The 144,179-nt window shown below is 43.3% G+C and overlaps 3 protein-coding genes and 1 pseudogene across 10 annotated transcripts in view; 1 reads left to right on the forward strand and 3 right to left on the reverse strand.

The window, feature by feature from the left end:
* FAM217A (family with sequence similarity 217 member A) overlaps positions 1-792 on the reverse strand; it is a 16,661-nt gene extending 15,869 nt beyond the window's left edge. The window contains exons 1-2 of one of the 2 annotated variants that reach the window (XM_082234434.1): positions 342-792; positions 1-53 (exon numbers count right to left, since the gene is read on the reverse strand). The exon at positions 1-53 is cut by the window's left edge and continues 215 nt beyond it. In XM_082234434.1, the coding sequence (XP_082090560.1) occupies positions 1-53; positions 342-411 (123 nt within the window). In that variant the 5' untranslated portion in view covers positions 412-792. The remainder of the gene's footprint in view (positions 54-341) is intronic. The other variant, XM_082234435.1, reaches the window with a different exon arrangement.
* Positions 793-7,789: 6,997 nt separating this feature from the next.
* On the forward strand, positions 7,790-16,408 carry LOC309538768 (testis expressed protein 56-like). The gene is made up of 3 exons (XM_082234664.1): positions 7,790-8,178; positions 12,446-12,629; positions 16,116-16,408. Exons 1-3 carry the CDS (start codon positions 7,914-7,916, stop codon positions 16,405-16,407), a joined length of 741 nt encoding a protein of 246 aa, XP_082090790.1. The 5' UTR covers positions 7,790-7,913; the 3' UTR covers position 16,408.
* Positions 16,409-16,541: 133 nt separating this feature from the next.
* On the reverse strand, positions 16,542-54,003 carry ECI2 (enoyl-CoA delta isomerase 2; the record flags this gene model as incomplete). Of its 6 annotated transcripts, none has more annotated exons than XM_082234542.1 (10): positions 53,911-54,003; positions 34,825-34,987; positions 32,504-32,602; positions 28,263-28,445; positions 26,620-26,689; positions 25,046-25,148; positions 22,900-23,020; positions 20,793-20,882; positions 19,537-19,680; positions 16,542-16,694 (listed from the first exon to the last, which is right to left on the reverse strand). In XM_082234542.1, the coding sequence occupies exons 2-10, from the start codon at positions 34,930-34,932 to the stop codon at positions 16,542-16,544; spliced, it is 1,071 nt and encodes a 356-aa protein (XP_082090668.1). In that variant the 5' UTR covers positions 34,933-34,987; positions 53,911-54,003. The 6 variants fall into 6 exon arrangements, with proteins under 6 accessions (XP_082090668.1, XP_082090667.1, XP_082090666.1 ...); XM_082234541.1 differs by having other exon boundaries at positions 34,825-34,990; XM_082234540.1 differs by lacking the exon at positions 53,911-54,003 and adding an exon at positions 53,778-53,904.
* Positions 54,004-56,787: 2,784 nt separating this feature from the next.
* Positions 56,788-88,977, reverse strand: LOC309539752 (enoyl-CoA delta isomerase 2-like; annotated as a pseudogene). Its single transcript has 5 exons — positions 88,882-88,977; positions 87,004-87,073; positions 76,674-76,774; positions 68,415-68,558; positions 56,788-60,424 (listed from the first exon to the last, which is right to left on the reverse strand). The product of its transcript is annotated as an enoyl-CoA delta isomerase 2-like (transcript).
* Between the last annotated feature and the right edge of the window lie 55,202 nt (positions 88,978-144,179).

Below are 144,179 nucleotides of genomic sequence, written 5' to 3' on the forward strand. Positions count from 1 at the left end.
TTTTGGTAGATAAAGCGTTTGTTGCTTTAATGTCATAGCTAGAACAGCAGTGACTAGGAAAACAGCATTCAAAAACAAATTTATATTTTGAAGTCAGTTTAGCTAGTTATCCTTATGTTTAACTATAGGAAATGCTGTCATTAAAAACCCTACGCTATGCACGCTCATTTCATACCACATTGTGGCTCATATTTGTAGCGAAGTGTAAAAACGTTCACTTAAAAACAATTCTTTTCTCATAGCTTAGAAATGAGAAGAAACCAAAGCCGAGACTGTGGAAATATGATAAAACTGAGCATTGCTAGAAAAGCTACTTTGCTGTCAAAGTTCAGTGAACTCACGGTTTTGATCTAGGTACTTCTCTATGAGCCCTCTGACAGAGCTTAGCGTTTCGGAATTTTCATGTGTCATCAATTGAAGGGCATTGTGACTCGCACTCAAGCTACATCTTGTGCCGCGTTCTGTGATTCTTTCCTTTCCACCAACCCATTTCCGTCCAACCCATTTCCCCTCGCAAATTAAAAAAGCAGGCCAAGGAGGATGATCTGAACTGGAAGATAACCATGAGGGTCACATGGCCAGCATGATTATGTCACAATATCATCACATATCAGATTTGGCTCTATGAAGATGTCATGAAACCAATTCAGAGTGAGAAGAATGCTTTCTGTTCTCATCCTGGATGGCTGAACACACTTGCTCCCATCTTCAGCTGCTTCTGCACTAAATGACGGGATAGAACAACTTTTTGCAACTGATGAAAGCTTTGGTGAAAAGCATTCCCGCTTTAGGCTAAACCGGACATTTTGGGGGTCTAACACGGGCCTGTGGCAGTTTATGTATTGGTGTCAAATCCCAAAAAAAGCTCAACAACTTACAACTTTGGGATAAAATCATAAAAAGGTCGACCCTCACGAATGTTCACTTCATCAAATCTGGCCCTCTTTGAAAAAAGTTTGGGCACCCCTGGTAAATGTTGCCCAGTATTCCACCAAGCAAAGGCTTGTTTGTATGTTTCAGCATCTCCAGGGCTTAAGGGAACTAAAGCATCTTGCAGATGTAATATTAGAGCCTCTGTCTGTGTTCTTTGATAATTCTTGTAGAAAAGGTGAGGTCCCTGTGGCCTGGAAGCAAGCAAATGTCCCCATCTTCAAAAGGGCGGGGAGAAGACTCAGGTAACTATCAGCAAGTCAGCTTGACATTGATACCAGGAAAGGTCCTAGAACAGGTAATTAAACAGTTTGTAAGCACTTACAAAATGATTCTGTGATTACCAAGACCCAGCACTGGTCTTTCAAAAACAGGTCATGCCAGGTGAATCTCATTTCTTTTTTTGATAGAGTTACAAGCTTGCTGGACCAGGGGAATACTAGGAATGTAGTGTATATTGATTTCAGTAAGGCTTTTGACAAAGTCCCCCATGATATTATTGCAGAAATAATTGTAAAATGTGGGCTGGATGAGGTTACTGGATTTGTGCGTGGTTGACTGACCAACCCAAAGAGTGTTTACGAATGGTTCTTCATCATCCTGGGAAACGGCGACAAGTGGAATGCAACAGGGTTCTGTCCTGGGCCCGTTTTTGTTCGACATCTTTATAAACAACTTGGATGAAGGCATTGAGGGGATGCCCATCAGATTTGCAGATGATACCAGAAATTTGCAAAAATTAAGTTTCACTCCGTAAAATGAGACGCCCTACCAAACCAACCGCTTCAAGTTACAAGCAAGGAGATTCCAACTAAACATCAGGAAAAACTTTCGGAATGTAAGATCTGTTTGGCAGTGAAACGGACTCCTATGAGAGATGGCAGACTCCCCTTCCTTGGAGGTTTTCAAGCAGAGGTTGGAAGGCTATGTGTCATGGTTGCTTTAGGGTTGAACTAGATGACCCCCAGGTACCTTTCAGCTCTACAATTCTATTTTCTTTAATGAATAGAACCTCCCCACAATGACTTCAATATATAAATGAGGCACCATAGATAATACACTGGACTGAGCTTTCACACCTCGCGTTAGTTCAGGTCACAGTGATCTTCAATGGAGTCGGTTTTCACATTCACCTGCCAGTTACCTAGTGCTTAATAACCAAGTGGTACAGATGATTTCACCATGGTAATGGTCCTAAGTGGCTATATTCCTGAAAATGATTGTGTTCTACATTGCTTTATGGTATCCCTGAATGAATAGAACATGGTTGGGTATTAATTACAGCAGGCCTCTTTCATATTGGGCTGTTAACATTTTTACTGATCCTACTTCTGCATCTTTAAAAAAAGTAGGTGAAGCTCATCACTTCCCATCTTTGTGCCTGGAAAAGCGTTGCCTATTAAACTTTTATGTGCCAGTCTGCAGTTAAATGCACAGGAGCAGAGCCAGTAAAAAGCTGCCAAGTTTAGTTTCTTAAGATCAGAAAAACAAACTTATCCAAGAGATGTACATGCTGTATAACCAGTAATATATTTTTAGTGTGATCTAGCATTTCCCCAATCCCCAGTCCCCTTCAATACCCCAGTTAGGCAAAAAACATACATATACAATGTAGGATTGATTTCAGTATTCCCTGTACTCATAAAGCCCATTTATTTCTCTTGCAGCAACTTCTCATAAACTGATGTCAGGATTAGGCTTAAATATATTTATGCAATGGGAGTTACTTGCAAGCAGCTGTGCTATAATCAGTTCTTTGGATGTGAAACAGCATTTACATGTCTCAAAATTATAATAATCTCTAGATTGTTAAAAACTACTTTGTACTTGGATTTTTTAGCTACTTCTACACACAAAAAAGAAGATTGGATGACCTGGAATTGTTCCAAGTAATAAAGGTAATGATTTAAAATGATAGAGTGTTTTATGAACTGTTAATGGATTTGACCCAAGATATTATACTTTCTGTTACTATTATAGCGATCAGTCCTAATATTACTCATGAAATAAAAGTTACACATGAAAGCCCCATTTTCACATACTTTGCTCTACTTTATTTTTCCACTGGGGCTGTCCTTCACAAGTAATAATCCAAAAAGGATTATGATTTTCCCATTGAAGAAAACCATTGTCTTATACTAGCTTATAAAAGGAAGGAAAAGGAATGTTTGCCCAGTTTTCAAATTATCTATGTCCTGCAAGTTTTCTATTTTAAATAAGGAAGTGACACAGGCATCATGTATTATATCACCCATTGCTCTGTTAATCACTCCATTTCCAACTTTCTCACAGAAAAAGACGTGCCACATCAAACAGACCTTCCTATGAGTGCATTGGACAGAAGTCTGGCTATTTATTGGCACACCTTCATCTCCATTATCAGATTTCTTTGTGTATAAGTAATCTGCTGGATTTGTGCTATCACATAGCCACGTCCATTTAGCTAGACCTACTTCTACTTATTTCATATAATACTGAAGCTAAACTTGGTCAGTTCCGCAGAACAGGTTCTATCTGAGCTTAAGCTTTCTCCCCAGCTTTCTTTGAGGGGAACGCATATTCACACGGCTTCCATTTGTGGGCCAATATAAACCAAAGATTGCAGTTCAAGACAAGGAAGTGTGTATGTATGAATGAGAAACAAATGAAGGCAAGTATTTCTTTCGTTTGTTAATCACCCAACACAGGAGAGGTTCTAGATAAGTTTACAACTAACTAACTGACTCCTGTGAAATTCCGTGTTGGAACAACCTCCACCAAGCACCATCTTCCATAGGTGACCATTCAAGCAGGAACAGAAGTACTGAAAAGCAGTGCCTCCAACTCACCCTCCCAAAATGTGATAGCTGGTGGCATTAAAAGCTGCTGAGTGATTAAGGAGAATCAACAGAGAAACAGCATCCCCCCCTCAATGTACAGAGCATCCAAAGCTATTTCAGTATCCAATCAGTGCCTCAACCCCAAATGTAATGGATCCAGTATATCAGTTTCATCCAAAAGTGCCTGGGTCACCAGCTACTCAAGGCTATTGCCCATGAAGGAGATATTTGCTACTACTAATTGTTAAGACCTTCTGGGTTAGGGGGTAGGTTTCTTTGGGAGTGTTGTTACCACCTCTTGTAAAAGAATTAACCACTAACCAGCAGTCCCTCCTTCCCTGCCAGCTCTTATGAGCCAAAAGGGACTTGGGGCCTTTTCTTCTTCTTTGGCGATCACTCATAGCTGAGTAAGATTGTCTTCCATAAACACAGTTTTGACAGTGAGTCCATAAGTGACTGTGGAGGCCAATTCTGGATCCACACATCCTTCCACAGTGGGGACATAGGTTTCCAGATGAGAGTTGATCGTGGTGAGGGTTTGCCAAATGTGCCTTCCTCTTAGCATGTTTCTCCCTTTCATCCTGAGTTCAAGCATCTTCAAAGTCCATGATATCTTTGGTAAAGGCTTTTCTCCAGTTGGAGTGCTCACAGGCCAGTGTTTCCCAGTTGTCTGTGTTTATACTACATTTTTAAAGAATTGCCTTGAGAGAGTCTTTAAACCTCTTTTGTTGACCACCAGCATTACACTTTTCATTTTTAAGTTTGGAATAGAGTAGTTGCTTTGGAGGACAATATCAGGTATCTGAACAACATGACCAGTCCAACGAAGCTGATGTTGAAGAATCATTACTTTGACACTGGTGGTTGCACAGACCTGACTAGACACCTTGTCCACATTCTTCAACTGCATCAGCTGAAACCCATTCAACAAAACTGGACAAGACTGCACTCCAGACACCCAATTTGATTTCTTAAGTTACAGTCATAAGACCAACTGAAAGGGTCTAAAGTGCTAGGTGCCTCGTTGGTACACACCACTTTTAAATACTTTGGAGTATATGTTACTAGGAACACTAACAAATAGTTTATAACCAACTATGGCCATGTGTGGGCAAATGGTTTGAAAGACCTGTCATGTTGGAACTGCTTGATTTTCTTCTCCCTGTCTGATAGAATTGCCCTGACAAAAATGATAGTTGCGCCTAAGCAAACCTAACCTTTTTAAAGTTCTCACAGAAATTCCTACCACTGTTTCAAATTCTGGCAAGCTAGACTGGAAACTTTTGTATTTTCCTATAGAAGGTCATAGACCTCCAAGGTTCTAAGGTATAGAAAACTGAAGGATGGAGATTGGGGAATTCTCTTATTGAAATTATTCTATGAAGCTTACCAACTTTGGCATCTGCTATCCTGTATTAATCACTCAAGAAACAGACAATGGGTACAGACAGAGCACTCTTTATTGCAACAATCCAACCCACAACGCAGTCAATTAATCAAAAAAGAAATTGACAGTAGTTTAAAAGTGCGGGACAATATACCGAAAACAATTTTGAAGGCCAGGAAGCATAGAAAGGAAACCTTAATGTTGAGTAACCTCCCTGTTATTCCTGATATATGAACATCACAATTCTATTCAAAGGACATACCATAACAATAAAAGAAAACCATTTGGACAAGCCTCAAGACTTTTATATAAATGCTAAACCAATTCCCAGGGATGCTGACTGGACTGATGTGGTAGCAAAAGTCAACAAATTTGTCTGACAAAAGCATATTCTTCAACAAGGCACTAGGGATTTCACACCATTTGAAAATGTATGTCTCAATCTAGGTGAACAAGAGAAGGGGTTAATATCTACTTTGCACAGTCTGTTAGATAAACTGGACACAGGATTTTAAAATACCTTTAAACGGTTGTGGGAATTAGATTGGAAGCCAGCTGGGTATCTCAGATGAATGTTCAGTTCCTATGTGGGGTAAATTGCCTTACAAAACCACTTTGGCTAAAAGAAATGCTTTTGAAAATAATACAAAAATGGTACTTAACACTGGTGAAAATTGCAAGAATGGGTAAGTCTCACCTAGGGAAGATGCAGGATTTAATAGCTCATAAACACATATGTAAGGGACTTGGGTGGCGCTGTGGGTTAAACCACAGAGCCTAGGACTTGCCAATCAGAAGGTTGGCGGTTCAAATCCCTGTGACGGGGTGAGCTCCCGTTGCTCGATCCCTGCTCCTGCCAACATAGCAGTTCGGAAGCACGTCAAAGTGCAAGTAGATAAATAGGTACCACTCCAGCGGGAAGGTAAACGGTGTTTCCGTGCGCTGCTCTGGTTCGCCAGAAGTGGCTTAGTCATGCTGGCCACATGACTGTACGCCGGCTCCCTCGGCCAATAAAGCGAGATGAGCGCCACAAACCCAGAGTCGGCCACGACTGGACCTAATGATCATGGGTCCCTTTACCTTTTAACACATATGGAGTGGGCTTGCAATAGGGTGGCAAGATTTTGGACAGAAGTGTTTCAGGACGTTGCTAAAATTCTGGGAAAGCCTGCAAACGCCCGCCCCCCCCCCCAGAAACAGCTTTGCTAAGTATATTTGATGGAGATAATCAATATTTATTGTATGAACACTTAACTGGCTATTTACTAACAGCATTGGGGATAGTGGATGCTAGAGGTTGGAAGAATGCCATGAGTCCATTTCAGTGGAGATAATCCCTTCTCAAACTAGCTTATTTATTTCATGCCTTTCATATTAGGTGAATTGTGGTGATGGGTGGCTATGTTTTGGTTGGGCTTATTGTGAATTCTTGTCTTTCTGTTCATATATGTAAATTTTAATAATAATTTCAAAAAGCATGAGGGGGGAAAAAACACTAGGATAGTGAAAGACAAAAGTGAAACGAATTGAAATATGGCAAGAACATTGGTCCAGAAAACATGACAGAAGAAAGGTCACATTTAAAGTGTTTGACCAAAGCTTTCCCAACACAGCCATACTTCTAGAACAGGAGTAGCGCATCTGTTGGCAGATGCACACCATACATTTAAAGCATATTCACTGCACATTTAAACCGCATGACTCCCCACCCCAAATCCTGGGAACCATAGTTTCTCCATTTCGGAACTACAATTCCCAGCGCCCTTAACAATTTATAGTTCTCAGGATTCTTTGGGATGTGCTTTAAATGTGTGTTGAATGTTAAGGCGTGGTTCTGCCACCGCTTAGAGATTTCCTTATAACCAAGCATTATATAAATTTTGTTTAAGAACAACAACAACAACTGTTCTGTCTAGCTAAAGCAAAATTTGGCTGACATCGATTATGGGGTTGGGGGAATTGTAGCTGGTTTTGACCTATAAATCCTTAAACGGCTCAGGACCTCAAGGAGTGCCTCTTTCCGTAGGAACCTGCCCAGTCCTTGAGATCATCTTCTGAGGCCCTCCTTCGTGTTTCTTCTCCTCGAGAGGCCTGGAGGGTGGCAACATGAGAACAGCCTTCTCTGCAGTGGCTCCCTGTCTGTGGAATGCTCTCCCCAGGGAAGTTTGCCTGGCACTTTCATTATACACCTTTAGACACCAGGCAAAAACGTTCCTTTTTAACCAGGCCTTTGGTTAATTTGATTGACATCCTATGCCCTTTTAAAATGTGAGGGGGTTTTTTTGAGGGGGGGAGTGTTATAGGGTTGTTGTTGTTTTTATTTTGATTATGTATTTTGTGGTTATATACCGTATTTTTCCATCTATAAGACGCCCCCAAGAAAACACCCCTCAGCACTACCTGTATATAAGACAAGCCCCAATTTTAAACCTAATTTTTTGGTTAAAAAAACCCCTAGTCTTATACACGGGAAAATATGGTAGTTTTTATTTTATTCTGTGAAACGCCCTGAGACCTGCGGGTATAAGACGGTATATAAATTTAATAATAATAATAATAGCTACATTGAGCATGTTCCTACAATATAGTTTCTTCCACCCAACACCTCCCCGACCTTCTGTTTGTGATGTCACATTGCTCTTGTGATGTCTGGAATTCATAGGAAGGGCTGGGAAAAGCCTCTGGCACAGAAAGAGAAACAAACATGTTTGCTGTGCTCCACTGGGTGGTAGCTACATTCCTAACAAACCTTTTTGAACAGGAAAAGAGGAATAAATATGCCTGTGAAGACTTCTCCTCCGAACTTGCCGCCACTCCCCACGAACCAGAAAGCAAGCAAGAGAATCTTCAGTTCAGGCACCAGGTGGGTGACAAGATCTAAGCTGAACTTGCCACCACTGGTCATTTATCAGAAATTAAGCAGCTGCGATAAGGAGGAAGACATATGTCAGGTGTTCCAAAAGCTTTCCGCACTTTGTGGCAATTTGCAAGACCCTCTGAGAGAGCTGCTTCTTCGGTGTGCTTATGAAGACCAGGAAAGAAGTACGTGCAGACTATATTTTGCTTCACTGGAAATAAGAGTTGCTGGTCCTAATGTCTGCACGCCAGGCTGTTTTTAAGGGAAAAGGTTAAGGGGTGGTTTTAAAGAAGAGGAATATGAAAATATTTACTGAAATGAAAACTTGGAGATATATAACTGTCAGTATTACTAAAATGGGAACAGAGATTGACAGTGTTTAAATAGCCTTTGGACAGGAAAGGTACAGCTGTGCTGGTAGGAAGCTTAGAACTAAACAATATTTATTACCTAAATACAAGACCTTTAGGTTGAAGGGGATGCATGCCACAGGCAAATATTATTAAACCACATTTCCACATATTAATATAGCAATTATGTGGCTGGTTCAGAAAATGAATGCCTAGAGTCACAATTTCTTAGCAGCTACAGCCTGAAACGGTGTGTCTGCTCTTTCACAAGGCAGAGGATAATGAAGGCCAGAAATGGCTTTAATAGTACTTTGCAGAAGATTAAAGAAGTGTCTGAAGTGGGATAAAGAAAGGATTGTATTTCAATAAAATTAATCCTCCCTAGATAAAGAAAACTTCAACACTGTCCATCTGGAAAAAATCAATTCATTATTTTGGGAGACAGGCATGTTTAATTTGCTGGAGACTTTAAGAGGTAAAATACAGAAGGGTGGGGGGCGGGATGAAAAGAGATTGAAAACGAAATCTCGCATATTCCTGGACAGAAAAACAAATAGCAAGAAGCATTCAAACTGTGCAGCTTTGATTTAAACAATGTTCGTGGTAGCTTGCCATGATAATTCCTTCCCCATTATGATATTTGTTAAGTTAAAAGATATATTGCCTTCCCATCCCTCCCCAATATAAAATATGCACCACCTCCAGAAGTACTATCACATCATTATAAGCATTTTGCTACCCTAAGACAATGGTCTTGTCTATTTTTGCTTCTAATCCTATATACACTTCCCTGGGAGTAAGTGCCACTGAAATCAATAAGGCTTATTTTTGGGTAAATTTCCATAAGATTCAACTGTAAGTCATTTTACCCAATAACAGTGCTAGATGCTTATAATAGGTGCTCTTTAAAATTTAAAACAGTTTAAAAAATACAAAACCATACAATTTAATGACAACTTACAATGAAACAGAATTTTACTGCAAAGCAGTGAGCCTGCATAAACCTAGGGCCACGGTTCAGTGCAGTTGTGCAATGAAAGTCAAAAGAACCCCATGAATGAGGTGGAAAACAGTTTCATTTGAATTCATCACCTGCTTTGTGGGCCATAAGGAAGGGTCAAATGCAGTCTATCAACTATAGCATCCAAGTCAGTACAGATCCAATCAATTTTGCAAGCATAGTGCTGAGCAAATTGTTCCCGGTGGGGCAGTTGAGTAGTCTAAATCAGGCTTCCTCAACCTCAGCCCTCCAGATGTTTTGAGACTACAATTCCCATAATCCCTGACCACTGCTCCTGCTAGCTAGGGATCATGGGAGTTGTAGGCCAAAAACATCTGGAGGCCTGAGGTTGAGGAAGCCTGGTCTAAATTCTCCTAATCTGGGCCAGAGTGTAAAAGACCTCTGACCACTTGAAACAGCTCTGCTGGACAGCTCCTTGCTGATGCAATGGAGGCAGAGAAAAAAAAAGAAGAGTTTGGATTTGATATCCCGCCTTATCACTATCCAAAGGAGTCTCAAAGCGGCAAACATTCTCCTTACCCTTCCTCCCTCACAACAAATACTCTGTGAGGTGAGCGGGACTGAGAGACTTCAGAGAAGTGTGACTAGCCCAAGGTCACCCAGCAGCTGCAGGTGGAGGAGCGGAGATGCGAACCGAACCCGGTTCCCCAGATTACGAGTCTATCTCTCTTAACCACTACACCACACTGGCTTTCATGCCCTACACTGTCATGGAACGGGTATTCAAAGAGATTCTGGCCTGTATTTGGACAGACTCCTTCTAAGTTTTCCACCAACATCACTTTAGTTGCTGTCTCATGTGTTTCATTGTCATCAGTTCCCCACAGAACCAGGAAGCCTGGTTTGGCTCCACTAAGTGAGAGGGGATGCTCAGGAGAGAAAGTGTCCATAGCCACAGTCAGGCATAGCCAAACTTGGCCCTCCAGATGTTTTGGGACTACAATACCCATCATCCCTGACCACTGGTCCTGTTAGCTAGGGGTGATGGGAGTTGTAGTTCCAAAACATCTGAAGGGCCAAGTTTGGCCATGCCTGGCCACAGTCATTTCTCCATTCCAGAGATCCACTAGGGCTTCAACAGAATCACCTGCCAAGGCAACAGGAAACTCCCCATGAGCAATCAGGAAGCCATCTGGATCCCTCAGCCTCCTGGCGTGGATCATCTTAATCGGTCCCCCACCACTGCAGAGGCTCCACCAGGTAGTGTGATCTGACCATGACAAAAGAACTATAGAAAGTTCCTCTACTGGTAAGACCACCACTATCCAAGCCAGTGAGAAAAACCAAGTCCAGAGTGTGCCCTGCAGCATGGGTAGAGCCAAAAATTACTTGGGACAGACCCATGGTTGCCATTAAATCCTGAGCCACTCCTGACAAGGGAGCCCCAGCGTGAATGTTAAAGTCCTCCAGCACAGACCTGTGGATAACTGGGGGTGCCAGGAACTTGGTCTCCTGAAGAAATATCTGATTATGGAACGGCTGGCTAGTGAACTGTTGTGGCTAATGACAAAGATGGTTGTGCCCGAGTATTTTGGGAGCTAGCCCTATATCCAGTCTGATCTGTAGGAAGGCAACGATGTATGGAAGACCTTCTTCTGCCTGCACTATCGTTGGAAGGCCACCTCTGTTGTTTGATAAATCTTGCATGGGGACAATCTATGGGAGGCTAAAATGAACTTCTGCAAAGAGGTACTTCTATTCAATGTTTACATCCACTGCTGCCAGTCAGGAGCTGGATGGAAGATGAGATGCTGGACCAGAAGACCAGTTGCTTGGGCAACTTCCATGGCGGAATTGTGCTAAGGCTTCTGAGTTTGTAAAACCAAAGGAAGAGGAGGAAGACTCATGCTCATTGGGTCTGCACCCAAAACAGCTTCTTATAAATTGGTGGCATTGGGGTGTGTGTGGAGATGTACAGAACTCTCTGGGACACTACACCAATATATGTGTCCATACCCTCCTACATTTCTCTGATGAAAATAGGGATGTCCTATTCATCATCATCAACAACAATAATAAATTTATTGATAACCTGCCCATCTGACTGGGTTGCCCCAGCAACTCATAATAAAACATTAAACATTAAAAAAAAACTTCCTTATACAGGGCTGTCTTCGGATGTGTTCTAAAGGTTGTATAGTTACTTATATCCTTGGCTCAGGGGTCATAGAATCATAGAATCATAGAGTTGGAAGAGACCACAAGGGCCATAGAGTCCAACCCCCTGCCAAGCAGGAAACACCATCAGAGCACTCCTGACATATGGTTGTCAAGCCTCTGCTTAAAGACCTCCATGGAGTTATGGGTCGCATAACTCCATACCCTCCAACATTTCTTTGATGAAAATACGGACATCCTAAGGCAGGGGTCTGCAACCCGCGGCTCCGGAGCCGCATGTGGCTCTTTCACACCTTTGCCGCGGCTCCGGGGCGGATACTAGCAAGGGGAGGAGGCGCATTGTGCGCCCCGACACTCCCCACTGTGGCGGGCACTGTACTGGCTGTGATGTTGCATGGGGGCGGTGCGTGCGTTAGTCACACACCGCCCCGACGTCACCTTCCCGCCCTCTGTCAGATCGCGGCTCCAGAGATATATGTGTTTTAAATGTTGCGATGGTTTTGCGGCTCCCAGTTTTTTTTCCTTCGGAAACGGGTCCAAGTGGCTCTTTTTGTCTTAAAGGTTGCAGACCCCTGTCCTAAGGACAAGGAGGACATTCCGGGATCAATTAGAAACCGGTACGGCTTCTGTAAATCTGGGTCTCTCCCTGGAAACTAGGGACATTTGGATGGTCTGTCTGTCCTCCTTCTCCACTTCCTGGTTCTGGAAACATGAGAAGAGCCTTGGCACCCTTTTGTTGCTGCATGTGGCAAAAAGATCAACCTCTGGTATCTCCCAACACCATGTGATCTGCTGGAAGGTCTGGGGGTTTAGAGACCATTCTCCCTGATCAGATGAAGTTAGTTGCTGTTAAAGGTACAGCAGCAGGAGCAGCAAAATAAAATAAAAATGCAACAAACCCCATTCTAATACTGTATACTTAAAGCAATAATCAATTCTTGTTTTCCACCCCTCCCTCTTCAGGTTACAAGGTCTCCTATTTTGACACGTTCAAAACAGCTAGCGACCTACTGCAAGGGGCATACTGTTCACCAGAGCCAGATCACATGCCCCTAACAAAAAGATTTATTTCCAACAAGATTGCCAAGGAACATAAAGCCTTTGGAGTGTACAGACACGATGCTCCGCTGGCAACCATAATTGCAAGGTAGGATATTATACAAAAGGGTTTCTTTTTTCTTTTTGAATGCATCTATTGTATAACTTCTTTTTTGTTTAGGGATACTTGTATCCTCTACTTTCTTTCTTTTTGTGGGGGAAATGTTCCCCACCCCAAATCTCTAATAATATAGGTGCACACTCAGTTTCTAGCTAGAAAGCCTATCACATTGCATAAACACAAAGGTTTCCTTGCTACCAGATCTCCTGATGTGGAGACTGCAATGGAAAGGTGACAGTATCCCCACTGCCTGCTTCCCACTGCTTTATGGTGGTCGCCCTGGGAGGAGGAACAGCCAGCGGAATTCCAAATCTCTTGCAGGACCACTTCAGCCTCTCTCCTTCTCTCCCAGGCAATTTAGCAATTAGTAAAGGGACTCCTGACCATTAGGTCCAGTCGCGGATGACTCTGGGGTTGCGGCGCTCATCTGCTTTAATGGCCAAGGGAGCCGATGTACAGCTTCCAGGTCATGTGGCCAGCATGACTAAGCCACTTCTGGCGAACCAGAGCAGTGCACGGAAACGCGTTTACCTTCCTGCCAAAGCAGTACCTATTTATCTATTTGCACTTTGACGTGCTTTTGAACTGCTAGGTTGACAGGAGCAGGGAACGAGCAATGGGAGCTCACCCCGTCACGGGGATTCGAACCACCGACCTTCTGATCGGCAAGCCCTAGGCTCTGTGGTTTAACCCACAGCGCCACCCACATCCCTTTAACAACTAGTAGCATTGTCCAAACAAGAGAGGGCTACCAGACCTTGAGTGTGTCCCAAAACCAATGTGACCCATAAATCCAATTGAGCAGCTTACTCCAAGGAGCACATGCAATAGGGAAAGGAGGAGAAATCGCATGCATGCAGATCAAAAGGTATTGGACTAGGCAAAACTTGAACAGAGCACACCTAACTCTCAATAGTCGCCTCGGGCGCTGGCAGCTTCTGGCATCATTGCCAGTTGAGGGGCTCAAGAGGGACAACTGTTACAGGGACCCTATTGATATTTAAGGCATCTTGTGCCCAGGTGGCTTTGAGTGACAGGTTGCTAAATCCAGCCAATCCGAGGATGGCCACATATTTCAGAGAAGGGATTGTAACACCTTTGGGAAATTGAGAGATGGAGTTGTGGTCCAAGTGCAGCAACCTTTCCTTCTGTGTGTGCTTTGGGATGTTGGCAGGAACAACATGACCTTTCTGCCTGGGCATGATGGAGGATGAGAGACAATGGGCAATCTTAAAGCGACAGGAGGAGGCAAGAGTTGCAGCAAAAGTCTGTGTGCAGTTGCAGAAAATAATTTCAGTACTGAGTCCACAGGCAAAAAAATGTCAGAGAGATGTTGCTTCATTGATACCACTATCTGATTTCTTCATTTAAGAGAGTGACAGAGACAGAACCACTTATTTATTTTGCTTCTTTTCACATTACAAACCCGTTCATTTTTGTCCCATATTGATCTTGTTACTGGTTCTGCTCCTACTAGTACCTTAAAAAGGTAAAGGTAAAGGGACCTCTGACCATTAGGTCCAGTTGTGACCGACTCTGAGGTTGCGGCGCTCATCTCGGTTTACTGGCTGAGGGAGCCAGCGTACAGCTTCCGGGTCATGTGGCCAGCATGACTAAGCCGCTTCTGGCGAACCAGAGCAGCGCACGGAAATGCCGTTTACCTTCCCGCCAGAGTGGTACCTATTTATCTACTTGCACTTTCGAACTGCTAGGTTGGCAGGAGCAGGGACCAAGCAACGGGAGCTCACCCCATTGTGGGGATTCAAACCGCCAACCTTCTGATCAGCAAGTCCTAGGCTCTGTGGTTTAACCCACAGCACCACCCGCGTCCCTTAAACTGACAGAAATTTGACAAAGCAGAGCAGTTATGAAAATATTTAGGAAAGGTTTCACCTGGTCTCTACACCAGAAAAAGCTTTACTTGTTCACTTATCTTTATTTGTATATCAAGCTGCTGTAAAAGGCACACGAACAGGGTCAGTAAAATTCCTTTCTTACAGAAAAAAAATGTGTTTTACCCATTGTTTTCACACCTTTCAAAGAATCAGGGGCGAATGCTATTAGCATATTTTCCTCTGTTTCCTCCCAACCAAGAAATAAGGATCAGGAACTCAGCTTATTCTGGCTTGCTTCTAATATTTGGGTTATTTCTGTAGTAGATGCTCTTGTTCCTGAAGGGAACTTATTGTCTCTTATGTTCTTAAATGCTATAAATTGATTTGGCCCAGTCACAGGGTATGAAAAACTTATACCTTCAGCCACTGAAGGTACTTGTCTGGCAGATAGTTAAAATTCCTTTTGTTAAAACTCTGAAAAGTATCTCTACCTGTGAAAATTTGAGACTCCAAAATATGAAAAGTTAAAACAAATGGCCAGGAAAAAATCAGGCCACACTTCCTTATGCAATGTTCTCTCTGGAGCAGAACGCCGTGTGCAATTTATACTTGTCAAAACACTGAAAGTTGTGGAACAAAATAATATCCCAACTACCACACTCTAGGGTATTTTTTTTCTCGTTACACAAAAAGAACAACTGGTCTCAACTGAAGTGTAGTTTTATGAGTGGGGCGCCATATTCAATGGAATGGCAAACAGCACATGTGGCTCTAAGTATCTGTTCTAAGCCAAGGGGTGGGGGGAAGCCTGCTATACTAAGAAATGTGGGTAAGCTCCCATCAGCCCCAGGCAGAATGGCAAATGTCAGGGATGATTGGAGCTGTAGTCTCACAACATCTGGAGGACCACAGGTTCTCCCATCCCAGTTCTAAGCCAATCCAATTGTGCCTTCCGCTTGTATCAGGGCTTCCCAAACTTGGGTCGCCAGCTGTTTCTGAACTACAACTCCCATCATCCCTAGCTAACAGGACCAGTGGTCAGGGATGATGGGAACTGTTGTCCAAAAACTGCTGGAGAATCAGCGACTTGGATTATTCTCTGTTGTGTCGTATGCAGTATGGCAGGTCTGCGAGCAGAAAAATGGTTTTGCTTATCCCTATGCTAGGTTTTCCCCCCACCCAACTGCAAGGTAAAAGCCAATCTTCATCATCTTGGCCCTAATATCTGCTGAGCAAGTTACAACTCCTGCAATGTATACCAGGAGTGTTTATTGAATGAAACTCTTCACCTAAACCTTTTCCCTCTTCCTCTTCTCCTCCGTCTCTCCCCCCCCCCCACATTTCCCATTGGCTTTTGTTGTTTTAAACAACCAAAGCATTCCTTTCCCAGCTTTACAGTGAGAGATGTTTCTATTTGTCCTGGAATTAAATTTAAAGACCAAAAATGGACACAAATGCCTGCCGCGGTTTGCAAAAGGACTGTATTAACCCACAACACTGAGCGAGTGTCACATAACATAGCAAAACGCACAGAACTGTTATAAGGTTCCAAAGTATTTGTAAGTAAATGTTTTAATTCAAATTTTCCGCTAACACGAATGCTACATTCTCTCTCCCCCCCCCCCCCGCTTCGCAATAGATGGACACCAAATAGCATGTCAGCCCACTATGACAGACATTCAGTTATTCAAGAGCTTAAAAAGTTTGGGGACATTGAATCAGTGACCCCTTTTGGAAGACAAACAGTCATCGTCGTATTCCAAGAAATCCGCTCCGCATGCAAAGCAGTGAGCGCTTTCCCACCTGAGTGCCCAGAGGGAGGAATACGATGTTTCTGGCACCACAAATTCATGTCCAAATACAAAAGACGGAAATTCCCCAAAATGAGAAACTTGACAACGTTAGGAGCGAAGGTGCCACCTGCACGTTAAACAGATTACGCTCGTCCCTGTTAAGGCACAACGTGGATATGTATTCAAAGGATTCGTTGAATGAAATTTAAGTCTTCTGGTAAGAGGAACAGAACTATTCTACAGACATTTCTTTCTGCACAGTTGGCAAGAGATCAGAGCTTGGACTTCTGAAAGAAGCTCATTATGGCGTTCATGCACTCATCGGACAGCCATCTTCCTTTGAGACATTCGCACTCTTGGGAGTTAACTTCATGGAGCTTCTCCTTTTCCATGCTTCGCATCAACTGCTTGGAGACTGCCAAACTCTGGAAAGAGAAATAAATAAAAATTCCATCGTTAAATGTAGAATGTGCAATTCCAAGCGACAAAATCTCAAATCTGGCTGGTAATACAAATTTGGGGTTTGGGGGTTAGGATGGGTGCAGGGTACAATGGATTAGTGTGAAGGGGGCTCCTATATTTCAGCTTTGCCCTGAAAGAAGCTAGTGGATAAAAAGGGTTGATTGCTTCCCTCCCAGTGCCTCCAAGTTAAGGTCGGCAAACCTGTGTTAGGATCACGTGTTTGCTGAGGTTCCAACCTAAGGCTTCAGGCATAATGTAGCAAAAAGGTTGCACGTGCGAATGTAAATAGTTTATTGAATATTTACAGATAAACCGTAAACAGATAAGAACATTAGCAGGATTATTGTAATAACCTGCTGTTCAATAAGAGTAAATATTTAAATTAGATGAATAAATGAGCAAACGTAAATTAATCTGGATATGCAGAAGGTATTAAAAATAAATTTAAGGAACCGCAGAAAGAGGGGGAAGGACGTTAAGTATTGAAATGTTAAAATGATTGTAAAATTAGTGAAATTGAAATGTATAAACCTGAAAAGTGTGTGTGTGTGTGTGTGTATATATATAAGTTTGTGCTTTAAGCAGATTATAGTGCAGCACGAAAAAACAGCACAGGAAATTCTCTTCTGTTTAAACAGGACCAAGACTATCGCCACGAGTGACTTTGTTAGCATATAAAAGATGAAAAGCAGGTAAGATTGATAATGCTGGTCTTGCCATGCTTTTCTGCTTGTAATAATTTCCATTGAGTGGTCCTGCAGATTTTGCACAGTACAGAAAGCTCACCAGAGTTAAACTGCCGAACGGCATTTAGTGTCAATGGTATCCTCAGTAAGAAACCAATACCCTGAATCTACAAACAGATGGAAGAAGAACTTCATAGATGGTACTATTAGTTGGAGTCAAACAGATCTGTCAGTGTCTGATGGTTTCTGGATTGGTTGGAGACAGAGAAATATGCAAACCAGGATAATATCCAAAATCAGCGTTTACATCAATACTTGTTAAAACTGACTCTGCTATAAATGGGTCATTTTGAAGTTGCTGTTACTGTATATATTTTTCTTCTAGAACTCCCAAAGCAGAGAGAAAATAAAATGGCTTAAGGGATTTTTTTTTTTTTAAAGGAAAGTGGGAAATAAGACACGTTCAGGCTATTTTTTCCTGATCCGTTTTTTTTTATTCTGAGCACATAATCCCCAGATGAACTAAGCACATGCATTTCACACTGAAGTGCAATGTTGTGTAATTCGTACTTTCACATTTTGAGAGGATTTTAACCATATGAATTAGAAAACTAAATCAATAAGGCTATAAAAATTGCCCTCTGTGACAAGAGAAAGATGTTAATGACCACTAAAGTTTTTTAAGTGATGTGGCCAATCAATAGATCATAGAAAAGCAGGTGAAACTGACAGATGAAAGCCAGAGTTTAATAATTACTGTTGTATCTCCACTGCCTGACAGAAGGCCCACAAAAAAAACCTCACAAGGATTTGAAAAGGTCAAAGATAGACATGTGTTTGAAAGAACAGCCCCCATCCAGCCCCCAAAAATTATCAATAAAAGGCCAAAAGAGAAAGAAAACAACAAACACAAAGCCAAACATTCCAGCCATGTGAATATTATTTTTTTACATCACTGTAAAACAATAGCAGGCCTTTAGAGATGTTTCAGGATTTTATGGGCAAGTTTTCTCAGAATATAGGTTTTTTTGGTCAAATTTTAAATATGCTTATTAATTATTATATTTTAATATTTAGGTCAAAGTCCAAGTGTTAGCTGAAATCCTTTTTTCCTTCTTACTCCCTTAATATGAGTAGATTTATGTTGTTTTTCCCCTGAATAAATATTTCTTTGGAGCAACATAAATCTTTTGCCACATGCATAGCCTTGAGGAGGTCACGGTCAAATTACATTGCAAGTTATTTATAACTTATTTATTAAAAGATTTATAGCCCACCTTTCATTATTATTTCCCACATTTCTGGACAGAGTAATGTTGGATCTATGAAAGTCCTATGTGGTAGGTTGGAAAACTATCTGAATTAAATATCAAAGCTGTACATCGGCTGGTCTCAAAAAAACCCCCTCTTTTGTGCATTTCCAACAGCTGTTTTGCAGATGCATGTAAATAAAAAGGCAGAGCAGAGACAACAGCAGAAAAGCCATTATTTGCTCAGTCTCAATTTCCCTATTTAAAACAGAAACAATACTAACCTCCAAGCATGATTTGCTCACTACCATGAGCTTAAGAATAGTTTATTTACAAGCAGGACCTGCAACAAAATGTTACAGTGTGGAGCGATTTCCTGTTCAGTCCTCCAACCAGCCATGCTTATTTCAGGATATTCCATTCAAATTCCTCCTTCCCGGATGCCTATCCTTGCCACCAATAGCCACTCGGCATTCTGAAACTGTTGATGTTTTGGGGTTTCTCCCTTAGGGCTTTCCCCTAAAGCTTTCGTTTCTAATTCCTGCAAACATTGGGGCTCACCAAGCACACACCCCAATACCATCCTCTTGTGCGCAGATAGCACCATGTTAGCTACACAAGAACTGGCACCTGGAGAACGGAAATCGCTAGTGGAGTTATGTATGCAATCCGGTCAGGCGCCAGAAGCAAGCTATGTTGGCATCCATGCAGCCAAAACCTAAGAAATGCACAATGGAACTACTTTGGAGCTAAAGGTTCTGGGAACGGTAGCTCTCCTGTGGTTGTGGAATGTGTTAGAAGAAAGATGAGCAAACCCGTCTGTTTACAGCCTGGAAAATAAGCGTTTTAATTTTTTTAAAAAAACTAACATTTTTGGGAAGGCTTGCGTAAGCTTTCAGCCGTGCCCACACTTCCTTCTGGAAAACCTGGTCAGGGAAAACCTCTGTCACAAGCCCTTGCGAACAGGCTTGGGCTGCGGTCAGCTTCTTGTTGAAAAGCAGCATCTCAGTGGCCTGAAAGAAAGGAAAACAAGAAAACAATTACTTGGGCAAAATGCTAGTGGCAAACAGAAGCAATAAATAAAACTGTCAGTCCCAGCTTGTTCTTTTGCTGCCGCCTGCTAACCTTTGTGCTTTGTTAAACACACAATAGCGCACTGGTAGAGTACATGCAGTGGGATGCGGGTGGCGCTGTGGGTTAAACCACAGAGCCTAGGACTTGCCGATCAGAAGGTCAGCAGTTCAAATCCCCGCAACGGGGTCAGCTCCTGTTGCTCAGTCCCTGCTCCTGCCAATCTAGCAGTGCGAAAGCACGTCAAAGTGCAAATAGATAAATAGGTACCGCTCCAGTGGGAGGGTAAATGGCGTTTCCGTGCACTGCTCTGGTTCGCCAGAAGCAGCTTAGTCATGCTGGCCACACGACCTGGAAGCTGTATGCCGGCTCCCTCGGCCAATAAAGCGAGATGAGCGCCGCAACCCCCGAGTCGGTCACGACTGGACCTAATGGTCAGGGGTCCCTTTACCTTTACCTTTAGAGTACATGCATTGGATCCCAAGCTCAGTCCCTGCCACCTCCAGTAATACAGTCAAACCTCGATTGTCGAATGTAAACCATTCCGGAAGCCCGTTCGGCTTCAAAATGTTTGACAACCGAGGCGTGGCTTCCGATTGGTTGCAGGAGCTTCCTGCACTCAAGCAGAAGCTGTGTTGGATGTTCGGCTTCCAAAAAACATCCAAAAACTGGAACATTTACTTCCAGGTTTTTGGCGTTCAGGAGCCGAAACGTTCCTAAACGGAGGCATTCGGGTGATGGGAATAACTCATCCTGAAAGCGAAAGAGCTCACCTGAGACTCTGCAGTCAGCTGCTGCCAGTCAATTCTTGGCTAGCATGTTCAATGGTCTGGCACTATTCCTAACCTTCGTGTGTTCAGTGGGAAGGGGTGCAGGAGGCTCCCAAGTGTGCTCAGCCCCAGAGATGAGGCTGGTGGCGACAGCGTGTGTGGCTTTTCTGCCCCCTTACAAGTTGTTTAACCCCTTGAATAGGGCTCAGTGGCTACCTGAGCGAAGCGCCGAAGGCACTTCTCTCAAAACAACCCTCAAAAAGACAAAAATGTATCTCTCTTACCTTGGATACGCCCATCATTTTTGGAAACGTGTATGAGGAACATCCTTCCGGACTCTGGCCCAGCTTGCTAAAGGGGGTGTGAAATGTCGCCTGTGAAGGAAAAAGACTCTTGCTTTAGAATGCTGTCACTTTCAAATAGCATACAATATCTAGCTGTCCTTTTATATCCTGAATTAGAATAATAGAATTGCAGAGTTGGAAGGGGTCCAATCCCCAGCAATGCAGGAATTTCAAGTAAAGCATCCATGACAAATTGCCATGCACCCTCTGCTTAAACATCTCCAAGGAAAGAGAGTCCACAACCTCCTATGGGAGTCCATTCCGCTGTCAAACAGTTCTTACTGTAGAAAGTTCTTGTTGATGTTTAGTCAGAATCTCCTTTCTTGTAACTTGAAGTCATTGGTTCAGGTCTTAGCCTCCAGAGCAGGAGAAAGCAAGCTTGCCCCCTCTTCCATGTGACAGCCCTTGAGATATCTGATGATGGCTATCATATCTCCTCTCAGCCTCCTATTTTCCAGGCTAAACATACTCAACTCCCTCATCAAGCTTTGGCTTCCAGACCCTTGGTCATCTTGGTTGCCCTCCTCTGCACACATTCCAGCTTGTCAATATCCCTTTTAAATTGCATGAGGGTTTCTATATGCGGTTAGATAATAGTATGTGCAGCCCTAGCCACAAAAGTCAACCTTTCCATGGTTTGCATGCTATGCAGAAGGAACAATAGAGCCTGCCTTTGACTTCTGAGACACAATTGAACAGCGACCCAATTACAGCTGTCATCCAGAATGAGACCACAAGTGGCTTTGGACATGTGCTTGACACACTGAAGTTCACAGTTCTTTGTATAAATGACAGGGGACAGACACAAGTCAGTGACAATACATGTTTTGGACCTGAATCATCCACAGTAATGATGTTTATAAATCCTTACTTGTACAGAAAGCATTGTATGCTCTCAAACATAACGGAACAGAGAAAAGAATGAGAGGGAGATGATGATGATGATAATAATAATAATAATAATAATACACACACCCCAACCATCTGGCTGGGTTTCCCCAGTCACTCTGGACAGCTCCCAGCAGAATATTAAAAACACGATAAAACATCAAACATTAAGAACGTCCCTAAACAGGGCTGCCATTACATGTCTTCCAAAAGTCAGATAGTTATTTCCTTGACATCTGATGGGAGGCCTTCCACAGGGCGGGCGCCACTACCAAGAAGGCCCTCTGCCTGGTTCCCTGTAACCTCACTTCTTGCAGTGAGGGAACCGCCAGAAGGCCCTCAGCGCTGGACCTCAGTGTCTGGGCAGAGTGATGGGGATGGAGACGCTCCTTCAGGTATACTTGGGCTGAGTCCGTTTAGGGCTTTCAAGGTCAGCGCCAACACTTTGAATTGTGCTCGGAAACGTACTGGAAGCCAATGTAGGTCTTTCAGGACCGGTATTATATGGTCTCAGCGGCCGCTCCCAGTCACCAGTCTAGCTGCCGCATTCTGGATTAGTCGTAGTTTCCAGGTCACCTTCAAAGGTAGCCCCATGTAGATTGTGTTGCAGTAGTCCGAGCGGGAGATAACTAGACAGAGAGTCTATCAGTGCAGAAGCACTATAATTCTGCATTTCTAATTGGACCAACGTAGGAAAACATTGCACACCACATTTTCTACCCGCAGCTCATGTCCCATCTGAAACTGAGATGCTAGGAGAAAATAAGGGCAAGGAGAACCAGGGAAGCTTTGCTCTCTCTGCCAAATTCCAGCTTAGCTACTGACGTTCAGATGAACTCACGGAGGGCAGCAAGTTCTGGAAGCCTCTTTCAGGCAGTATTTCTAAATGGTCACAGCTCATATCAACAGGCAGAAATGTTGAGCCAACACATTCTTTTACTGATGTAAAGGGGAAAGAATCTTTGTATTTCCCTTTTTTATACTGAGTCATACATTTTATTATGCTGTCAGCTGTCTCAAGTCTCCATTTGGAAGGAAACTCAGTGCACAAACTGAATAAATAATTTTTCACTCTAAATAACTTCAATTTCTATGAGAGCCCAATACTGGATTGGAAGTGGGGGGGGGGGGGGTTCAGACATTCATGCAGAAAACTTACCCTGTCAGTAGCATACACCACGTCAAACAGCCCAAGGAGAGTTACAGCAATACCCACAGCTGGCCCATTCACCACAGCGATTAATGGCTTAGGAAAATCAATGAAATGGTCGACAAAGTCTCTGGAAAGAGAAAGGAACAGAATAGAATGACTATATAGTGGAATGGGGGGCTCGGGTGGTGCTGTCGGTTAAACCACAGAGCCTAGAACTTGCCGATAAGAAGGTCGGCAGTTCGAATCCCCATGACGGGGTGAGCTCCCGTTGCTCGGTCCCTGCTCCTGCCAACCTAGCAGTTTGAAAGCACGTCAAAGTGCAAGTAGATAAATAGGTACCGCTCCGGTGGGAGGGTAAATGGCGTTTCCGTGCACTGCTCTGATTCGCCAGAAGCGGCTTAGTCATGCTGGCCACATGACCAGCTGTACGCCGGCTCCCTCGGCCAATAAAGCGAGATGAGCGCCACAACCCCAGTCGGCCAGGACTGGACCTAATGGTCAGGGGTCCCTTTACCTTTACATAGTGGAACAGTCTTCCACACAGTGTCAGCAATTTCCCCACATCACAACACACATGCCAGCTATTGCCCAACGATACATCTCAGCCATTTTGTGTTTTACTTGCAGCCTAAAGGCAAAACCACTTCTCCTCCCAATGATTGATTTTCATCATGCTCCGATCCCTCACAGCGAATCACGATAATGATGCACCCACTTTCCAGACCCTCTCTAAAGGGCCCTGGGAAAGGAGGGTTAATTCCTTCAGGGTTTTTGCCTTTGTTTGACATCATTATTTCAAAGTACAGCAGACACATTGGGCTGTAAAACCGTGAAAAGGTGGTGTGTTAAGTGGCACATAAATGAAAGCAGATAATGTCAGTCTCTTGAACCTGAAAGATTCCACAGTATAATGAAGATGCTACTGGTGGTTTGTTTTTGGATTTTTTTAAAGATAGAGAAGTGGGAAGTATTGTACCCTCTCGGTCAGTGCAAAGTTGGCATCTGTGAACTCAAAACTGACTGCACCAGAGCAATTAAATACTTTAATGGGAGGTTTGCATTCTCCTATACTGCAGCTATAATGAATGCCAAAGGTTCACGTTGCTTTCAGGGTGCTTCTAGATATTTTGGTCAATCCCTGATAACAGGGCAAACAGGAAGTACTTCATATAAGAGATACTTCTTGATGTAGGGGGTTCTGCTTGGTTTTAGCTGGCAGTCCAAGTCAAAACCTTCCAGAGTCAGGCTGATCTTTTAAAGGTCTGTACAGGATGGGTGTGTTTCTCTCAAGTGACAGCAAACAGAGCTTTCATATACTAGCCCTGCAAACTAATTGAGGAAGCATCCTTCCATCCATTCACAGCAACGAATGGGCCCTCATCAACTAGTTATAACAAAAGCCTTCAACACAATTTGCTCAGTCTCCCCTACAAATACAAAAAGAAGGCATAATTTAGGATCCAGCACTATACCCTGTCACCTGTGATGGTGCTAATCTCTGTGACCAGCTTCCCCCAAAATGCAAGATTTGGGAGGCTCTATAGAAACAAAATTCAAGAACACCATCAATGATATTAGCTGAATTCTATGGGGTCCTTTGTTTAATTTAGTTGTTCCACTTGAAGTTGCTAAGTAGTCTTAAAATTTATGTATTTTATTAAATTTATATATTATGCATGCATTAATTTTCAAATTGGATATGGAAATAATCATAGGTAAGTATGGTATGTTTAAAATTGTTTTTACATAGATGTATCAGGTCCTTCTCAACTGCATTGTTATTCATATTGTGTAAGACAAAAACCTTTCACTTGTTAACTTACAAAGGGAATAGATACAAACTCTCCCATAACTTGCGTTTTCTTGGGCTTCACAATTTCTATTCCACACAAAATACACACATCAGTTGAGCTCCTGTGAAAAAAGCCACTGCTTCTAATGCCGAGAATTTATCAAAAGGTGCAATCCTTTGCACGCTTACTTAGGGGCAACCCCACTGAACTCCAGAGGGATTTGCTTCTGAGTAAGCAAGATCAGGCTACACATTTCAGTTTTCTCTTTTTTCAAAATGTCTTAAAATGCGGTGTCCCTCTCCCACCACACATTCTGCATGTCTGGTATGCATTTCAACACAATGCAAAACAAGTCTTACTTGAGCATTTCTGCAGAATTCTTTGCCATCTCCTCTAATCCATTTGCTGGGAGGTTAGTAAAGTTGTTCAGGTCATTTCCACTACAGTAGTAATCTCCATTACCTGTAAACAAGCACACACATCAGGAATTCTGAGCTGGTGAAATAAACACAAATGGAAAATAGCCAGACGATGTTTATGAATGAACATTCTCAATTTAAGTATTTAGCTTGTTATGGGCACAATAAAACATGTAGGATTTTTTTTATGCCTCTCTGATTTCAAATGGAAGATAGTGAACGCATGTTTAACTACTCCAGGAAAGTCAATAGAACATTAAAATTCCATCTTTGGCTGAATTGAGCTCTCAGTTACTTCAAGGTGGCTCAAAAGCTTAACAAGTATTTAACCAATTAAGAACCTTCCAGTTGCAATGTTTCTACTTGATTATATGGTCTCTGAAAATAATTGGGCTCCCATCTATTGGAGGCTTCTGCTGGTAAATGGAGCGGAGCACATTTTCGCCAATTCCCCTCCCTCTGCCTTCAGAAAAACTGCTGTGGGGAGCTGGGGAGGGGACACTGGGACCTGTAAGGGGAAGGGGAAATTGGTGGTAATCACCTCACTCCCCTTCTGCTGGATCAGAGCTGGGTTTTTTTTAGGATTCCCTCCTTGACAACGCTATCATCTGTAGAGCAAATGTGGTTTTATACAGGTACAGAAGAAAGAAAAATCAAATGTGTGGGCTACTAGGGAGGGGAACCTGGCTGCTTTGCTTCTCCTTGGCGGTTTTGCTGCAGAGACTCGCTGAGCCCCAAACTCTCTCCAGACAAACCACAATCTGCAACCAGGTTTAGCCCTATCAATGAATCAGACTCAAAGAGTTGGAAGGGACCCTGAGGATCATCTAGTCCAAACCCCTGCAATACAGGGCTATGCAGGGGTTTGAACCTGCAACCTTGCTGTTATCAGCGCCACGCTCTAACCAACTGAGCTATCCAGGCTGCAGCTCAGGGTTTGTCTGGAGGAGCTAATCTTGAGCCTGGGTTCCGAGGGCACATGAAGCGAAACCACGGCTTAGCTCAACACAACTCAGCTCAAGAGCCATCAAGGAGGAGAAAATTCACCAGGATTTCCTCTCTGGGAGCACACACACTTCAATTAAGCCATATGAAAACCATATCCCCCATCTCATACATTAATACATTCCTTCTGGGACACTTTGTCACCTTCAGATTTGCACCAGTTCCTTTGTGTTCTCTGTAGGCACAGCACACAAGGAAAAGGACCAAGCAGAGGGCCTTCTCAGTAGTGGCGCCCGACTTGTGGAACGCCCTCCCATCAGATGTCAAGGAAATAAACAGCTATCTGACTTTTAGAAGAAATCTGAAGGCAGCCCTGTTTAGGGAAGTTTTTTTATGTTTGATGTTTTATCGTGTTTTTAATATTCTGTTGGGAGCTGCCCAGAGTGGCTGGGGAAACCCAGTCAGATGGGTGGGGTATAAATAAATTGTTTATTATTATTATTATTATTTGAATACTGGGATTTTGAAAGAAAAACAAACTTGATAGAGAATACAGCGAAGGGTAGTACCTGTGAAAACCGTAATTACAGAGTCATCCTTTGCTGCTTCCTCAAGTGCTTCAACAATTTCATCGTACATCTGCACAGAATGAGAAAGGAAGAACAAGTACCATTTGATGTTACGGGAAGTTTGAGAAATTTGGGGGTAGCTAGCTGGATCTAAGACCAGCCTTTCTCAAGATGATTTAGGCTCCAGCTCCCATCAGCTCCAGCAAGCATGCCCAGGGATGGTCAGGGATGGAAATTGCAGTTAAAAACATTTGGGTGGAGCACCGGGTTTGGGAAGGCTGCCTAAGATTCTACAACATCAGCGTAGTCTCGGCTTAATCCAGAGCCTGGACAATACAGGAGCTCCTTTTTTACTCTCATCTTGCAAAAAAAAATTGCCCTGGGCATGCAGTGTATTTATAACTAATAAGAATGGGAAGCTCCTAAACAGGCAGCCCACTGGATTGTGCTCTTTTTTGTTTTAATCCTGCAAATATATACATGCTTAACATTTTGCTTATATGAAAGGAAGGACCAAGAGATGTGAGCTTGTGGATGAGCAGAGAAGCCATCCAAATGTTTTAAATGCATTTCCCTACCACCATCAGCCAGTGATTTGCATAGAGGTGAGCAAACACACAGTTTATTTTATCTTAAAGGTAAAGATAAAGGGACCCCTGACCATTAGGTCCAGTCGTGGCCGACTCTGGGGTTGCGGCCCTCATCTCGCTTTACTGGCCGAGGGAGCTGGCGTACAGCTTCTGGGTCATGTGGCCAGCATGACTAATCCACCTCTGGCGAACCAGAGCAGCGCACGGAAACGCCGTTTACCTTCCCACCAGAGCGGTACCTATTTATCTACTTGCACTTTGACGTGCTTTCGAACTGCTAGGCTGGCAGGAGCAGGGACCGAGCAACAGGAGCTCACCCCGTCACGGGGATTCAAACTGCCGACCTTCTGATCGGCAAGTCCTAGGCTCTGTGGTTTAACCCACAGCACCACCCGCGTTCCATTTATTTTACCCTAGTATACCCTAATTTTTGTACACATTACTTGGTGGGCGAACTACATTGCAAAATTCAGAGGATGGCTGTGTTTCCGTTCTTGTATCATTTTAGAAATTAGGGAGGTTTGCCTTTAATGTGCTAAAAATGAATTTCTCCCCCATCCCTACCTCCCATATTCCAGCTACTGTACTTCCCACGGACATTAATTTTGAGGCTTACTTTATTTTAGAGAAGCCTTCTCAAGAGGATGGGTCCCAGTCGTGCATATTATTAACGTATACAAACTGCAAAAGTCAATTTGTATATTGTTTCATTGTATTCTGAGGTTTTAAATTCTTATCTACTGCTTTAACATGTTCTAAGTATAAAGTAATTATTATTTTTTCATATAGAGTATGTATTATTTTGTTATATATATATATATATATATATATGAATGAAAGATTACAAAGAGCACCCAGGAAAAAAAAATGTGAGCAAAACATGGAGGGAAGAAAACATGAAATTGATAGTGCAGCAGGTAGTACAAGGGAAGGTAATCTGTCCTCTACTTTTCAGTTCTTAAAAGTTCTGCTGGATCTTTCTCTTTTTTAAAATTTCCATCTCACTTTCTTTGTTAGCCAATGATTTGTGACCTGTACGATGAACCAGCTTACCTTTTTACTGATAGCATTTTTCACCTTGGGGCGGTTTAACACAATCTTTGTGATGTTGTCTTTAGTAGAAACCTCTAGTGTTTCATAGGCAGCCTTGCTGCCAGGAGGAGTCGCTTCAACCTGAGAAGATTCTGCAGCCACCAAACTGGATACAAGTTCAATGTATTTCTGTCTTGCGCTGTCCTGGAACGAGAAGCCCACTCCAAATATAATAAAACAGGTGATGGATTACATATAGCTAGGGTCCAGATACGAAATGGTGAATACAGTGAAAATAGCACCAAGGTAAAGGATTCTAGCTTCAAAGTATTTTTTAATAAGATACTTAGTTTCATTTCACTTTTAATATTTGTACAGTGGTGCCTCGCAAGACGAAAAGAATCCGTTCTGTGAGTCTCTTCGTCTAGCGGTTTTTTCATCTTGCGAAGCAAGCCCATTGACGGATTAGCGGATTAGGACTTTTAGCGGCTTATCGGTTTAGCAGATAAACGGATAAGTGGCTTAGCGGCTTAGAAAAAGGGGGGGAGGGAGGAAAAAAAACCCGCAGGAACTCGCAAGACATTTTTGTCTTGCGAAGCAAGCCCATGGGAAATTCATTTTGCGAAGCACCTCCAAAACAGAAAACTCTTTTGTCTAGCGAGTTTTCCGTCTTGCGAGGCATTCGTCTTGCGGGGCACTACTGTTCTTTCAGGGCTCTACCATCGCCATCGATCCCCGGCATTGAATGTGTTGGCCTAGTGTGGGGCTCCGAGGAGAGCTTGGCTGTCTGGCTGGTGTACCGGCCACCTAGCGCACCAGCAGCCACCCTGTCAGGCCTGCTGGAGGCGGTGGCCGGCTGGGCCTTGGAGTTCCCCAACCTATTGGTACTGGGGGACTTTAACATCCATGCTGATGCCACTCCCTCCTCACAGGCTCTGGACCTGGTGTCTTCCATGGCGACACTAGGGCTCTCCCAGTTTGTTTCGGGCCCCACACATCAAGCAGGCCACACGCTGGATTTGATCTTTGGCGCCGGTATAGATGTGATCATGTCTCCCTCGATGAAGGTGCCATGGTCTGATCACTATGCACTGAAAGCCAGGATTGATTTTCCACCCCCACCCTGCTTAGGTGGCGAGCCAATTTGGGCTCGCCCGCGGAGGCTGATGGACCCTGATAGATTCCGTCAGGCCTTGCGGGACCTTGCTCCCCCTGGCGACTCATTGACTGAGCTTGTTGAGGGCTGGAATATCCAGCTCCTGGCAGCCATCGATGAGATCGCACCTAGGCGCCCTCTGCGACCCCGCAGAAACCGGGCTCCCTGGTTTACCGAGGAGCTTCGGAAAATGAAGCGGGACCTCAGACGGCTAGAGCGAGTATGGCGGGGTGCCCGTGACGGAGCTTCAAGAACATCTTATAGGGTTTTTATGAAAACCTACGAGATGGCAGTGAAGGCCGCTAAGAAGTCCTACTTCTCGGCCTCCATTGCCTCCGCTAGCTCTCGCCCGGCGCAATTATTTAGTATAATTAGGTCTTTAACGTCCCTCGAAGGACAGCCAAATTTAAATAACAATTCGGCACACAGCTGCGAGGCATTTGCGAGCTCTTTTGCGGAGAAGGTCTTGTTGCTCCGCCATGACCTCCCTGCCAATTTGGATACAATGAAGGAACTGGAGGCCCCTCGACTGTCCTCGGGTCCAGTATTGGACCACTTTGACCGGATATCCCCAGCTGATGTGGACAGACTCCTCCAAGCTGGAAAGCCCACCACTTGTCCTCTTGACCCGTGCCCGTCCTGGCTGATTAGAGCGTGTCCAGACGAGGTGCGGGCCCCCCTGGGTGATATCATCAATTTGTCCCTTGGCACTGGGATATTCCCAGGGGAACTGAAGGAGGCAGTGGTGCGTCCGCTCTTAAAGAAAACATCATTAGATCCTTTAGATCTATCCAATTACCGCCCGGTTTCGAATCTTCCATTCCTGGGTAAGGTGATTGAGAGAGCGGCTGCTGAACAGCTTGGTAGGTTTCTGGATGAAACATCTGCTCTCGACCCATTCCAGTCCGGCTTCCGCGCTGGTCATGGGACCGAGACGGCTCTGGTCGCCCTAACAGATGATCTCCGCAGGCAGCTGGATCGAGGCGGGTCGGGGCTGCTGATTCTTCTAGACCTGTCAGCAGCCTTTGACATGGTCGATCACGAACTCCTGGACCGCCGCCTTGCCGACGTGGGGATCCAGGGCACAGTCCTTCAATGGCTGCGCTCGTTTCTCTCCGGTCGGGGACAGAGGGTGGCGCTTGGGGGGGAATTGTCATCGCGCCACTCCTTGGTGTGTGGAGTGCCTCAGGGTGCGATTCTCTCCCCGATGCTTTTTAACATCTTTATGCGCCCCCTCGCCCAGCTTGTCCGGAGTTTTGGGCTGGGTTGCCATCAGTATGCCGATGACACCCAACTCTATCTGTTGATGGATGGCCATCCTGACTCGGCCCCAGATACACTGACCAGATGTCTGGAAGCTGTGGCTGGATGGTTACGTGGGAGCCGGTTGAAGTTAAATCCTTCGAAGACAGAGGTCCTCTGGCTGGGACGGAGCGATATGGAATTGAGGGGGCAACTCCCGTCTCTTGCGGGGGTGCAATTAGTGCCAGCATCATCCGTGAAGAGCTTGGGTGTAATCTTCGATACCTCCCTCTCTATGGAGGCGCAGATTACAGCTATAACAAAGGCGGCATTTTTTCATCTCCGCCAGGCTAAGCAGTTGGCTCCTTATCTCTCTCGCCCTGACCTAGCCACTGTGATCCATGCGACGGTCACCTCCAGACTGGATTATTGTAACTCGCTCTACGTGGGGCTGCCCTTGAGACTGACCCAGAAACTCCAGCGGGTGCAGAATGCCGCAGCGAGACTCCTTACGGGGTCTTCGCTGCGAGATCATATCCATCCGGTGCTGTACCAGCTGCACTGGCTCCCGGTGGAGTACAGGATCAGGTTTAAGGTGCTGGTTTTAACCTTTAAAGCCCTATACGGCCTAGGACCCTCGTACCTACGGGACCGCCTCTCCTGGTATGTCCCACAGAGAAATTTACGGTCTGCAAATAAAAACACCCTAAAGATCCCAGGCCTCAGAGAGGTTAGGCTGGCCTCAACTAGAGCCAGGGCCTTCTCGGCCGCGGCTCCAATCTGGTGGAACGCTCTGTCACAAGAGACTAGAGCCCTGCAGGACCTGGCATCCTTCCGCAGGGCCTGCAAGACAGAGCTGTTCCACCAGGCCTTTTGTCAGGGCGCAGCCTGACCCCCTCCTCTGGCAATCTGCACAAAAATTTGCTTGATGGTTGCCATTAATTTGATTTTAATTTGATTTAATTAATGTTATAATGAATGTTTTAGAATGTTGAACTATTTTTATTGTTGTTAGCCGCCCTGAGCCCGGCTTCGGCTGGGGAGGGCGGGATATAAATAAAATTTATTATTATTTATTATTATTATTATTATTACCGGCTTTCTTTATTGCTAAACACAAGGCAGTCTACAAGCAACAAAATATACAATGAGGAACATGCACCTTATAATAATCTGATCCAATACAGAAAGTCATAATAAAACATAACTTTAAAATATAGCGACTTATATCAAGTTAAACATTCAAAAATCTATTAGAACGTAATAGCACACAATAAAATCAACTCTCAAAACATCAGCAAATAACAATTACCGTATTTTTCGCTAATTGGACGCACCCGACCATAGGACGCACCTTGTTTTAGAGGGGGAGAACAAGAAAAAAAAATCTCCCCCTCTCTGCCCAGTGCCCCTTCAGTGAAGCGGCAGGAGGCGCTGCACAGAGAGGGGAAGAATTTTTTTTCTTGTTCTCCCCTTCTAAAACAAGGTGCCATTCAAGGTGTGTTCAGTCGCCTTTAGGCAGCTACCTTGGAAGCCTGGAGAGGCTTCACCAGCATGCTCTCCACAGGGAAGGTGCAGGCAAGAAGCAGCAGCCCACAGGATTGAACCCTCCTGCTTTCAGATGAGAGGGAGGTAGGAAGGAAACACAGGATCTCATTCTTCTCCCATGAAAATCCCTAATGAAACATTAGCCCCACCCAAAACTGATTCTGCCTGGGATGTTCCCTGGAGTAGGGGAGGTGGGTGGACAGTGCATGGCCCTATTTGATATAATGTGAACTGCCCTGGGAAGAACTTTTAATTTTGAAAGATGGTCTACAAATAACACAAAGGCCGAATTTGCCCTTCGTAGCATATTACTCACCTGTGGCAAATTGCCAAGTGATTGCCACGCATCCCATTTGGCCTTTTTGACAAAGTCTAGCATTCCTGGTTTGGGAGCTTTGCAGGGGCCCTCAGTAGCCTATGTGAAGAAGAAAGAAAGAAAAATCTAACCGTTTGAGTACGTTTACACTGATTAGCCAATGAAAAAGAATAGAAGCACCCACATGGATTCAATGGGTTGACTCACACATAATGCTAAATCATAGCAGACTAGCCTGACTGAGCCCAAGCAAAATGTTGGACTGATGTGCTCCCTTACTCCCATGCAGCCAGGCCAATGATTCCAGCAGTTTCATTTTACAGTGGTACCTCGGGATGCGAACGGGATCCATTCCGGAGCCCCGTTCACATCCTGAAGCGAACACAACCTGCGACTGTGCATCTGCGGATCGCAATTCGCTGCTTCCGTGTGACGTCATTTTGACCATCTGCGCATGCGCGAGCGGCAAAACCCGGAAGTTACGCATTCCGTTACTTCCGTGTCACCGCGGAGCGCAACCCGAAAGCGCTCAACCTGAAGCAACTTCAACCTGAGGTATGATTGTATTTTTAATAATTCTCATCTTACTGTTGCATACCAACCAATCCTGGTTCAAAACAATTTTTGATATGTTTCACAGGCCAGCTTCAAAACCCATGGTTTGAAACTGGCTTGTTATGAAACTTACCAGAGTTTGTTGCTCCCTGGTTTGAATCTAATGTTAAGCAAGGGATTATTTTTAAGTGAAACTGAGCTCTCCTGATGTCCTTCTCTTGGTCATGCCGGAGAAGGAGAAGGGAGAGGGAGCATGTGAACTCGATGCTTAATTTGCGCCTGGACAGGCCCACACAGTACCACACCATAGTTTAGTGCTGCACACAAATGTGGCCGTTATACACTCTGCTAATCAATACTTGAATATCAAGTATGTTTCAAAATTATTATGAAAAGCAGTCTGCATTTTAAGACTTCCAGAGTGGATAAAAATCAATTATTATTTTTGTTTAAAAAAATCAGATTTTTTATTTAAACAGATTTTTTTTTTACTTACATTGGATTTTTAAAATAAAATGCTTTTGGAGGAAAAATGTTTCTAAAGGTAGTTTTCTATTCAAGTTACATTATAGTACAAAGGCTATTCATCAGGAAATAAGGATTTGTTTTAAGTATTCCATGTGTGCTAAAACTCAGTCTAAGTTTTTTTAAAAAATTGTTTAACCACATTAGGTAACAAACATGGATACATGTGCTATAATGTTATTGTTTTAGTTAAACAAATTGTTTAAATTGTTACTAATGATTATTTTTTCCTTCCAATAAAGTATAGCAGAAAAGTTGTCCAAATATAAACAGTTAACTGATTAAACTTCACAATAATTTCATAATTATCTATGTATTTCTAATAGTATAACCAAATCAGTAATTATTGATATAACTGCAAAAACTACTATGAAAATTTATTATTCCAAAATAATAATATTCCAAAAATGAAACCTTCATCTGGTTTTAAATATTAAGATTATACCAGCAAGAATGAGTCTTTCTGTAAAAAGAAAGAAAGATTTGAATCAAGTCTTACTGACTGGTGATTTAAATCAATTTGATTTAAATCAAATATACCCTATACTAAACATTCTGATGAAATCAACAAAAGGCACGCAACAAATTTCTGGATTCTTAATTCCACTTGATACACCCACTACTGCAGTAAGATTTCTCTGCTCCTCCATGCAGTTTGGAGCACAGCCTCATCAAAGCCTCTTAAAAGTCACCTGAAATATATGCAGGTCTCACAGTCCTTTGAAAGGCCAAAATGGAGATAGTTGTGACTTCCATAGGGAAAGTGCAAGAAAGGCCCCTCTCCCTGGCTGTTGAATTACTCTGCCTCATAACATGAGGTAAGCAGAGAAGGACCAGATCCAAAGATGTCAACAGGGGTTCGTTGTAAGAATTCCAGAGACTCCTCCCCCATAACTAAATATATACAACTAACACATTAATATACTATCATTTCCAACATCTGTGGGACTTTTCCTGTGCGAGGAAGCAGCACCAAATGAAAGCGTTCTCTTGTTACATATGCTTGTAGAGTCCAGAGGTGGAAACGGGGTTTAAGAAAAACTCAAGAGAGCAACTAGGAAAAAGCTTGCTTCAGCTTGATAAACTAGCAGTTTTCAAAAGAAAAGCACACTTTGTGCAATGGACTGTGCATTTTTAAGCAACCCTTCGGCTGAAACAGCAGACTGGCTTAGCCAAACTGTTCCAACAATCATTTCTCCAGTGCTATATTCATTTTACAGACTGAAAACGGACAGAGCTACCTGTTTAAACAATGCATAAATATTCAGTTTGACTTGGTTGCCAGGATCCGTCTTCAAAAGCTTCAGCTGCTCTCTGGCCTTTTCAAAGTCTTCCTGGCTGAACTTCATGGTAGATTTAGTAGTGTGTAATTGTAGCGCAGGGAAATGAAGGCCGTACACTGGACTGCTGGGGGGGGGGGGAGAAAGGAAATAAAATCAATTCAGTTCTTGCATTCAAATCTTCAGTGGATCGTAAAATCAACACTTAAGTTACTTACTCATCAAGTGTTCAAAAGCCTTCAAATACAAGACCAGTTAATAAGTACAGTACAAAAAAAGCTGCGTGGAAAATCATGGCGAAACCTGCGGTCCAATTAACCTTTGGACAAGATTACTGGTATGTAAGCCAATCTTCTGTGTAAACATTAACTCGTGGATTTTGTTGGGACGCTAGCAAAAAGGAGCAAAACGTATAGGAAAGGGATGTCGTTCAAGTAGGAATTCCATACACACCCATCCAAAAAATAAGCAGTCCAGCTGGAGTTTCTGTTTTGCTTTCAGGCCAGTGAATGAAAACGAGAGAGAAGACAAGGGTTCTTCTTCCTCCTGCCCTGCCCCACTCACATTTCACACACAAGGAATCTGTGGCCTCCAAGAATTCCCACTATCCATGACCACTGGTCCACGCTGGTTGGGGTTGATGGGAGTTGGAATCTGACATCATCTAGAGCTCTAGGGGTTCCCAATCCTTGACTCATGTGCCTAGGTTGCTTCTGCGCTGAGCCCTGTCTCATCAGCAAATTGCAATGGTGTATTTGCTCGTAATTTGGATTAAAACACTGACTGAATCAGGTGAGGGAAGCAGGGGAGACACCACTGCTTTAAGTATTTCTGTTCAGCATTTGGCCTTCTAAATACTACAGCAAGAACGCCAAGAATCTCTGTCCCATCGAAATCTTCCCAAAATGAATGCATGGAGAATGTCAGAACTATAGAGGTGCATCAATTAGTAGCAAGTGAAACCTTAAAAAACCAAAAAACCCGCGTTCTAAAAATTGTATTCTTGGCAAGATTAAAAGCATTCCCCTTTTCAACTATATCACAGACACGTGTTCTTTATTATCCTGGCTCTCAGGCCACTTCATTATAATTCTGGGCAGTTAGCCTTATTTACCTCATTAGGCACTCTTGTAATGTCTTTAAAATAATTCGGTTTATCTCCATATAACACAACAAGCTTCTATTTGGCAGTTAATCCCTAATTAATAAATAAAGACATCCTTGGTTTTTAGAAGGCACTTCTACCAGGGACCTAACAGCTGGATGATGACCTCTCCCTGAAGAGAACATTTAACACAACCCCCGCCCATCCCCATTCCCCAAGGGGGATATAGTCTTATCAAGAGACTATTGACCTTCCACAATGCCAGGCAGAATCAAAGCAATTTTCTAAAAGGCTACTAAAGGCCTTAATCCAATACAAAGAGTTTTCAAAAAAAACTGCACAGCAGGAGTGATTGCTTAGCTGGGGAAAACTGCTGGGAAATTGCAAGAGAGTGTAATTATGTGCATGATAGCGAGTCCCTGCTTACAGAATTTATCATCGACATAGCCTAAGATCCTATACAGCTAGGGTGCCATTAAAAAGAAAAAAGCACTACAAAGGCAAACCTATGCATGTTCACTCAATTTTCAACCAGGCTTACTCCCTGGTAAATGGGTTTTAAGATTGTAGCCTATGCTGTGCAGCAAAGCTGGCTGTTCTCTTAAGCAACTGTGCCAAGTCACACAGGGCAATGTTGAGCAGGTTGAAGGGCATTCCAAAAAGTTTTGCACGCGATAGTCAAGCATGGTCTAGCGCAGGAATGTCCAAAGTCCGGCCCCTGTGGCAGTTTATTTCCTGGGGTAAAATCCTTTTAAAAACTTCAAGAACTTAACTTCAATCCTAAAAAAGCTCAACCACCTCAATCCTAAGACAACTTTGGGGTAAAATCATAAAAAATGTCAAAAACTTCAATCCTAAAAAAAGGTCAACAACTTTGGTTCGGCCCTCATGGCCCCTGACTTCATCAAATCTGGCCCTCTTAGAAAAAAGTTTGGACACCACTGGTCTAGCGAGTAACAAACTTTCCAATCTTCCCACACTGCTAATCTTCTCTGTATCGTTCCAATTTTAGTATATGTGCTGCCGAAGCGAGCACTCCAATCTTCCCACACTGAATCATACAACAGTTTTTGCGAGAGGTGGCTTAAATGGGGTGTATGGCGGGACATCTCAAGGAAGTCTACTCAATATTGAACCAGTGTATAGTTAGCAGAGTAAAAACTTAAAACACGGTGCAGGATTCCCCCAAAATAGACCAGAGGCAATTAATATTTCATCCAGCAGAGCTTTACTGAAGGCAAATGAGCATAATGGTCACAAATCCAACACATTCAGGATTGGAACTGTCCATAAGAAATCCAGTTGCAGCAGACTTAACTTAAACTTACAATAGCTTATAATAAAACCTTATTTTAAAATGGTATCCCTTTCCCACCTACACAGCTATGATATGCCCACTAATGTAGACAGAACATCATGGGGTGTAAACGTAAACAAATCACTATTACCCGCTGCCCACGAAGTGTGGAAAAATCAATCACAATTCTGCACAGAGCTTACAGCGGAAAAATCATTGGGTAATGCTAGCTGGAAGTGATCCAATCAGGAAAGCAATGCTACAAAATATAGAGGACTATCGTGGTATGATGGTATGTGCAATGAACAAAACAGGATGCAGCCGGCTATGCTCCCTTTACCCACAAACTCTCTCCAGCAGGTGGCTGGAACTTGGTCCAGTGGAGCAGTGTGAAGAGATGTCCTCTGCTCCTGGAAGGAGATGATCTAAGTTCATGCAAGGAGAGCAAAAAGGTCCATAGGTACCTTCACAGAACCTTCTCAAAGCTGTTCCAACGGGGACAGTGAGTTCAGGTTACAACTTCCTGTGCGCCACCCCAAAGTATCAGCTAGGCAGCTGGTCAAAGTGGAGGAGATACAAGGCATGTACCGTATTTTTCGCTCCACAAGACACATTTTTTTTTCCTTAAAAAGTAAGGGGAAATGTCTGTGCGTCTTATGGAGCGAATGTGTGGTCCCTGGAGCAGAATTGCCCAAGGGCAAAAAGCAGATCATGCTTTTTTTTGGGGGGGAGTGGGTGTTGAAACAAAGGCGCTGATCGTTTGCCTTTCGGGAATGAGATAAGGAATGCTAGCAATAAAGGAGGATGCCTGGGAGGGGGGAGGTAAAGACAGCAAACTTGCAAAGAGAGGAGGCAGGAAGACTAAAGCAATGAGGAGAGAAATTAGAAGAAAAGGAGGAGCAAAAAGCTGCTCCACCTAAGGAAAAGACACTAAGGCAAACAAGAGGGAAGGGGGTGTTGAAAGGAAACAGCTGGTCAGTAAGGGATCAGGAGGGAGATAAGGGAGGCTAGCGATAAAGGAGGCTGCCTGGGAGGGGGGAGGTAAAAGCCCATGGATCCTCGGGATTTTTACATTGGGTCACCCCAAATTCACCATCAGATCACATAGCATGTCCATGGCTACAGCTTGCACCAAAAAATCACACATCCACTGTTTCGTGGGGCTGCAATAGTGCAAAAACGTGGTTACAAAGCACGGATCCACATGGATTCTCAGGAATTTTGCATTGGGCTGCCCCAAACTCACCATCAAATCACATGTCTGTGGCCATAGCATGAACCACAAAAATCACACATCCACTGTTTCATTCAGAATTTTTTTTTTCTTGTTTTCCTCCTCTAAAAACTAGGTGCGTCTTATGGTCAGGTGCGTCTTATGGAGCGAAAAATACGGTACATATATTTCTTCCCAAAAAGTGCATTCTTCCATTGTCTCCCGAGGCAGACGGATGCCAGCCAACAACCCTTCTTCATCTTGCAGGAAATCCTTACGAGACAAAAGTGGGCGTTGCATTGCAATGGGCTTGGTGCCTTACAAAGACAGGAAATACCCATCTCTGCACCTAATTTCATTGTGCATGATCAATATTTCAAGCAACAGTTAGAGTTTCCCACTTCTTTTGAAGCTGGTGTTCATGAATGCAAACCTATGTAGGTGTGTGAATGAAAAATAAACAAGTGAAAGGTTTGTGTGACCATTCCCTTGGCGCATTTGGCTGCAAAGCATAATTCCAGCAGATCATCTTTTTCAGGAAGGGAAACACTTCTTGTTCTTTTTCCAGGATAAATTCACAGCTAGATCTCATGGTTCATAATCCTATTACGGATAATCCTATCAAATGAATAGCATGCCCGCTAGACAATCTTGTCAATATATTCTGAAGCAGAAAAGTAGATTCTCTTTTATCCTTTTAATGATCTTTCCTCAGGCCTGAGTTCCACTGTGTCAAGCTTTTGTTAGGGAAGGCTTTTATATTAAAAAGATAACACTTTAATAATCAATTAGTTGGTATACTGTCATCTTGTTTTGGCTATTTCTCTCTCTGCAATTAGGAAGCATAGAAATAATGAGTTCTGGCACGCACCTTCTCTTCAGCAGCAGTCTTGCCCTCGGAGAGGAAAAAAGGCAAAGCACAAGATTTCTTATATTTGCTTCCAGAACCTTGGACGCCATCTCCCCTCTCCCCGCATCCTCTTCTAATTACCTTTCTCGTCCACTACATCTGTCTAAACTATTTTAATTTAAGAGGATGCAATGACTACAAAGAGTCTAAAGAATAATTAGTATTTATTGAGTGTAAGAATGAGAAAGCATAAACCTTTAATCACCCCTAGCTGAAGCCAACTGGTAAATTAAAACAAGGAAAGGCATTTCAGATTCAGGTTCTTTTTTTAACTTCCGAAATCGTTGAAGTTACTTATTTATTACATTTGTATCCCAACTTTGTGAGAGCTGGACCATAAAGAAGGCTGATCGCCGAAGAATTGATGCTTTTGAATTATGGTGCTGGAGGAGACTCTTGAGAGTCCCATGGACTGCAAGAAGATCAAACCTATCCATTCTTAAGGAAATCAGCCCTGAGTGCTCACTGGAAGGACAGATCGTGAAGCTGAGGCTCCAATACTTTGGCCACCTCATGAGAAGAGAGGACTCCCTGGAAAAGACCCTGATGTTGGGAAAGATGGAGGGCACAAGGAGAAGGGGACGACAGAGAATGAGATGGTTGGATGGTGTTCTCGAAGCTACCAACATGAGTTTGACCAAACTGCGGGAGGCAGTGAAAGACAGGAGTGTCTGGCGTGCTCTGGCCCATGGGGTCACGAAGAGTCAGACACAACTAAACAACTAAACAACAACATCCCAACTTTCCTCCTAAGGAGCTCAAGGCAGCCTATACGGTTCTCCCACTCTCAATATTATCTTAGCAACAACCTTGAGAGGTAGACAGTAAGAACTGTTCAGCAGTCTCAAGAGGTGGTGGCCTCTCCAGAGGATTTTTAAGCAGCAGGTGGCCATCTGTCATGGATGCTTTAGCCAAGATTCCTGCATTGCAGGGGATTGGACTAGATGACCCTCAGGTCCCTTCCAACTCTACAATTCTAGGATCAGGTTGACTGTTGATGACTGGCCCATGGTCAGTGAGTTTCAAGCCCATTGGGCATTTGAACTGTGGTCTCTGATGCCTGGCATTCTAGGCACTTCACCACACAGGCTTGAAAATTACAAATTAATTTGCCAACTTCTTATTATTTTAAAAATACGGTCTCTTTGAAGGGTACAGGAGCCACCACCAGGACAGGAAGGGTTTGTAAAGAACTTGGCAATCTGGGGGTGGAGCCAGGACAGAACTTGGAAGTTTCCTGGTTTTTCAGATCCCAAGTACAGTGGTACCTCAGGTTACATACGCTTCAGGTTACATATGCTTCAGGTTACAGACTCCGCTAACCCAGAAGTAGTGCTTCAGGTTAAGAACTTTGCTTCAGGATGAGAACAGAAATCGTGCTCCGGCGGCGCGGAAGCAACAGGAGGCCCCATTAGCTAAAGTGGTGCTTCAGGTTAAGAACAGTTTCAGGTTAAGTACGGACCTCCGGAACGAATTAAGTACTTAACCTGAGGTACCACTGTATTGGTTACCTGACAAGACGTGGTTTTATTGTTCTGACTTAGTAAGATAACGGCTGACTGACAACTTTCACTGCGAAGTGTGCTAGGAACTGGACAAATAACCCTCCTGCCACAGACACCGTTAACTAAAATGGAGTTAAACAGCTCTTGAAAGTAGCCTTTGTGTGCATTCTGTGACATTCCCCAGAATCACCAACAGAGACAAGAAGTTCTGAGGCAGAAATGTTCTCGTGCAAAGGGCTCCCTGAGGACAGCAAGTCTGAAAATCATTAGCATAGAAACTACATGGCGTAAGAGTAAATGGTGGTTGTGAACCCTGCATTTTCAAGTGAGGTACATAAGTTTCACTCTTACGGCCCCAAATATTGACAAAACAGATGCTTAGTGCTCTTGAAAGAGCAATTTTGGATTCCCATTGAAAACAAACGGCTCAATTCCCCCAACAAATCTAATCCTTAAGAAACTCTTTCAGCTCTAACAAATGAAGCAGTAAAGACCCCATTTACCTGCTAGTTCTAGTATAACACTACATGGTCCATTAGTTTCCCCCCTAGCAATTGTATTCTCGGATCACCCACTGCTACCGTCTTCAAGATGAGCTCTCGTAAAACTGCCGTCTTCAAGTCACAAGACCCGAAGCAGGCTAACTCAGTTCAATAGAACCATTTGTGAGTTATTTACTTGAAGACTATACAGCTCCCTGTTTATAGAATAGATCCAAAGTCCCTGAAAGGCACTCAAAACCACTGATTCGCAGTAGGGGTTTGTTTTTTAATAAAAGTTGTTTTTTTTTACAATCAAGAGCATGATCGTTCTCAAATCCATTCTAAAAGCAGGTTTCTTCTGCACTCTCCATTAACCCAGGATGGGTGTGGGTGGAGATTTACACGTACTTTCTTCTGTCCCATTCCAAAAGCAAGGAAGGATTTTCAAATTGCAAGGTGCTTTGAGTTCCCCATTCTTACAGATAAGGCATTTTTTAAAAAAAATATTGTAGAACCAAAGGAACAGGATGTCCACACAGCAGCTCAGAAGGCATTCTTGTACATTTTCACATCTAAAAATCACCACAACCTATGCCGATTACATATTCTACATTTTCCTTCACATCCTTAGGTTTGTAACTTCCATACAGCTAGAAACTTAAAATTGTCATTTCAGGGTCATGGCAGAAAATGATAACATCCTTTACCTTGTTTCTCAAATACATCTAAATGCCCACTTAAGTTGTTAGATCTTACTAAGACTGCAATTCTACTCAACAGGGTGGGGAAACCTGGGACCCTCCAGATGTTGTCGGACTTTCAAACCCATCAGCCCCAAGCAGCGTTGCCAATGGTTCTTTATTTTATTTTGGAACTATTATATGCCACTTTAAAAAAACCACCATGATGGATGCTGTCGTCTAACAACATTTGAAAGGCCCATCCCTGCTATTCAGTTACCCGAGTGTAAGGATGGAGTTATCTGCCAATTAAGTCTCTCATTCTCGTTTTTCCAGTCATAAATTAAGCCCACTAATTCTCAATTAAATAACAATTTTCATGAAAAATTGCCAGCATTTAATGCAGATTTCTCTGTGTACGTAGTCACAAATTGTTGACAGTGGCTCCAGGAGATAAAAAGGGAAGAGGACAGAAAAAGACAGACTCTGAGACACGCACACACCAACCAACAGAGAGAGGAAGAGGCAAAACAAAAGCAGCACAGCTGTCCCTCAGACCCTAGAAGGGGACAGGGGGAGAACAAGCCAGCAGACCTGCACTGACCTCAGTTGGACCTACTGCCTTTTAAATCATTAATCTTCAACCCTGATTGCAGTTTGGGCACTGGGGACTGAATTTAGCTTACTTGCAAGTGTATGTCAATCTTCTGCAGAGCTCCTTCACCTTTGTACTAAAGAAGGAGTTTCAGCAGGTTCAGCTTGCTGTGCAAGGCTAATGAAATCTGTACCTGATGCAATCTTTACTGTACAAGTATTAGAACCGCAAGCTGTTCCCCTTAACAGCTGCATGGGGGTTGCATTGGGCGCACCTTTTTATCACTGTCACATACCAATAGCTCGAATGGCATCCTTTGCACCTGATCCTTCCCGCCTTCTGTTTTTTGTTTTAAAGAGACCAAACCAAGAAACAGGGGTGCTGAAGGGGGGGGGCATCCGAACGGCACATCAGCATGCACACACGGCACGGGGCGTGCTAACATCATGTTTGCATGCCACAGGGCATGCGTGCAGGGCATGTTGTCGTCATGCAGCCCAGGCTGCCTCAATCACACAGGCAAGGCAGCGCACATGCCAACATAGAAAATAAATGGTGGCCATTCTATGGTGCAATTCACCCATGGATCACTATCCACCAGTTGAAGCCCGACACTTTTAAGCAGTACAGTGGTTCCTCGGGTTAAGTACTTAATTCGTTCCGGAGGTCCGTTCTTAACCTGAAACTGTTCTTAACCTGAAGCACCACTTTAGCTAATGGGGCCTCCTGCTGCCACCGCGCCGCCGGAGCACGATTTCTGTTCTTATCCTGAAGCAAAGTACTTAACCTGAAGCACTATTTCTGGGTTAGCGGAGTCTGTAAAATGAAGCGTATGTATCCTGAAGCGTATGTAACCTGAGGTACCACTGTATCTCCAGCTGTGTGCAATACTGAAAGGACAATGCTTTTCTGTTACATTTGAGATCAATAATTCTCTGTCGCACGAGCACCTCAAACAAACTGAGCACATTGTCACTAGGGTGGCCAGGTGCCCCTGTCACGCAAGTTATACATGCTGAAATTCCCTCTTCTACATAACTTTTGCATTTGGCTGCTCTCAAAATTCCACTATGAACCTGTACGCGGTCTTATGGGCAGATCCTCATCCTTGCAGCATCACCAATGATGTTCAAAAGACAGAACTTTGTTGCACAAAAGTATGAAGTAACTATGAAATTACCCTACAGTGGAATTCTAAGGAGATGTGGCTACTACAAACATTTAGGATCTGGGTAGTAGTCTACAGTCCTGAATACACTGGTGCCCCCCAAGAAGAATGCCTCGCAAGACGAAAAACTCGGAAGACGAAAGGGTTTTCCGTTTTTATGTTGCTTCGCTAGACGAATTTCCCTATGGGCTTGCTTCGCAAGACGAAAATGTCTTGCGCTTTTTTAAAAAAGCCGCTTGAAGAGGCGCAGTTGCGACGGACCGTGCTTCGCAAGACGAAAAACATCGCAAGACGAAAAGACTCGCGGAACAAATTCTTTTCATCTTGCGAGGCACCACTGTACTCTCACATGGAATAAATGACCATCCAAAACCCAGCATTAGAGAGCTCATGAATCATGCAGTACATCTTCTTTGCAAAAAATCGTTCTTAAAGCATTCCTTCACTTTGCAAAAGATGTTGCACGCCACTTTATCTGTATTCACACTGAGCTCTTAGTTCTACATTTAGCATTGGAAACGTTGTTCCTCCTAGATGGATTGCATGTGCCACATTCTAAATGAGCACTAAACTCATTAGTTCAACCTTCAAGCAGTTCAGTGCAACACGGCTACTACGGTCCCTACAGCAGAACCTTCCAATTAGCTCAGTCAGGGAGGGCAGATATTCATGATTAGATCAATGGGTTTGTGTCTCTCATTGCTATTTTAGAAGGCTAGAAAACAGCTTTCGCGATTCTCTACAGTTAGGAAGGTAGGCAGGAGGGGATAGTTACTGGGAACAGGAAAGTATGCGGGAACACCACATACTAGTTAATTTTAGCTCACATTTAAATTTGGAATGGCTTAAGGCCAAACTATCTGTTATATGCAATGGTAGCCTGATGGCTCTTCATTAACAGGAGAAGCTGCTTTAGAAGGAGGTGATTTGAACCAGAGAAGTAACAGGCAAAGCATTCTCTGAAAGTGGCCTTTTCAGTCAAAGGCGTACCTAGGCTCCCTTGTGCCCCCTTGGCAAGGAGCTGTATCTGCGCCTCCCCCAGGGGGGGAAATGCTATTCTCCAGTGGGCAGGGGCCAACGCTCCCCACTGTGTGTGCACAAAATCTATAGTTGCTAAAGGGCCAAGGGAAAGGCACTCTGCACATGCCCAGAGACTCTACTACAGTTTTGCATCTCCCAGAGTGCAGACCAGGCACTGAAAACAGTTGAGCCCTGGCCCAAATTCACACTTGCTGCCCCAATTCTCACGTCCCTCATTGTTCGTCAGATTCCTCTTCTTCTCACTCTCTCACAACCACGTCCCCGCTCCCCGTCTTTGCGTGCCGCTGAGCGTAACTGGAAGAGGGGCAAGATGGAGCCACCTGAAGCCACAAGCTTCGCCCCAAGTCTCCTGGCCCAGGGGAGTTCAGCCGCCTCGCTTCTCCTCCTGGCCGTCCTTTCTCACCTGTCCTGCGGGCCAACCCAGCTGGTGGTTTTGGTGGCGTGGTCGATGTAGACTTTGCCACTGTAGTCACTAGGTTCCTCCCCACCCTTGGGCATGGGCAGCTCCTGCCTGGGCATATTGCCCACCACTGTTGGCTGCAGCTGGCAGACAGGTGGGCCAAGCCTGGCAGTAGCCCCATGCAAACAGCTCAGCCACCCCCAGCCAAGCCGGTGGCCTGGCAGGTTGGGGCCAGGACACAGGCCTGGCCAAGACGGCTTTCCTTTTATACCTTCTGGGCTCAACGAGGCATGTGACCCTCCCCTGTCCTGAGTCTACTCCACCTGAGGAATGACACACCTCCTCCCCGAGCTAGCGGGCCCCACCTGGGCAGTGGGTCCTTACTGGACTTCCTTCAGAGAGCTGACAGCTGTAAGTTCAGGATACCTGATAGCGCTCAAAAGATCTCACTCACAAGTGTTGGTGCTGACCTTTAAAGCCCTAAACGGCCTTGGTCCTGTATACCTGAAGGAGCATCTCCACCCCCATCGTTCAGCCCGTACACTGAGATCCAGCGCCGAGGGCCTTCTGGCAGTTCCCTCATTGCGAGAAGTGAGATTACAGGGAACCAGACAGAGGGCCTTCTCGGCGCCTGCCCTGGGGAATGTCCTCCCTTCAGATGTGAAGGAAATAAGTAGCTATCTTCTCTTTTAAAGACATCTGAAGGCAGTCCTGTTTAGGGAAGTTTTTAATATGTAATGCTGTATTGTTTTTATCACTCGATTGGAAGCCACTCAGAGTGGCTGGGGAAACTCAGCCAGATGGGCGGGGTATTAATAATAATAATAATAATAATAATAATAATAATATCTCATGAGATAATTTTGCTCTCCTTGACATCTTGCAAGACTTTGATGAGATCCTGCAGGAAATCAGCACCTACTTCACGTCACATCAGTGCAGGATGGGGGCTCAACAGCTTTGGCTGCCCCCGCCTAACAAAAATCCTGGCTACACCCATGTCTGCCTCTGACCACTCATCGTCATCCCACCATCAGTCCCCTGGCTATGAGCCTTCTCCTCTTGGGGGGTTCCCCAGCTGGTGCCAACCACCATCCCTCTGCATCTAGCCAGTCCAAGACACTTGGCTACTACAGCCATGGCATCTGACCAAACCTGGAAGGAGAGGGAGAGAGAGTGGATTCACATGCCCTGGCCAGTGCCTGCCTCCTGCGACTACAACCATCTGGACTGGGAAAGAGCCTGACCGTCTACTTGCACACATGTGCACACACGCCCTCCACTGCCACAGGAAAGCCTTGTAACTGGCCTGGGGTGCCAAGCAAAGGTGCAATTTTTGCTCACCCACCCCAGGCCTGCACTCTTGGTGGGGGCCAGTTTGACCAACCCCTAAGTATATCCTGTTTTCAGTTTAAAGACAGGGGATGGTGGCTATTGAGAGCCAGTGTGGTGTAGTGGTTAAGAGTGGTAGGCTTGTAATCTGGTGAACCGGGTTCGCTTCCCTGCTCCTCCACATGCAGCTGCTGGGTGACCTTGGGCCAGTCACACTTCTTTTAAGTCTCTCAGCCCCACTCACCTCACAGAGTGTTTGTTGTGGGAGAGGAAGGGAAAGGAGAATGTTAGCCGCTTTGAGACTCCTGAAGGGGAGTGAAAGGCGGGATATCAAATCCAAACTCCTCTTCTTCTTCTATTGGGCTACTGCTACACACACTTGTGCAGATTGAAGATTTCCCCCAACCTTCCTTTTACTGTTTGCACTGATATGTGTTTGTGAACATGTGACATTAAACGTGCAGTAAATGTGTCAGCTTAAGCAGCTTTTACAGCGGTAGTGCACAAACAGGTTCTTGCTCAATGCCAGCCTCAAGTTCTTGGCAGGGAGAAATGGGTAATTCTAAGGCTGTGTGCTCCATGACCTCAAGTCTATAATTTTTCTTCTTTTCCCTCTTTGTTAAAGCTTAAAAATAAATTATATGCTAAAAACCTGTTTGCGCATTGTGATTTGGAACACTGAACCCTACAATTACTTATTTTTCTGAAACATCTGTAGGTCTCCTTGCCATAATTAAGCCCTGAATTCGTAGCTTAAAATAACTTTGAATTTAGTCAAAAGACTACAATCACGGGAAATGCATGATGTTACTACAAGGAATCTGTGACTTGGTTTCTAGAAGACATTGAGGAGCTAGAGGGTGATAGGTCAAAGGCTCGGGTTGCCTTAGAAATATGATGCAACCTGTCCAGTTACTAAGATCTGCAGAAGAGGCTCTTTTGAGGATGCCACCACCTACAGAGGGCTGTCCTCTCCTTTCACTCCAACTGTGAAATAGAGCAATGGTTCTCAAAGGGTGTGGTGTGCCACACTGGTGTGGCAAGGGAGAATGGCAAGTGTGGCAGGAAGATTCAAGGACAATCAAATAAACATTTAAACCAGAGTTTCCGAACCTTGGATCTCCAGCTGTTTTTGGACTACAATTCCCATCATCCCTGACTACTGGTCCTGCTAGGGATGGGAGTTGTAGCCAAAAACAGCTGGAGACCCAAGGTTCGGAAACCACTGAAACATTTCAGTGTAGTATAGAATAAAAAGGTAAAGGGACCCCTGACCATTAGGTCCAGTCGTGGCCGACTCTGGGGTTGCGGCGCTCATCTCGCTTTATTGGCTGAGGGAGCCGGCGACAGCTTCCGGGTCATGTGGCCAGCATAACTAAGCCGCTTCTGGCGAACCAGAGCAGTGCACAGAAACGCCGTTTACTCATCTACTTGCACTTTGATGTGCTTTCAAACTGCTAGGTTGGCAGGAGCAGGGACTGAGCAACGGGAGCTCACCCCATCACAGGGATTCGAACTGCCGACCTTCTGATCGGCAAGTCCTAGGCTCTGTGGTTTAATCCACAGCACCACCCATGTCCCATAGGATAGAATAGTATAGAATATAGTATAGTAGTATGGGTTTTTTATTTGTTTGTTTGTTTATTTTGCAGAATATGGATAGATATCTTTATAAAATGAGAGCAAGAGCCACGTCATCGACCCAACACGCCTCCCTCCCATCTGTAATGGCCATGAGGAGATTGGAAGATTTCACTTCCATTTAAGATCAACAACAGTTTAGCGTGTCATCTGAACACTAAACTGTGTTTAATCTTAACTATGATTAGTGAAAGCTGGTCGTAGATGGTGTGGAGGTGCTTACTAGGAGAGAAGAGCCGGTGGGAAAGGTGGCATGGTGAAAACACAAAGGCAATGGATTGGCTCCAGAGGTGCATTTTCAATGTGCTCACCTTACCGCAGGCTTCCTCAACCTCGGCCCTCCAGATGTTTTGAGACTACAATTCCTATCATCCCAGACCACTGGTCGTGCTAGGGATGGGAGTTGTAGTCCAAAAACAGCTGGAGACCCAAGGTTGGGAAACCCTGATTTAAACATTTCAGTGTAGTATAGAATAGTATAGTATAATTTGTTTATTTATATTTATATACAAAATGAGAGCAAGAGCATCAAGTGATACTGAGGACAATCCTAATTGTGATCCAAAATCACCACTCGAACAGAGTGCTGGAGAATAGCATTGGCTATTCTTCTACAGTTCTCCATGAGATTTTCAACTTCAACAAATATGAAAGATCAGAAAAGAGAAATAATTCTCTGTGTTGATGAGGAGTTAAGAGTCCGTCTCAAATTAGACCTAATATAAATGAGATTACCCGGCAAAAGCAAGCTCACACCTCTCATTGAGTTTGTATACATATTTAAGGTAATAAATGTGAGAGGCTTGTTTGTAATTAAATTTTGGGAGGAATTCATGCTTTTATGTAGCTGCATTATTTTATACTTTCTGGATGTCTCATGATATTATAAAGGAATTGTGTTCTATGTTATAAATCAAGCACTGCCGGGAGTTGCTTCTTTTTCCCACCAATGTATTTGTTATCAATAAAAAAAATCAGTGTGGCACGAGCAAATTTTTATTCTGAAAGTGTGGCCAAGAGAAAAAGGTTTGAGAATCACTGCATCTATATCTGCTTTTAGAAAATGTGCCAAGTCACATATTTTCATTTGGCCTTTAAAATTTCCTAATGGTGTTGCTTGTTTAATGTTTTCTTTTATTATGCTTTACTGTTGATTTTAATGTGTTTGTGCTCTTTTGTTTTTGATTTGTTGTACACTGCCTTGCTGGGTTACAAAAACGCAGTGTAAACCCATTAACAACAAATGATAAATAGTAGCAGCCCAACACATACCGCTTAATAGTCCTGAAAATGTGTTATATTTAACGCGGACTGAACTGGCGCTAAATTTACATCTGCAGCATCCTTCCCTTTTACATGTTCATACTATCCCATATTAGTCTACCACATTCAACAATCTGAATTGCTTACTTGAATCTGATTTTGATTATTATTTTTTGCGCAGTAAAGAAGTCAATCAGAAGTTGAAGTGGGTTTTGCAGGGGAATCATCATTTCCTGGCAAGATTCAGCTGCTCATGAATGATTCACCTCTCTTTCATCTCGGAGTAACTAATCACGTAAACAGCAGGGTTCTCTGTACTACTTGCTGGGTGAAGTTTACAGCTATGGAAAACAACACAGCAAGTCGTGAAAAACTCAAGCTAATCATGAAAGAAAGCGGGTGTAGCTGAAGCATCCTAAAATTCCTTATTTGCATTGATAAGATAACAATATATTACGATAAGAAATGCTGGAATTACAGCCCCAGAAAAGTGTTGGTCCACCCATGGAAATCAGTTGATACCCTAATGTAGACTCATCTCCACTGGCTCACATTCCAACAAATGTTCAAGCTATGTTCATGGATGTTCCACTACTAAGGTTATGGAAACACATACCATTTAATCCCAGGCTAATCTATTACAGACTCACACTTCTGCTCAGCTGCCAGGCAGGTTACTTTTTGAAAAATTAACAGTGGAGTTGTGTTTTTTACCTGCAAACACCCCCCCCCCCAAATATCATACCCTGTTGCAGATAGCTTTCTTCAAAGTCAAGCTCCTATATACAAGTCAATGATGACAAAGATTTTGGAGAATGTCCTGCTCTATTCTTAGGAGTAATGGGTGCTCCTCTGAAACATTACTTGCTACCCCATTTGCTTACCAGATTACTTGTTGATAATTAATTAATTAATTCCTATTTATTAATCGCCTTCCACATATATATACCTCAAGGTATATATAACATAATAAAACATCTAAAAAACAGTTACACGGAAACAGAATATGAAATTTTAAAACAATACAAAATGGACACCCATACTTTTTCAACCATATTATTATTAGTAGGGTGTGTGCTGTGTTTTTTTGCAGTTGCTTTTGCAAAAACCTCTGTGCAATTATGTAAACCACTTGACAATTGCACATTAAAAACATGGTAAATATATTTTCACTCCATCAGGCTTTTGCCTGCAGCGGTTGCTTTTACTTGTGATCTCTGCAGGTGTTGTTTTTAAAAGGATTTCATTTTTCATATTTAAACTGTTTATTCTTTATATTATAATATTTTTGTGTGATGTTAAATTGATTTAAGCATCAGAAAAAGGAGAGAGCAGACATATTCATTTAAATAAAAATAAAAATAACTATGTGTTGTGCTAAAGTCCTGCAGGTGTTTTTCATTGGCAATGATATCCCGTCCACATACTTGACAGGACCAGGTATGGACATAACCATACTGTGATGCAGTCATTCAACTCTTTTTAAATAGGACTAAATAGGTCCACTGTCATACAGGAAGCAACATTCTCCAAAGGCTATTTTTAAAAACTGAGGAACATAAAATGAAAATAGTAAGGACATATGGGATAAGGGAGTTGCACTTCACTTCACACCACTACTTACATTACAAATAATACTTAATAGGCAGCTATCAAACACACACAGTAAGTCCTACAGCACTGAGGGGAATATATCAAGCTGTACATAGCAGTTCCTCAAATTAAAACTTGCTAGGCAAAACGTTTTGCACAGGAGCCAAATCAGAGGCATTCACTTTTTGTTATCGCTGGCAACACCTGTAGAATTTTTAATCTGCAAAGTATCCCAGCAACCATCAGACTTCTGAAATTTGATCACTGGGTCGCCCTGACCTGGGCAGGATGCTCAGCAAGCACACAAATCCCATCTCAGCAATTCGCAAGAAACCCTGCAAAGTGGAGAGGCCTCTCATGTCGTATAGGAATTTGAAACAAACAGAAGCAGAACAACTCCCCAATTGCTTCTGCTTGCTCTATGGCTCCCAACTGAAGGCCTGGGAGTTACTTAATGGGGATGAACCACACTCAGCACTTATTACATAAGAACATTAAGAATAACCTGCTGGATGAGAAAGAGCCGGAGCAATGGGTGTGTGTGCGGCTGTTTTTGTTTGGACTCAGATGAAGCCTCCAGAGGGGCGCCATTGAAGCTCTCAGCCTGTGCGTGTGTGTCCACAAATGTGCATGGGGTGGATGGGTGCCAAACTGGGTCTTTGACCAGGGTGAAATAAAGCCTAGTTTTGCCCCTGGATGAGGCCAGCGGCCCATCTAATCCAGGATCCTGTTCTCACAGCAGCCAACTGTAGGAAACCAGGGAGCACAGCATGAGCAAGAGCACACTGCTGCCTCCAACACTCCAGGGCATCTGAGGAAATTATAATGGACCCAGGCACTTTTTTAAAAAGGAGGGTGCAAGGCAGTTGTGGGCAGTAGGCCCCTCTGAGGCCCTACCCATTGCCTCCCCCAGGTGCTAGGTGTCGCAGGGAGCCCCTCCCCCATCCGGGCTTAAAGCAGGTATTCCACTCTTATAAAACAATTGTCTCCCTGCTTATTTAATTTATATGCAGAATTCATCATGCGAAAGGCTGGACTGGATGAATCCCAAGCCGGAATTAAGATTGCCGGAAGAAATATCAACAACCTCAGATATGTAGATGACACCACTTTGATGGCAGAAAGCGAGGAGGAATTAAAGAACATCTTAATGAGGGTGAAAGAGGAGAGCGCAAAATATGGTCTGAAGCTCAAGATTAAAAAAAACTAAGACCATGGCCACTGGTCCCATCACCTCCTAGCAAATAGAAGGGGAAGAAATGGAGGTGGTGAGAGATTTTACTTTCTTGGGTTCCATGATCACTGCAGATGGTGACAGCAGTCATGAAATTAAAAGACTCCCGCTTCTTGGGAGAAAAGCGATGACAAACCTAGACAGCATCTTAAAAAGCAGAGGCATTACCTTGCCAACAAAGGTCCGTATAGTTAAAGCTATGATTTTCCCAGTAGTGATGTATGGAGGAGAGCTGGACTGTAAAGAAGGCTGATCGCCGAAGAATTGATGCTTTTCAATTACGGTGCTGAAGGAGACTCTTGAGAATCCCATCGACTGCAAGAAGATCAAACCTATCCATTCTGAAGGAAATCAGCCCTGAGTGCTCACTGGAAGGACAGATCCTGAAGCTGAGGCTCCAATACTTTGGCCACCTCATGAGAAGAGAAGACTCCCTGGAAAAGACCCTGATGTTGGGAAAGATGGAGGGCACAAGGAGAAGGGGATGACAGAGGACGAGATGGTTGGACAGTGTTCTCGAAGCTACCAGCATGAGTTTGACCAAACTGCGGGTGGCAGTGGAAGACAGGAGTGCCTGGAGTCACGAAGAGTCTAGAAATTTATTATCAATTTATTCTAGAGTCTAGAAATGCCTGGAGTCCATGGGGTCATGAAGAGTCGGACACAACTTAACAACAAGAAGAGTATATATTTAAAGTAGATGAATAAATGAGCAAATTAAGTTAATTTGGATAAGCAGAAGATACTAAAAATTTAAGGAACCAGAGAAAGAGGGGGAAGTCAAGTTTTTGCAATGTTAAAATGATTGTAAAATCAGTGACATATAGTAACCTGAAAAGCATAAACATAATAATAATAATAATAATAATAATAAAGCAGGTCTTCCACACCACAGGGTGTCCCTTATTTCTAGACACACTTGATCCCTGGCATCGCCACACTTTGGCAGACTTTTTGTTGCATTTGCTTGCGCCCACGAGGTTCTAGGTTCAATCCTCGGCCTCTCCAGCGGAGAGCTGCGAGGGAGGCCCTAGTTTTAATAATAATAATAATAATAATACTTCTACCCCGCCCATTCGAGCCACTCTGGGTGGCTTCCAGCGTGCATATAAATAATAATAATAGTAATAATAATAATAATAATAACTTCTACCCCGTCCATTCCAGCCACTCTGGGCGGCTTCCAGCGTGCATATAAACACCGGAAAACCTCTGGAGAGCCTCTGCCAGCCAGTGCAGGCAACACGGAGCTAGATGAGAGACTACTAGGGCAGCTCTCCCTCCGCCCAGCTTCGCCAGCAGGTTGGCGGGATGTCGCAAGGACTCGCAACAAGGACACGCCTGTGGTTCTCGCCCTGTTTCACCGGGTTGGCCTGGCAGGGAAGGAAGAGTTGGAAACCCAACCAGACACACTCGCGCCCCTCCGCCCCACCGCCCGGGTCGAGCCGCTCTCACCTAACCCCGCGGAGCGGGCGGCGAGGGCGAAGCAGCAGGCCCCGCGTCAGGCGCTGGAGGGCGGCAGCGCCGCTGAGCATCGCTCGGGAGGGGAAAAGGAGCCGGGGCGGAGAGGAAGCGAGAGAGCTCCTACCTTGGCCAATGAGAGAGCGCAGAGGGAACCGGTTCTCCCACCCCCGCCCCACTTCGGGGAGGCTCGCAGGCCGGGCCGGGCCGAGGCGGGGAGGAGGAGGAGCTGCTGCCGCGCAGAGGATCATCCAGGGAGGAGCCGCGCAGGGGGAAGGCGGCCGGAGGAGGCCTGGCCGCGCGGTGGCGCGACTTTGCCCGGAGAGGAGGAAGCGCCGAGGGTTGCGGGGGGAAATGCTGCCACGCTGGTTTATTAGAAACAAATAAGCAAACAAAAACTAAGTAGTGGGGCAAAGTCGCGCCACCGTTATATATCCCAAACAGTGCCGGATTTACGTATAATAAGCTAAATAAAGTATAGCTTAGGGCCCCAGTCTCTTGGGGGCCCCCCAAAAAAAATTTAAAGGAAAAACAACAACTGAATGTACATTTCCAAAATATAAGTCCCAACAATTTCTTGGATAAAATACATATTTTGTTATGTGCAAATGGCTTTAGATACCTATTAAGGTAAAGGTAAAGGAAGCCCTGACCATTAGGTCCAGTTGTGGCCAACTCTGAGGTTGTGGCGCTCATCTCGCTTTACTGGCCGAGGGAAACAGCATACAGCTTCCGGGTCATGTGGCCAGCATGACTAAAGCCGATGCTGGAGAACCAGAGCAGCGCATGGAAACGCCGTTTACCTTCCCACCAGTGTGGTACCTATTTATCTGCTTGCACTTTGATGTGCTTTTGAACTGCTAAGTTGGCAGGAGCAGGGACCGAGCAACGGGAGCTCACCCCATCGCGGGGATTCGAACCGTCGACCTTCTGATCGGCAAGCCCTAGGCTCTGTGGTTTAACCCACAGCGCCACCCACGTCCCTTTTAGATACCTATTAGGTCCATAAATTACCAGATAGCATATATACAACACCAAAAACAGCGACAATTTGTTGTTGACAAAGGACATCTGGACATATAAAGGGCCCCATTACCTTCAGTAGCTTAGGGCCTCATCAAACCTAAATCCGGCCCTGATCTCAAACAGTCATAGGAGGAGTCAACTTCTTTCCTTCACCCTCCTCCCTAATAAAATATTTCAGGGGCGCTTCCCACCCCATCACCCCCCAAAAAGGCTGCTGGACATAGCCATTCAAATAGTGAGTGTGTGGCACATCATGTGGCCGATTATGCAGGGCAGGACTTGCCTGCCCCCCAATAATAATAAGTGCTTTTTTCCTTGGGGGACGCAGGAGTACACGTACCCCTAAACATTTTGTGAATCTCAGTTTGGCCTCATCGAGGGGCAGTATTTCAATATGAGTAGGAAAATGAGAGTGCGGCTAAAATTTTTTTTTAGAAAAAAAGCACTGACAATAATAGGTAAAAGGTAAAGGACCCCTGGACGGTGAAGTCCAGTCAAAGACGACTCGGGTTGCGGCGCTCATCTCGCTTTTCAGGCCAATGGAGCTGGCGTTTGTCCACGGACACCTTTCTGGGTCATGTGGCCAGCATGACTAAACCGCTTCTGGCGAAACTGAACACTGTAACAGAAACCAGAGTGCACAGAAACACTGTTTAAATAATAATAATAACAACAACAATTATTATTATTATTATTCTACCCTGCACATCTGGCTGGGTTTCCCCAGCCACTCTGGGAGGCTTACAGCACATAAAAAAAAATAATTGTAAAATATTAGACATTAAAAATTTCCCCATACCGAGTTGACTTCAGATGTCTTCTAAATGTCAGATACAGTGGTACCTCAGGTTACATACACTTCAGGTTACAGACTCCGCTAACCCAGAAATAGTACCTTGGGTTAAGAACTTTGCTTCAGGATGAGAACAGAAACCGTGCTCCGGCAGCAGGAGGCCCCATTAGCTAAAGTGGTGCTTCATGTTAAGAACAGTTTCAGGTTAAGAATGGACCTCCGGAACATATTAAGTACGTAACCCGAGGTACCACTGTAGTTGTTTATTTCATTGACATCTGATGGGAGGGTGTTCTGCAGGGCAGGGAATTTGTTGTGAAAAGTTCCAAAATCCATACTGGAGAAAGGCTGCAGTTCATTTGTAGAGCATCTACTTTACCTGCAGATGGTCCCAGTTTCAGTCCTCAGCATCTGCTGGTAGAGCTGGGAAAGCACCTCATCTTAAACCTTGGAGAGCTGCTGCCAGTCAGTGTACTGTAGACAATGCGGAGCGCGATGGACCAATGGTCTCAGTAAACAGTGGCGTCCTATGTTTGTGTCTACCTCCCCCCCACCCAACAAGAATGTCATTGTAGTTATCAAAACCACACCCCCACCAAAAAGCTGGAAATTAGCACTGACGGACATCTACGTCTGTGGAGTTTGCACTGTTTCGTTCTTCCACTGGACGCTCCAAGCTTAGACCCCTGAGCTTTAACATGCCATTCTTTTGTGTTTCTGTACAAATAATTTAGAAACATATACCATTTCTGGAACCTAAGTTATGCCGCCTGTCTTTTCTTGCTGACCTTTGAAGAGTTTGTAAGCAAACCATTTTTAACTTAACAAATATGTGGTCTATTTCTATGCTAAGGGAAGCGTGGGGAACTTTAGAAGCGATGTAGAAAAGCAAGTTTTAAAGGTCTAACATGCAGCAAAGTAAAACATGTTTTGTGGTTTTAAATCTCTGCTTAGGGTACTCTCTCCAAAGAGTACTTGCCCAAAACTTGGATCTATTCTAGGGGCACCCATGGAATTCTCCTTTTCTTGTACCTAGCATTTTATTATTTAATTAAATTGCAAAATAGGTTAAGCCGGGGGTCAGCAACCTTTTTTAGCCATGGGCCGGTCCACCGTCCCTCAGACCATGTTGGGGGCGGGCGGACTATTTTTTTGGGGGGGAGGAATGAATTCCTATGCCCCACAAATAACCCAAAGATGCATTTTAAATAAAACCACACATTCTACTCATGTAAAAACACCAGGCAGGCCCCACAAATAACCCAGAGGTGCATTTTAAATAAAACGACATATTCTACTCATGTAAAAGCACGCTGATTTCCGGACCATCCGCGGGCTGAATCTAGAAGGCAATTGGGCCACATCTGGCCCCTGGCCCTTAGGTGGCCTACCCCTGGGTTAAGCCGACGCTAATGGCTTCCATTCCCTCAGTGAGGGGAAATTCAGTGCTATTCTTAAATCAGTAGGGGTTTTTTTGAAGGAAAACGTACACCTGGCCTTAGGCAGCTCAGCCTCTGCCGCAACACAAAAGTAAGGCAGTAAAAATCCCTCCCCAGCCGCTGTCCATCAGAATAATACTTTCTATATGCAACAGCTAGCTAGTTGCATAGTATTCATAGAGCGGTCCTTGGTCTGCTTCTTAAACAGCTAACCTGCCCCTCCTTTGGTTTCCCCTTTTTAATATCTGAATCAGAATTCTATAGCTACATTAGCTGGCCAGTATGGTTTGTTCTTCTAAGCTTTTAGAGTTATGTGCTCCATATCTCTCCACTTCCCATAGAGATAACAAGTTTTTTTAAAAAAGAGCATTGCCTTCTTCGCAATTGAAATAGCCTCTCAGGAACAATGATAAATATTTGATGGGTCAGAGTAAACACTACAGGTGCTTTTGTGCTGCATAGAAGTGTAATAATCAATGTTTTTCACCCTCAGATGGAAGAGTTCAAACAGTTAGTTTACTCTCCTGTCTAAAAATATAGGAATGACCTACTTATTAACAACAACAGAGGTGGAGAGGGGGAGCTCTGTATCCCTAGAGGAAAAAACAGCACTTTACATAGATTAAAATCCTAGCCCCTCACTTGCTTGAATTGTCTGCATGTTGAGAGTAGCACTTCATATGTACTACAACTGCAAAGTGCATTTTCTGTTATTTCTCCAGAAACAGCATATTGCAGAATTCAAAGACACCATCAGATTTCATGTCTAGAATTTTACTTGCCAGTTGTGCATTTACAAATGGCATTGGGTCTTTTATCCTGTTTTATTTCTTTATTTAATTTGTATCCCACTTTCAGCTTTTAACAGATGGCTCCTTAAAAAGAGAACATCATCTCTTTCCCTTAGAACGTAGAAGTAGCTTATTAAGGGTGCAATTGTAAATGTGCTTTCTAGGGAAGAAACCCCACTGAACACTGTGGGATAAGGGTGCTTGCACTTTTAGTATGGAATACCTGTGCTCCTTTCACTACTTTTTGGAGCATATCCACAAAATGTTGTCATCCAGTTGTGCCTTCCTGTGTTTTCCCTTGGCATCTTCCATCTTTTATACACTGCAAAAACCACATAATTTTCATTTGTGGAGTGCAGGTGATCACATCAGGAGTCAGGGCTGTTGTGAGCTGTAGTTCATCAATGGACTACAACTCCCATCACTAAAAGAAAAAGAAAAAACCACACACACTTTTATGCTGTGCTGCATCTACACACCTTCAAAAACTGGTGGGCTCTACCCCAGTCTCAATGAAAGTCTTTAGTCTTCCCCATCCCATTGCTCCACCTCTTTCTTGCCTCCCAGGACATGCTCAGGTACCAAAATTCTTTTTTTGTTTCAGGAGCTACAGATCCTACTTAGTCACTTATGGTGTTGAAAAATCTGTAGCCACATTTACCTGCTTTGCCTTGCTCCAGAGTTAAGAAAGGTAAACAATTCATTTGGGGGTTATGGTTTCTGGCACAGATTACTAGGTGGCTGAAACTGAAGTCACTTATCCAGAAGTAAGTTCATTGAACTCAATGGGACTTATTTATGAGTAGGCATGCATTCGATTTAAGGTGTACAGTTTAAAACAAAACTATAGGGAGCCAGGTAACTGGAATTAGCTGGATCAAGTGCTGAAGATGTGGTTGAGTTCTCCCCCCCCCCTTTGTTTGTGATTTTTGTTCTTTCATTTTTGGCAAACTCTCTTGATATCTCCACAAATTTCAGGGTGGTAAGAGAAAGGAATCTAAAACATACATCACAAAAATTCAGTGCAACGCTGCTATGATGTTAAGCACACTGCAAAGGGCAGAATTTCACAGGAAAACAGTAGCATGACCACTATTCTACAGGATGTTTGAAAATATAAAATCACATTAATTGAGCCTTTACAAAACGTTGGGTTGCACAGAAATTTCTCCCACTGCATAGGCTTTGTAATAAAGTAACTTTCATTCTGTTGCCAGAGTGCAAACAAGGAAAATCTCTTTGGGGGAGGAAACCATGGAATGAGAGTGTTTTAACCGTATGATGTGCTTGCACTGCGATTCTGTGGATGTATGAAAAGGAAAACACACACCCTTTGTCCTTTAGACTTGCCATTTATTTTGTTCTTGCACAAAATGGTTGCCTACATATTTATTTATTACAAAGCTTCAATAGTCTAAAAAGAATAAGTCAGTGGTATACTGTGCACTTTACAATTGCATCCTAAGGAGCACAGCAGGAATAGTTGGGTTTTCACAACGGGGAGTCATTGCACACATTCAAAGTACATTTTCATTATTCTGCATGATGTTGCTTTCCCAGTACTTTTGGTTTTTTGTTTTTTTGTTTTTTTACAGGAAATGATTCCCAATGAACACTGACAAGATCATGCTTATATACTCACTAACAAGGCAGCCTCATCCTTGAATTATTCTAGCTGGACAAGGATAAGACTGTCATTAATTTTCCTTCATTGGTGCATCTCCAAATTACCCTATCATAGTGATGCATTGAGGCCAGTGTTACTTTATGTCAGGCATCAATACAAATGTGTGCATTTACAGGCAATTGTGTACACATACAGAGGCATACATAGAGGTTGGTGAAACAGACCCCCCACCACCACCCAGGGCACAAAAATCACCTATCAGACTATGGGGTGTATGTCATATATTGTGTGGCAATGAAGCAGCACTGTCGTGGCGAGATCGAACACAGGCAGCTCCTTGTCAAGGGCACAAGGGACCCTGGGTATGCCTCTGTACACATATGTACATTTAACATATCCAGAAACAGAACTATTCTGATCTTAAAGCAGCCAGGAAACAAGCCAGCAAGGAGCTGATGCAGTATGGCAATCAATTTTAAGCCTGACACGCATGAACTCAGTGTAGCTAATACATAATATATACAGTGACAGGCTGTATTCATGAGGAATAGCACTTGTCTGTTACAGGGATTCAGCATTGCAGAAGGATCTTGATTGGCACTAGGGGACCGGGGACCAGCCCATCCAAGCAGCGAGGCTGCTTGGAGGAGAACTGCATCACCAGGTCATCCTGTCACATGCATTACACCATACAATACATCATCCCTTACTTAGCGCTGGTGTCAGAGAGACTAAAAATACATACAGAACATAAACGCAAGGGCAAATTCCACAGGGGCAATAAAAATCCTTTTCCCCCACGGTCAATATTATAATTTTGACTTCTTCTGGAAGAAGCTTGTTACAGCATTCATGCACTCGTCTGAAAAGCATCTTTCCACAAGCTGGTCACACTCTCATGAATTGACTGCATGCAGTTTTTCCTTTTCCACACTTCTCATTAACTGCTTGGAGAGGGCTAGAGACTGGGGTGGGGATGAAATAGGAAAAAAATAGTCGCTCAAAATGAAGGATGCCTTATTGGTTTCTGCACATTTGGGGGCTCTAGTCACATAAGGGCAAACAACCTACTATAAATTCAACTGGGATATTATCCCAAGCAAGCCCTATTGGAATAGATGGAACCAGTACAAGATGCTGGTCACACCCAATACAATTCTCCCCCCACTTGAAAACTGCTGAGGAGTCTCTGTGCACAACTTAATCAAAACAAATTTGTTCTTCTAATTAAGTCCTATTTTAGTTTTTTTTTTTAAAAAAAATCTTCGGGAGTGACACCATAATCAAAACCAGTGCCATATCATGGAACCTTGGGTCAAGGTCTTGTTAACCTGTTCAGTAATCCAGTCCTGCTCAAAGTGGCCTCAATCTCCCCCATTAGAAAGAAAAAAAATCAAGTGCAAAGTACCTTCTGCAACCTTTCCAGTTGCAGCTCTTCCAAGTGTCCCTATTTACTAGGGACAGTCATGGATTTACAGAAGCCATCCTGGTTTCTCATTTGATCCTGGAATGTTTTTCCTTTGGACATCCCTATTTTCATTGGAGAAATAGGAAGTTTTTCAATGTTTAATGTTTTATTATGTTTTTATATACATTTGAAAATGCCCAGAGTGGTTGGGGCGCAACCGAGTCAGATGGGTGAGGTAGAAATAGTGACATTATTATTATTATTATTATTAGTAGTAGTAGTAGTAGTAGTATAGAATAGGACATTCCTATTTTTATTGGAGAAATGTTGGAGGAAATGCCATTGGGTACCAACTTGAATAAAATATGGGGGGAGGTAAGCCCCGCCCCACATAATCGATCACATGATGCAGCACACATACACCATTTGAATGACAATGCCTATCAACTTGGAGGGGGGCCCTCAAATATTTTATTGGGGGGCAAAGATCCCTCAGCCCCTAGAAGTTGGCTTCTATTATGCCAGTTGTGTGGAGCTCAGTGTCCACAGTCTGAATGCTTCTGCTCCAGGAGGTAGCATCAAAATCAAGAAACTTGTGGAACCTTACAGAAAAGAGCGCCAGTGAGATTACATTTCCATCTACCAGGAAATTCTGCTATTGATCTGAAAGCTGAAGTTCTTCAGCAAAGAAAGGCTCCAGTGTGAAACTGCTGAACTAGAATTTATTGGCAAGTTTTCATCCTATTTGTCGAGAGAGACCAAGGCTTTCTCTTCCAGCACAGGTGTTAATTAACATAGCAATACTAGGAAGATTTATTTTTTTATTCTTGTTGTTCCTAATTGCTGCTCTGGTGCAATATTGTTGCGCTTATTTTATAAGCTGCGGCACAGAATTGCCACAGACTGTGAGGCCTGTTCAGGTCACAAGGTTACGCAAGTCACAAAAAACGTGAGCAGGGATAGGTGTGTTAGCTGTGCGTCCGAAGCACAGGATTTGCTTCCACTCATGGAGGCGCCATATGTGATGTAGAGCCCTAGTGTTCCAGGGTTCTTTATTACATGGGGAAACTACTGTGGGATTTTAAAATGCAGTCAAACCAACAATTCATGTTTCGTCAGAATGCGCTGAGGCTCACAGTCTTCCCGTAAACTTGCTAGAGAGAGCTCTGTGATAACAACCCACCCGCCTTGTGCTCTAACAGGAAGAGAGTATGGATGTGTGTGTGTATATATATATATAGAGAGAGAGAGTATATATATATATATATATATATATATATATATATATATATACACATACACACACACACACACACATACACATATACACACACCGTATTTTTCGCTCCATAAGACGCACCAGACCACAAGACGCACCTAGTTTTTGGAGGAGGAAAACAAGAAAAAAAAATTCTGAATCTCAGAAGCCAGAACAGCAAGAGGGATCGCTGTGCAGTGAAAGCAGCAATCCCTCTTGCTGTTCTGGCTTCTGGGATAGCTGCACAGCCTGCATTCGCTCCATAAGACACACACACATTTCCCCTTACTTTTTAGGAGGGAAAAAGTGAGTCTTATAGAGCAAAAAATACGGTGTGTGTATATATATATATATAGAGAGAGAGAGAGTATATATATATATATATATATATATGGGGACGCGGGTGGCGCTGTGGGTAAAACCGCAGAGCCTAGGACTTGCCGATCGCATGGTCGGCGGTTCGAATCCCCGCGGCAGGGTGAGCTCCCACCCACCTGGCAGTCCGAAAGCACCCTTAAGTGCAAGTAGATAAATAGGCACCGCTTGATAGCGGGAAGGTAAATGGCGTTCTGTGTGCTGCTCTGGTGCCGGTTCACCAGAGCAGCTTCGTCACACTGGCCACGTGACCCGGAAGTGTCTGCGGACAGCGCTGGCTCCCGGCCTCTAGAGTGAGATGAACGCACAACCCTAGAGTCTGTCAAGACTGGCCTGTACGGGCAGGGGTACCTTTACCTTTACCTTTACCTTTACACACACACACACACACATATTATATATATATATATATATATATATATATATATATATATATATATATATATGCTTTCGTAGATTTTCACGGGTACAGGAATGCAGGTTTTGGTGTCTTCGGGTGTCTTCCCGTGTAAGAGTCGGGGTGTCTGGGCGACGTTTCGACGAGGTCTCACTCGTCATCTTCAGGCTGGTGCTTTCGGCTTCTTGTTCCAGTAACAAGAAGCCGAAAGCACCAGCCTGAAGATGACGAGTGAGACCTCGTCGAAACGTCGCCCAGACACCCCGACTCTTACACGGGAAGACACCCGAAGACACCAAAACCTGCATATATATATATATATATATATTATGTATAGTATGCGTGTGTATGTATATATGTGTGTGTGTGTGTGTGTGTGTATATATATATATATCGTATTTTTCACTCTATAGGACGCACCGGACCATAGGAGGGTGAGAACGGGGGGGGGTGTCTTGTTCTCCCCCTCTAAAACAAGGTGAGTTCAAGAGCAGGTCTGGGAACAGCACAAAGGCTGCATGCAGCCTTGCCGCTGCCCCCCAAGCTTGTGGGGCTGGCGGTGGGGGGAAATGCTGCTTTCCCCCACCGCCAGCCTCAAAGATCCCTGAAGCCTTTGGAGCGAAGCTGCACTCCAAAGGCTTGAGGTTTCGGGGACATCCTTTGTAGCCTCCGCAGGGCAGTGGGGTGAAGGCAGCCCGCTGCCCTGCGGAGGCTTTGCGCAGCCATCCCGAAGCTAGAACAGCGAGACTGAGGGCTGCGCAGCGCCTCGTCTCGCTGTTTTGGCTTTGGGCTGCAGTGTGTGTGTATATATATATCCTTCTTCCTGCCAGGGCACTCTCCGCTTTTCTCCAACATTTTCACCAGTGTGAAAACACCTGTATTTTTAAGCTACACTTATGTCTTAGTAACTGAATTACCGTTCTAAGCCTGCCTGAACAAAGCTACTGTTATCAGTTACTCTACAAGAAGCATACTGAGTGAGCAAATGTTATTTTTGCCTTTTACAAGACTGTTTTGTGTGTGATTATTATTTTAAGCAGGAGGGGCAAAAGGGGGCAATGCCAGGAAAATCTAGTCTGCCTTAAAGCATCCTGGATTACTTATCAACTAAAAAGACTAAAACTATGCTATCTAAGCTTCCCTTTTAAGTTGCAAAGGGATGGCACTCTGCTGAACTCACAAACATGAGGAAGATAGGATGATGTCTAATAAATATATCATCTCCTAGCATTTAATCACATCCCAACAACCACGAGGGCAGGTGCCTCCTTGCTTCAGACATGCTACACATTTTGGTAAAGCATACTGGATGTAGTGTTCTATTATTATTTTTTTAGGTGACAGTGGTATCATGTTCAGGGTGGCTATGCTCCCCCTCCCCCTCAGGGGACAGATTGATCCTTGGCCAGTCCTCCGTGGGCTGCTTGTCAGCTGTGGATATGGCCCAAAGTGAGTGTGGTCATTCACACTCTCACATTCACGTGTGCACACTAGTAGTGTCTGGCAGAAGAAGAGGAGAAGAAGAGTTTGTATTTGATATCCCGCTTTATCACTACCCGAAGGAGTCTCAAAGCGTCTAACATTCTCCTTTCCCTTCCTCCCCCACAACAAACACCCTGTGAGGTGAGTGGGGCTGAGAGACTTCAGAGAAGTGTGACTGGCCCAAGGTCACCCAGCACCTGAATGTGGAGGAACGGGGACCTGAACCCGGTTCACCAGATTACAAGTCTATCGCTCTTAACCACTACACTACACTGGCTCTCTTTTAAAGGTAAAGGGACCCCTGACCATTAGGTCCAGTCGTGACCGGCTCTGGGGTTGTGGCGCTCATCTCGCTTTACTGGCCGAAGGAGCTGGCGTACAGCTTCTGGGTCATGCGGCCAGCATGACCAAGCTGCTTCTGACGAACCAGAGCAGTGTACGGAAACACTGTTTACCTTCCCGCCAGAGTGGTACCTATTTATCTACTTGCACTTTGATGTGCTTTCGAACTGCTAGGATGGCAGGAGCAGGGACCAAGCAATGGGAGCTCACGCCGTTGCGGGGATTCGATCCGCCAACCTTCAGATCAGCAAGTCCTAGGCTGTGTGGTTTAATCCACAGCGCCACCCGCAGAGCAGGGCAGACCAATGTTGTTTAGCTGGCTTCCCAACACAGCGGTTGCTGCCAGTAACCAAGAGGGACTAGGTGGCAGGGAGGTCCGCACAGCGTAGGCACAGCAGTGGAGCCAATCCAAGGCCCCTGCTGCTGCCCTGGCACTGCGACAGCCTCCCCACTTCTCCACTCCTCTCGGTTACTGGCAGTGACCTCTATGTTGGGAAGCCAGTTGGGCAAAGCCACTCTAGCCCACTGGCTACTACTGGTATGCACTAGAACAGCACTCTATTGCTACTTCCCCAAAGCCCTTATTTGAATGTGTTGATAAATACATTTTCAAGGCAAAGCAGATTGTAAATTGTGAAGGGAAAGGGACAATGTGAGAATGGTGTTGCTTGTATGTGCAGCACCTCAATAAGGTGCCTGAATCTGAAGCACTGAATGCCTGCTGTCGAGTAGTGTGAACGTGCCCTAAAATTCAAATCAGGGCTTTTGCAAAGCAGCAATAAGATGTTTCAGGGATTATCACCGTGTTGGTCCCTGGCTTCCAGAGAACCACAGTGGGTAATTGAGCTTTTAATTAGGTTTAAGATGCTTTTTGTTATAGAAGGATTGTGAGTTTTACAGAGCCACTAATCTGACACAGAGCTCTGACTTAACAAATGAAGATAAGCGAGGAATGAGCAGACATAATTCAGGCCCGCTGTGTGGGGCTGCTTTTGAACACTCTTTCGGAGGCCACAGAACACAGTGGCTTGTTTTTCAAGGGTGTCATTTGCTGGAGCACAAACTCACACTGCTGGGAAGAGTTTTGCACAGCAGAGGAGGATATAAGGCTGTGTGAGCTTTGTGCATGCACTGGGCACTGAGCCGAGAGGGCACTGTCTCAAAGGCGGCAGCATTTGGGAAGGAAGCGTGAGCCTCTAACGGGGTCCTCGGGTCCTCCCTCCTTCCCAAAGCCTAGTGAAATATACTCGGAGTCGAGTGTGGATTTCATGCTCTTTATTCAGCTCATAGTAGTGCGGAATGAAAGTTCCCCCAAAATATCTGCTTTATATACATTATTTACACAATAACGTGATTGGCTAATTCTGGGATTCTCCTGTAGGCCAATCAGGTTGTGGATTCACTTCCACCTGGAGCTGGATTGGGTGGCTCCTGCGGACCAATCATACTGCTGCATTGTTCTAGGACAAATCAGACTGCTGCATTCTGGACCCTATTGTTCTAGGACCAATCAGACTGCTGCATTCTGAATCCTATTGTTCTAGGACCAATCAGACTGCTGCCTTTTGGATCCTATTCAACTCAGTACATAACACCTAGTTAGTGCTTTTCCAGCTTTGGGAAGGAGCAGGGAGGGCTCTGGTTTTGGGAAGGCAATGTGAGGAGTGGGGCTGAGAGTGCCAAATTTGGGGCTCAACACAGGGTGCCATAGGACCAAGGTCCACCACTGCAAACAGCCATGTTCTATTGCAGGCCCATCTCCCAAGAGCACCTTGTTCACAAACTGGACTATGTAACAAGTTAAACGATCAAGAACAGGTATTTTGGCAACCAAAGTGAAATATAATGGTTCACACACACCCCCAACTCAACAACAACATATCTATGAGCTCCTGGGCCTAGTGTCTTTAAATTAAGGTTACCAGACATCTCTGGGGACAGTCCGCGGATGTACAAACCAGTCCCCATACAAAATCTGTTGAAGTTGAAAAGTGCCCCCGGATTCATTGAAAAAAATATGGTAACCTTACTTTAAATGTGACTTCTGTGGTGCCTCAGTGGGCTTTCTTTAAAGGCGGCCCCCATATCCACAGCTACTTCAGGTTGTCCCCTTTCAGTGAGCCCTGGCTGCCAGGTCTTTTTCTACTTAGGGCATTTTCACACAGAAGACTTAAAACAGACTCCTAAGGGGAATCAAAAGCCTTTGATGGCTACAATGTTCATTAGCATTACAAATGCTTCCTGTCTGCCGATTCTTAATCAGGAATTCCTAGCTGCAGGTTATGTTAAATGCATAGCATGCATCATCAGTGGATTTTGAAAAAATAATATGGAGCATGGGGTGGATTTTTGCCAATGCTCGGAGAGAAGAGGTTTAACTCTCCACTCTTCAGCTGCAAACCCTCCCCCAGTGTAGCAATTCCCCTTGGCCGGGGAACTCCCAGTGACACCAGAGCGCTCTATGCTAGAATACAGGTTTGCATGCTATTTTCAAAAATATGTGCATTTCCCTGCACTTAAATACTCATTTTTGTACACAATTATTTTGGTGGAGAATTTCACCATAAATTCCAAAGAGGTGTGAATTTTGGGGTATAGTCTCAGAAAGTACAAATTAAGTAGGTTTGCATGAGATTGAGGACCAAGCCAAATTCCTCCCCTGTTGCCTAAGCAAAGGAACATAAGAAGCTGCCAGCCTGAAACAGAGCATTGGCCTTTCCAGTACAGTATTGGCTCTGCCTGGCAGAGGCTCTTCGGTGTTTCAGGCAAGAGACTTACCCTGGTGTACCCTGAAATGTCAAGGACTGAACCTGGGACTTTCTTCATGAAAACCCTGTGCTTTACCCACTGAGCTATAGTTCTGCCCCTTTTCTTATGACCAGGAGAAGGGTAAAGGGGGACTCCTGACCATTAGGTCCTGTCGTGGCTGACTCTGGGTTTGTGGCGCTCATCTCGCTTTATTGGCCCAGGGAGCCGGCGTACAGCTTCCAGGTCATGTGACCAGCATGACGAACCATTCTGGCGAACGAGAGCAGCGCACGGAAACACCGTTTACCTTCCCGCCGGAGCGGTACCTATTTATCTACTTGCACTTTGACGTGCTTTCGAACTGCTAGGTTGGCAGGAGCAGGGACCAAGCAACGGGAGCTCACCCTGTTGCCGGGATTCGAACTGCCGACCTTCTGATTGGCAAGTCCTAGCTCTGTGGTTTAACCCACAGCGCCACCCGCGTCAACCAGGAGAAGAGCATCTACTAAAACCCTGCTGTCAAATAAAGTTCTTTTCCAGCAGCTGCTTCTGCCGCAAAAATACTCCCAAGGGTTGCCTAGAGACTGTGCCTTCATAGTTAGGGATAACTGGGATGCAGCCTGATTTTTGCAGGATACAAAGAAAGAAAATATTGTCATTTGAGATCACACATGAAAATTGATGTGTGAATGGTTCTTTTTTTTTTTGGTTCTCTGTCTCATTAGTGAACCTATGTAATGACATCTTTTTTAACCATTCTAACAAACATTTGTTGGCATTTTGACTGGTACAGTATTTGGCTCAGTGTTTCAATAAGATTAAGGAGGCACTCCTAAACACACGTATTAGGAAGTAAGCCCTCTTCAGCACAATGAGATTTACTCCTGAGTAAACATGTATAGGGTTGCGCTGTTATGAATAGTGTGTGCTGTAGTTATTAGGAACATTTCTAGGAAGATTAGCATATGCTTTCAGCCTTGTCCAAACTTCTTGCTGAAAAGTACTGCCAGCAGAAACCTCCTTCACGAGTCCTTGGGTTCGTGCTTCATTGGCAGTGATCCTCTTGTTAAAAAGGAGCATCTCATTTGCCTAAGTGAAAGAAAACAATAATGAAGATTCAATAGCTAAGAAGTGGTGCTTGCTCCATTTATCCATCTTATAGGCCTATGTAATTTTGCCAATATACAAATGTTTCAATGTGCATGTAGCTACTGTGGTACAATATAATTAGCAAGAAATGGGAAAGCATCCTGTAATACAAGTGCCGTATCAATGATGAAAAATGCCACAAAGCTTTAATCTCACAGTGAACTGACTCGTCTCGCAGAATCTGGATTGGAGTGTTAAACCAGTTATCTCACAAGTGAGGTTCTTGCCGACTCCTGAAGAACAGAAAAAATAAATGATCTTGGAGTAGGCTGTACAAAGGAGATGGAGGTCTCCTGCCAGTTCTTGCCTGCTGGACAGACAGAGAGAGCTAAAAGAAGCCGCTCTGCCTAAATGCTTTTCAGATGGTGCAAAGTTCCATTATATCTATGGCGAGACCTTCAGCCAATTTTGTTTTAAGAGTGTGGACTCTGTGAATACAAGTGGCATCATTAAATTTGGCATTCTCAGGATAGCCAGAGTTGCTGAGTCAGGCTTTATAACAATGCCACCCACCTTAAAGGTTGTAGTGAATGTGTGCTGAGATGCAAAAGGTGTTTTATGTTTTATGTGATATGATGTGATGTGATGCAATGTGATGTTTTATGTTATGTTTCCTGGTGTGGATGGAGCATAGTGGAATGTACTTATAGAAAAGGCGAAGTATTCCCTAATTGTGTGGTAGGTTCATTACAATTCTGCTTGCAGCTTTCAAGAGAACAACAATGCTTCGGTGGCACTAAAAGCCAACCATCTGGAAGCAGCCCAGATGTAGAAACCTAGAATACGCCTTACTGCAGTATTCGCCATACTATTCTGTACCATGTTCTTGTGACATTCTTTTCTTATTCTAATTTTTATTAATTGTTCTGAGGGGGAAAACAATAACAACAATGCTGTAATTTGATGGCTTTGGAAAACTAAGGGACGTGTTGCCACGGCAAGCAGCTGTCCATGTTTCTTATCCCAAGAAAGTCTGATGACCTGAGACGGGCTGAGCAAAAACGACTCTGGATCAGGCCCATGAAGAGGAGGAAGGCAGCTGGGTACACTTCCCCTGGGTTTGGAGGGTTAAGCTGGCTGGGGGACTCTGCCAGGAACTGGGTGCTTTTTTTGTTTGAGTTTATAAGGACCCCTGACCATTTAAGTCCAGTCGTGACCAACTCTGGGGTTGCGGCACTCATCTCGCTTTATTGGCCGAGGGAGCCGGCATACAGCTTCCAGGTCATGTGGCCAGCATGACTAAGCTGCTTCTGGCGAACCAGAGCAGTGCACAGAAACACTGTTTACCTTCCCGCCGGAGCGGTACCTATCTATCTACTTGCACGTTGCCGTGCTTTCGAACTGCTAGGTTGGCAGGAGCAGGGACCGAGCAACAGGAGCTCACCCCGTCGTAGGGATTTGAACCGCCGACCTTCTGATTGGCAAGTCCTAGGTTCAGTGGTTTAACCCACAGCGCCACCCACATCCCTTGAGTTTATAACTTTATTCTAACGACTCATGCCCTGGGCCTCAGACAAGTTTCGCATGGGTCTGCTTTGGTTGCTAATCTAAAGGTTTAGATTCTTCCATAAAACAGCTACATATTCTTCTCAGTCTACTAAGATCACAATCTATTCCTGAAGGACACTGAATATTAAGACCCAACCACACGTGCTCAGCATATTTTTGCTTATGTACACAGTGTTAAACGTGGCAGTGTGTGAATGCAGCTGGTATCCAAAATTTTAAAATATTTTAATTATTTTGCATGAGTATATTCGTTTTCAGGGGCTGATCCCTGGTATCTCCAGGTAGGGTCAAGAAAGAATCCTGTCTGAAATGGCAGAGAACTGATGGCAGTACAGTGCTAACCAGCCTTCGCCAACTTCTGCTGGCCGGGGTTGATGGATGTTGTAACCCAAAATACCTGGAAGGAATCAGCTTGGCTGGACTTCAGCCAGAGGGCCACATGTCTTTCTAGGAAACTCTCTGTGGGCTTCCAAGGTGAGCCCTAAATGGGCAAAGCAACAGATGTAAGTTTCACCTTTATATGGTAGGCTATTTTCTAGACACACGCATTCCTATCTATCCAGAGAAGCAAGGGGCACTATCAGAAATCAGGGATACCTTCCTGGCAGGCAAAAAAAAGATGTGTACAAAAAAAATGGAAAAGGGGGGAAACCACCAAAGAGGAATTCAAACAAATAGCCAGCACATGTAGACACAAAGTCAGAAAAGCTAAAGCACAGAATGAACTCAGGCTTGCTAGAGAGGTTAAAAGCAACAAAAAAGGCTTTTATGGGTATGTCCGTAGCAAAAGGAAGAACAAAGAAACAGTGGGGTCACTCAGAGGAGAAGATGGTGAAATGCAAACAGGGGACACAGAAAGTGCTGAACTCCTCAATGCCTTCTTTGCCTCAGTCTTCTCCGATAAAGAAAACAATGCCCGACTTGAAGAATTTGGAGCGAATGATTCAGCAGAGGAAACACAGCCCAGAATAACTAAGGAGATAGTACAAGAATACTTGGCTAGTTTAGATGTATTCAAGTCTCCAGGGCCAGATGAACTGCATCCAAGAGTATTAAAAGAACTGGCAGATGTGATCTCAGAACCACTGGCAGTCATCTTTGAGAATTCCTGGAGAACAGGCGAAGTCCCGGCAGACTGGAGGAGGGCAAATGTTATCCCGATTTTCAAAAAGGGGAAAAGAGAGGACCCAAAGAATTATTGCCCAGTCAGTCTGACATCAATACCAGGGAAGATTCTAGAGCAGATCATTAAGCAAACAGTCTGTGAGCAGCTAGAAAGGAATGCTGTGATCACCAATAGTCAGCATGGATTTCTGAAAAATAAGTCATGTCAGACTAACCTGATCTCGTTTTTTGACAGAATTACAAGCCTGGTAGATGAAGGGAACGCAGTGGATGTAGCCTACCTTGATTTCAGCAAGGCATTCGACAAGGTGCCCCATGATATTCTTGTAAAGAAGCTGGTAAAATGCGGTCTTGACTATGCTACCACTCAGTGGATTTGTAACTGGCTGACTGACCGAACCCAAAGGGTGCTCATCAATGGTTCCTCTTCATCCTGGAGAAGAGTGACTAGTGGGGTGCCACAGGGTTCTGTCTTGGGCCCGGTCTTATTCAACATCTTTATCAACGACTTGGATGATGGACTCAAGGGCATCCTGATCAAATTTGCAGATGACACCAAACTGGGAGAGGTGGCTAACACCCCAGAGGACAGGATCACACTTCAAAACGACCTTGACAGATTAGAGAACTGGGCCAAAACAAACAAGATGAATTTTAACAGGGAGAAATGTAAAGTATTGCACTTGGGCAAAAAAAATGAGAGGCACAAATACAAGATGGGTGACACCTGGCTTGAGAGCAGTACATGTGAAATGGATCTAGGAGTCTTGGTTGACCACAAACTTGACATGAGCCAACAGTGTGATGCGGCAGCTAAAAAAGCCAATGCAATTCTGGGCTGCATCAATAGGAGTATAGCATCTAGATCAAGGGAAGTAATAGTGCCACTGTATTCTGCTCTGGTCAGACCTCACCTAGAGTACTGTGTCCAGTTCTGGGCACCACAGTTCAAGAAGGACACTGACAAACTGGAACGTGTCCAGAGGAGGGCAACCAAAATGGTCAAAGGCCTGGAAACGATGCCTTATGAGGAACGGCTAAGGGAGCTGGGCATGTTTAGCCTGGAGAAGAGGAGGTTAAGGGGTGATATGATAGCCATGTTCAAATATATAAAAGGATGTCATATAGAGGAGGGAGAAAGGTTGTTTTCTGCTGCTCTAGAGAAGCGGACACGGAGCAATGGATCCAAACTACAAGAAAGAAGATTTCACCTAAACATTAGGAAGAACTTCCTGACAGTAAGAGCTGTTCGACAGTGGAATTTGCTGCCAAGGAGTGTGGTGGAGTCTCCTTCTTTGGAAGTCTTTAAGCAGAGGCTTGACAACCATATGTCAGGAGTGCTCTGATGGTGTTTCCTGCTTGGCAGGTGGTTGGACTCGATGGCCCTTGTGGTCTATTCCAACTCTATGATTCTATGAAAATAATTGGAATGTGAAGCAAACGGCTGTAGGCTGGGAAGAGGTCTGAGGGCCAGATGGAGAATTTGGAGGTCCCCATTTGTCCCCCTGATCTCCAGGCCTTAGATTCTCCACCCCAGGTAAAGACACCTGGGCTCAATCCAGTGGTTCAATTTGGTATGAGACAGTTATCCATCTTCCTCTTGGGTTTATGTATGCAGCTGTGTTTCAATACTTAAATGTTAAGTACTGTTCTGTCTCTCACACCTCAAAACCACATTGTTGAGTAGGAGAAAGTGCAGGCAAAGGCAACTTAAATAATCAAGGGAAAACATGAAGCACCTTCTCTAAGAAGAGAAAAGTTAGTACTTGGGAGCTTTTTTTGTTTAAGGCAACAATTACGAAGGGAAGAGTGGGAGATGCGATAAATGTTTGTGAAATTACGACCAGGGAAGAGGAATAAATTATTCTCTGCTCAGACTCTGACTAGCAGTAATTTTCGGATAAACAAAAGGAAATGCTTCTTCATGTGAGGCGTAATTAACTTGTAAGATCCACTGCCACGATGAGGTGCTTGACATTAACTCGGATAGCTTTTTAAAGAGTTAGACAAATTAATGGAGGGCAGGGTCCTTGACAGCTCTTAGCCATGGACACTAAAATGAGAGCATCCATTCCGAGAGACATACTTGCCCTCTTCAGACACTGGATTGCATATGTTTAGAACCGCAGGAAGGAAGACGGAGGTATGAACATGCTGGCTGTGCCTCATTACCCTCTAAAAGTTAGACAGCAGAGCAGTGGTGTAGCGTGGGGGGTGCAGGGGGGGCCAGCCGCACCGGGCGCAACATGGGGGGGCGTGCTAATCTAGTGGAAGAGACTCGAGTGCTAAAATCCACAGGTTAGGGGGTGCAAATTACTTGCCTTGCCCCGGGTGCTGACAACCCAAGCTACGCCACTGCAGCAGAGAAGAGAGTCTCCTGGAGTGTGGATCTTCCAGGGTTCCACTTTGTGGGGGGAGGTTCCACATGGGGTAGAAAGGGGGGGATCACACTCCCTAAATCACACTCCCTGAACCAACACACAAACTGAAATGTCGATACAGTGGTACCTTGGTTCTCAAATGCCTTGGTACTCAAACCACTTGGAACCCAAACACTGCAAACCTGGAAGTAAATGTTCCAGTTTGTGTACTTTTTTCGGAAGCTGAATATCCTCTGTTTTGAGTGCCACACTTCCGTTTTGAGTGTTACGCTGAGGTCTGTCTGTTTTTACTGTTTATTTTGCATTTTAGTTTTTGCGGCTCTTTTTTGTTTTGTTTTTGTGACTGTGTGGAACCCAGTTCAGCTACTGATTGATTGACCGTGTGACTGCAGTACATTGTTTATTGCTTTCATTTTATGGATCAATGATCTCGTTAGACAGTAAAATCCATGTTAAATTGCTGTTTTAGGGGTTGTTTTTTAAAAGTCTGGAATTGATTAATCCATTTTGCATTACTTTCTATGGGAAAGTGCACCTTATTTTTGAAACGCTTTGGTTTTGGAACGGACTTCCAGAACAGATTAAGTTTGAGAACCAAGGTACCACTGTATTGCTCAAAACGCGCACTTCTACAAATGTTGCAGCACAATTTTCCAACCAAACAACGCATCCAAAACCACATCTTAGGGGGGAAGTGCACATAAAAACATGTTTATTTGTGAAAATAACTTGCAAAAATGCAATAACTTGAAAATACTTTTGCAACACTTGCAAAAATGCACACTTTTTTAATTGGCCAAACTAATGCAGAAATGGGGCAAACTAAAGTTAAATCTGGAAAAAAGAGAAGCCAAGATAAACTAAAACTGCCAGATCCACCTCTCTCTAACTTCAGACAGTCAGGGGACACTACTAGTGTACTTATCCCCATTGCTCTTCCTAGTATGTTATTTAACGTGCAGTCTGACTGCTGGGAGAGAGCTGGTGGACCTTTAATTATGCGTCTCTCCATCACGCTCCCTTTGTGAGCTTCCTCTGGCTATCACAGGAAGCTATCTTAATAGTGAGTAAGACAATTATCAGTCTTTCTAGCTTTGAATTGTCTAACTTGACTTGGATCTCCAAGGTTTCAGGCAAAGATTCTCTCCTAGTCCTATGTGGAGTTGGTGGGGTTTGAACCTTTGCATACAAGGCAAATGCTCTACAACTGAACCATGGCCCTTCTCTGTTCTGATTCAAAAATCCTTTCTTATGGATTCCTACATTCTCATGTGGACTACCGCATGGGCACTCAGTTTGGACCAAGCACTCATCTTCTTACCCTTGTCAGAGCATGCAAATAAAAGGGAGCTTGTGAGCCTCTAAATCATGAATCTGATCTTTCCCAAGTCACAAGCTGTGGGGATTGTTATATGAACCTCAGAAAATTCAATCTGGCAGGCTTGAAAAAGAATAATCAAGATGATGAAAGGGAAACATACTGTTAGGGACAGAATTCAAATATTTTGCATTGCCAGGCTGAGAGGAGACTTTCAATTACTTTTCACACATATAATTAGATGTCTTTAATATAGAATTCCCTGTTCCATGCTGCTACTGCAAAATGTGCAAGGAATGTAGAAAATAACCTTAAAATCTGCCGTATAAAAATAGAACAGTTTTTAGTACGATTTACAGACATAAATATTTAAATTACAGCTAAGTGAGATGGCTGAAATTGAGATTTCTGCCATTGAAGATAGTCTAGGAAGAATAATGGTAACACTTCATGGTTACCCATTGTGACAGCAGAATGCAGACAGGGCAATCCTATGCATGTGCCAGTGAGTTCAAGGAGACTTACTCTCAGGTAAGTGTACATTGAGCTGCAATCCTATGCTTACTTACCTGAGAGCAAGGATACACAAATCTTTCAATTTTGGTTTTCTCAATTTCTCATTTTTCCAGTCTTAAATTCAGTTCTCTACATTTCTAGAGCAATCTGCAAATTTCAGTTGAAATAATCCTCATGAAAATTATCAGCATTTTAGTGCAAATATCTCACAATAAACACATTTTTGCATGCAATTCCAATTAATATACACATTTTCACAAGCATTTCCTCCTAAATAATACATTTTGGTAAGATATTCTCACTAATATATGCATTTATATGCACACTTTACGTTAGTATATGGTTTTCTGCACACACCAGCTGGAGAACTGCCTTGCAAAATTCAGAGAAGTACAAGTATGGCTGTGTCTTGGTTCAGATTTTATTTTGGAAAATGAGAATGAGGTAAGTTCGCCTTAAAATGTGAACTGAATTGAATTTCTCCTCCATTCCTACCTGGGAGTAAGGCTTCTTCTATACAGCAGCATTTTCCTCTGAGCAAATACACACAGGATCACAACACAAGGCCCAAACTATACACCAGGGTGGAGAACTATATACACCAGGTCTGGACTACAACTCCCATCGTCTCTGACCATTGACCCTGTTGGCAGGGATTGATGGGAGTTGGAGTCCCGACAGCTTCTGGAAGGCCAGCCCTACTATATATTGATGATGGCACATTGTGCCTTTAGAAGCAGGGCTGCCCCAGTTACATATCAAAGTGGGGTGAGGTGTCCCAGTTAAGAGGTGCATTGGTGAGAGTGTTGAAGCATCTCTCCATCTGCCATGAACTTTTCTCCATTTGGACTCACTTCCAGTACTGGAGATTAGTAGAGGGGAAAGCAACATTGGGAGATGTGGGGTGGTAAATTGTGAGGATGTAAACCTTCCTCACAGGGAAGTTGCTCAATTGTTTTGGGTGCATTTTTCTGGTGTATACTCAACTGCAAACCAAACTAGTACCGTGGCTACATTTTGTCAAAAGATTTTAGTGTCATAGTGTCTAAGTTGTTTTAAGTCTCAAAACCTATTCCTGATCGACTACAGGAACAAAATGAAATTAATCTTAGCGATGAAATGCGGAGAAGGGGGAAGAGGTATAACAACTGGTTGGTACTGGAGTGTCGTCCCCCCCCACCCCCAGCAATGAGTTAAGCTACTTACCTTTAGGGGGCCCATTATCTTAGGAAAGGTGTAAGTTGAGCAGTCTTCTGGAGTCTGTCCAAGTAGGCTAAAAGGGGTCTGAAACACCACCTGCATTGACACTGAAATAGATATGTATATATAGGAGCAAAAACCAGAGAGTGTTTGAGAAAGCTTCAAACATGTAAGATCTTTAGGACGTACACTTAATTTATCTACTCTTTTAATTGTATCAGACAAGTTTCAGCCATTTAAACCATATTGTACCCCCGCCTTGGGATCAGATGATGAAGGATGAGCTAAAAAGACTTAATAAATAAACAAATGTGCCCCATTTAACCCAGTGGGGTTCATTTCTTGCTTAGGGTGCACAGGATGTTCCATAGACTCCTTCCTTAGATTTCTTCCTATTGCAGAGGAATCAGGAATAATGCAAAGGAACAGCCAATTGGTTCCAAGAGGAAGTGAGAACGCCACCTATTATTTTGAGCCACTCCTACTCACTGGCCATAAAACCACATTCCCATCCACAGTGACCCACGTCGTATATGTGAGAGAGGCTACAGCTCAGTGGCAGCGTATACACTTTTCATGCATAAGGTCTCAACCTCTGACTTCTCCAATTGAAAATGATATTGGGTAGCATGGAGGGGCAAGGTCTTTGCTTGAGTTCCTGGGAAGTAGCCAACAGTGGGAGAAGATAACACTGGGCTGGAGTGGTGTAACTCAGGATGAGGCAGCGAGAAATGTTGACGTAACTATGAGACTGCAGTGGCTACCAATTAGTTTCCGGGCCCAAGTGCTGGGTTTGACCCATAAAACCTTAAATGGCTCAGGACCGCAATACCTCAAGGAGTGCCTCTTCCCATAAGAACCTATCCAGCCCCTGAGATCATCTTCTGAGGTCCTCCTTTATATGCCTCCTCCTCGAGAAGTCCGGAGGTGGCAACACAAGAATGGGCCTTTCTGCAGTGGCTCCCTGTCTGTGGAATGCTCTCCCCAGGGAAGTTCGCCTGGCGCCTTCATTATATACCTTTAGGCGCCAGGCAAAAATGTTCCTTTTAACCAGGCCTTTGGTTGATCTGATTGACACCCAATACCCTTTTAGAATGTGGCTTTGAGGGGGGGTATTGGGTTATAGCTTTAGGTTTGACTATTTTATGTTGTGGTCTTGTTGTGAACTGCCCTGAGACCTCTGGGTATAGGGTAGTGTATAAGTTGAAACAACAACAACAACAACAACAACAACAACAACAACAACAACAACAACACAGCTGTACAGGACATCTGAAGGGGTCCACGTCTTGCCCAAGCCTATTCCCCCCCTCTCCAAATTTTAGCTTAAAAATCCATGGATGATAGATCTGTAGCTCTGTGAGGGACCATATGTTCTGCATGCAAAAGGTCCCAGGTGTGTGTGTGTGATGGGGCAACTTTTATTGAGGTCAAAGCTGTCTTTCTAATAATGCACCGTAGACCCTCTGCTCTTTTCCAAGCTGCTGGATGTTAAAAATGAACACAATCACCAGAAGCCATGGGATGTTATCACCAACCTTCCATCATATTCATTCATTTTTTTAAAAGGTATCCTTCGGTTACTAATATGAGCAGAAAACAGCAATTAAGTAGGTCAGCTGGCCATGACAGAGGGCTACTCTAGCATGCAGGGTGGAACAGTTGCAGCAGTTTTAAAGTGCTTTATCTCACTGAGTTTTGCCATCTCCAGTGATGCTGCTTCTACAGGGGAGGACTAAGGCATTCAGAAATATTGCTTGGCTGAAGCAGTTCCTCCAGGCAGTTTTAGATCATTCATTACTGCTGCTTCCCTGAACCAACCTGAAAAGACTTTTTGCTCTCCCTGTTGTCAATTCATTATACTCCTCATGTAAGACTTCTCATATTAGTTGCTTTACCCACATTGCTGTACTAACTCCTTGGCCGCAATCTGGAGATAAGAGTCGGTGTGGTGTAGAGTATCCGATGAAGACCAGAGACTAGGTCACAGGCTTGGATTCCCTATTTTGCGTCCAGGTGACCTACCTCACAGGGCTGTTGTAAGGACAGGGAGGAAGGAGGAAGGAGAGAGCCTGTCAGTTTGCATTTCTTAGTGCAGAAAGTATTGATCTGATGTGTAGAGATCTTTCCTATTCTAATTACCGTATTTTTCGTCCTATAGGGCGCACCGGCCCATAGGACACACCTCTTTTTTGGGGGGGGGGATGAATAAAAAAAACCTATTTCCCCCCCCCCCCAGCCGTGGCTGCAGCCCCAATCCTTGCACACACCTGCCCAAAGCACGGGGTGCCCTTCCTGAAGCCTGGAGAGCTAGAGGCATCGGTGCGCACTGACCCCTCTCACTCTCCAGGCTTCAGCGAAAGCCTGCATTCGCCCCATAGGACGCACACACATTTCCTCTGCATTTTTGGAGGGGAAAAAGTGCGTCCTATGGGGCAAAAAATACGGCAATTCAAGAGGGTTCTGGAAGCTTCTCTGTGTGAAAGAAACAAGCAGAAAGTTCCTGATGTTTAGGTTATACCTTTAGAGAAGCTGAGTACAACTGGTTTAAACCGGTTCTGTTATCTCTTCTTTCAAGGTCATAAAAGTAAGGCCAAAAGGAGCCTAGGTTTCACTTTCTCATTCTATCTCTTTTCCTTCTGGTGTGGTGTTCTGTACATACATAGGGGCATAGGAATTTGTTCATCCCCCCCTCCAAAAAAATATAGTCCAGCCCCACACAAGGTCTGGGGGACAGTGGACCGGCGCCCTGCTGAAAAAGTTTGCTGATCCCTGACTTACGGGAATAGCTTTCAGCATGGTACAAACATCTAAAATGCTCAGAGTGCGGTGACTAAGAAAGCTGTTGCGTGTTCCTGCCTTCTCTCCTTAGCTTGCTCCCAATAAAGCTGGCTCACTGAGAGCAAAACATGCAGTTAGTGAATGAATGTAAATGACCCAGTTTCATATCAAGTTCACCTGGGACCCAGCTACACTTATCAATTATATTGTTATAACTGCGTTATAAACATGCGGCACCAGATGGCGCTATGGAGCAGTGATCCGTCGCCAACGGGATTTTCCAATAAGAGCTTTTATAATGTGCTTTTTCTACAGCGTTTTTTAAAATATGCAGAGATCTAGCCCTGAGCTGGAAAACCCAAAAAAGATCAAAGAGATTCACCGAACATGCAAAGAAGCAGTAGGTGGGGAAGCAGGTTTCCTCTTCCTCCCTTTCCTCCTCCATGGCTCACTTATGAGTCAATTCATATTGTGAAATTATAGTTGACAAAGCCTGGAGTTTTAGCAATGAGGAAAGCACTGGGAAAATGCCCTGAGAAGTGTGAGCTAACACTTGCTTTGATGCAACATCTCTTGGTATGTTATGTACTGAAGTTCTCATCCTGGGCCAGCAGGGGAATACTGTAGATAGTTTTCACTCAGGTCCACATATGCAAATAAGGGATTGAATGTGACGTTCAGTGATTGGATAGTTACAGAAAGTTGCTACTGTTGCTTTGTAGTTGAGCTCTATATAAGCAGGCTGGCTGAACCCTTCAGTTCAGTTCTGTTCTGGCCTGTGAATAAACAAGAGCTGTTTGAGGAATCGCTGTGTCGTCTGATATGTTCACCCACAACATAACATGGTACTTATGCCAGGCAGGTATATTTGAGATGGCTGTTGCACATGAGCGGAGGAGCACTCATGCACAGATTAGAGCTTCATGAATAGGAGTTCGGGGATGTGGGGGAGGTTGCAGTCGGGAGGAAACCCAAAAGGTTGTTGGGTGAATACATCCCCGCCCCCGTCTCTGATGTGCACACACTGTGACCTTAATTGCACTTTAAATTGGTGATGTGTACACACACTTATATGCAATGCCCTCAGGAGTACTAGGAATATGCTGTAGTGAGTTGGCAGATCGTCTAGATCAGGGGTAGGCAACCTAAGGCCCGGGGGCTGGATCCGGCCCAATTGCCTCCTAAATCCGGCCCACTCGGTCCTGAAATTAGCATGTTTTTACATAAGTAGAATGTGCCCTTTTATTTAAAATGCATCTCTGGGTTATTTGTGAGGCCTGCCTGGTGTTTTTACATGAGTAGAATGTGTGCTTTTATTTAAAATGCATCTCTGGGTTATTTGTGGGGCATAGGAATTCGTTCACCCCCCCAAAAAAACAAAATATAGTCTGGCCTACCACATGGTCTGAGGTACAGTGGACTGGCCCACGGCTGAAAAAGGTTGCTGACCCCTGGTCTAGATGTTGCGACACAGTTTCAGGGAGGGAGGGAAATACTCCCCCCCCCTTCACATCCATTTTCTGATTCTCCAAATAAAGTACTGATTTCTGACTTGGGGGAACAGGGAGTGACGGTGGGGGAAAGTATACAAAGGCCACTACTCAGACATTACATTAAAACTCATCACAGATGGACCCAAATTGTTTTGACAACTTATGCTGTTCTTTGCCCTCGAAGTTCTTTGCAGGTTTTTTTCAGCATTTGTCCCCAGGAAGCAATAAAGCATCTCGTGGTTCTTAAAGAGAATAATCTATACAGATGCCTGAAAGGAAACACTAGGCTCACTGTCTGAACCCAAAGTGTAATCACTCAGCCTTGTACCACACAGAAACGGGTCCTTCAAGGGCTATGATTATTGACTTCACTTTCCCAAAACAATGGAGCAGTATGAAATGGGGATTTCTTGCCTTCTATCAATTCTAGCAAATGCATTTTAATGTCCCCACACCCCCATTCCCTTGGGATACTGCTTTATTCATTCATAATTTATAACAGGGAGGATAAGGGCATCTCCATCAGGCCAGCTGTCATAAATTAAAACTTGCTTTTTACTCTTTCAATATGCCATAGATAGACTCTTGCCATTATTTGTGCATGGCGTGAGAAAAACAGGTCTCTTGTAAGTAGCAGTCCTTCATTGCACAGGAAAATAAAATGCAATGTACACAGGAGCCACAAACATATCTGAAAATGGATCTTGCACTGAAAGTTTCTTGCATGTCAGTTTTTTGTTGAACTGCACCAGCACATGATTTTTGTCTCAGATCGTAATTTCATTAACCAAAATATCAAAATCAATTCCACGCCAGTGGGTCTGATCCAAGTCTCTCTTAATGGCAGATTCCTTTACATGGAGAAGGGATGGACAAGGCTAAGCCCCGAAACCTGAAGCTTCAGGACTCAGCTGAATAAAGACAAAGTGCCCTTTGAGCGTGTGCAAAGTGTACACCTCTCACCACCACATAACCACAACCTTACCCCCACCCCTGCTGCAAAATGCATACTTGGATGAAGGCTTTCCAGGTCAAACAGCCCAAGCTCCGTCGGTTATGATTCACTGGGCCAAAGATTTTGGGTATAATATACAGCTGAGTGATTGGGTAAAATTATGGAAAGAAGGTTTAAAATTTACTGCATGCAATGCCCTAAAAGAAAATGTGATGAAAATGATGTATAGATGGTATATTACACCTGTTAAGTTAGCGAAAATGTATAAAGTCAGCAATAAATGCTGGAAATGTAAAGAAAAAGAGGGAATATTTTATCACATGTAGTGGGAATGTAAAAAGGTGAAATGCTTTTGGGAGATGATATATAATGAGATGAAAAAAATGTTGAAATATACATTTATAAAGAAACCAGAAGCATTTTTACTGGGCATTGTTGGGAATGATATATATAGAAACGAATATAAGCTTTTTTAATATGCAGTAACTGCAGCAAGAATATTATTGGCCCAAAAATGGAAGCAAGAAGAATTACCGACGATTGAAGAATGGAGGATGAAGTTAATGGACTATGCAGAATTAGATAAACTAACAGGAAGGATTCAAAACCGGCGGGACCATAAATTCACGGAAGACTGGCGTAAATTTACGGACTATTTGAAAAGTATTTGTGAAGATCAGATGACGTTCATAGGTTTGCAAGAAGTTTTGTGAGGAGTATTATTGAAAGTATTGCAAAAATGGAGAAGGGGAAGGATGATTTGTTAAGAGATGTAAAGGCAATATAAAGTTAAGAAATGCATAAGAAGTGGTTAAAACGGTGAATCATCAGAGGTGCTGATGGAAGTCTAAAAAGTCGAGGTCCCCCAAGCCACCCTTAAATAATTCACAATTCACATATAATTTTTGTTTAAGGTTTTTGGCATAATTTTGGCCACAACTTTATTAAAATACATAAATGTGACTGATTGCTTAGGCATTGGTTATGACTATCTGTCCCCACGCCCGCGGACAGAACTGACTTCCGGATTCCAGTGAAAGCCAGTAAGGGAAAACAATATTGGGGAGAGCATAAAGCCGGGCACCAGACCCTCACCCCCCCACTTGCTCCTGGGGGCTTGTGTGGCCCTAAGCCCCATTCAGGGGTATGGACGAAAGAATGGCAAGCCCCTGGATTCCTTTAATGGAATTCCCTTTCCGCAGCAGCATTGGAGGGGCAGGCACTGCCAATCCTTACCCCTCCACTAACCAATTTTTTAACCAACGCCTAATCGCAACCTTACAAGTTGTGACGATTTGCTACGCAGTAGGCAAAAACCAAATGGCACCAGCCAATCAGCCAAATGGACAAAATTCCTACTAGGCCCCTGCCCCAAAAGCAGACGGCCCCATGACAGGCATAGCAAGGTCAACACAATAGCCCTAGATTAGGGAGGGTGGGCGGGTGATCCAATGCCCGCAGCAAAAGAGCCCAGTCAGTGCTGCGTGACTTGATTTTATAACCTTTGGTCCATCCCCCTAAATGGCAACACCAAAATTTGCCCAGTAACCCAACTGCCCAATCACTGCAGATGGTCATCCATACTAACCCGCCCAGCAACAGAGGGGTGGCCTGTCAGACCCCACCGCAACGCGTGTTCTCTATGAAGGAGAACACGCTTTCTAAAATCAACAGGGCGCATGAGACAATTTGCTTTTACTGCTCAGTTGCTGTTTGGACTTGCTCAGTCTCTCCTATATTGAACCCTGCTCCTTTAAACATGCCTACATTTCATTGGATCCCAGGATGGGGCACCCACCAGCCCTTCCTTTCTGAACAGCAGCGAGGTGCAAAGATGATGATGTAGTTGTGTTTCTGCCCTCCTTAATGGGGGGGCTCTCAAGGGTTAGGGTTAAGTGACTCTCAAAGAGCTCTCTAGATTTGCAGTCGCAGTCCAGAGCTGTTTTGACATCAGTGTGGATAATAGTATATTTAGTAAAGATGTGGGTAATAGTATGAATCAAGCATTTAATTATGAGAACATATTTAAAAGCTCGTGCTTACTTCAGCTGCTCTCCACTATTTTTCTGAATATCTTGCAAGTTTTCGGCAAAATTGTTAAGATCGTTCCCACTACAGTAGTAATCGCCGCGTCCTACAAAGATCCAAAAGTAACATTTAAAATGTACGGTATGCAGTGTGCTGATTTATCAGGGTGGTAAACATAATAGAAATAACAAAGACACGAACAAAAAAAACAAAACAAAAAACATTGCTGAGGTTGCAATCCAAATCTAATTAACCAGGAACCTTTTTTTATTATATGACTAGATGACCCTTGTGGTTCCGTCCAACTCTATGATTCTATATCTTAGAAAGAGAGGCTACAAGGTGCAATGCAACTTCATATACAGTGGTACCTCAAGTTAAGAAGTTAATTCGTACTGGAGGTCCTTTCTTAACCTAAAACTATTCTTAACCTGAAGCACCACTTTAGCTAATGGGGCCTCCCGCTGCCGCCGTGCCGCCGCCGCGCGATTTCTGTTCTCATCCTGAAGCAAAGTTCTTAACCCGAGGTACTATTTCTGGGTTAGCGGAATCTGTAACCTGAAGCGTCTGTAATCTGAAGCGTCTGTAACCCGAGGTACCACTGTACAGTAAGCCCACAACTTATGTGAAGGTTCAGTTCCTGGGAACTTTGTACAAACACAAAAAAAGTGCAAAGCCAGGAAGTCCCTTTTAACAACCTGTAAAAACACCACAACCCAAAACACAACAGCATTCCGCAGCTCAGAGCACCTTCCTCTCACTCTCAGACCACCACTGCTTGCTCTTTATGCGCTAGCTAGACCCTGTGTCACTCTCTGAGTCTCTGACAACACACAAACTCTCTCTCAGGGTGAGTGCAATGACTGAAGGGATTGCAAACTGTTGTTTCCTCCTCTCTTGCCTCCTTCTGACAGTTTTTTCTACCAAGTATTTATATTCCCTTTCCCCCCATGTTCTTCCAATCTATTTATATCTTTTTCGATCGCCTGGGTAAGGTTGGGATCACATAAGAAAAGTGAGTGTAAGTTGCAGGCTTGCTGTACTACTGAGCACAATATAGAGAAAATATTAATAAGATATACGCCCAGTTCAACATCAGAAAGGAGTGACTAGATGGGTGGCCTTGAGCAAAACAATATGTTACAAATGAAATTTGTCCTTTGGTCTCCAATGGCAATTGCTTATCATTTATTCTTGATTTTATTTATATTAACATTTTAAAGTGATGATTGCAATGGCTTTGTATCCTTGTATTCACTGCATTCTAGATTTCAAATAAATATATTTCGGAACAAACGAATGTTCAGATCCAACTTTTACATCAAGGCACATCTGCTAGTCTACCTGTGTTTACTTAGCAGCCCATTTCATGCTATTCAATGAGCATTATTCCCAAGTAGGGAAAGGGGGGGAACAGAATTGCATTTAAAGGCTAACCCAGTGGCGTAGTGTGGGGGTGCAGGGGTGGCCGGCCGCACCGGGCGCAACATCTGGGGGTTAGAGTTAGGGGGCGCAAATCCACGGGTTAGGGGGCGCAAATCCACGGGTTAGGGGGCACAAATTACTTGCCTTGCCCCGGGTGCTGACAACCCACGCTACGCCACTGGGCTAACCTACCTGATTTGCACTTTCTGAAATAATATGAGAACCTTTCCTGAATTTTGCAATGCTGTTTGCCATCCAATTGCTTAGTACAAATGCACATGTTTGCATTTTTATGTTGTGAACTGCTCTGAGATCCAGAGTCAGTGGGATATTTCACTGAAATGCTCTCTATGTGGCGCTACTCTTGAGGTTGACCCAGAAGCTGTAGCAGGTGCGACGTGTGGTGGCTCAACTGCTCACGGAATGTTTTCATCATATTACACCACTGCTGAAATATCTGCAATGGCTGCCAATTAGCTACTGGTAACAACACCACTACACCCAAAATGCTGGTCCCTACACAGCTTGGGACCAGGATACCTAAAAGATTGTCTCATTTCCTATATACCTCATCAATCACTTTGTTCTACAGGAGAGGGCATGCTGCAGATAAAAGTGTATCAGGAGGGTCGTTCCTCACAATGTTGTAGCTGGGCCTTTACTGTGGTGGCCCCTAATTCTCTGGAACTCCATCTCATTACACGTCAAACAGGTACCAACTTTATTATCTTTTCAAGTCCTGTTAAAGAATTCCTCTTTCAGTAAGTCTTCCAAGAGGAGATTTCTATTCCAGTCAGTATCTGAATTTATTTATTATGTGTGTAGTGTTTAGACTAGGACCTGGGAGACCTGGACTAGGACCTGGGAGACCAGAGTTCAAATCTCCACTGGGTGACCTTGGGCCAGTCACTCACTCCCAGCCTAACCTACCTCAAAGGGTTATTGTGTGGATAAATTGGAGGGGAGGAGATACAAGTATGTGACCTTGAGCTGCTTCGAGCAAAGGCTGAATCAGTGGTGTAGCGTGGGGGGTGCAGGGGGGGCCGGCCGCACCGGGCGCAACATCTGGGGGTTAGGGTTAGGGGGCGCAAATCCACGGGCTAGGGGGCGCAAATTACTTGCTGACAACCTACGCTACACCACTGGGCTGAATATAAATGTAATTTTAAAAATGGTTTTAACTGTTCTTGTATGTGCAATATGTTTTGTATATGATTTTTATTTAGAAATTAATTCTCATCATCATCATCATTATTCCCTTGTAAACTGTTTTGTGAGGGTAATATACCTTGTAAGGTAGGAAATACATGTCAATAAATAACAGGAAATGGAAGTATTGCCCCTCTTCCACAAAGAAATCGCAATGTCTTGGGAGCTTTTAGCATGCGATACTTACAGGCGTTTCTCCACCGCCATAATAATTGGAAACACATTCTTTTTCAAGCCCAATATTTTACAGGAATTCTGTATTTCTTCCTCCCTCGGTGGATAAATTTCAGACTCTGTGGACCAATTGAAGCTCAAAAGTTTTCTAGAGGAAGAGGAACCTTTTGTTCTGCCAGACAGATTCTTTCTAACAATTTCCACCCACAGGAGAGAAGGTTTGGCCGCTGCTTTATTAACACCACTCTCAGAACTTCCACGATAAAAATACCTGTTATTACAGTCAATGTGGAATCATCCTTGGCAGTTTCTTCAAGTGCTCGCATAATTTCACCATACATCTGTGGGAAAAGAGAAAGGGGGGAGGAGGAAACGGAGAGTACAGGGAAGACAGCATTTCACTCACGCTATCTAAATATTGTAGAGATAACATGGCAAACCAACTATCAAATCCTGAAGAATCTCTACCGGGATTATTTTACTCCTCTGTTCTCTGTTTTGTGCCTACAGCACGCAGATAAGTTGATTTTGGTTCAATTATTATGAGTTGGCCCCAAAGAATGCAAGGGTGGTAGGCATCTCGGTTTCAGTTAGAGCAGAGCCATGAAATGAACATGCAGCAATTGGAGGAAACTACACATAAAGATATGCAGGTTAAGTATACATGTGGTCTAAACCACTGAGCCTCTTGGGCTTGCCGATCAGAAGGTCAGCAGTTTGAATCCCTGCAATGGGTTGAGCTCCCATTGCTCTGTTCCAGCTCTTGCCAACCTAGCAGTTCGAAAGCATGCAGGTGCAAGTAGATAAATAGGTACCACTGCGGGAGGAAGGTAAACAGCGTTTCCGTGCGCTCTGGTTTCCATCACGGTGTTCTGTTGCACCAGAAGCAGTTTAGTCATGCTGGCCACATGACCCAGAAAGCTGTCTGTGGGCAAACGCCAGCTCCCTTGGCCTAAAAAGCGAAATGAGCGCCGCAACCCTACAGTCACTTTTGACTGGACTTAACCATCCAGTGGTCCCATACCGCTTTACCTTATCCTTGAAGAAAAGAGATGCTATTGGTGGAATATGTGAGGGAAGGCTCCAGACCACTGCCCTGTGTGCTTTGTGCCAGGTGGCAGGCAATTTCTCACAATGCTAGAGTACCTGACATTGTGTTGCTCTGGAGAATAGTAGGAAATTAAAATGGTGGTTGATAGCCACCTGTATGAGGTCTTCAGGGGCATTGTGGGAAATTTAAAACAATCACTCATAGCCACCCACCAACTGCTGCTGCCGCCAGGTAAACCCATCCCCACTGATGCAGGAGGGGCCCCATAAATCGATCCTATCAAAAGAAGGGGCCTTACAGCTCCCACTTAGAGATTTTTACACTAGCAGCAGTTATAGACTTCCATGGGGTTAAGACTTCAATCATTTCCATGCTTCATAAGCCAGTCCTTTTAGAATATGGAGCATGACTGAAACACTCTTGACTCAAAGCAGAATAGACTAAATGTGCTAAGAGAGCTCAGTTTCAGTGGGTAATTTGCTCATTTTGGGGATTGCTTCTTAGCCAACAAATGAAATCAAGGGCAAGCCTGGAAGCTTGGCATTCCTCTCCTTAATCATTTGTGAATCTGAGCCAACCATGAAATATTACAGAGAGAATCACGAGAGGCCCACTCCTTTAAACATAATTTTAGGAGCCTGGGACGGTACATAAATTACCACTACAACCAATAATTTAGCATAATAAGGCCATTTTAGTTGACATGGAATACACATCAGATTCCAGTTGATGCAGAGTCATCAGAACGTTGGCTGGCAGTGAAGAAAGAAAAGAATTATGTAAAGAATTTATATGAAACTGCATCTCTAACAAACTGCAACTGCCCAAATATGTGTACCAAAGGACAGTGGCATGACCCATTTGAAGCCCACATATTTGAAATGAAGGACATGATTTCCTGCATTACAATCTCTGGAATGACTGCATTGAAATTAGCCTATGATCCATCTATTTTACAGGTTATTACTGCCCTTGGTCAGACCCTGTGCAGCCAGTTTTGAAATTAATGTGCCCTTAAGTGCCATTAGAAATGGGTAACTGCTAGCTTGTGTAATACTTATATAAGTGCACTAAGATTTACACACAAGGACTTCTTACAGTCTCTGCAGGAATGGGGTCCCTGAAAGTGGAAGCAACCAGCCTTTTCACAAAAGAATTGTGATACAGTCTTAAATCAGAAGTCAGGGAGGCCATTTTTCTCTGGATCCTTGGTTTTCTTCCAGTGACAAAGCTATCCTCTGATTTCTCTTGGTTCATATGCTTTCTTAGTTCTATAAATGTATTTCCTTTTACTGATGGAGTGCAGCAGTTCTTACTCAGCCCTTTTCACTGAAAAAATATTTCCCCTTTTCCTATTTCTGTATTTCTATCAATGATTCACCTCCTGTGGTCTCTCTTGAGTTGAATATTTTGTGAATCAGCCCTACACCCCAGTAATGTAGACTGACGACTGACCTGCTGGATTTTGGTTTCCACTGATTGTTCTGATATTCCTGTTTGTTTCCCTTGCTTTCTTTCTCCTGAAAATTTCAGCAAAGACAATTTTGAAGCAAAACATTTTGCCTTTGATTTGGATTGTGGAGCCTTCTCTGATCCTGTTAGCTCTCCAGTTTGCCGTAGGCAATTTATATATAAGAGCAAATGCAATCATAGTAATCCTGGTTGGTCAATAATAAGCAAGTGATTAGCTCTCACGTATTCCTGGCATGTGAATCAGAAGTGAAATAAAATGAGATATTCTCACTGGCTCATACTGATTTAGGGGGGTGAGTTATGCATTGACAAGAAAGAGAGAGAGAGAGCACAGATTTGCGTAAGATGTGCACATGCTATTTTATATGTATAGTTGCATATTTAAGGGCCCTCCAGATGTCATTTTATGGTACAATCATGGCTATTTTCACTCATGATGGAAACAGGGCTGTTATGTGCAACCCACTTTTAGGTGCCAAGCGGAAACATTCCTCTTCAACCCAGCATATAAAATAGTCTCCATTTACAGGTTACTGATTTATAAGTAAATTGGTTACCACCAAAAATCATTCTCCTGTCATTTGGCTTCCATGGTGGAATCTACACACATATTCTTAAAAATGCTGTGAAAATGCTTAAAAAACCCCAAACAGAAACGTTTTGACAAATTACATTGAATTTTGCATAGTTCGCTGTTGCCATCTAGTGTCACATTTGTATATCGCACTTTACAACACATTTAAAACATTTTATTTGCAGCTGTGTAGCTGAGTCCCATGTAACACCAGTACTATACAACAGTGCCAATAACCTGAGTCACTCCAATCACAGGGGTACTTCCTTACACCACAAAACTATACTTCCCTTGGGACACACACATTGGTGCAGGACAGCTGCTGCTAAACCGCTGCCCTCCAGCTGCTTCTAACTGCATTAGTTGGCTATCTGTTCCGGCCAGCACTGTGCTGGCTCAGACTGTTGGGAATTGTAGTCCAAAACAGCTAGCGGGCACCATGTTGGTGAAGGCTGGTGCAGGATGCAACCATGCAGTGATCCAATGCGATCAACATATTCATGGAAGTTGGGGAACCATCTGTCAAGTAGCCAAAAAGAACTACTACATTTTTTGGCTATGGAGTTACTGCACTAACCTAAACTGGACCTGCATTATGTGCTCAAAGCTTAAAATGCAGAGCTAGCCTACAACAACCTGCAATGGTTGTTCAGGGACACTTGGCTAAATCATCCAGGGTCTTAATAACAAATGTTTACTTAGTCATTTATCTTGACATGAAACAGTGATAAACCAAGACCCGTGTCATTTCCCCAGGAGTATTTTCCTTAGGTCTCAGTTGGCTTCAGCCTTTAATTAACCCCTTGATCATATAAAAAATCAGAGGCTGAAACCCTAGAGGATTCTCGTTTCATGATAATAGCTCGTATTATGATGCCTGGAGAGATGCAATTTGCAAGAAAAGGGCCCAAAACAACATTTGCTTTGAAGAACATTTTGATTAAAGGGCCATGAAGTATATCACATCTCGGGGGAGAACATTATCTTCTAGATAAGGGATGCGTTGAGTCTTTATTGACCGCATTTTGTCTGCCTTGGCTAATTTAAACCAGAACAAATAGCCTGTTGTTAATTTCAAATTCTGGAAGGCACACAGTGTTACCACCATTTGACACATAATGTAAATACCACAGGAGCCTGTCATTTAGAAGCTATCTTCGTGTACTCACCACAAGGTTGATAGCATTTGTTTTTGTCTGGGCGATTCAAGATTATCTTTGTGATCTTGTACTCTGTAGTGACCAGAAGGGTTTCGTATTTGCCTTTACTTTGAGCAGAAGATCCCATTTCCTTACTCGGAGAGTCACAAGTGGCCAGGCTCAACTGAGAATCCACATACAAGAGGCCAGCTCCGATCTGTAGTCAGCAAAACATGATATGATTCAAAAACCCAATAATACAAAGCAGAATTACCTCCTACGGACACGTGTCTGCATTACATCTATTTTCCACTTTTCTCTCTTCAAGAAGGGACACAAAAAATGGAAAGTAATTATTTACTTGCAGATTTTAGCCCTGTTCATGTGTGTAGGGCATTTACATGTATCAACAGAAGAGAAACTGCACCTCTAGCTTCACCCTTGAAATTGGGTCTCTCAGCTGCCACTGCCCTGACTTTGATGTATTGAGAACCGAGATCTGAAAGAGGAACTACTCAACTGAGCCACTGTTGACACGCACTGTTTCCTTTTCAAGCCTCCCTGCTCAATATGCAAAGGTGAGATGAAGTGAAATGAAGGCGGGAAATGGCGCGATAGCATGGGCGAATCTGTCAATTTCAGTTTCTCTTGGTTTTGCATTTTTGCAATCTTAAATACATCTCTCCACATTTCCACATCCGTCTGCCATTTCTAAAGAAAGTCCTCATGGCAATTCTGTGGGATAACCAGACTAATGGAGCCAGCATGCTTGAGTTTAATTAATGCATGAAAGGGTTAAAACCATAGAGTAAGCTTTCAAATAAATAATATAGAATGAGGAGATAATATTTAAAACATAATGGATATAGAATGTGCATACAATATATGCACAAACTCTACTACCTCTTTTTGTCTGATGAATGTTAAGGGTCATACAACAGTGATTTAAAAACAGTGCATTTCTACTGGATTATGTTTACCTGCAAAGAAACCAGAAATGGCTACCTTTTTTTGCCGAAACAGGCTAAAGTATCCTGGAGATTCAAGCAAATATATATAGTTGGCGATATTTAAATTGAGGTATAAAAGTGACGTATCTATTTTTAGTTATTTTAAATATTTCTATGTTGCTTTTTATGGAGGGGAAGAACCATACCCGGGTAGCTTGACACTCCTTCCTAAAAGCATGTTGCATATTTTATCATTTACAAAGTCAAAATGGGGTCTTCCCAGGGGCTGCAGATAGGTTATTCAGAAACGACAAGATCATCATCCACTTTGAAGAACACGCATATACAGGCAGCCCCATTGCACTGCTCCAGGAAAAAATGGCTGCATATTGCAACAAAGCTAGCTATTATCAGTGTTTACCTCGGCACTCATCAAAGGCATAATTCTCAGCCGGTTAAGAACATTGCCATCCATTTGCAAAGCTAAGCATCGTCTGGTTTGGTTTAAAATTGGATAGGGGACCTTGGGGTCCCTTCCAACTCTATTATTATTATATTAAGGTTTGATAAAATTGGTTCAACTCCATGGTCATAATAACAAGGATTAAAAACTTTTGTACAGTAAATCATGTTAGTACATGCTAGGCCAGAATTACACATTTCCAGTGCAATTTACAATCAACTGCCAAAAGACCACTGAACCACCTAAGGGAATCTTTTTTCTTTTTCTTTCTAATTTGGCCAACGAGATAAAATTATATGGGAATTTGGTGTCAATCACTCATGAGTCGTTTTGCAATGTCTGTGGATTGAGGGTAAACATGAGTGGCGGACCTGTATCTTTATACTCGCATAGGCATATACTTTGTTCGTAAATACTGTTGATGTTATGTACTGAAGTTCTCACCCTGGCCCAGCAGGGGGGTACTGTAGATAGTTTTCACTCAGGTCCACATATGCAAATAAGGGATTGAAAGTGACATTCAGTGATTGGATAGTTACAGAAAATGGTTACTGTTGTGTTCTAGTGGAGCTCTATATAAGCAGGCTGGCTGAACCCTTCAGTTCAGTTCTGTTCTGGCCTGTAAATAAACAAGAGCTGTTTTGAAGAATTGCTGTGTCGTCTGATATGTTCACCCACAACATAACAGTTGATATCTTGACTGCTGCCCTGCAAGGGTTGATATAATAAATCTCCCACATTGGTTGTATGGAGAAACAGCTGTAGGGTAGTAAGAGGTTATAGGTTTCTAGGCATAGTAGTTTTCACCTTCAAAGTACTTTATGAGAATTAACTCATCAGTCCCCTCACCTCCACAACTCCCCAATGTAGAAGGTAATTCTGAAATAGTCAGATTCATTTTTGACTTCTTTAATACAGCAGCTTAGGGAAAAGACGTCAAGTTCTTTTCTCCTTTAATTTTCCGGATCTCACCTACCTTGCTTCGCGATTTGTAGCAGCTTAGCTTTTGTTCCCAAGTCCTCCATCTTGTTTTCAGGTTTTGCAAAGCCTTCCCTGAATGACCAAACTGGAAATTCCTGTTTTTAGCATGTGCACCTCAACCAGCAGTGCTCTACCCAACCATGCATTGTTCAAAAGTCATATTGGTCATATCCAGACTGTACATTTAAAGCATTTTCAGAGTCACAGCTTCCCCCAAAGAATCCTGGGACCTTTAGTCTGTTGAGGGTGCTGAGAATTGTAGCTTTGTCAGGGGTCTCCTAACAACCTCATTCCCACAGTCTTCATCAGATCAAGTCCCTGGAATTGCGTAGTGCTGGTCTGCATAAAAAATTATATTTATATTTATATTTACATACCTTGGTAGTGCTATCCACCCTGTGGAACACCCTCCCATCAGATGTTAAGGAAATTAACAACTATCTGATTTTTAGAAAGCAGCCCTGTATAGGGAAGTTTTTCATGTCTGATGTTTTACAATTTTTATATGTGCTGTAAGCCGCCCAGAGTGACTGGGGAAACCCAGCTACACCCAGATGGGTGGCATATAAATAAGAATAAGAATAAGAATTATTATTGTTTGGTCTTGTGGTTGACATAACTTGCCCCAAGCTTTTGATTGATCCCAAGTCTTCACATGCCCCAAATCCCAAAAGGGGACAATTCCCATGATCCTTTGTGGGAAGCCAGGACTGTTTAAAGTGGTATAAAACTCCTTTAAATGTACAGTGCATATGGGGCCTTAGGTTCTAAGCCAGGGGTCATTTTTTATTATTTCTTTGTTTGACCCCTCAGAATTACTCCTCCTCATAGAAATAAACGTTAAATTAAAAAGTTACCTTTTTGTGTGTGTGTGTGTTCTTCACTCCCCTTCAAAACAGTGACCAGCGTACATGACCCCTTTAAATGCAGTTACCAGCGTACATGCCCCTTACAATGTAGCGGGCGGGTGGGAAGGTCCCCCATGTGACGTCACAGCCAGTACAGCGCCTGCCACAGTGGGGAGTGTCGGGGCGCACAATGCGCCTCCTTCCCTCGCTAGTATCTGCCCCGGAGCCGCGGCAAAGGTGTAAAAGAGCCACATGCGGCTCCGGAGCCGCGGGTTACAGACCCCTGTTCTAAGCACACACACAGCTCAGGAATTGGTTTTCTGTACTGAACTGTGCTCACAACTACTATACTGGAAAATCAATTCTAGGTTTTCTTTGAGCAACCTATTTTTGTGTGAGAGAGTGGTGGGGTGCTTTTTGCTGTTGTTAAACTGAGGCAAGGAAGACGGGCTACCCCTATGCTATTCATGTAATCAGTTATCAGTAATCAATATATTCATATATGCTCACACATAATCAGGGCAAACAGTATTTTATAATCCATTTTGAATCAAAGGGAAGCTGTGCCTTCGCTATCTGCATACTGCTTGAAACAGCAAAATTAGGAGCCGACCTTTCCCCTACAAACATCCGTGTACCCTGGACAAAGGGAAAACGTGAATCAGAGATACTGGTACAAAATCCCCTCAGATGCAGGCTAAATTAATCCACAGAACAGGAAGAGCAAACCACAAAATCTCCAATACTCCCTGTCCTGTCATAACTAGGGGAGAGGTTAGACAGAGCGTCACTGCAAGCAGCGGAAAGCAGAACTAGAACTCTGTGCTTGACCAGGAGCTGGAAGCATGGCAAGAAGCTTGCTAATTGGCTAATTTTCGCTGGCAATATCGTGACTGCCTCATGGTTGTCTCATGATCTATGATTTGCTGTGATCTGCTCAGGTATAAAGACCTCTGGATTTCTGTCAATCGGGGTCCCAGTTCCTTTTGGAAGAGATTCCAGACTGGGTCCTTATTGCCTGGCAATAAACTTCACCTTCTTATTCTCCATTGCTGCGTCTGCCTGATCCTTATTGACGCCAAGCGAGTACCTGCTTGCGTTCACGTGCTTCAAAATCTTTGCAGGGAGGTAAAAAAGTTTTTTATGTTATATTCTTTATTAAAAGATTAAAAAAATACACGACTACAAGTGCGCAGAGTAAGGTGAGACACAAATAATAAGAAGAAAAGAAGTCATATCCATGTAGAAAAGAAAACAGAACACCAACAAAAAAATTGAATACATTACCAAACAAAGTAAAAAAAAAGTTACTGTAGTTAACCAACCCTCAGTCTAATATGGTATTAATAAAAGTGAATTCCAAATATCATTGAATTTGTCCATGGCAAGTCTACGTTTGTATGCAACGTCTTCATGTGTAGTGAGTTTGGACATTGTTTCAATCCAGTCGTTGAAGCAAGTTGCTTCTTTGTTATTATTAAATTTACCTTCTGTCTATTCTAGTTTTATGGTAAATTTATTCAGTGTTTATCAGTGTCCTGGTTCTCAGGTCAGAGAATGCATCCCTCTAGTTGACTCTAATCTTTTTATCGCCACTGGGAATTGGTGGGGATTCTAAACTGGCCAATCTTTAATATCCACTGGTTTTAAGCATAGTCATGCTGGCCACATGACCCAGAAAAATTGTCTGCAGACAAATGCCGGTTCCCTCGTCCTGTAAAACTAGATGAGCGCCACAACCCCAGAGTCGTCCACGACTGGACTTAACTGTCAGGGGTCCCTTTACTTTTACCTTTAAGTGTGGGATTTGATGCTGACAAGGGACCAAGATTTAATGAATCATTCAGCACCTAGCACCCACTTACTCTACAAACACAAAGCAGACAGATTTTCTACTTTGTAGGAACAAAGGCCTGTCACAGATCATAGAGATATGTGGGAACTGTTTTGACAGCTGTAGGATTAATTTCCATTTAAACTCTAATGTGTGTTGCGAGGTGGTGGGGAGGTACGTAGATAAAAATTAGGTATTTGGTGGAAGACCACTTCTGATTAATGTCTTTCTGCATTGGGGGAAATATTATCAGTGGAACTGAACCTAATGCAAACAAGGTCCATCTGGAAGGATTTTCTTTTGATAAGATTATGAGAAATGTAATTTCAGCTGGAATTTATTCCCCTCACGGACATGCATCTCAGTTAGTATGCCTCCTGACTGAATGTCTACCAATGGCTCATTATTGATCAGTTATTGCTACTTCTCCAAGCAGCAGATTAGTTTCCCACATCTATAAAATAATACCATTTATAGAGCAATCCTGAGAAGTAAGACCACAGAGTTCAATAGGTCTTACTCTCAGGTAAGAATGATAGCCAGTGTTCTTTTTGTGTATTCTTTAAGTCTCTCCTGAGGTTCAAGAAAAATATTTGTATTTTATATTTTCTTTTCTACAATATTATTTTCTTTCGATATATTGCCTTTTATTACCTTTCTATAAAGGAGTGTTGATTTTACTGAGTTATATGTTAAAAACCTCTAATAAAATTCTATATATAAGAAAGGGAAAATATTTTTATTTTCCCTTATTATTTTAGCAGTGTGGCAACCTGGAGTTGATATACCGTATTTATTTCATAAAATTTATGTGCTGCTTGACTGTTGTTGTTGTTTTAAAAAACAACAAACCTCTCAAAGTGGTTTACAAAAACATAAAACAATAAAATCAAGGAAAAAGTACAACCATACTTTAAAACGCACAAAAGTTAAAATACCAAAACATATTGAAATTACCTCAACTTTCTAAGCAGTATTAAATTTCCCTCAGAGTTCACCGTTTACATAGGTATAGGTAAAGGTAAAGGGACCCCTGACCATTAGGTCCAGTCATGGCCGACTCTGGGGTTGCGGCGCTCATCTCGCTTTATTGGCCGAGGGAGCCGGCGTACAGCTTCCAGGTCATGTGGCCAGCATGACTAAGCCGCTTCTGGCGAACCAGAGCAGCGCACGGAAACGCTGTTCACCTTCCCACTGGAGTGGTACCTATTTATCTACTTGCACTTTTACGTGCTTTTGAACTGCTAGGTGGGCAGGAGCAGGGACCAAGCAACGGGAACTCACCCCGTCGTGGGGATTTGAACCGCTGACCTTCTGATCGGCAAGCCCTAGGCTCTGTGGTTTAACCCACAGTGCCACCCGCGTCCCTTACATAGGTATATATACCTGATATTCAGGATAAACTTCATGCATCTCATTAAATCAGTGGCGGCCAAACTTGGCCCTCCAGCTGTTTTGGGACTACAACTCCCATCATCCTTAGCTAACAGGACCAGTGGCCAGGGATGATGGGAATTGTAGTCCCAAAACAGCTGGAAGGCCAAGTTTGGCCACCACTGCATTAAACGGACTGTGCTCTGCCAAAGCTTATGCCGCAATACATTTATTACGCTTTAAGGTGCCACGAAAGTATACATTTACACAGTGCTTTTTTCTGGGGGGGACACATACCCCTAAACATTTTGTGAATCTTTGTACAGTGGTACCTCGGGTTAAGCACTTAATTCGTTCCGGAGGTCCGTACTTAACCTGAAGCTGTTCTTAACTTGAAGCACCACTTTAGCTAATGGGGCCTCCCGCTGCTGCCGTGCCGCCAGAGCGCAATTTCTGTTCTCATCCTGAAGCAAAGTTCTTAACCTGAAGCAATATTTCTGGGTTAACGGAGTCTGTAACCTGAAGCGTATGTAACCCGAGGTACCACTGTACTTTTTCCATTTATTGTATTTATTTTTCCTGATTTGAACTATAAAATGGTGATTTTCTGGAGTCAAAATGAGAGCACCCCTAAACATTTTTTTAAAGAAAAAGAAAGGCACTGCATTTACAGCACCTTTGAAACACATTTCCCCCCCCTCAGAGAATCCAGGGAGCTGTAGTTTGCCTCTCACACACTTAAAATTCCCAGCAGCCCTGAACAAGCTACAGTGACCATTATTCTTTGAGGGGAGGTGTTCTGAACGTACTTCAAAATTACAGTGTGTGTGTACCCAGCCCTAAAGTTTGCCTTCTAAGATAATTGTGAGTTGGTTTTTGTTTTGTTTTTTAAAAAGGGTTCTCCAACTCAGATTACTTCTAAAATGAAAGAGTTTGGACTTGCCAAATTTACCACTTCAAAGCTATGAGAAATCAGGAATGATGTGAGAAATCAGCTATGAGAGATCAAGAAAGGGTAAAAACAAAACAAAACAAAAAACTGGCATGAGACATTTGCATTTGACAAACAGCTCAGTCAAGTGAGGTCCAGAATGGTTGATGAAACAAAAGTACAGCATGCAGAATTCTACCAGTTTGCTTTTATGGGTGCAGGCTTGATTTATAGATGATTTAATAGATCAAAAATGAATCAAGGAAGGGCTTTTCCATCAGAGTATAAAAACAATACCATTCATCTCCTTGCTGATGATCATAAGTAGCTTTCAAAAGGGCCCTGCTATCATCATTCATTGCCTCATAGGATACTTTTTTATATTTAATTCATGGAATTCATTCATTGCAGGTAAAGGAACCTTTTGATATACGAGGTACCTGTATTTTAAAAACGACAACTTTGCTTTTAAAAAATCCAGAACTATATTTTATCCATTCAAGGGTTTATGTGGCTTCAATTTCTCATAAACAGACCAATAACGCAAGACTGTTTAAAACAGTCCTGTTTACCCAGGCATTTGATGGCTGAAATATAGTTCCTGGCAACCCTAAATCATTGGCTGGGAGGATGTGATTGTTTCTGTTTTTAGAATTTTTGCCATGGTAATGTTATTGATATGTTTGCTTCACTGTGCTCCTTTTGGAAGAAAAGTGGGACATGAAATGAAATGAAATAAAATAAATAAATAATAATTGTTAAGTTGTGGTTGAAAATATCAGACGACACAGCAATTCTTCAAACACCTCTTGTTTATTCACAGGCCAGAACAGAACTGAACTGAACGGTTCAGCCAGCCTGCTTATATAGAGCTCCAGTACAACGTAACTGTAACAACTTTCTGTAACTATCCAATCACTGAACGTCACTTTCGATCCCTTATTTGCATATGTGGACCTGAACTATATACAGTATCCCCCTGCTGGCCCAGGGTGAGAACTTCAGTACATAACAATAATAATATCAAATTATTTCAAGAGATGAACTAACCATGTGCTTTCATATGCTTGGCTTTGTTTACTTCTTTCCGCATCTGCAAGGGTTGGGAGTAGCAGAGGGACTTTTTCTGGGTGGCTGGAAGCTGGAAGTCACATCCGTCTTCGAAGAGGGTTGACAAAGCTGTGTTAAGCAGAAGCAGCTTGCCATCTTGGGGGTGAAACCCATGCTTTTTTTTCCTTTAAAAATGTTTAGGGGTGCTCTCATTTTGACTCAAGAAAACCACCATTTTATCATTCGAATCGGGGGAAATAAAGACAGTAAATGGACAAGAATACAAAGAACATGCTTTACCTCATATTACACAGCGGACTTCACAGAAACTTCCACATTGGCATGAGGTTGTGTGCACTAACATCTTCCCGATCCCTCTGCTTGCTGTTGGTGTCCGCCATCATCTGAAGCTGCCATCTGAGGTGGGAACAACGAAACTGACCAATTGCTGGGCTAGATTCCAACTCCTACTTCACACATTAAACGCTCGCTTCTGACTGAGACTCAGGAAACGCTGTGACAGAAAATGAGGCCACCATTGGGGGTACTGTTGGGGCTGCTATTGGTATTGGAACTGATGATTCACTGTGCTAGAGAAGAAACTGATTTATTTTTTAAATTCATTCCTTCTCTAGTTAGATTTACAAAATGTTTAGGGGTATGCGTACCCCCTGCGTCTACCCAGGAGAAAAAAGCACTGAGTGAAACCACTATGCTGGTTTTCCCCAGCAGGTGGGTCAACTCCCATCATCCCTTATCATTGGCTGGGAGCTGAAGCCCAAAAACACTTGGGGACGCAATGTTAGAGAACACCGCTGTAGATGAACTCCAAGCTTCTTTTGAACTCTGCAATATTGTTGTTAAATTTGATTTAGTCTGTGACATTCACAGATTTTTTTAAAATATTTTTTTTTACATACATGAGGAGGTGGTTATTTGTTATTCAAGTTATATCATTTACAGGGCAATCCTATGAATGCTTACCACTGTGTTCAGTCAGGGCTTACTTCCTCATAAACGTGCTTAGTTAGGGTTGTGGCCCTAATTAATTTCTAAAATTGCTCTGTTCCTATTTTGTGCCTTAGCTGTCAACAGCAGACATGACGAGAGCAAAGTCACTATGGTCATTTTCAAAAATTATATCAACAGACCTCTGATGGCTTGATATTGCTTGTTCCACATATATCCAAAGACTCTGTTTACCTCAGAAATCTATTATTGGGTTCGTTGGTTACATTTCTAGGTTTCTCAGGAAAGGAGATCCATTCCACCACAGGGCAAAGGCAGTTGTTTAAAAAAGATGGTATTCTCCTGGGTCCTGATCTCTCACATGCGTTTTGTATGTTCCAAATGGTTAACTAAATCCGTTTTGATTTTGCTGTGTGAGTCTGTGCCAGGGACAGGATTATGCACTGAACATCCCATGCGATGTGGTGAATTTGGTTCTCTGTCCCAAATCAGGTGCCACGGTGCTTCCAGACCAGCTGTTTGCAAAAACACTCCAAGATGCTGTGATATTGCTGGTGATAACGACCTCATTTTTGATGTATCATAAAGATTTAGATTCAGAACAGGAATTAATAGAGATTTAATTTGACAGCATCCTGAAATTGCCCATTAAAAGTGCTGGCATGCTCAGCCTATTCCTGTCTAATTGTTCTTTGCAACTAAAAATCAGAGCTCATACATCTTTGTCAATTATTTTTTTTTCTAAACGCTTACCTCACTATTCCATCAACTTATTTTTGTCATAGATCAATAGGTACTCACTTCCTGAACATTTAATTGTCATCTGTTGCGTGTGTGAGAGTATTCACATATCCTGACTGTATTAATATCCTGTGGATCTTCTTCACAACAGCAGTTGCTTGTTCTGTTCATTGAGCATTTTAGTCAGGTCCTGCATTTTGAATACTGAGTCTATTTCATCTGGCTTCCATCCCCTCACATTCCTGCACTGCACTGGCTTTGGTGGCTGAGTCGCTTACCCAAGACTTCTTGTAAAACCAGTTGTAAAACCCTCCCAGTTTGCATGATATATCACTTTTAGTGCCATTACAGTGGTACCTCGGGTTAAGAACATAATTCGTTCTGGAGGTCCGTTCTTAACCTGAAACTGTTCTTAACCTAAAGAACCACTTTAGCTAATGGGGCCTCCTGCTGCTGCTGTGCTGCCGTCGCACGATTTCTGTTCTCATCCTGAAGCAAAGTTCTTAGCCCGAGGTACTATTTCTGGGTTAGCAGAGTCTGTAACCTGAAGCGTCTGTAACCTGAAGCATCTGTAACCCGAGGTACCACTGTATATGCAAAAGTTTGGAAATGTTTGCCATTTTGTTGTTCAACTGCCTTTCTCTCTCTTTTCACCACATCCTTTGTAGATCAATGTCTGTGGCTAGCACTTCAATATTTTTAAATTCTCAAAATCTGACATCAGAAAGGGCAGTCTTCAGAAACCAGCAGAAGAACCTTAAAGTGATCATTCTTGACCAACGAACTTCAAGGGTCTGAATGACAACTTAACAAGAAATTCAATTCTATCACTTGTGGCCCAAATCAAGACAATGGCTTCATCTCCTTACATGTGTTAATTAGTTGATTTACACTAAGACATAATTTTTACATTTTGCAATTCATCTCCTTCTGACATCGCTGCTATACAATTGCCCCGCGGCCACGAGTATAAATAATACACCATGCATCCAATGAATTGGATTCTGGACTGTCTTTCTTATTCTTTTAATGATTATCTTTTTTGTTGGTTTTGAATTATTTGGGAAGAATTCATTCCTTGATGCTCTGTTTGTATTTATTTGCATAGCAGCACAAGTCACTATCTGAGGATATTCTACAGGTCAGCAGAGCAGATTCACTGAGTAGTTTAACATCTTACATGGTCTTCAGCATGCTTTCCTTCAGCTAAGGAGGGTTGCAATTTCAAGGAGCACACTGGGAAAGAAAATGTAAAAATTAGACACTGCTAAAAAAAGAAAAGAAAACCCTTAATTTTAATTATTTGTTTTAATTTTAAATATTATTATGACATATAATTGTGAATTAATTCCAAACATTAACATGCATCAATAACATTCTCATATATGATATGCAAGTGGTATTTTTAAAACAACAACAACAACAAATGAATCAAGCGGCCAGTTACCATACAAGAAAGAATCTTTGTGTTTTCCAGGTGGCTCCACGTCTGAAATGGATTATAAAACAGATCTCTTATCTACAACCCTCCAAAAGCAGACTTTCACATCCCAACTTGCAGTTTGTCACCACCTAGCACCCTGATTATTTCATACTATTGCTGCCAATTGTTTTTATAGCTAGAGATCATAAAAAGGTGATATTCAATAGTGACAGGTTGGGGGGACCCTTGGAGGGGCTGCAAGAGGGGGTGAGGAAGGGAAAGTCCTCTTGGATTTGTTGGTGACATGTTGGGTTGCAATCACAGTCTTGATTCACAACTAAGGCCTAGGCCAGAAATAGCCAGTATGGTGCCTTCCAGACATTTTGAACCAAAACTCCCATAATTACTGAGCATTGACCAAAGTGGCCATGGCTTATGGGAGTTGGAGTCCACAATATCAATAGAGCACCATGTTGGGTATCCCTGGCTTAGCCAAGCCTTGGCTTAGCATGAGTGTGCAACCTCCTGGCTACTTTGCTCGTCTTCTGGCCCTGCTACTGTGGGCTAAGCCATGGTTTGGCTCACTGTGTCATCCACACTTGGACTTGTGGCTTGTCTCTTCTAGACAACTCACAAGTCGTACAACAAACCTTGACTAGAGCTTACGATTCTTCTGGAACAAGTCAAAACACAAACCTGGATTTGAACAATAGCCCAAGCCAAACCATGGCTTAGCTCACAGCAGAGCAGCAGTAACCGGACTAGGGGCAGAACAATGTGGTCAGAATCTCCTGTCTGGGAGCTCACACACTCATGCTAAGCCATGGTTTATGTGAACTGAGTCACCGTCTGTTATAAGAACACTCCTTTCTAAACCGTTACTTTAAATTTCTTCTGCCCCTAGATCAAAATAATGGCTAGAAAACTTATTTCCTTCTGGATGTAATGATCAGCTAGGTGAGATGCGTTCTCCTGTTGCTATTCATTTTTAACAGAGAATGAAAATTTATTAGACTATTTTTAGAAGAGTACATTTACATTTTAATTGAGAACTTGCGATAGAATTTCACTGCTTTACAAAATGAGAAGTGGTACCAGATATCTAATGGTGAAATTCATTGAGACTTACCCTTGCATTCCAGTGACAATAATCGTACCCTAATTGAGTTGCCACTGCTAATCACAATAATATTTTTCTCACTATGGCAAAAAGTACAGTGTTTCATAAAAGCAAATGTTGTTGATTACATACAGTGGGTAGATATTTCTTTCTCCTCCTTGGGAGGAAAAATCTGGTTTAAAACAGAGTATATCAATCCCTCCCTGGCTGGAAAGTCCCGTCTGCCAGTCTGTGTCTGGTTGGTTCATGAAATGTATTTATACATTTATGCTATATCATATATGAATAGAGTGGGGGACCAATTGCTGTCCAGATGTTGCTGGACTACAACTCCCATCATTCCTGACCACTGTCCACTGTTGAAGCAGGGAATTGGGGAGACCCCAAATCTAGTGTCTGCATTAACAGAGTGCTCTTACCTGGAAGGAGGGAAATGCTTGAAAGGCATGAAGATAGGTGCTTCCCTCCCCCTTCCCATTAGTCCTCACCTAGTTTCCTTCTCCCCTCCCTTTAGACCTTCTCCTGTGAAGAGGGAGAGGTGGGTAGCTCAGAAGAACTAAAGAAGAAGTCCCCTCGCTTTAGACCTTTACCTGTGAAAAGGAGGGAGGCAGCAGAAGAGCCCAGGTCGGCTGCAAAGGACATCCCATGTCTGTGGCCAAGCAAACTGCAGCATGATAATACACTTACATTTTTATTATATAGTAAGAAAGTACAGTTCCCATTCAGCTGCTCCACTAAGGAAAAATAGGCCATGACATACTTAAGCATCCTCCAAATTAAGGGTCAAAAGTCTAGGTGAGTAAAAATGTTTCCCCTGGTTCCCAGAAACAGAAAATGCATGCATTGTTGGGGAGAGAGTTCAACTTGAAGAAGAACTCAGCAAAAATTGCTGACCTTATTCATAGAAAAATAAGGCACCTGGAGATGTATCCTTTTCGAGAAGCGATCTGATTTTGTTGTTGTTTAGTCATTTAGTCATGTCCGACTCTTCGTGACCCCATGGACCTGAGCAGGCCAGGCACTCCTGTCTTCCACTGCCTCCCGCAGTTTGGTCAAACTCATGTTCGTAGCTTCGAGTACACTGTCCAACCATCTCATCCTCTGTCGTCCCCTTCTCCTTGTGCCCTCCATCTTTCCCAACATCAGGGTCTTTTCCAGGGAGTCTTCTCTTCTCATGAGGTGGCCAAAGTACTGGAGCCTCAGCTTCAGGATCTGTCCTTCCAGTGAGCAGTCAGGGCTGATTTCCTTAAGAATGGAGAGATTTGATCTTCTTGCAGTTCATGGGACTCTCAAGAGTCTCCTCCAGCACCATAATTCAAAAGCATCAATTCTTTGGCGATCAGCCTTCTTTATGGTCCAGTTCTCACTTCCATACATCACTACTGGGAAAACCATAGCTTTTACTATGCGGACCTTTGTTGGCAAGGTGATGTCTCTGCTTATAGAGGCGTAAAATGTGCATGGCATAGAGAAAGTAGACAGGGATACCTTCTTCTCGCTCTCGTAATATTAGAACTCAGAGACATCCAATGTCGTGGAATGTTGAAAAATTCAGGATAGACATAAATAAGTACTTTCCCACACAGCACATAGCTGAAGCATGGAACTCACACTCACAAGAGGTGGTTGACAGCTACCACCATGGGTGGTTTAAAAGGAGGATTAGACAAATTCATGGAAGAGAAGGCTATCAGTGGCTATAAGGTTCTACCAGCAAGCCCAGATGCAGTATGCCTCTGAATGCCAGTTGCTGTGAATTACAGGTGGGCAGCGCAAAGTCACGCTCAGGTTTTGCTTCCGGGCTTCCTATAGTCACCTGGTGGTTCTTGCTAAGACTAGATGGGCATTTGGCTTGATCCAGCAAGGTGCTTCTTAGGCTCTTGTGAGATCCCTGGAGAGGAAAGACTCCTCTTTCTGGCTAGCAGCAGCACAGCTTGGCTTTCCAATTTTTTCCTGGCACAAAACACTGGCTGCTTTGCATGTGGAATATGGCAGGCACTGTCCATCACCTTAGTGTAGAAAAGAGCCCTGAAAACATCCTCCCCTCCCCTCCCCTCCCCTCCCTACTTACATGCCCACTCCAGTTTTGTAATTCACTGGAGACTTTTGGTAGAGTGCTCTGTTGTCAACTCTGTTGCTAAAGAGAAGTACGGACCTGAATGAAATGAAGTGAAGCTTTATAGCCGACAAAGATAACAGATGGCTCTTGAAATGGAGACAGACTGGAATGTGGCTTGTCTGTCTGGTTGGGAACTTCGGAACGGCCTTATTAGCTGCGCTGGTTCAAGCTGCTTCTTGCAGCTCACCTCCCAGAATGGCTGTTTTGGAATCTCTGGTTTCGATTTGGCTACCGTTATGCAGCCCAGTAGCATTTCTCCACAATGACAAAAACATTTGCAAACTGTTGCAAAGGGGCTATATCTAGCTCTGGAAATGACTGCTTTCGGAAGAATCATCCCGTTTGACAACAGATATACGGAGGACGTGACACGCTTTTTTGTGGGCCGTAACACTTTTTGCTGGCTTTGTCTCTTGCAGACATCATTTACAAGCTGTTATGTACAACCTTAATTGGACCCAGACCCCAGGAGGCAATCCTCTCTCACATTCATTCTGTGCATTAGCTTGCAGAGCAGCACAAGTCAGTAGCAAATAGATATTAAATGAGGCTTGCACATGAATTGATCTTTGCAAATAGGCATCCCATTACAAAAGCAAATAATCAGAAGTCAAACAAAACTGAACCAGCCCCTTGTGGGAGCCCAGCGAGAGAGAAACTGCCGAGTGCTTGCCTGCTTTTTGTACAGTGTACGAAAGTTTTGCAAAGACAAGTTCTACGTTTAAATTGTTTCTCCTCCGGATGGGATCGCTCCCAACTGCTTTCTACAATTCAGACCCACAATGTGAATTAGTTATCTCATGGTTTGGCAGAACAGCCTTTTGTCTCATTGCTTATTGTCTGAATTTCTCCAGCATTGTTCACTTTCCATATTAATTATTGTCATTCTGCCAAAAATCTATTTATTGTTTCAATGTTCTTCTTAACTGCTCTGCCTTCCTAGACTTTCCTGATGCCATTGGCTGCTTCCAGTGATGTCACAGTAGCCAACATGGCACCCTCCAGCTGTTTTGGACTAGCATTCCCAAATATTATAGTCCTAAATATTTTGAGAGAGCCATGTTGGCCACCCCTGTAGTAGGTTTTTGCAAAAATGACCTCTCTAGCAATAGCTGGTCAGTATTTTTTCAATGATTATTCTGTCTTTTTATGGTATTTTGCACTTGTAATGTTTGTTCTACACTGCCCTGATTATTTTTTTTATGAGAGGCAGTGTATAAACAGGTTTATAAATTAAATAATTGACTTAACTGCTCAGGCATCACAGTTGGTCTGAGCAGACTTGTTTTGACATCCAAGTGAGTGCTAAGAAGGACTGTGATGTCAGAGGCCCCTGTGACATCACAGATCATCCAATAGCTCTCAGACCAGGAAAGTTGAATTCAAAGGTTCACAAAGAACTTTTGCTAAATTAAATTGTCAATGTTTGGTGGGCTTTTGATGGCCAGCCTACTGTTACAAATCAGTTCAGCGGTTTTGGATTCTTTCAACAGAGACAAATAAGACAGGCAACATTGCTGCTGACTGTATGTGATTAATAAGAGCTCCTTCCACAAGGTTGATTGTGTCAACTTAAACTGCATCATAAATAGATACTCCAGGGAAACATCCGTTTGAACAATCCATAACAACTTTGCCTGTCATTCTGGTTAACTCCATCAAAAACATACAAATTAGCCAGAATTTCCTGCACTGCAGAAGCATATTGAGTGCAGATGGAGTTTTCCATTAAACTTGATGGCTTTTTTTATTTTAAAAAAAGGAAAATACACTGTTATGTTCATACTTCTGAGGAAGGGAGCTTATGTTTGAAGCAGCTTGTTGATATTGATGTGATAGACAAGCCAGTCTTCATGTGTCATATTAATCACATAATTATAACGACGGAGGTCTGTTTTGTTTGCAATAACTGGAATAAAGATTTAGGGGGTGACTGATTTGAAGATGATATAAATGTCTTTTTTATTTATTAAGAATGTCCAATCTTGTATGTAATTTCTTAATTTTGCCTTGGCCTTGGTTTAATTATGGATTCAGTTAAAAAAACCCACCTTGATATATACAAAAAAGATTTGATTGGGGGATTTGAAAGAAAAACTAAGATAATTCCAAATGCTGCATTAAAAAGTGCACATGCTACTAAAAATTATCAACATGCATTAATATTTGTTCATAGAGTTAATCAGTATGTAAAGAGGAACGAAGGAGACACTCTAAGAAGAACAGGAGGGGAACTGCCTTCTACTAAGCTCATTCACAGGGCTGTCTTAAGCATATGTGGCTCCAGGGTGCAAAGATCCACCCGGCGCCCCTAGATTTCCCAGAGTTGTCAACCTTTTTTTGGGGGTGGACCCCAAAGTTGTTGGCTTTTTTTAAAGGAAATAGTTGTTTACCTTTAGAACAGTTGTGGGACACAGGGACTCACAGCGCCAACCAAAAGGGGTGCCAGCACCCCACGCACAGGGGCGTACGAAAGGGGGTGCAGGTTCCATGCTTGGGGGGGGGGCAAAATGTCGGGCAGCATGCACAGTCGCCGTGCTGTCTGCCCGCTGCCTCCCCCCATGTGGTGGTTAACTGTTTCAGCTGCGCGGGCAGCACCCGGAGCGCCGTACAATGTTGTGGGCACTGTGTGACGCATCCTGTTGTGTGCGCCAAGCTGTGGGTGCCTTTGCTGGCTTTTCCGCTGTTGGCGCACGCTCCCAGCGCTGTCCAACGTGGGATGCCAGTGCAGAACGATGGGGGATGCAAGCAGCATCAGAGGCAACATCTCCAGACAGGATCCGTGTGCTCCTATTTGTTGGGTTTTGTTGCTGCCTTCGGTGCATGGCGGATCCCACTATAACGTTACACGGTGCTCTGGGCGTGGCGCCAAAACAGTTAGATGCCATGCAGCTGGGGCAAGAGCCAACAGCCGAGCAGAGCCTGTTGGAGCACCATGGGCTCTTCTGCTGCTGCAGCTCGGCACGAGTTCGGGGGCGAGCGTTGGAGTCCGGGGAAGAGTTGCCTGCAGCAGAAGAACCGGCAGCGCTCCAATGGGCTCTGCTCTGCTCGACTGTCGGCGGCTCTTCCCCGGACTCCAACACTCGGCCCCGGACTCTCGGGCTGGTTTCCCTGAGAGCCCGGAGCCCTGGTGCCATGCACCCCTGATGCCAACAGTTAAGACGGCCCTGCTCCTGTATAGGATATAGGCTTGTCAATCCCACCAGGTATGCCTTGATTTAATTCCCCGTCCCCTCAAAAATGCTTTTGCAGCTCATCAGAACTATCCAGCAATATCAAGTTATATCCAGCAATATCAAGTTATAGGAAAACTGGTGCTATTAACAGTAACCCTAGTTGGTTAATTGATTTGGTTAATTGATTTAATTCCCCGCCCCCAAGAGTTAAATGAGAATCAGGTGAGGATAATATGCCTTGTCAATCCCAGCAGGTATATAACAGGAAGACATGGCATGCCCAGGCTGATGGCCTGCCCAGGCTGCAATGGCGCAAAAACGTGGTAACAAAGCACGGATCCATATGGATTCTCAGGATTTTTGCATTGGGCTACCCCAAACTCACTGTCAAATCACATATCATGTCTGTGGCCACAGCATAAACCACAAAAATCATACATCCACTGTTTCGTTCAGAATAATTTTTTTGTTGTTTCCCCCCTCTAAAAACTAGGTGCGCCTTATGGTCAGGTGTGTGAAAAATACGACATGTTAATGTTAGTTATCTATTTTGCTTTTGTTAGATTTTCTATGGCACAGGGCAGCTGTCCACCATCTCCATCTGGTATGCCAGCTGAGACCCTACCTTTCCACAGACTGTCTCACCAGAGTGGTACATGCTCTGGTTATCTCCCACTTAGGCTACTGCAATGTGCTTTGCGTGGGACTACCTTTGAAGGTGACCCGGAAACTGCAATTAATCCAGAATGCGGCAGCTAGACTGGTGACTGGGAGTGGCTGCCTGGACCATATAACACCAGTGCTAAAGGATCTGTACTGGTTCCCAGTACATTTCCAAGCACAATTCAAAGTGTTGGTGCTGATCTTTAAATCCCTAAATGGCCCCAGCCCACTATACCTAAATGAGCATCTCCACCCCCATCATTCAGCCCGGACACTGAGGTCCTCCTCCAAGAGTCTTCTGGCGGTTCCTTCACTGCAAGAAGTAAAGTTACGGGGAACCAGGCAGAGGGCCTTCTCAGTAGTGGTGCCCTCCCTATGGAATGCCCTCCCATCAGATCTTAAGGAGATAAAGAACTATACTACTTTTAGAAGACATCTGTAGGCAGCCCTGTATCAGGAAGTTTTTAATGTTTTATGCTTTATTATGTTTTTATATTTTGTTGGATGCCGCCCAGAGTGGCTGGGGAAACCCAGGCGGATGGGCAGAGTATTATTATTATTATTATTATTATTATTATTATTATTTGCATAACGACCATTTTATAATAATGGATGGTGTTCTACTAAATCAAATCAAATACCTTTATTGGCATCACAGTAAAAGTCAATGGGATAATTAAAAGGACAAGGGTGAAGCTGTTGAAGGTCATAAGGTCACACTGTGATCGTGTGCACTTATATATTCTGGTTCATCCTGTCTGTTCCCTGAAGGGATGGTTTGTTAAGTATCCTTCCGGGTAAAATTGTGGCTAAAAAGAAAGCTACTGGAGCTGTGATATCTTTGTCCTGATCTGCCAGGAGAAACCTCATTTGGCTTCTTCTTGGAGTTATAGGCCAAAGGTCCAACCTTTTGCTCAGCAAGGACTGCTTTGTAAAGAGCAGTCTAAGAGAATGTGGTCCATTGAATAAGGTACTCCTTAGTTGCAGGCACACAAACGGGCTTGATATGGAGTGTGTGTGAATTTGCCTTTGGTCACTGCAGAAGGGAAAGCATTTAATCTCGTGAGCATAAAAGCTCTTGATGGGAAGGGAATAGTAGATCGTTTACAGCTCTTAAAACTGTAAAGTATGGAAGGCCTAGTGGGGGGCTGGCGGTGCTGGTGTCAACCTCTCTTAATGTATCAATTCAACAGTGTCCCTCATTGACCACTCCTAATTTTTTAGTGTTGTCCCTTTCTGATAGTCTCCTGAGAAATACTTATTGCATATGCGTGTATATACCTCCAGTAAAGTCTTGTGGGGAACTGAGATCATATTGGGATAAACTTGACCAACTACTCGAAAGTATAGACTCTCTGTCACCTAACCCTTGGTTTATTTTGGGAGGTGACTTCAATGCCCGGATCGGCCTTGTTTCCCCACAAAATACAATATTATCTGGTCTAAACTTGGAGGACGAACCTGAAATCTGCCAGAGGGCAGCAATGGACACCATCCCTAATCGCGCTGGGAAACATCTTTGTGAACTTATAATAAAGCATAACCTTTTGTTATGCAATGGGCACGGTCAAGGGGATCAAGAGGGTTATTTTACTTTTATCTCCCCCAGAGGATTTACTAGCACCATAGATTATATCCTAACATCTAATAATGTGCCAGTTAACCGAGATACCTTCAGGATAATTCCCAGAGCTGAAAGTGACCACTTTCCACTTATCTCTGACATTATTCTTTTCTCCTGCCTTTCCTAAATTATTGGATGAAACAGAATATCTGATACTTGGTAATAGAAGAAAGAAAAAATGATTCAGATCCTGGATTCCCATGAATTTGCTCTATTAAAGGGGGAAATGTTGTTAGAAACAGGAAACGTAATTGGACTTTATGAGAACATAATCAACCGAATGCGCCCACTGATGACCACAGCTAGTGTGATAAAAAACAAAAAGTTTAAGAGACAGACTTGGTTTGATAAGGAATGTCAGAATTGCAAAAAATTCCTAGCTAGGATACTTAGAAAATTGAAGTTAAAACAGGATAAGCACAATCTTGCCCTACAAGCTGAGGTAGCCCAGTTACGAAACAACTATAAATTATTACTTAAAAGCAAGAAACAAATATATTATGAACAACAGTGGAAAGAATTGGGAGATGCAGCACTTCAGAAGGACTCATGGAAATTTTGGCATCTGGTTGCCCAAGGCACCAATGGGCTGGGCTACTCATTAGAAGCATCTGTCCAAGGAAAGGATTGGGTGACATATTTTACAGAAATATATCGCCCCTGCCCTGACCTACCCCCACAAGTTTACTATACTCAGTTATCAGAACTGCCAGAATGGCCAGACATCACGCCCAATCAGATTAAGAGGCTAATCGCAAGCCAACTAGCTAATAGAGCTCCAGGAGAAGACATAATCCCAATGGAGATCTATAAGATAAGACCTGATTTCTGGTCATCCATTTTTGCAAAATTGTTTTCATACATTAACAGCTCAGGTCATATACCTGAAGGGTGGAAGTTGAGTATAATTGCCCCAATATATAAAAAGGGCGATAAGAAAAACCCTGCCAATTATAGACCCATTAGTTTGTTAGATGTAGCCTCCAAACTATATGCCAGGCTCCTTCTTGGGAGACTAGAAGAATGGGCAGATACAAATAAGGTGATATCTGAAGTCTAGGCAGGTTTCCAAAGAGGGAAATCCGCATTGGACCAGTGCTTTGTGCTGAACTTTCTGCTATGTAAATATATCCATAATTTGAAGCAAAAATTATATGTTGCTTTTATCGATCTAAAGTCAGCTTTTGATACGGTCCCAAGACACGCATTGTGGCAAAAATTGGAAAAGACAAATATAGACCTCCGTCTATTATTTCTCACCAAAACATTATATACTGACACATCAATACAAGTAAAGGTGGATCTGGCTGGCCATCTCACCACTAGAATTAAGACCACTACTGGAGTCAAACAGGGATGCATTTTGGCACCTTTCCTGTTCAATTTTTATATTAATGACATAGTTAAAGAATTGGAGGGCCTACAGTTTGCCCCTGTCACAATTCTCGACCAAAAACTCTCAGTTTTAATGTATGCTGATGACCTAGTACTTGTATCTAGAACCCAGGTGGGCCTGAGATGGCTGCTTGCAAAATTAAGTTCATATTGCATGAGGAATGCTTTATCTATAAACTATGATAAGACGCAGGTCATTGTATTTGGGAAGCGTTCTAAAAAGCATGTTTGGCACCTGGATGAACACACCATAAACCAAGTAAATACGTTTAAATATCTGGGATTGATTTATTCAGAAACGGCATCTTGGAATACACAGCTATCCAATATTAAATTGCAAGCCTTTAAATCAGCAAAAGCCATTCTGAAATTCGCTGCATGTAAAGGTGGAAATCTGGTCAACCCAGCTCTATCTGTGTATAAAGCAAAAACAATGGCCCAGATTTTATATGGTGCAGAGGTTTGGGGTACCTCAAAGGTCTCCGGTCTGGAACCCCAACAGAATTATTTTTCCAAAGACGTGCAATCTGCCATGGTCAGGTTGGAAACTCGCATGTTGAGCATAGAGAGCCAAATAGATAAAAGAATTCTCTGTTACTGGTTTAGAGTTCAACAGATGGACAACACTAGGCTACCAAAGAAATGCCTGATTGAGCTCTCAAATGGATTACCCTTTAAAAACTGGGTACATCATGCTGCCCAACTGATGGGCAAATATGACCTCTCAGTGACTGAGATTAAAGAACTCCCCTTATATTCACAGAAAAATATTTTTAAACGAACCATAAGGGCAGTGGCAACTAAAAACGATCTAAACTCTATGTGCACATCTACATGCGCCCCATTGTATTTTAAACTTAGAGAGGTCAATGAACACATATCTTATTTTAATGAATTGACTTTTGCACAGCTTTGAAAAGCTTTTACAGAGCTATGACTAAATACAATAAGCTCTGCTTATAGAGATGGGAGACATAGAGGCATACCAAAAAACGAACGTGTTGGCATTAGGGGATGTTCTGAAGTAGAGGACCTTATGCATTATATCTTGCACTGTCCGTTATATAATGATGCAAGAAAAAGATTTTTGGTACCTATAATGACAGGGTCCCCTGGCCAGAACCCCCTTGATATGATGTTATATCTCCTTGCAGACACAGATAAGTATGTGACCTGGCGGGTAGCACTTTTTGCAACTGCTGCTAGGAAAATTAGAGCAAATTATATAGCCAAGGTAGCCATTAACTGTAAAGGAGATGAATTTATTTGATCCTATCTATCTACCTCAGGCTATGCTCTATCTTTGTCACCAAACCCTGAGTATAAATTGCACACTGTATTAATTGATATTGTTTTTAACATTAGTGACCATGTGATGATTTTAGCTTATGAATTTTATCGTTTAATGTTTTTATTTGTACATTGGGGTACTTTTATAGCTTTGTTTAGAGTATGTAATGTTTTAATAATATAAATGTTTTAAGTCTTTTTTTACCAATTCAGTATATTTTCTTTTAATTGTCAAATAATTCTGTGTACATTGCGGCAGCCTTTGACTATGTGCAATAAAACTGACTGAGATATTTGGCACAGGTTCAGTAGGATGTTGTGATACCTAAGGCCTCCGGAGAACAAGATCTCAGAGTATGAGGTCACAAGTGCTGTGTTTTGTGGTCATAGAGCCGCTGCTTGATTATTTGGAATATGTAACTTTCATCACATGCTTCAAGGCTCCCAAGAGCAATGGTTCTACTAAGTCCTACTCAGAGTAGACCCAACAAACGTTTGTCATGTCCATTAACATCAGTGGGTCTTCTCTAACCAGGAATAAAAAGGTAAAGGGACCCCTGACCATTAGGTCCAGTCGTGACTGACTCTGGGGTTGCGGCTCTCATCTCGCTTTATTGGCCGAGGGAGCCGGCATACAGCTTCTGGGTCATGTGGCCAGCATGACTAAGCCGCTTCTGGCGAAGCAGAGCAACGCATGGAAACGCCGTTTACCTTCCCGCCGGAACGGTCCCTATTTATCTATTTGTACTTTGACATGCTTTCGAACTGCTAGGTTGGCCGAGCAGGGACCGAGCAACGGAAGCTCACCCCATAACGGGGGTTCGAACCACCGACCTTCTGATCAGCAAGTCCTAGGCTCTGTGGTTTAATCCACAGCGCCACCCGTGTCCCTTCTAACCAGGAATACCGGTCAGTATAATATTATATTTACCTATTTCGTAGACCATTTTCCTAGATTTTTGTTAAAGCCTTAGAGTACAAACCCAGTATTTGAGACATTCCACCTGAGGGTCTTTAGGATTTTACCTCCCATCCTTAGTTGAACAAACATAGGATGCGCACCCACCCCATGCATAATTTGAGTATAGGACTGCTCTATCCATTCCCCTAATTTCTGGATAAGGTTTATCTGCTTCATTAATTATCAACAGATCTTGCACCAAGAGAGAATGGAGCTATATTTTGATGAATACAAAGAAGCTTTCTCCATCCTCCATTTATCTTGATAATCTTCATTGCTGTGTAAACATTAATGCACATTATCATGATTCATGGAGAGGCAACTTTCAGCTAAATGCTGGCGCCAAAGCATTCCACCTATTGTTAGAGACTTCATTAGCAGTAGACAAATGCAAATGCTAACTGCCAAAGATCCTAATATAAAAATACAAATATTACAGGGTCAATTGTTTCTTGGTTGCCGAATGTCTGTGTATCTGAGGAGAGGAGAGCATAATAGTGAGGATTACATCCAACCACTATGATCAATATTTGGGGGAGCGCCATAGCTCAGTGATGGATCATCAGATTTCAGACCCTCCAAGTGTCCCTATTTCCCAGGGCCAGTCCCAGATTTACAGAAGCTGTCCAGGTTTCTGATTTGATCCCAGAATGTCCTGCTTTTCCTCAGGATGTCCCTATTTTCACAGGAGAAATGTTGGAGGGTATTTGACTCCCGAGCTGTCTGCAGGCAATCCTGTTCAGAGTGGCTGGGGCAACCCAGCAAGATGGGTGGGGTATAAATAGTAAAATTATCATTATTGAATGGGACGTACCTATTTTCACTGGAGAAATGTTGGAGGGTATGTGATTTGCATGCAAAAGGTCTTAGGTTCAATCCCCAGCATCCCCAAGTCAGGCTGAGAATTGGCCAAAACCCCGGAGAGCCACTTCCTGTCAGTCCATACAATTCTGACCGAGGTGGACCAACAATCTAACTCAGTTTAAGTCAGTTTCCTATCTTCCTATGAAAGTTTTCCTGAACTTCCGCCCTGTATATGCAGGGTTTTTCAATCCTTGGAAAAACCAGATTGGGGGAGCGGGGGGAAGAGAGAACATTTAAAATGGGTAAAGTCTTGGACAACAATGCAACGGGAGTCCACATTCTGTTCCAGTGTGAACAAGTCCTAGACTGAAAGGCTTATTACAGAAGTGAAATAGCAATAAGCTCCCTCTGTTGGCAAAAGTCCACTCTGCCTAATTCTCTCCCTGGTGAAGATAAAATTCTAGAATATTCACACAATGAATATTTGTCAACTAAGCAAACGCGTTCTACAAATGTGAAATAAATATTAGTGATTTTAACAAGTTTCGGTTTGTTTGTTTGTTTATTTAATTCAGATTCTCTCCTCCACAACTCCATCAGACAAAAGAGCTTTATAGAATTCTGCATGCAACAATGACATCATTCTCTTCTGTGGGCTTACAAATGGCCATATGTGCACAAGAAGAAGAGGAGGAGTTTGGATTTGATATCCCGCTTTATCACTACCCAAAGGAGTCTCAAAGCGGCTAACATTCTCCTTTCCCTTCCTCCCCCACAACAAACACTCTGTGAGGTGAGTGGGGCTGAGAGACTTCAGAGAAGTGTGACTAGCCCAAGGTCACCCAGCAGCTGCATGTGGAAGAGCGGGGAATCGAACCCAGTTCACCAGATTACAAGTCTACCGCTCTTAACCACTACACCACAATGCTGTGAGAGAGATGCTTTCCCTTATCCCAATGCACCACAAAGTTGTTTCAAAGGACCATGGTTTATGCCAGGGGTCAGCAACCTTTTCCAGCTGTTGGCCGCTCCACCGTCCCTCAGATCATGTGGTGGGCTGGACTATATTTGGGGGGGGGATGAATGAATTCCTATGCCCCACAAATAACCCAGAGATGCATTTTAAATAAAAGGACACATTCTACACATGTAAAAACACGCTGATTCCCGGACCGTCCGCAGGCTGGATTGAGAAGGCAAATGGGCCGCATCCGGCCTCCGGGCCTTAGGTTGCCTACCCCTCGTTTATGCAAAACTATGGAAAAATGGGATGAGAAACATCCACCCGCTCAACCCAGAGAGAACCTTCAAGCGGTTTTGATGGAATCTTCCATTATTTGGCGCAAATAAAAGCAATTTTCTTGTAAGCTTTGTTGCATCTGTTAGGGCTACAAGAACCTACAGGGAATCTTTTCCCACTTAGCAATAACACTTGCTGGAGCTGAGCAGCTGGCAGAAACATTTTGTTGTGGAAGTGAATTTGGTGCCCCTGCATTTCAGAAAAGGGCAATGCAGAAAAGTGAACTCACTGGCATTGGTTCTTCGCTGAATGTTACAAGTTTGGAAATCTGGAAAGCGCCACGATGCAGATAGGGCAGTGATGTTTGAGGAATGGAGAAATGACTTGGAGTACCCAAGGCATTCAGTCCACCTAATTATAAAGAATAATGCTGACGGTGACATAATCACCATCATTGTTTATTAAATTCTTATACTACCCTTCATCCAGGGAAGGCTTCATTCACGAAAGGCTAGAGTGTTAAGTTGTGGGTGAACATATCAGACAACACAGTGATTCTTCAATCAGCTCTTGTTTATTCACAGGCCAGGACAGAACTGAACTGAAAGGTTCAGCCAGCCTGCTTATATAGAGCTCCACTACAACGCAACTGTAACAACTTTCTGTAACTATCCAATCACTGAATGTCACTTACAATCCCTTATTTGCATATGTGGACCTGAGTGAAAACTATCTACAGTATCATAGAATCATAGAGTTGGAAGAGACCACAAGTGCCATCGAGTCCAACCCCCTGCCAAGCAGGAAACACCATCAGAGCACTCCTGACATGGTTGTCAAGCCTCTGCTTAAAGACCTCCAAGAAAGGAGATTCCACCACACTCCTTGGCAGCAAATTCCACTGTCGAACAGCTCTTACTGTCAGGAACAGCTCTTACTGTCAGTATCCCTCTGCTGGCCCAGGGTGAGAACTTCAGTACATAACATAGAGAATGTGAACAGTTTATGGTTTTAGATTCAGGTAGGTAGCCGTGTTGGTCTACCACAGTCGAAATACAGTGGTACCTCGGGTTAAGAACTTAATTTGTTCTGGAGGTCCGTTCTTAACCTGAAACTGTTCTTAACCTAAGGTACCACTTTAGCTAATGGGGCCTCCCGCTGCCACTGCACCACCAATGCACGATTTCTGTTCTCATCCTGAAGCCAAGTTCTTAACCCGAGGTACTATTTCTGGGTTAGCGGAGTCTGTAACCTGAAATGTCTGTAACCCGAGGTACCACTGTAAATTAAAAAATTGTCCAGTAGCACCTTAGTGTTTGGTGTGCATGGTATCTGAAGAAGTGTGCATGCACACGAAAGCTTATACCCAGAACAAACTTAGTTGGTCTCTAAGGTGCTACTGGACTATTTATTTATTTATTTATTTATTTATTTATTTATTTGAATTTATGGTTTATCTTTCATAGTCTCTTTGTATAAGGAGAGTTATATAACAGCAAGAACTGGGATGCCATCTTCCGAGATGCCATCTTCCTGTTTTTTTCTTGCGAGAGAATGGCAGCCATTTTGTTGTTGTTTTTATAATTTTTTTCATTGGGTTTTTAATAATTTGGTACATATTTAACATAACCATGTCAAACATTAAAACACAAGGTTCTTTTGAACCTTTGGACTTCCTTCCCTCCCTCCATGGGTTCCATGTTTAAGATTAAAGAACCATTTTGGGTGCCATGATCTTGCGTTATTTCGCAGCACAATTTCCCCCTGAAAAAGTGCTTTTCAGGCACGATGCCAAAACATGTGTGTTTTGGGGCACCAGGCAAGATAGTGGCCCTGAAAAACTGCTTTCTCCGGGGTGGGGGTGGGGGAGAGAATCGTGGCACAAAATCGCGCAAGATCATAGCACCCAAAATGACCACCGTTCTCTCGCAAGAAATAATTGGATGTCCCAGTTTTTCTGGGACACTTGTGGGGTATGCAAGGGCATTGTGAGGAATTTTAAATGGTAGGTTGTAGCTGCTGTTATCAATAAATCCTGCTGCAGGACCCCCTAGCAAGGCACATTCAGAGAAACCTAGGGACCACCTACATCAACATTGCTGCTCTGATTAAAACAGATTGTTTCTTTAAAGTGAAAAGAAGGTTGGGAGATGTGACCACAGCTTTTAGTTTTTACATCTCAGTGTATTCTTTAAAAGGCTGCAGCTTCAGATAAAAGCACAGTTGAAATAGTGACAGTACAGATTTCTCACGGGATTCAGTGACAGAATGAGCATCTCTAAAAATTAATGGAACAAACTAAGCAAAATGACAGTTACTAAAACCTGTATTGAGGTTAATTTAAATCATGCTGTGAGACCACAGAAGTTAATTTTTAGATTAATGGGAAGCTCAATGGCTGAATTCATTTTAAGAGTTAAGGATTTTCCTAGGCACCTCCATTGCCCCCAGAGTGCGGTGGATGTGTAGAAAACAGTGAAGACTTACAGTTAAATAGATCGGCTGTTGAGTTAGACAATTAGAGGAAGGAAAGAGCAGTTGATGGACTATAAGTGCTCCATGCAAGCTTGAAGGCATTTGGAAAAAACTTTTCATCACAGCTTTATCCCAGTGGAGTCACAGAGGAGAAATTCTCTAATTTCCCTCCAGTCACAATGCATAGGGCGGGTTACTTTATAATATTGCAAACCAGTCACTGTTGGCTTTGTTAATTTGGCCCTTTTTTGATCTGACAAGCAAATGACATGAGCTTCTCTTGAATTTCAAAACTAGGGTTACCGCTGATGAAAAGTGTAATCTACCCTGTTGTCACCCACTTTGCAGGAGAATACAGAGTCACAGAAGAGCAGAGGGTGTCTTATTTATGTATATTTACATCCTGACTCATCTCAAAGGGAACCAGGCAGAGGGCCTTCTCAGTAGTGGCACCCGCCCTGTGAAACACCCTCCCATCAGATGTTAAGGAAATAAACAACAATCTGACTTTTAGAAGACATCTGAAGGCAACCCTGTTTAGGGAAGTTTTTAATGTTTAATACCTCTCTTTCTCTGTTTAGGGAAGTTTTAATGTTTAATACCTCTCTTTCAAATCAGAACCAGTGAAGGCGGTGAAGGTCCTGTGTGAGTGCCTGGAGGCGGTTGGAGGATGGATGGCGGCTAATGGATTGAGGTTGAATCCTGACAAGACAGAAGTACTGTTTTGGGGGGACAGGGGGCGGGCTGGTGTGGAGGACTCCTTGATCCTGAATGGGGTAACTGTGCCCCTGAAGGACCAGGTGCGCAGCCTGGGAGTCATTTTGGACTCACAGCTGTCCATGGAGACACAGGTCAATTCTGTATCCAGGGCAGCTGTCTACCAACTCCACCTGGTACGCAGGCTGAGACCCTACCTGCCCGCGGACTGTCTCGCCAGAGTGGTGCATGCTCTAGTTATCTCCCGCTTGGACTACTGCAATGCGCTCTACGTGGGGCTACCTTTGAAGGTGACCCAGAAACTACAACTAATCCAGAATGCGGCAGCTAGACTGGTGACTGGGGGCGGCCGCCAAGACCACATAACACCGGTCTTGAAAGACCTACATTGGCTCCCAGTACGTCCCAGTACGTTTCTGAGCACAATTCAAAGTGTTGGTGTTGACCTTTAAAGCCCTAAACGGCCTCGGCCCAGTATACCTGAAGGAGCATCTCCACCCCCATCATTCTGCCCGGACGCTGAGGTCCAGCACCGAGGGCCTTCTGGTGGTTCCCTCATTGCGAGAAGCAAAGCTACAGGGAACCAGGCAGAGGGCCTTCTCGGTAGTGGCGCCCGCCCTGTGGAACGCCCTCCCATCAGATGTCAAAGCAATAAACAACTACCTGACATTCAGAAGACATCTGAAGGCAGCCCTATTCAGGGAAGTTTTTAATGTGTGACATTTAGTGTATTTTTGGTCTCTGTGGAAGCCGCCCAGAGTGGCTGGGGAAACCCAGCCAGATGTTGTTGTTGTTGTTGTTTAGTCGTTTAGTCGTGTCCGACTCTTCGTGACCCCATGGACCAGAGAACGCCAGGCACCTCTGTCCTCCACTGCCTCCCGCAGTTTGGTCAAACTCATGCTGGTAACCTCGAAAACACTATCCAACCATCTTGTCTGTCTGTCTGTCTGTCGCCCCCTTCTCCTTGTGCCCTCCATCTTTCCCAACATCAGGGTCTTTTCCAGGGAGTCTTCTCTTCTCATGAGGTGGCCAAAGTACTGGAGCCTCAGCTTCAGGATCTGTCCTTCCAGTGAGCACTCAGGGCTGATTTCCTTAAGAATGGATAGGTTTGATCTTCTTGCAGTCCATGGGACTCTCAAGAGTCTCCTCCAGCACCATAATTCAAAAGCATCAATTCTTCGGCGATCAGCCTTCTTTATGGTCCAGCTCTCACTTCTATACATCACTACTGGGAAAACCATAGCTTTAACTATACGGACCTTTGTTGGCAAGGTGATGTCTCTACTTCTCAAGATGCTGTCTAGGCCTGTCATTGCCCTTCTCCCAAGAAGCAGGCGTCTCTTAATTTTGTGGCTGCTGTCACCATCTGCAGTGATCATGGAGCCCAAGAAAATAAAATCTCTCACTGCCTCCATTTCTTCCCCTTCTATTTGCCAGGAGGTGATGGGACCAGTGGCCATGATCTTCGTTTTTTTGATGTTGAGCTTCAGACCATATTTTGCACTCTCCTCTTTCACCCTCATTAAAAGGTTCTTTAATTCCTCCTCACTTTCTACCATCAAGGTTGTGTCATCTGCATATCTGAGGTTGTTGATATTTCTTCCGGCAATCTTAATTCTGGCTAGGGATTCATCCAGCCCAGCCTTTCGCATGATGAATTCTGCATATAAGTTAAATAAGCAGGGAGACAATATACAGCCTTGTCGTACTCCTTTCCCAATTTTGAACCAATCAGTTGTTCCATATCCAGTTCTAACTGTAGCTTCTTGTCCCACATAGAGATTTCTCAGGAGACAGGTGAGGTGATCAGGCACTCCCATTTCTTTAAGAACTTGCCATAGTTTGCCGTGGTCGACACAGTCAAAGGCTTTTGCATAGTCAATGAAGCAGAAGTAGATGTCTTTCTGGAACTCTCTGGCTTTCTCCATAATCCAGCGCATGTTTGCAATTTGGTCTCTGGTTCCTCTGCCTCTTCTAAATCCAGCTTGCACTTCTGGGAGTTCTGCTTGAGCCTTCCTTGTAGAATTTTAAGCATAACCTTGCTAGCGTGTGAAATGCCTGGAAGTGAAAGGAAAGTCCAATGCCGTAAAGAAAAATATTGCACAGGAACCTGGAATGTAAGAACCATGAACCTGGGTAAGTTGGAGGTGGTCAAAAATAAGATGGCAAGAATAAATATTGACATCCTGGGCATCAGTGAACTAAAATGGACGGGAATGGGTGAATTCAGTTCGGATGACCATCATATCTACTACTGTGGGCAAGAAACGCGTAAAAGAAATGGAGTGGCCCTCATAGTCAACAAAAGAGTGGCGAAAGCTGTACTGGGATGCAATCTCAAAAATGATAGAATGATCTCGATACGAATCCAAGGCAGACCCAGCCAAATGGGCGGGGTTTAAATAATAATAATAATAATAATAATAATAATAATGTTTGATGCTTTATCATGTTTTTAATATTCTGTTGGGAGCCACCCAGAGTGGCTGGGGAAACCCAGTCAGATGGGTGGGGTATAAATAATGTATTATTATCACCATCATCATCATCATCATCATCATCATCAAAGGCTCAAAGTGGGAAATAAAAGAAAAATGTGTGAATCAGAACAAGATGCCCTATCCATGCCACCTGAAAGCCCAGGCCCATTGATAGGTCTTACTTGTCGCTTCCGAACAGTACTTGGAATTTGGCAAGTCTGCAGGGGGTTAAAATGTTATTTGGTTGTGTGCATGCACGACACTTGACAATCATTTCTCTCCTAATGCAGTTATTGACTGATCTTTATGAATGGATGGTACTATTGAGAAGATGGCAACGGTCAGTGGCGGAGGAAGGTGGGTGTGGTCTGCCCTGGGGTCATCACTGAGGGGTGTGTGAGAGACAAAATGAGTTGTTGTTGTTTTTAAAAAAAACTGGGCTCACGAAACTTTTTAGGAGTGACGTGGTGGCTTAGGCACCTGCAGGTTCCACACTGCCTGAAACGGAAGCGTGGGACTTGCATCCAAGAGGCTCACCCTGCCCCCATGGGCAGCTCCCCCCTCCCCCACGGGTGGATCATCCAGCCCCCAGCTGCAGGACACGCCCCTGCCCCAGGCACCTGAGCAGCTAGCTATGCCACTGGCTACGATGGATCTCAAAATCACAGTGGCACACCTTTCAGAAGTAATCATAAGAGAACATTTTGTCTTCCCTTGCCTTGGTAAACTGAATGCGCCAATGGCTGCAATGAGGTGTATAGCCCCCATTGTGGAGTAGTGGTTAGGGGTTGTGACTACAATTGGGGAGGCACAGGTTTAAACCCCTACTGAGCCCCTGAGGCTTTTCCTTGAGCACTTTGGTGCATTTTTGTCCACACATGAGAGCACTCAAGTGAATTCTTTTTCTTTCTTTTTTAAATAATTTTTTATTAAGTTTTCCATTTAACAATCTAATCATATCACATTAATTATTCCAAATTATACCAACACATATCATAAAGTCCAAATATTTTGCCAAATTATATATTTTTGTTGGGGGTTCCCATGCTTCGAGTTCAGTAAGCGTCCAGTCATCTCATATTTCTGCTGCTTTTAGTGTTCACCAGTCCTATCTTTCAGTCTTCTTGATATTATCCTTTTTCTTCTTAAAAGCCTCTGAGTTGTTTGCACAGGCGAGTAATATTATGCTTCTGTGTGAACTTTGTAAGGCTCTCCCCCCCTTTTTAAAAGCTGGTAAGTCTTTTGTTTGCAATAAATTCTCACACGCTGATCCAAAAGTCCTTCTCGAGTGGCAGACGCCATCATTCTCAGTTCCGATGAAATAAAATCTAGGCGTTTGCTCATTAATTTTCCCAGACAGGTTGCATCATAAATTAGGCTTTCCAGGGAAGAATTTGCCAAGTCGAACTTAAAATACAAACATGATAACAGAGTAGTGGCTCGCCTCCCCCTGTGCCTATTAATCTCACAACAAAGTCTGTCTCATAATGGTTAAAAACTGTGTCACAAGAGAGCCTTTTGTTTTCTTTCAGATCTTTCAAAAAACAAAGGCTTTAGTTGATATTTTTATTACCACACAGTTTATTTTCCAATCTCACTTGTTATAAGTCATATGACGGTTCTTCGGGGGGGGGGTGTTGTTAGGCAATATCGTAATAAAAAGAAGAAAAAGTTTCCCCCCCTCTTCCGTTCCATTTCAACATACCGGCATAGATGTTAACTCTTTGATGTTATCTTCTGTCCAGTCCATTCCATCACTCTTAACTTCTCAGTGGCAGGCTTAATTAGCAGCTAACATACCCTTTTCTTCGCTTGAAGCATGTGCAATAACTTTTATATCTAATTTTTTATCTTAAGAAATGCAACTAGAGTCGCTCTCAGAAACAGCGTCCAGGAGATCCGAACTCACTCGAGGGCTTTCCGTCCAGTGCCCTCACCCCCTCCTTCTTTCGAATTCGGGGGTGAGTTATGGGCAACCACGGACGAGGCTGCATCTTCCCTTCCACCGGGAAGAATTCGAGAGGCTGATTTCCTCCCATCATCAGCCCCTAAATTACCTTGTGGGAGCTGGAGAGATGGTATTGTCGGCCATCTTCCAAGGCACCCCTAGCGGCTCCCGCACTCAAGTGAATTCTATGGTCTCATTCACACTAGAGGGTGCTTCTTAATGAGATATATTTGCATGGTGTGTTGTTGTCTCCTGCCCTCAATTAGTGCATCCTCGGCCTCCCAGAGTTCAGAAAACCTGAGGTCCACTGTGGGCATGTGCTTGGGTATTTGTTTAACTCTGCACGCAGCCGTTTAAATAAGAAAGAGATAGGTGTGTTGTTGCTGCTGCTGCTGTTGTTAAAAATATATATAACAAAACACCAAATATAAATGCTAATATCAGTTATTGTAAAATATTACAAACATAAGAACAATGACCCATACAAAAAATATAGATAGAAATCAATTTTTAAAACGTCAACTCACAAGTAGGTAACACCCCATTCTGATTTTAGGAGAATGTCAATTTTTGTCCCAGGACTGAGATACATTTTTTCCTGATACACCAGACTTGCAAAAAGAAAAAAAGAAAAAGCAGTTTTTTTAAAAAATAGCTGATCTCCACAGCTGCTGTTTACCTGCAAATCCACATGTATGACTTTTCAGCTTCTGGAGAGAGAGAGAGAGAGAGAGAGAGAGAGAGAGAGAGTTGGATCACGCCTGGTGCTTTTTTGGAAGCAGCCCTAATCAATATGGTCTGTTTGTAATGATATCTTTAAATTTACCATCCTTTTGTGTGCGGTTTATCTACAACTGATGTAAGCTCAATTGATGCCAAGCGCACTGAGATATTTATGTTCCCTAACACTTGTAAATTGACTCATTCATCAGATGTCTGGCTAACATTCAAATCCCACTCCATTCGTCATGTTCTACTGTGGCGCAGCCGAGAAAGAATACTCAAAACACCACCAGTGTGTCCATTTATTTGGATATCCAATTATTTAAAAAGCAATATCATACAGAGCCTCTTATTTGTCACAGCTAGATAAGCTGAAGCTTTGTTTCTCATCCCAGAGGTTCAACGGAGTGTGGCCCTGTGTCAGAGGAGAGGAAGGGAGACAAAACCCAAATACTTGGTGTTATGTATTCAGTGGCCTGTGTTTGCCTGAGCTTCAGTCTGGACTAAGGATTCTGAGCCCCTGTGTTCTGATTCAGTATGTGATATCCAATCAGGATTTGGGCCTCTGCCATTGGCCCTTAAACTCTGAATTATGATTTGCAGCTTGGAAGTTTAGACAGCCAATCATGTTGGAAGTGGGAGTGGCCCAAGCATTCAGAAATGTATATAAGCAGTTGCTTTGCCCCTGTTTCCCAGTTCTGTTGGTTCAATAAAGGTTTTTGCTGTTATCACTGTGTCTTGCCTCATGGGAACCCACCTACACTTCACTTGGGTCTAGTTTTCCCTCCCGCTCAAATTGGCCATTCAGTAATCTGAAGTCGCTTTGCTCACACCAACTTGCAGGAGTGGTTTGGTGAGATATTTTTTGATGTAGCAGTGATAGGCAAAAAAGAAGGAGGTGAGATATCTTACCAAGGAATACATTCCTTGAAATAATCAAGACCTAGAATTTCTCCAGATGAGATCATTTCTTCTCTATGAAAACCCAATATATATATATATATAGGCAAGAGAGGAAGATGTGGAGGAACTCCAATTTCCTCAAGCCAGCGATCAGCAACAAAGCTAATTGGGCTATATTGTGTTTCTTGACCCAATTGCTGATCTTTCGGTCCGCTCTACTTTGCAGGGTTGTTGCGAGACTATAGTGAGATAACTACAGTGGTACTGTACCTCGGGTTAAGTACTTAATTTGTTCTGGAGGTCCGTTCTTAACCTGAAACTGTTCTTAACTTGAAGCACCACTTTAGCTAATAGGGCCTCCTGCTGCAGCCGTGCTGCCGGAACACGATTTCTGTTCTCATCCTGAAGCAAAGTTCTTAACCTGAAGCACTATTTCTGGGTTAGCGGAGTCTGTAACCTGAAGCGTATGTAACCTGAAGCGTATGTAACCCGAGGTACCACTGTATAAGACTTGCGGTTGTTTTGTTTTTTAAAAAAAATCCCTATGTTTTTAGCTGTGCCTGTTTTATGTGTAAGCAACCTTGAGTCTCTGTCAGGGAAAAAGACAAGGTATGTATAAATATAAGTATAGAAGGAGGAGGAGGAGAGAAGGAGGAGAAGGAGAAGGAGACAGGGTTCAGCAGTGTGGCATCCTTAGACACCAGTACTCAGTTTCTCACCATATATGCCACCACCCTGAGCGCATGTGGTGGAAAGGTGGGATAAAAATCTAACAAGCAAATGAATAAAAAATACAAACTGTTCTTCTTGTTGTCGATCCATTTATTCTGTATTTATTATACATTTGTGCACATACATGGGAATTATCTGTGCTATTTTCTAGACAAAGAGGTGCCAGAACTCACCATGAATACCTCCCTTGTTCTCTTGTAACGGCAATGGCGCCCACCTGAGAGGTGACGGAACTGAGTCCTGGTGAGTTCCAGCAGAAAAAAGGCTTTGGGAATTACCCTATTTTATCTTCAAAACAACCCTCTGATTTAAGCACAGGCTGAAAAAATGGCAACTGATCTAGGATCTGCAAGGTTTCGAGAAGAAGGCCTCCCTGCAGTGTAAGTCCATCACTTCATCCACACATCAACACTGTCTCTGCAGAGCGATGTCTCCCGCACAGTGAGAATCTGATGAGAAAACCACAGCGACTGAAAGTTGGAAGCTACTTTAAATAGTTCTTCGCAACAGGCCAGATCACAAGCAGAATCCCTTCTAAGCTCCATGACAGTCAGTGCCTTTAAATAATTATTAGTGGCAAAACCCACCTATCCAAGCAATATTGGGGGAGGGGGGGCGCTGAACAGGAACTGGTGCATACGTACCAAAATAAATGGTCAGCACAGAGTGGGCTTAGGGGTCACTGTTCAAGGGCAGAACAGGAGAGGCTGGATTTCATCCCTGCTGCACCGCACCAAACAGATGATTGGCACTGTCATAAAGCTAATCGTAGTGGCCATCTGGCAGGGAATGTGTGCACCCGGCACAGATGACTGCGCATGGAACCCCATGTGATAGCCATTAGACATGATCCAGCTGCATCAGAGCAGCTGACAGAAGCAGTAAGTCCTGATTTGCGGCCATATTATTACGGCTATATTTATTTCATTTTCTTCCTTTTAAGAATATTACAGCCTGATGTGTCTATGTGCTTGGGAAAGCCCCAAATTTAGTTTTTGAGATTGTTTGATAGCAAGCTGCACTGATTGCTGTAAAACCTAAGCAGGTTGAACTGCATCCCCATCATTTTTTGAATTGCCTGGCCAATGCATGTGAGTGATTATCAAGAAGAGGAGCTTCCATTATTGCCGCCTTTTGTTTTCTTGCTGGGGAATAACACTGATGTTATTCCTCCCTATTAGAACGATATTAGATATGTCATTCTAAAATGTCACAGGGCACACTTGTTATTTAAAAACGTTTTTTAACCTTGGCTTTTTTCATCAAATGTAAGTAATCCCCGGCCACACCATTTCCCAAAATGATGTTTCTTTCTCTGCTGCTGGTTGCTGGTTGCTCTGCTCCGCCCTCTGGTGTCAAATTTTAATTCTTCCTCCCTCCCTCCTTCCCATTGGAGGGTGGGTCAGAGTTTGAATGCAGTATGGAAAGGTAAAACACTACATCACATATGAGCATCATAAGATGATTAAAAATTACATGGTAAAAAGACAAGGTAATAATGCATTGGGATGCGGGTGGCGCTGTGGGTTAAACCACAGAGCCTAGGGCTTGAAGATCAGAAGGTCGGCGGTTCAAATCCCCGCGACGGGGTGAGCTCCCGTTGCTCGGTCCCTGCTCCTGCCAACCTAGCAGTTCGAAAGCACATCAAAGTGCAAGTAGAGAAATAGGTACCACTCTGGCAGGAAGGTAAACAGCGTTTCCGTGCACTGCTCTGGTTCGCCAGAAGCGGCTTAGTCATGCTGGCCACATGACCCGGAAGCTGTACGCCGGCTTCCTAGGCCAATAAAGCGAAATGACCACCGCAACCCCAGCGTCGGCCACAACTGGACCTAATGGTCAGGGGTCCCTTTACCTTTACTTAATAATGCATTATGAATGTAAAAAATAGGATGTCATGTGTTCATCTACATTATCAAAACCATTCATTAACCCTTCATTAATGTAAAAAAACATGAGTGTAGATCTGCCCTTGGCTACATTGGTTGAGTGAAACACCTCTGAGAGTCTTCACAGGGAGGTTCAAAAAACTGTCTCAAGCAAGATTATGCAGGCAATATGCAAACAGAGCTGCCTAGCTATGGACAAAGAATTTCCCTAAACCTTGATATACAAGGATAGTGGAGGGCAATTCTAAACACAAATAATAATACCTTGAACAATATGTAATTGTGTTTGTGCAACAGTGTAGATTAAAGGAACATTCTGGTAAGAACTCAGCAAAACCAAGGCAATATGCATGTAATTTTTAAAAAAATAATCTTTATTAAAGATTTCTTAGTTTACAAAAATACATGCATTGCATCTTTCTTCAAGGTGTGTTTTCTACAGATCGGTTTCATTTGTTGTGAGACATTAGTGTTGCATGCAGTATTAGGTTGGGAAGAAAAGAGGGGGAAAGAGGGGCAGGGTGGGGTGGTAATGCTTCTATTCTTCTACTTAGTGTATGTGTGGGGTATTGTGTCTTGGCGTGCAATTTTTGTCCATGAAAAAAGTTTTTATAAACCAACTCCTTCCAAGCAATTGAGTTCTAGAGCAGTGTCAACTCATAAAGCTGAATTGCTTGCTAATTAGTGCTTAACAAATCAATAGCAGGGCTGGGCCCTAGAACCTGTTTTCATCGCAATGGAAGGTTCAGCCTTGACAATATATGAATAATCATGAGTTGGATCCAGAATAAGCTAGTTGAACTTAACTCTCATTAAAGACAATAAGGTAAGCTAATTCCTAACTGAAATCCCATTGTTTTCAATGGAAACAAACTCCAACTGAGATACAATAGATTCAACCTAATGTGTGTCCAGTCTGTGTGTGCACATCTGAGATTAAGATCTAGGGCCAATAAAACAGAAAATATCACTCACAGTCAGGATCCAGCAGCAACTCTTGTCATATTAGAAATTAGGCACTTATCGCAATTCTATGATGATGGTGAATTTATATACCACTTGATTGTACCTAAAACCTCAAAGCATTTTACAAAAAAGTTAAAACAATACAATTATCACTAAAAAGATTACCACCATAATTTAAAACATACACATTGTCGACACACATATTCTATAATGTGAAGGAATGAAAGAGATGCATTGGGAATAATGGGATGTCTGCCCATTGAGTTGGTTCATAAACTCCTTTTTCAAACATTACAAGTAAGCATAAAATGAGGAAGTGCAATTCGCTTGAACTTCCTATTTTAGCATTTGCCGGAATATCCAGGCAACTGAAGCATGTCATGTCGACCTATATTTTAGAAGCGTCTCCATGTTAACCACCAGGCAAAATGGGCTCGAGGTCAGGAAGGTTTATGTCACAGCTAATGAGTCAGTTTCCAAGGTGCTACAAGACTCTTGGCTGTTCCACCCAAAAACCACAATGTCAACCCCAAACGGTCTGGACTATTTAATTTTGTAATGTGAAAAAATGATATACAGTGGTACCTCGGGTTAAGAACTTAATTCGTTCTGGATGTCCGTTCTTAATCTGAAACTGTTCTTAACCTGAGGTACCACTTTAGCTAATGTGGCCTCCCGCTGCTGCCACGCCATTTCTGTTCTCATCCTGAAGCAAAGTTCTTAACCTGAGGTACTATTTCTGGGTTAGTGGACTCTGTAACCTGAAGCGTCTGTAACCCGAGGTACCACTGTATTGCTTTCAGACTCCATGTTCACAGTGTGGAGCTCTGCTTGCTCTAGGCAGTGGGGCAGGGGGCTTTTTTTAACCTGAGGGACCACATTCCTCCTGGATCAGACCACTGGCCTGTCTAGCCCAGCATCCTCTTCTGACATTGGCCAACCAAGTGTCCACAAATGGAAACAGAGTGCAAAAGTCATCTCCCTACCTGTGATTCCTCAGCAACTGGTATTCAAAGGTTAACTGCTTCCAACAGTAGAGGCAGAACAGTCCGAAGCAAGGGGGAACCTGCCCCAATGGCCAAAGCCCTTGCCCTCACCTCTGTCAGGTGTGCTTGCAGGAGCCAGGCCCCGTGACCAATAGGACTCTGTAGGACTGGGCCTTCCTAAGTTTGTTCTGAAGAGACAAGGCACAGCCTCACAGGTGAGGCCGATTGGTAACTCACAGCTTCTGGTGGCAAGAGCTGGGAAGGGATATAAGGTCAGCATTTCCCTTTGGCTCTTTGCCACAGCAACACGTTCCCTGCCTTGCTGTGTTTGACTCCTTGCTTCTTGATCCTTGGGCCCCTAACTTCTTGACTCCCGGCTCTCTGACCCTCGGACCCTTGGCTTCCTGACTCCTGGTTTCTGGACTCCCGTTCCTGCTCCCACCCCGCCATCTTGCCCCTGGTCCCAACGTCCCCAGCCGGGACTTCAATTGCCCTTGAACCAGACTGTGACAGCCTCATCTAGTCTGACACATGAAGGAGCTCATGGTTTGCATGCACAAAGTACTAGGTAATCAATTACTGGTAACAGGGCTGGATCTATGTTTGATGAGGCCCTAAGCTACTGAAGGTAATGGGGCCCTTTATATGTCCAGCTGTCCTTTGTCAACAACGAAGTGTTGCTGTTTTTTGTGTTGAATATATGCTATATAGTAATTTGTGGACCTAATAGGTATCTAAAGCCATTTGCACATGTTGCCATGCAACTAGTCCATGCAGAATGTAGGCACCCTATATATAGAAATGAGCAAACCGGTGATATTTTAGAGAACAGGCTAGTGGGCGGGGCCCATTACTTATGTCATAGGAGCCTACGAAACACTGTTGCTGTATGTAGGTTTTATTTTGTTATCTTCCATTTTGGAAATGTACATCCAGGTTTTTTCCTCCTTAAAATTTTTTGGGGGCCCCAAGAGAGTGGGGCCCTAAGCTATGGCTTGTTTAGCTTATACATAAATCTGGCACTGACTAGTAATAACTGACCCCTGTCAAAAACCCTTTAGAGTCACTGCTACACAATACTGAGCTACACCAGAGGTGGGGAACCATTTTCATTTCAAGGGCTGCAGTCGTGAATGGAGAAGTCACATGTCAGTCGGTGGTGGGCAGAGACAAAGGGAAAAGTGAGGGGGTCCAGTGGAGCAATGAGTGCAACTCTTAGCTTTGTACACTACAGTACAGAGGGCCAAACAGAGATCTGGAGGGGCCACATTCAGCGTGTGCCACACTCTCCAACATCTTGAATCCCAAAACTGGTACACTTGTCTTCCTCCCTGTTCTCCTGTGCAAGGCTTGTGACCCACAGTGGGTCTTGCTTCCGTGTGTAGGCTTGGATAGTAGCACTAGTGGATCACTTTGAGTGATTGGTGAATCAACCCCAATATTCGAAAACAGAGACCTTTGTGTACTTATTACATCACAGATGAGTGCCTGGCGGCAGACACAGAGTCTTACACATTGCTTAAGGCTTTCCTCTGCCTTCTATCTGTCACAATCATTTATTCTACAGCAGCTTCTGAAGCATATATATATATATATATATATATATGCTTTCGTAGATTTTCACGGGTACAGGAATGCAGGTTTTGGTGTCTTCGGGTGTCTTCCCGTGTAAGAGTCGGGGTGTCTGTGCGACGTTTCGACGAGGTCTCACTCGTCATCTTCAGGCTGGTGCTTTCGGCTTCTTGTTACTGGAACAGAGCAGAATCTGGTGTTTATAGGATTTACAGTATTTATAGGAACTCAAACACCAGATTCTGCTCTGTTCCAGTAACAAGAAGCCGAAAGCACCAGCCTGAAGATGACGAGTGAGACCTCGTCGAAACGTCGCACAGACACCCCGACTCTTACACGGGAAGACACCCGAAGACACCAAAACCTGCATATATATATATATATATATATATATATATACATCATATAGCCTGAGACTAAGCAGCCTTGGGGGGCCATAGAGGGCATTGGGAGAGGAGGTTTAACTCTTTCTCTCCCCGCCACAGTAATTAAAGTCCAAAATGTAATTTTATTCCCATTCATTGAAGATAGATGGTTTCAGAAACCTCATTTGCTGCTCGTTAGATAAAAGCACATTCCCGTATGTAATGATAAAATATTAATTTCCTAGTCCATTACCTAGCTGATCTTATAATTCCTACTTCGTTATTGAGAAAATCTTTCAAATCCAAGAGAATTTCATAGCATAGCCAACCACTCAACTTCATCACGACTGATGGTGAAATATATTCTCTTTTATTTTCCCTAAAGAAGCTCAAGAGCACGGGAATTAGGTCCTCAGCAGCTGATATTTTGAAACACTATGAGTTTGTACTGAATTGTACTAATTGTTTGATGAATTTTGTTTTATGCTTTACTTATATGCTATTTCCTGGTGGCTGCTCCCAGACTTTGGAACTCCTTCCCTAAAGAAGTTAGACTGGCTCCCTCCTTGTTGTTCTTTTGCCAGCAGGTAAAAACTTTATTGTTCCAACTTGCCTTTTGGACACTGACAGCTTTTAATGAAATGATTGGTGCCATGTTGATTTTGTTGTAATTATTTCTGTGGTTATAAATAGTTTTAATTATATCCATGTTTAATTGTTTTTTTATTGTTTCCCTCACCCCTATGTTTTTAGCTATGTTTAATTGTTTCCCTCACTCCTATGTTCTTATTTTTATCTGTAAACCACCTTGAGTCCCTGTCAGGGGAAAAAGTGGAGTATAAATAAATATAATAAGAATAAGAACACTGTGTTTTTTAATTTTTATAATGACTTCAGTGCTTGCTAATGTTTAATGCTATGGTTATTGTGAGCCGCTATGAGCTTGACATTTGTTGTTTAAAAAGAGGGATATAAATATTAAATCCCATCAAAATTTTAAAAAGCACAGTATTATCAGTAACCTTTTTTGAAAAATAATTTTTGGTATTTTCTGGAAGCAACAATGAAAATCCTATGAGGTATTCTAAATATGAAAGAGCCATACTGGCTGTGGTGTTTTCTCTCGGGCGACTTGCAAACCCTACCTGCAATGCCAAGTTAGTAAGTAGAAATGATTCCCCGTCCCTCTGGCTTCTTGCCCTACAGAAAAGCAAATTTTCTCCCCAGGCCTTCTGAAGCAAAGGTGCTGCATTTTACTTCCATTCAATTCATTGATGTGTACCTAAACAACGACATTCACATCCGTTGGTTAATGCAGCGGGCCTCCCTTTTCCAGAGCGTCTGTAACAGCTGCATTGCTGGAGAGGGCAAGAATGTCAACCAGCTATACAGGTTTTCTGCCTTTGGGCGGCTTGCTAACAGCTGACTCATGCCAGCTCCTGATAGAATGACATCAGTTGGTGCTTGTTTCATGAAAGGAGGGTGCAGTGACCACATGGAACCATTTCCAGAGATTAAAGAGCCACAGCCCAGCCGAGTGACGACTCTGTTGACAATCTAATCAGAGAAGGGAAGGACTGGGCAGCATCTTTCAGCTTGTATTACCTCCTCGTCTCTTACACAGGGGTGGTTCATACACGGATAACTTGCACATTTTATTTATTTTCTTTAGCCAAATGTATATACGGCTTACCGATAATAACAAGGCTGTATTCAAAGTAGCACAAAGGAGATTGTTCCATGGCGCAGGCAAATTTCTGCATGCCTGTCAGAACACTGTCCCCGATCCAACATGCTTTCCTGATTCTCCCAATCCTAAAGAGCAAATTTGAGGAGGAGAGAGGAAAGTCCCATTGCACTAGCGGGAATTGCTGTGTTTGCTACAGGGAACCAGGCAGAGGGCCTTTTCGGTAGTGGCACCCGCCCTGTGGAACGACCTCCCATCAGATGTCAAAATGATAAACAACTACCTGACATTCAGAAGACATCTTAAGGCTTCTTTGTTCAGGGAAGTTTTTAATGTATGATATTTTAGTGTTTTTTGGTTTCTATGGAAGTGTCTGGGGAAACCCAGCCAGATGGGCGGGGTACAAATAATAAATTATTATTATTATTATTTGCTTCCACTAGTGCAACGATTTAGTTGGCTGCAAATGGTGAATGTGAATGATCTGTCACAAATAAAATTTTCTAGCCCCTCAGAAGTTGTTGGGCTCAGGGCTGGTGCAAGACATTTTGGCACCTGAGGGAAATTACAAAATGGTGCCCCCTCCCCACTTGGGAAGAAGGGGGTGACTGAAGATCAACGTCAGAAACAAGGGGGAGAGTAAATATCTGCACCACAATCTGCTTCCGCTGTGGATCCTGCCACCTGAGATGGTCAGCTCACTTTGCCTCATGGATGGGCCGACACTGGCTGGGCTCTCAAGTTTCATCAGGCCCAGTCAGTGGTCAGGAAGAAGGTAGACAGATGCAAAAGAGGACACGATCCCTGCACCTACAGCAGTTCTGTAGAAGAAGGAATTTTAACAGGTGCAGCTTGCATGATAGGATCACCTTGGACAGTTCTACAGAACCATCTGAAGTACCATAGCCCTATCTGCTTTTGCATCCCTAGTCAGGAATGACAGGAGTCTGACAACATCTTGAGAGCCACAAGTTCCTCACCCGGTCCCAAGGTGTCCACCTTTTTTCTGGCCCTACTTTTGTGCTTTTAAACACACAGGCCTAAGGTCAGAAAAAGCAGGAACAGCTACATAAATTCCATAGTACATAAGCCACCAAGCTTATCAGTGGTGTTTACTGGGGTAGCAAACATGGTGTCCATCAGATGTTATTGGAAGTCATCTCCCATCTGCTCCAGCCAGCAAGGGCAATGGCCAGGCATGACTGGAGTTGCAGTCCAACACTGCTGGTGTTTACAGTTCATTAATGGCTGTGAATTATCAAATGCTGAATAATCTAGTGATAAAGTGATTTATGTGCACGCATACCATAACCATTCTTCTGTTCAGCTACTTCATTTTTTAGTCTAACATTTCTAGCAAGGTTGCCAAATTACTGGGGGGAGGGGGAGTGACCTGGCTTGCAAATGGGCTTTCAAACAGCATCATGCTGCGCTCTGAAGCAATTCCCAGCAAGATTGAAGTCTCCACTCATCAGCTGATCAGTGGAGCCTTCCATCTTTCTCCCTGCAGGGGTCAGAGCAATATTGGGTTGCCTGCACCTGTTACCAGCAGGAGAACTGGCACACACAGCTGGTCAGCAGGGGTTAAATCATGCTGCTTTGCTTACACAGAGCCTCCCCTTGTGGAGAACCCCACCCATCAACTGACATCACACACCCATTGAAGTGAGGTCAGCTGGTTGTCGGATGGGTGCAGTTTGTGGAAAATATCCTTGGGGACCAAATCAGACCCCTTGGTGGCCAATTCTTTTCTTCTTCTTTGGCGATCACTCGTAGCCAAGTAAGATAGTCTTCCATAAACACAGTTTTAACCATGAGTCCGTAAGTGACTGTGGAGGCCTATTCTGGATCCACATGTCTTTCCACAGTGGGGACATTGGTTTCCAGGCGGGAGTTGATCATGGTGTGGATTTGCCAAGTGTGCCTTCCTCTTAGCACATTTCTCCCTTGTGTCCTGAGTTCAAGTGTCTTCAAAGCCCATGACATCTTTGGTAAAGGCTGTTCTCCAATTCAAGTGCTCGCAGGCAAGTGTTTCCCAATTGTTGGTGTTTATACTACATTTTCTTTAAAAATTGCCTTAAGACGGTCTTTAAACTTCTTTTGATGACCACCAGCATGACGCTTTCCATTTTTAAGTTCGGAATAGAGCAGTTGTTTTGGAAGATGATAATCAGGCATCCGCACAACATGACCAGTCCCAACGAGGTTGATGTTGAAGAATCATTGCCTCAACGCTGGTGATCTATTCTTCTTCCAGTACACTGGTATTAGTTTGCCTGTCTCCTCAAGTGATGTGTAAAAATTTTCAGAGACAGCGTCGGTGGAATCTTTCGAGGAGTTGGAGATGGCATTTATAAATAGCCCATGTTTCACAAGCATACAGTAAGGTTGGTAGTACAATATTGGTGGGCCAACATTGACCTACAGGCTGAAGGCTCCCCACACATTTGCAGCTAGCTATTATTTTATTTCCAAGTTTTATATACTGCATGTTTATATATCTTAGAAAAATAAATTATGGCTGCCTGTGAATTACTGCAGGTCATGGTGTTGCAATGGGACCGGTTCAAAATGGAAATCAGTATGCCCATCCCTTGATGTTCATCTTTTTATTATAGTTTGCTTAGCAACAGCTGGACCTCAAAAGCAGAACGGAACCCGCACATGTATGTACCTTGAATCATGGAAACTCCCTCCACCCCGGTGCCCCGCATGGTGAATGCCAATCTCCTCCACAGTTGCTCTGCTCCTACACAAATTCATTCAAATATGAAGCAGCAGCTGACAGGCAGAACAAGGAGTAGCCAGAAGGCTGTTAACAAGGACTTCTGGTCTGTCGAGTTAAAAGTGTCCTTCCCTGTACAGCTCAAGGCTAGACATCAAGAAAAGCAAACAGAGTGTTCAGAGCTCTGGCTAGAAGACGTAGAAGAATGGCAGTAGCAGAGCCAGCTAGAAGAAGTTGCTAGACTTTGCTTCCTCTAAATTTGCCCTTCTCAGGCATGGTGGAAACCAGATTCTGAAGCCATGGTTTCTGCAGGGGAGCAGTCTGAAATATGTCTGCTCAGTATGTGTGTATATAAAGGGTTGCAAGCTTTAAACTCTCTATTCAAATATGGTCCTGAGATGCATTTAATAACACATTGGAATCTTTTGTGCTTTTATGTCACTTCACATTATGCAATGATTTCAATAATTTTGTATTATGACCTAAGGTCGTATAAAATGCAATAAATATGTAACAACCACTGCTGCTATTTATTTAAGCAAGTCTCTTTGTCGCTCTTCTGGATTATAGATAGCAAAAGTCAAAGCAGCACACTAAAACAACATTATAAACTAGACAATCAATATTCGTCCAATTTTTAAAAAACTCATTGAATACAAAACAAAGGCAGCAGATATTACAGCCAACAACTTTCAGGGTGCCCTGGTTTTTACTTTTTGAAATATAGCAAGCCTACATTACTGTTGTGTACATAATATACAATAGCAGTGGGAGTTATGTCGGCAGAAGACGCACATGTTTTCATCCTTTGAAGCTGTGCTGGATGAACCTACAAGCATTTTCAACTTTAGTGACTGTGGTATTTCTATTAGTAGAAGCTGGATATTTAAAGGAGCGCTTTCTCCCACATAGACCTGCATCTGTGTTAAGATCTATGGAGGAGGCCCTCCTATTGGTGCTACAGTGATCTAATGCTCATGAAGTGGCAGCCCATGGGAGGGTCATCTCAGGATGTGGCATCCCACCTACAGAAGCTTCTTTCTGCTGCATCAACGGAAGTATAGTGTCTAGATCAAGGGAAGGAATAATACCACTCTATTCTGCCTTAGACCACTCTTGGAATACTGTGTCCAATTCTGGGCACCATAATTTAAGATGGATGTTGACAAGCTGGGAGGTGTGCAGTGGAGGGCAACCAAGATGATCAAGGGTTTGGAAACCTAGCCTTATGAGGAGCGTTTGAAGGAGCTGGGTATGTTCAGCCTGCAAAAGAGGAGACTGAGAGGAGACATGATAGCCATCTTCAAATATCTTAAGGGCTGTCACATGGAGGAAGGAGCATGCTTGTTTTCTCCTGCTCTGGAGGCTAGGACTCAAACCAATGGCTTCAAGCTGCAAGAAAGGAGTTTCGAACGAAACATTTGGAAAAACCTTCTGACTGTAAGAGCTCTCCTTCCTTGGAGGTTTATTAACAGAGGTTGGATGGCCATCTGTCACGCATGCTTTAGCTGAGATTCCTCCATTGCCGGGGGTTGGACTAGATGAGCTTTGGGGTCCCTTCCAATGATTCTAAGACCCCTTGTTTACTCAGGCACTTGCTGAGCATTAACGCTGGAGCGTGTTGTGATTTATTGGTTTACTAGGTACTGATATCGGCAAAAAAAAATTTTTTTTAGGTTTACATTTTAAAATTGTTATGTCTCCCTCACCACCGCTGGATTGTCTGTATAACATTTAAGAGCAGGTAACAAATATTTGTTTAAAGTAAAATTAAATGCTGTCTGTATTTAGATATAAAACTAGCCATCATTTATAGCATGCTATGAGATGCTTTTTGTGGTTGTTGTGTTCTGAATGAGAGAAGTTTCCTGCAGAAGCACCCTATGAGTAAGATTCCCAAGAATGATCCCATTGTTTCCAACTGCATCTGTGGTGGGAATCAGAAAGAACAGCCAGACATGTCACTCTGCACCTTCTTATACTGTTTTAGACCTCACATATTTAATTACAGAGAAGATTCCTTTGCAGGTATATAAGCTTCTGAATGCATTTCAGCCTAAAGCTTTCTTTAAGCAGGGTAATGACTCCCTCTTGAGAGACATTCTCATGCAACTGCTGGTTCTCCTTGGAAAGAAAATGGAAGTTGTGCTGATTGCACAAGAGGAAATTGAATCCTGGCACTGGCTCCTTGTACTGGTATCACAATCATCTTGCTTGTTGGCTTGCTTGCTCAACAACTGAACCAAGATGCCAGTTTTCTGAAGCATTACTTGCCTCTTCAGTGAAGATGCACAGCTCCCATCTTGTATCCCAAGTTCTTTCTTGAAATTATGGTTTTCCTTTCTTCAGAAACACATGCAAACTTCCAAACTTCTTCCCCATAGCAGATAAACTAAACTAAAAAAAAATGAAACCCAATGTTATTGTACCTCAGACAAAATGTATTCCTTGGATTCTTCAGGCAAACCTCTCTGAATTGCTATCCTGTGTTCCTGCACTGATAATTTCTGGTCCTACTCCTCCCCCATTTAAATTTTCATCAGTGTTATAATCTTCACCACAGCAGGGAGATATGTTCCAAACTTTACACTCCTCAGCTTTCCTCCCACAACCAGTTTTAAAACAGTTCAGCCATTATAGTTATTTTTGTTATCAGCACCAATGGTCTGATTCCACCCTGGTTCGAGTGAAGTCCATCCCTTTTGTGCTCAATGGAGTTAAAAAGGTAAAGGGACTCCTGACTATTAGGTCCAGTTGTGGCCGACTCTGGGGTTGCGGCGCTCATCTCGCTTTACTGGCCGAGGGAGCTAGCGTACAGCTTCCGGGTCATGTGGCCAGCATGACCAAGCCCCTTCCGGCGAACCAGAGCAGCGCACGGAAACGCCATTTACTTTCCCGCTGTAGCAGTACCTATTTATCTACTTGCACTTTGACGTGCTTTCGAACTGCTAGGTTGGCAGGAGCAGGGGCCGAGCAACGGGAGCTCACCCCGCTGCAGGGATTTGAACCGTCGACCTTCTGATCAGCAAGTCCTAGGCTCTGTGGTTTAACCCACAGCGCCACCTGTGCTGGAGTTATTGCATAGCAAATGAATGGAATGTCAGCTGTCCCAAGTTAAACTGAAGGCCTTGCTTTATATTTCTGACAGCCAATACTGTAGTTTATTGGTTATTATTGTTAATTTATTTTTAAAGTGCCTTCAGGTGTAGTATTTTTTTACCTTCAAACGTCTTATTTTCGAGTCTCTCATGATATCTTAATGTGATTATTTCCTGACCTTCCCTTTTAAAAAAAGAAAAGCGCATATTTTATTTACCCTTTTCCAGTCTTCTGAGACCTTGCTTGTCCTCCCTGTCTTCTAAATGATAAATATATTGGTGGTTCTGAGATTTCCTTTACCAGTTCCCTTAGCACCCCAGGGGGTACTCCATCAGAGCCTGCTGATTTAACTTCAGCCACATGTAGATAGATGTACCAAGCATTTTCTGAAGTGCTCTTTCAATATTCTCACCTGCATCTCTGCTCCTGACTCATGTGAATTTTGCTGATCTGGTAGCAGTTCTCTTTGGGAGGGAGGTGAAAGGAGGAGCGACATAAGCCTTAAACCACACAAATCTGCCTGTGGTTGCATCTTTCATTAACTATTTGCCTTCCTTAAATGTTCTTACTTAATCCTATAAATTGCTTCTGTTCCTTTTTGTCTTCCGGATTTGCTACAACAAACCTCGAGCTTCAAATACCTTCTTAATAATCTCTCATTTCCATTTGTATCTACATTTCCCATCTTTAATATCAGGCTCACTGAATAGCCTTGTGTAGCCACTTTTTAAGAGTGCTTTTAAGCTAAACAATTAGAAAAAAAAATGGAAAATAAATTGCAACCCCTGTAAATATTTCTCCCTCACATGGGTGCAATCACATGTAGACACTGAAGTCCCAAATAGGGTTCCCATGATCTTAAATAGTAAGATCAGGAAGATGTTGTGACATTTACTTAGAGGCAACAAACCCATTCACACAAAGTTCAGCTTTCACATTATTAATGCAATCCCTGAAGAGAGCAAGTGCCTAAAAGCATCTCAGTGTGACACCACCCCCTCTGTATGTTCTAGAATACTTTGGCATGGGAACCCAACTACAAAATGTATTTTAAATTGGGGGTGGCCCACAGAGAAGCGTCTTCTGTAAGCAAGCGAGAAACAATATTGCACAAAATTTATTTTTCCTCGTTTTCCGTAATGTGTGAAATGACGGACTAGATTGAACATCTCAAGCATAGCTGGGAGTACCAGATCTTCCAAGTGTCCCTCTTTTCCAGGGTCAGTCCCCGATTTACAGAAGCCATCCTAGTTTCTGATTTGATTTTGGAATGTCCCGCTTTTCCTTAGGACATCCCTGTTTTCATCAGAGAAATGTTGGAGGGTATGGAGTTATGTGACCCCTGAGCCAAGGAGATAAGTACTGGTAACAATAAAACCTTTAGAATACCCCTGCAGGCAGCCCTGTATAGTGAAGTTGTTTTTTAATGTTTATATAGAAGGAGAAGAACTATTGTTGTTGATTGAATAAGACATCCCTATTTTCATCAGAGAAATGTTGGAGGGTATGGTATACTTGTGGTGCAGAGACAGCTCACACATTGAGGCATCTGATCAAGGCCTGTATTTTAAAATGAGATTAAAAAAAATATATTTGCAAATATTTGTATGTTTCATGCCAGGCATAAAGCAGCTGGCTAAGTACTTTGGCAGTTGTTTATCTTCCTGCTCTCCTGAAAAGGGCCCCCCTGATTTATAGCAGTACCAGGAGACAAGTTTCTCAAAGTTGTAAAAGGGAAATTACAGGCTGGGAGCAAATGTTACATTGACCCTACATATTACAGAATACAATCAAGCTGCAAAAACACTAATTAAGAGTTGGTAAATAGTAAGATTTATTGTTTAACAGAAAATAATACCATGTGCCTCCCATCAGACTCTAGCCATATTTTTCTAAGGTTAAAGGGCAAGAGCTAATGGGAACAGCAGCTGGCTGGGAAAGAAGGTTGTAAACTGAAGACGCTTCTTTTTGAAGCTGTTTTTACTGAGTTCCTTTTTACTTTGAAAAGGCCTTTTCTTCTAAAAAGCCAACTATGTTATGTATGAAATTTGTTGGCTTAATGTAATTATGCAAAGGATTTAGAAAGTAAGAAATGTTAGATTCTTATGTTAGATTCTTATTTCATTGATGGTGTGTGAGAAAGTGAACCCAAGATCTCTGTTTAGATAGAATTTAAAACCATGAGCCATCTGTTTTAGCCATTTGTTTTGGAGTGCAGGGGCAACAGGGGAAAAGGTGATCTGGTAATTAAGGTGCCTTGTCGAGGCAAATGTAAGATATATGGCTACTTGTCTGCCATTTATGGATAGAAGGAAATATAGCTCTTTGTCTCCCATAAAAGGTAATAGGAAGTGGGTGTATCTTTTATGATTGGTTCTAGCAAACAGCCAGTAGGAATTTCAACCAGGCTGATTGGACAGAGGCAGCCAAAGGAGGAGCAAGGGGGCTGGGCTGAGGAAATATAAGTGCTGGCCATCAGGGCTGGTAACCATATACTTTGGTAACCATATACTTTGGTAACCATATACCACTGTGCCTATCATTTATTTGTCTGACAAATAAATTATTATTTTAATTTCTCTATTGCTGCGTTGAATATTTCATTCCAGATAAGCGTTAACCACAAGCAGGGTGCTACAACATCTTTCCATGGTACAGATGAATGAGCCCTCCCTCATTTCCCTCATTTCAGACATTACTGGAGATACCCAAAAACAGAACAGGCGAGGCAATCACACTTAATATTTACGGAAACAACTTTAGATTCCACAAATAATAAGCCTAAACACTTTGTGTGGTCTGCTTCTGAGATTCTCTAGCAATGTCTGGAATTGGGGCTCAATAATCTCCTCATGAAGAGCTCTTGAAAAACCAATCCAGCTGTCATGGGGAAAATCACCACATTCCAATATTCGCAACTCTTTCCTGTCTGGCTGAACTGCAGGTGTGATATATTGGCAAGCATTACATTCTTCTGGAAATGTACTACTGTAAGAAAATGATGTAAGAGCACAACAGTCAACAATATGTTCTTGGGCATACACTATGGGCTAGGCAAAGTCTAGGTTCCCTTCATTAATTCTTTGACTGGTGATTTTGTGCTTGTGGAAGATTTCACATCTGTCTTTATAGTACATGATAAACGTTCTGGAGTACCTTTCTTGTTAAAGTCTCCCTTATGCTTCAGAACATCATCAATGAGTAGCGAAAGATTAAGATTAATGGGGAGATTGGCACTCTCAAGATTCAGATTCACATTCAGGCCTTTTTATTTCTAATTCTCTGCTATGTTAGACCATTTTTCTTTCTGTCCCTTTGCTTTAATGCCCCATTACTAAAGTGGGCATAATAATTCTTTCCCGTTCCTTTTATTCTGGCTGCTAGTGAACATATAAAGCTGTTGCAAAGGAGGTAAAAATGGTATAGGACCCCTGGACGGTTAAGTCCCGTCAAAGGCGGCTATGGGGTTGTGGTACTCATCTTGCTTTCAGGCCTAGGGAGCCGGCATTTGTCCACAGACAGCTTTCCAGGTCAAGTGACCAGCAGGACTAAACTGCTACTGGTGCAACAGAACACAAATCGATCCCTAACAGACTGGAGGGATCAGATTTCATACTTGACTTCCTTTAGTAATGTTTCCTTGTGAAATGTTGAAGATTTTATTTTCCCGCTAATTTTTTTTTTTTTGCTGTGTTAAATGTGCATTCTGTAGTTGAGCTCCTCTCCAATGTTTATTCTGACATCTTTAAGATAATCTTTAAGTTTTCTGTTAAAATAAAACACTTTTTTACTTTCTTCAATAATGTTTTATTCTGTATTGTTTTATTTGGTGTGTTGGTGTGAGATTTTTCTGAGATTTTTTTTCTTTGCGTGTTCAGACCCACCCAGAGACCTCCCCACTAAATAAACACACATTTGACTCAAATTTTAGTTTTGGTTTTTGGCAGAATTTAGGCCACAACTTTATTGATTACAGAAAGTGAGTGGTTG

The sequence above is a fragment of the Podarcis vaucheri genome, assembly GCF_965113315.1.
Source record: "Podarcis vaucheri genome assembly, chromosome: 8".
NCBI classification, from domain to species: Eukaryota; Metazoa; Chordata; class Lepidosauria; order Squamata; family Lacertidae; genus Podarcis; species Podarcis vaucheri.

What these genes read in the sequence shown, in the direction of transcription:
- LOC309538768 (XM_082234664.1), top strand. Translation starts at nt 7,914, where the DNA reads ATGCCTGTGAAGACTTCTCCTCCGAACTTGCCGCCACTCCCCACGAAC. An exon ending in TTATGAAGACCAGGAAAGAA is followed by an intron (nt 8,179 to 12,445) that starts GTACGTGCAGAC and finishes CTCCCTCTTCAG; the next exon opens with GTTACAAGGTCTCCTATTTT. An exon ending in CTGGCAACCATAATTGCAAG is followed by an intron (nt 12,630 to 16,115) that starts GTAGGATATTAT and finishes GCTTCGCAATAG; the next exon opens with ATGGACACCAAATAGCATGT.